This window comes from Caretta caretta, chromosome 6, assembly GCF_965140235.1.
Source record: "Caretta caretta isolate rCarCar2 chromosome 6, rCarCar1.hap1, whole genome shotgun sequence".
Taxonomy (NCBI): domain Eukaryota; kingdom Metazoa; phylum Chordata; order Testudines; family Cheloniidae; genus Caretta; species Caretta caretta.
Window position 1 is genome coordinate 70,723,518 of NC_134211.1, and position 119,983 is coordinate 70,843,500.

The 119,983-nt window shown below is 45.5% G+C and overlaps 5 protein-coding genes and 2 long non-coding RNA genes across 14 annotated transcripts; 2 read left to right on the forward strand and 5 right to left on the reverse strand.

Moving 5' to 3' along the window:
- Positions 1 to 19,144: 19,144 nt before the first annotated feature.
- LOC142072543 (uncharacterized) lies at positions 19,145 to 20,860 on the reverse strand. Its single transcript, XR_012668970.1, has 2 exons — positions 20,451 to 20,860; positions 19,145 to 19,604 (listed from the first exon to the last, which is right to left on the reverse strand). It is a non-coding gene; the product is annotated as an uncharacterized LOC142072543 (long non-coding RNA).
- Positions 20,861 to 20,925: 65 nt separating this feature from the next.
- Positions 20,926 to 32,136, forward strand: PPP1R14D (protein phosphatase 1 regulatory inhibitor subunit 14D). The gene is made up of 4 exons (XM_048853708.2): positions 20,926 to 21,320; positions 25,302 to 25,397; positions 28,003 to 28,035; positions 30,553 to 32,136. Exons 1-4 carry the CDS (start codon positions 21,138 to 21,140, stop codon positions 30,613 to 30,615), a joined length of 375 nt encoding a protein of 124 aa, XP_048709665.1. The 5' UTR covers positions 20,926 to 21,137; the 3' UTR covers positions 30,616 to 32,136.
- Positions 32,137 to 34,534: 2,398 nt separating this feature from the next.
- Positions 34,535 to 53,410, reverse strand: ZFYVE19 (zinc finger FYVE-type containing 19). Of its 6 annotated transcripts, none has more exons than XM_075129698.1 (13): positions 53,121 to 53,410; positions 52,397 to 52,716; positions 51,220 to 51,341; positions 49,473 to 49,526; positions 48,788 to 48,948; positions 47,560 to 47,705; positions 45,826 to 45,921; positions 44,482 to 44,596; positions 43,543 to 43,752; positions 42,826 to 42,905; positions 42,087 to 42,197; positions 39,648 to 39,833; positions 34,535 to 37,299 (listed from the first exon to the last, which is right to left on the reverse strand). In XM_075129698.1, exons 2-12 carry the CDS (start codon positions 52,448 to 52,450, stop codon positions 39,666 to 39,668), a joined length of 1,317 nt encoding a protein of 438 aa, XP_074985799.1. In that variant the 5' UTR covers positions 52,451 to 52,716; positions 53,121 to 53,410; the 3' UTR covers positions 34,535 to 37,299; positions 39,648 to 39,665. The 6 variants fall into 6 exon arrangements, with proteins under 6 accessions (XP_074985799.1, XP_074985798.1, XP_074985797.1 ...); XM_075129697.1 differs by having other exon boundaries at positions 39,670 to 39,833; positions 53,279 to 53,409; XM_075129696.1 differs by having other exon boundaries at positions 39,670 to 39,833; positions 53,121 to 53,409.
- A 242-nt stretch (positions 53,411 to 53,652) lies between these two features.
- On the forward strand, positions 53,653 to 83,651 carry DNAJC17 (DnaJ heat shock protein family (Hsp40) member C17). Of its 2 annotated transcripts, XM_048852682.2 has the most exons (11): positions 53,653 to 53,806; positions 63,237 to 63,306; positions 64,823 to 64,881; positions 66,769 to 66,856; positions 67,257 to 67,339; positions 68,642 to 68,738; positions 72,871 to 72,920; positions 73,494 to 73,571; positions 74,318 to 74,398; positions 74,962 to 75,090; positions 83,436 to 83,651. In XM_048852682.2, exons 1-11 carry the CDS (start codon positions 53,729 to 53,731, stop codon positions 83,556 to 83,558), a joined length of 936 nt encoding a protein of 311 aa, XP_048708639.1. In that variant the 5' UTR covers positions 53,653 to 53,728; the 3' UTR covers positions 83,559 to 83,651. The 2 variants fall into 2 exon arrangements, with proteins under 2 accessions (XP_048708639.1, XP_048708640.1); XM_048852683.2 differs by lacking the exon at positions 73,494 to 73,571.
- On the reverse strand, positions 58,689 to 73,447 carry LOC142072544 (uncharacterized). The gene is made up of 2 exons (XR_012668971.1): positions 70,019 to 73,447; positions 58,689 to 59,274 (listed from the first exon to the last, which is right to left on the reverse strand). It is a non-coding gene; the product is annotated as an uncharacterized LOC142072544 (long non-coding RNA).
- C6H15orf62 (chromosome 6 C15orf62 homolog) lies at positions 78,856 to 81,663 on the reverse strand. Its single transcript, XM_048852684.2, has 2 exons — positions 80,605 to 81,663; positions 78,856 to 80,157 (listed from the first exon to the last, which is right to left on the reverse strand). The coding sequence occupies exon 2, from the start codon at positions 80,066 to 80,068 to the stop codon at positions 79,559 to 79,561; it is 510 nt and encodes a 169-aa protein (XP_048708641.1). The 5' UTR covers positions 80,069 to 80,157; positions 80,605 to 81,663; the 3' UTR covers positions 78,856 to 79,558.
- A 324-nt stretch (positions 83,652 to 83,975) lies between the features above and the next one.
- On the reverse strand, positions 83,976 to 103,155 carry GCHFR (GTP cyclohydrolase I feedback regulator). 2 transcript variants are annotated; one of them, XM_048852685.1, is made up of 3 exons: positions 102,997 to 103,155; positions 91,660 to 91,754; positions 83,976 to 84,905 (listed from the first exon to the last, which is right to left on the reverse strand). In XM_048852685.1, the coding sequence occupies exons 1-3, from the start codon at positions 103,030 to 103,032 to the stop codon at positions 84,782 to 84,784; spliced, it is 255 nt and encodes an 84-aa protein (XP_048708642.1). In that variant the 5' UTR covers positions 103,033 to 103,155; the 3' UTR covers positions 83,976 to 84,781. The 2 variants fall into 2 exon arrangements, with proteins under 2 accessions (XP_048708642.1, XP_048708643.1); XM_048852686.2 differs by lacking the exon at positions 102,997 to 103,155 and adding an exon at positions 102,414 to 102,477.
- Positions 103,156 to 119,983: the final 16,828 nt, after the last annotated feature.

The window sequence follows — 119,983 nt, forward strand, 5'->3', positions numbered from 1 at the left end:
CAATTCTAATACATCTTTTTTTGAGATGAAGTGACCAAAACTGTACGCAGTATACAAGGTATGTGGGTGTACCATGGATTTATATAGCAGCATGATGTTGTGTTCTGTCTTATTGTCTGTCTTTTTCCTAATCGTTCCTAATATTCTGTTCACTTTTTTGGCTGCTGCTGTACATTGAGCAGATGTTTTCAGAGAACTATCCATGATGACTCCAAGATCTGTCTTGAGTGGTAACAGCTAATTTAGACCCATCGTTTTGTATATATAGTTGGGATTATGTTTTCCAGTGTGCATTACTTTGCCTCTATCAATATTGAATTTCATCTGCCATTTTGTTGCCCACTCATCCACTTTAGTGAGATCTCTTTGTAACTCTCTGCAGTCAGCTTTGGATTTAACTATCTTGAGTAACTTTGTATCATATGCAAATTTTGCCACCTCATTGTTCACCCCCTTTTCTAGATCATTTATGAATATGTTGAACAGCACAGGCCCCAATACAGCTCCTTGGGGAACCCTGCTATTTGCCTCTTTCCATTGTGAAAACTTACCATGTATTCCTACCCTTTGTTTCTGATCTTTTAACCAGGTACTGATACATGAGAGGACCTTCCCTCTTATCCCATGACTGCTTAGTTTGCTTAAGAGCCTTTGGTGTGGGACCTTGTCAAAGGATACTGTATCCACTGGAGCACCTTGTCGATCATGTTGACTCCTTCCAAGAATTTAATAGATTGGTGAGGTATGATTCCCTTTATGAAAGCTGTGTTGTCTCTTCCCCAACATATCATATTCATCTATGTGTCTGATAATTCTATTCTTTACTATAGTTTTAACCAATTTGCCTGGTACTAAAGTTAGGCTTACTGGCCTGTAATGGCCAGGATCGCCTCCAGAGCCTTTATTAAAAATCAGCATTCTCTTTATGAGAACACAGAGCACTTGTAATTAACGCATGTTATATTTATGGAAATATTACATAACTAAACACAGCCTAGTGCTGACTGCCCCTCCTTCCAGAATGGAGGATGACCTTTGGCCTCTGCTGCCGTACCTTACACACTGCAGCTACTCCACACAATCCCTGGGATCTTTTTGTGCTTCAGCTCCCAATGATTGTCACTGTGGAGAGGGCAGATACTGTACCTGTGATCTGCTATTACCAACTTGTGCCATCTTACTGTGAGTCTTGTGCGATTTGTGTTTGTTTGTTTTTCTTATCAGGCTTCCAGTTCCTGTGAGAATCTCAGCTTTCATTTATAGAATCATGTGAGAATCTCAGCTTTCATTTATAAAAAAGAGTGGAGAGTAAGTTTATAGTCCTTATGATTGCAGAGAAAAGCTTGAATATGTGAACTGAGTGAGCCCTAAAGGCTCAAAACCAGAAGGCAAATAATAACCCAGTTTTAAAAATTTCTTATGATTTGTAAACCAAGCTCAAGATTTGGAATGCTCACAGTTGACAATCCTGCTGAACTGTGTCTACAAAAGAAAAGTCCTTTAACCTAACTCCTTTGCCATGCCCAGCAAAGATCTGAGCAGCAAGTACAGCCTGTCACCAAGAATGAATCCACACTTGGTCAACAGAAGAAGGAGGGAGAGAGAGAGAGAAGATTGAAATGTACACATCTCCAGAACAGAGAGAAATAATTATGCTTCCATCCCTAGGTAGAAAGAATCTTCCCTAGAAACAGCATGAATCTCTTCTATTGAAAGTTCAGATCCTGTTCTGATGTAACTCTCTCTTTTTGATCTTGGAATATTTTTCTTTGGCACTGGATTGAAGAATTTAAAGGAGTTAGAGAGCTGACCTTATAATTCTGGAGCAGGAGTTATAACATGGGATCTTTGAAATAAAAACAATGACACGCTAAGAGTGAAAAGTGCCTCTTCACTGAATATTTTCCAGGCTTTCAAGAATTCTTCCAAATTTCAGTGAGAGTTAAAGATTTTAGCAGTTAGTCTACAAATGGAGATGACCTCTTCCTTTTTCTGCCCCACCCAGCTCAGCTCCCATACAATAAGGCAGTGGTTCTTAATCTGGGGTGCACACACCCCCTGGGGGTGCAAGATGCCCTTTCTGGGTATGCGAGACATGCCAGATTTTTTTTTAGAAGGTACATCATTGAAAACACAAATTAAGCTCAGGCACGTAAGTACAACTACTTTGTTTCATCAAACCTATGTATTTATTAACATTATACATTTTTTAATGATTACTGTAATATACAAACAAAAAATATATCTAGGTTTAAAGAACTGACCTACTTCAACAATTTTTGATAAGGGGTGCGAGAACATATTTTGAGAACCAAAGGGGTGCAGGCTGCAGTAAAGATTAAGAATCACTGCAATAAGGAAAGAATTTGTATTTCATTATTATTTTGGGAGGGTGGGGGAGCAACAACCTGATCTACTACGTAGGTTTTAAGACAACAGCTCTCCCAGGCAGGCAGCAACAGAATCCATTCTGGATGAGTACAGTTTGGGATTTACCTTTGGCTGTACCAGGATAACAAATTCCACCCATTATCACATAGGCTGCAGGCAGAGGATTCCCTCAGTCTGTTGATTCCTTAGAAATAACATAGCTCTGACAAAACCAACATTTGGACCTGAAAACCAGCCAGTGGGTTCCAGGTACTTAAAGGCAAGGCCAGTCCAGACAAAGCTACTGTCACAGTTCAGGGCAACTGCACCTGTATTTTCCCTCAGTAGTCCAGCAAGGGCACCGGCTCTCAGGCTGCTGGCTCCCCTGACCCTCACCTCTCTTAGCTGGAGACCCAAGTCTCTCTCCCTTCTGAGATCTGTTATCTCCAGGTTGAACAGTTCCCTCCCTTCACTGTGTTATTCCCAGGAGAGATAGGTTGCTCAACCACTCCTGCTTGCTTTCTCTTCTGAGACAATTAACAGTGTGACTGCCCAGAGTAGCAAGTTACCACACAGATCTTTCTAAGCAGCCTATTTTATTCTTAAAGGTAAAAAGCACTTTGGAGCAAACATATGGAAAACAAAAACCGACACGCAGACAAATAAGCTTACCAGAGATAACCCAACCCTAACGTGGGCTGCTTTGGCAGGAGTAGTCCTTCAATAACCCATCCAAGGGGTTTCCTTGTGATTTCAAGTACCTCACAGCTTCAGCTCAGAACAAGCACACAGTCTTGTGGGGACACAGGAGGCCCAGTCTTTCCAACCCTTTCCTCAGAGCTGGAGCCCTCTGTGTGGACTAGGATCTTGTCCATTTGCTGGATCAGGAAGAAGACCCTAAGCCTGTTTTAAACCAGGCTATTTATCCAAAAATCCTTTCTTTGTCTGTTGGTCCCCGGAGAATCTAGTCTGAATAAATATATGCGTACCTCTCTAGAAGGGTGACTTCAAAGAGCTAAGTGGAGGAATTACATTAGCATCCCGCTCTCTATTAGAGACTGTACATACAATGCCACAATAACAGATACACAGTTGCATTTTAAATACAAAGGACCCCAAAGATATTAACCCTAATACAGTAAGGTTTAATTTAATTCAAGTAAAGTTTATCTTAATTCCATAAGATTTGTCCAGGATATTGCAAGATAGTGTGAGTCTGACACAGCTACCAAACTTACAGCTGCAGGAGTCCCCAACCATGCTGCTTTCCGCTCATGTTTCCGTACTGCATGGTGAAAGCTCAGTGGTAACAATAGTCCCCTGGAGAATTAGGATGTCTCCTCTTTTTCATAGCACTGGCTGAGATACAGGTTGCCCTCTCTTCCTGTTTAACTAAATCCACTATTCCCTGACTCGCACCACAAACCCATGAAGCATTTCTGGACACATGGTTATCTTCTTCCTTCTTAGCCCAGAGAGACTCAAACTTCTGCAGTTTGCCTGGAACAGGAGTTTGCCACCCACTGTGGCATTAGCCATCTCTCGCCTTGGAAAGCTGCTGGCTACATTTGGGCTCCCCATGTGGCAAGCTAAAATAAAGTCAATACAAAGCTGTACATGGACTCTCTAAACAGTCAAGACTGCTCTGTTTCCATAGCTGGCTGGTGAATTGTGGCTTTTAATATATCAGGCTTATCAGACTGCCCATTGTGCTTACTTATCTAAAGCAAACTGATTTGTGCATTCCCGCACTCTCTTCTTGTTTGCTCCATGGAGAGAGACAAACTCTAATCAAAATAAAAATTGTGCCCATTACATATCCTGGCCTTCTATGGAGCTGTGGAATGGAGGCACTGCATCTTTCACCCAACTCTACATCCACTCATCAAGGATAGTGTAGTCTAATGGCTATTAGGGATGGCATCTAAAAGATCCAGCTCTGCCACTGACTTGCTCTGTGAGTTTGGATAACTGGCTTAACCCCTTGCTGCCTCAGTTTTCCCATCTGTGAAATGAGAATACTACTTGTCTACAGCACCAGGATGGTCACAAGGCTTAGTTAACCAATGCATGCAAAGTGCTATGAGATCATCAAATGAATGGTAGTATATAAATGCAACATATGTATTATAAGGTATCCTGCACTGGTTTTAGAGGAAGATCTGGCTGTAGCTTGGGAATTATTGGCCCTGATCCTGCAGATAGGTCTGCACAGGTGCATGCTTGCTTCTGGGAACTTCTGGTGCTCAGCCTTTTGAAAAACAGGCCACATCCTGCAAGTGGTCCTAGCTAATATTGCAATGACAATGCTCTATATGGTGTGGAGGGGAGTTAGTTCCTGACTCCTACAGACTAGTGATCATCTTATGCCCTGAAGGCTGAGGTTTGATTGTTCTCAATGTAAGACACAAAATGACAAATGTTATTAATGGTGATAACTTTATACTGCCCTTTTGAAAGCCATCAGACACAGTGCTTGATGAGATGTAATTGATTATCTTATATCAGCTTGCATAACTAGAGATGTTATAAGTGATCACAGCATTGCCGAAGTGTAAGAATGTTTTAGCTCAGCGGGGCTATATTTTCCAAATGTGTCTTACTGTTTCTCACATGGAATGATAACAATTTTAGTGCTTCCTCACAAGCTAGCTCTGCTAGACTTTCCTTACTTCCTACCCTATGTACAAATTATCCCATCGTTTTAAAAGAATGTATATACTGTATCAGTTTAAATTTATAAAGTGTTTTGGGATCCTTTGAGATGAAAGGTGTTATATAATCGTTAAATCCTCATTTAATATCGAACCTAATTTACTTGGTTTACTGAAAGACAGTGTGGTCTAGAGGAGGAGTCATGGGTGTGGGAGTCAGATGATATGGGTTTTAGTCCCAGCTCTGGCACTTCATATAGGGCATTGCATTAGGCAAGTTACTTAATTTCTCCGTGCCTCAGTTTCCCCATCTGTATAATGAGAACAACAACACCTATCTGAGTACTAGTATTCTCTTTCCATCTCTCATTGAGTGGATCCATATGAATTCAAAGGTCCTGATTTTTCTCTCACTTGTACCAGTTTTACGCTGGTGTACCTCAATTGTCTTTAACTGAGTGACACATGATTTATACTCCTATGAGATAAGAATAAGGCTTATAGTTTTATATCTGGATAGTTTCCGGAGGAGCCCAAGTCTATGAATCAAGAGCCACCTTTGTCTCATGGACTTATAAACTTTAAGGCCAGAAGGGATAATCATGATCATCTAGTCCAACTTCCTGGGCATCACAGGCCACAGAACCTTCCCCACTCACTCTGGCAACAGGCCCATAACCTTTGGCTGAGTTACCGAAGTCCCCAAATCTTGATTTAAAGACCCCAAGTTACAGAGAATCCACCATTTACACTAGTTCAAACCAGCAAGTGACTCATGCCTCATGCTGCAGAGGAAGATAAAAAAAACCCAGGGTCTCTGCCAATCTGAGCTGGGATGAAATTCCTTCCCAACCCCAAATATGGCAATCAGTTAGACCCTGAGCATGTGGGCAAGACCCGCTTGGGAAAGAATTCTTTGTAGTAATTCACATCCCTCTCCATATAGTGTCCCATCTCTGGCTGGTGGAGATATTTGCCAACAGCAAATGTGAATGGGCCACCTGCCATTGTAAGCAAACTCCTCTTATCATCCCTTCCATAAACTCATCAAGCTCAGTCTTGAAGCCAGTTAGGTTTTTTTGCCCCCACTGCTCCTCTTGGAAAGCTGTTCTAGAACTTCATTCCTTGGATGGTTAGAAATCCTCATCTAATTTCAGGCCTAAACTTGTTGATGGCCAGTTTATATTCATGTGTTCTTGTGCCAACATTGTCCCTTAATTTAAATAACTCCTTTCCCTCCCTGGTCTTTATCTTTCTGATGTATTTGTAGGGAGCGATCATATCTCCAGTCAACCTTTGTCCACAATGGGATGAGGAGTATCAGTTTTACAGTGCTAACTGCATTCAGCAGCTTACACAGATGTATGGTAGTTTAATATTTACCTAACAAAATAACTCTTAAAGATATATTGCCTGTAACAAACAGAACCCAGGTGTTGCTGGCCAATCTGAGTCACTTATCTTGTTATCTTGGCATCCGATGAAGTGAACTGTAGCTCATGAAAGCTTATGCTCAAATAAATTGGTTAGTCTCTAAGGTGCCACAAGTCCTCCTTTTCTTTTTGCGAATACAGACTAACACAGCTGTTACTCTGAAACCTATCTTGTTATTGTGGTTGTTATAGGAACACTAGTACCTTGATAAGCAGGTTGATTCAGTTTCCAGAAAGAAGTGACCTAGTGGCCCTGTTGCAAAGAATGAGACAGAAAGACAGAAGGTTTGGCACGTTCCTTCTCTTTAAACTGTCCTATAACACAGCCAAGTGGCACCTTCCCCCTTCATCTGCTCTGATTGCTTCCTGTCACTTATCTGTCACGCCACCACCCATGCAATACAAAATCCATTCAGCCTTGTTTTATCCCAGCACTGCTTTGTCTTTAAGTGATAGCTGGGTTGGGGAGATTGATTTGCTTCCCCTCTCCCACACCCCCATCCAGATTAGTTCTGCTGAGATGGTCAGTGTTGAAAGGTAAGGGGAGGGACACAAAGAGGTGGCAAAGGAAGGAGAGAGGGAGGGATCTTAACTGATAGTGACTAAAGTTGTATTGTGAAATGGGCCAAGGGAAAGGATGGCAGGGTGCTGAGTCCTCAGCATGAAGTGTCATTAGACTGTTTCTTCGCTGCCCACAAGAGGTGTGTGGCTATATAGAGTTAGCCTGCTCAGCATAAAATCCTAGTGGAGACAAGGCACTGTGATTTGTACCTCAGGGTGGCTAGGTGAGGTTACCCCAGATGTATGTGTGTGGGAGGGGTATAGTGTTGACCTCAACTAGCTAAACTGAGGTAAAGCCGCCTGTGCTTTGTCTCTGCTAGGCTCTGACAGTGAGATCACTAACAGTGGAAAAACACACCAGAGACACTGACACCCTGAGTTCCTGGGGAGCGCTCAACCCCTGCTCCATCCTGGGCCCTGCCCTCACTCCACCCCTTCCCCAAGGGCCTGTCCCCACCCCATTCCACCTCTTCCCACCCTATTCCGCCCACTCCCCCACCTCTTCCTGCCCCTGCTCTTCCCCTTCTTCCCCAGTGCCTCCTGCATGCTGCTGAACAGCTGACCATCATGGGCCGGAGGCACTGGGAGGGAGATGGAGGCGCTGATTGGCAGGGCCTGCCAACAGGCGGGAAAACTGAGAGGGAAGAGGGAGGAGCTGATCAGTGGGGCTGCCAGGGGGTGCTGACCATCCACTATTTTTTTCCTGTGGGTGCTCCAGCCCCAGAGCACCCACGGAGTCAGCGCCTATGCAACACACTGTTTTTGACAGTGAAGACAGCCTTTGATTTGATTTGCCTTTAGCAGCCCTCCTGCTTTATTCCTTATAATAGATCCTGCTAAGAGAGACTGGGACTAGAATGGCTGAGTGCTCTAATGGGGTCAGCTTTCCTTTGCCATTCCTCATAGTGCTGCCTGCTAGGAGAGGCTAGGATGAGAGTAGCTGAGAGTTCCCACATCACCCATGCTCCAGTCCTACATCATTCCCTACATACTGAGCTCCCCACAGGCAGAACTCCCATGCCATTCCCTACAGCAGTGGTTCTCAACCTTTTTGGGCTCAGGACCCATTTATAAATGTTTATGGCCTGTCACAACCCAGTAAATAATCTGGGGGTGGAGGCCCTGGATGGTGTCCATTGCAGGGGAGTTGAGTCCTGTCCACCACTCACCCCACAGTGGCGGCTCCTGCAGCTTCTGTGCTGTGGGGCTGGCTGGGCTTGGCTCTCCACTCCAGGCATTGCAACCTCCGGGGTTGCAGCACCACTCAGGTTTAGCCCCACCACCCTGACTGGACCAAATTTGAGTGAGTGGAATTGTGACCTGGCTCATGGGGTTGCAGTGCCACTCACTCAAATTTGGCCTACTCGCACTGTCATCATGACGGCTGGGCCAAAGCTGAGTGGTGCTGGGACCCCAGAGGTTGCAGTGTCTGGAATAGGGAGGTGCGAGCCCAGATAGCCATGTGGGACAGGAGCCATAGAAGCTGCCATGGGACCCTTTGAAACATTCTGGCAACCCAATTTTGGGTCCTGACCCACGGCTTGAGAAACCCTGCCCTAGAATGACTCCTTCCTACTGGGACAAAAGTAGCTCTGGGCACTCCCACAGCCTGCAGTCCTTCATCTTTCCCTCCAGGGAACCTTGTTGTGAAAGGCTGGGAGTATATAAAGGTTTTCCCGCATGCAACATTCTGTGGCGTTCCTCACAGTGACTCCTATTGAGGGCTGCTCTGCATACAGAGTTTTGTAAATGACATCTCATAATTCTAGGGGAATCTGCTAGATCAATACTGATACAAAGGTGCTTGTATAACTGCATCCACACTAGGGGGTTGGACTTTAACTATACCAGTTCCTAAACTGACCTAGTTATAGCAGTACAAAATCTGTGTGTAGACCAGCCCTGAGACAGAAGTCCTGAGACCATTACAAGAAGCATGAGAGAAGACCTACACCCGTATGCTGCTCATAAGTGGAATTTGGCGGGGGGGAATGCAAGGGTGTTGCCCCCCCAAAAAGACACCAAGCCTCAGGCAGGCACCCTGAGTGTGCAGTGCAATGAGTTCTGCAGAGGAGACAAGCGAGTGCTGCTCCCAGCTTGCACCCCTGAGGCAGGGAGTCAGAATTTTGTTTATAAACAGAGTGAATAACAGGTGATTAAGATAAGAAAGAACTAGGAGTCCAGTGGCACCTTAAAGACTAACAGATTTATTTGGGCATAAGCTTTTGTGGGTAAAAAACCCACTTCTTCAAATGCATGGAGTGAAAATTACATATACAGGCATAAATATACTGGCACATGAAGAGAAGGGAGTTACCTTACAAGTGGAGAACCAGTGTTGACAAGGCCAATTCAGTCAGGGTGGATGTGGGGGATGCGGGAAGGAAGCCCTTGAAGACCTCCACCTGGATTTCAACAATTTCCAACCCACCATCAACCTCAGCCTGAACCAGTCCACACAAGAGATCCACTTTCTGGACACTACAGTGCAAATAAGTGATGGTCACATAAACACAACCCTATACTGTAAACCTATTGACGGCTATACTTACCTACCAGCTTCCATCCAGGACACATCACATGATCCATTGTCTACACCCAAGCCCTAAGATACAACTGCATTTGCTCCAAACCCTCAGACAGAGACAAACACCTACAAGATCTTTATCAGGCATTCTTAAAACTATAATACCCACCTGGGGAAGTGAGAAAATAGATTGACAGAGCAAGATGGGTACCCAGAAGTCACCTATTACAGGACAGGCCCAACAAGGAAAATAACAGAACACCACTAACCATCACGTACAGCCCCCAGCTAAAACTTTTCCAGCACATCATCAACGATCTACAGCCTATCCTGGAAAACAATCCCTCACTCTCACAGACCTTGGGAGACAGGCCAGTCCTCGCTTACAGACAGCCCCCCAACCTGAAGCAAATACTCACCAGCAACTACACACCACACCACAGAAACACCAATCCCTGTCACAAACCTCGTTGCCTATTTTGTCCCCATATCTACTCTAGTGACACCATCATAGGACCCAACCACATCAGCCACATCATCAGGGGCTCATTCACCTGCACATCTACTAATGTGATATATGCCATCATATTACCAGCAATGCCCCTCTGCCATGTACATTGGCCAAACAGGACAGTCTCTACATAAAAGGATAAATGGACACAAATCAGACATCAGGAACGGTAACATACAAAAGCCAGTAGGAGAACACTTCAATCTCCCTTGACATTCAATAACAGATTTTAAAGAAGCAATCCTTCAACAAAAACCTTCAAAAACAGACTTCAAAGAGAAACTGCAGAGCTACAATTCATTTGCAAAGTTAACACCATTAATTTGGGCTTGAATGGGGACTGGCAGTGGCTGGCTCACTACAAAAGCAATTTTCCCTCTCTTGGTATTGACACCTCCTCATCAATTATTGGGAGTGGACCACATCCACTCTGACTGAATTGGCCTTGTCCACACTGGTTCTCCACTTGTAAGGTAGATAACTCCCTTCTCTTCATGTGCCAGTATATTTATGCCTGTATCTGTAATTTTAACTCCATGCATCTGAAGAAGTGAGGTTTTTACCCATGAAAGCCTATGCCCAAATAAATCTGTTAGTCTTTAGGTGCCACCAGACTCCTTGTTGCTTTTGTAGATACAGACAAACACAGCTACCCCTCTGAAGACAAGAAAGGGCTGTTAAGATGTTTCCTAAAGTTAAATGATCTATTCCATGCTTGGAGAACTGCAAAAAGTAGCCTAAATGATAGAGAGTAATTGTAGATTTTTCTACAATTGTTTCAATTGTTGTATTCAAGAGGTAGTAACAAAGTTACTAATATCTTTCTTTGCAAAGAGAACTGATTTTTTAGACAAAGGAAATGCAGTAGATCTAATCTATCTGAATGTCAGTGAGGCATCTGATACAGTTCCACATGAGAAATTATTAGTTAAATTGGAGAAGATGGGGATTAATATGAGAACTGAAAGGTAGATAAGGAACTGGTTAAAGGGGAGACTACAACAGGTTATACTGAAAGGTGAACTCTCAGGATAGATTTCAGAGTAGCAGCCGTATTAGTCTGTATCCGCAAAAAGAAAAGGAGTACTTGTGGCACCTTAGAGAATAACACTTTTATTTGAGCATAAGCTTTCATGAGCTACAGCTCACTTCATCGGATGCATGCTCAAATAAATTTGTTACTCTCAAAGGTGCCACAAGGCCTCCTTTTCTATTTTGTCAGGATAGAGCGAGGTTACTAGTAGAGTTCCTCAGGGATCAGTCTTGCGACCAATCTTATTTAACATTTTTATTACTGACCTTTGCACAAAAAGTGGGAGTGTGCTAATAAAATTTGCAAATGGCACAAAGTTGGGAGGTATTGCCAATACAAAGGAGAACCGGAATATCATACAAGAATATCTGGATGACTTGTAAACTGAAGTAATAGAAATGAGATGATATTTAATAGTGCACAGTGCAAGGTCATGCATTGAGGGACTAACAACAAGAATTTTTGCTATAAGTTGGGGCTTATCAGTTGGAAGTGACAGTGGAGGAGAAAGACCTGGGTGTATTGGTTGATCACAGGATGACTATGAGTCATCAATGTGATGTAGCTGTGAAAAAGGTTAATGCAGTCACAGGATGTATCAGGTGAGGTATTTGCAGTAGAGACAGGGAAGTGTTACTACCATTATACAAGGCATTGGTGATACCTTGTCTGGAAGACTGAGGGCAATTCTGGTCTACCATGTTTAAGAAAGATTAATTCAAACTGGAACAGGTTCAGAGAAGGGCTACTAGGATTATCTGGGGAATGGAAAACCTATTTTATGAGAAGTGACTCAAAAGAGCTTGATTAGTTTAGTCTAACCAAACAAAGGCTGAGGGGAGATATGATCCCTCTGTATAAATACATCAGAGGGATAACCACCAGGAGGGAGAGGAGTTACGTATCAATGTGGACCCCAGAACAAATACATATAAACTGTCCATCAACAAGTTTAAGCCTGAAATTAGGCAAAGGTTTCTAACCATCAGAGGAGTAAAGTTCTGGAACAGCCTTCCAAGGGGAGCAGTGTAGGCAGGGGTGAAAGTAAGTTAGACCAGTGCTTCTCAAGCTATCTGATGTGGGGGACCGGCAATTTTTTTTCCCAATGTGCACACAGACCGGAAGCCAATGGCTCGCGGACCGGCACTGGTCTGCGGACCACCACTTTGAGTAGCACTGAGTTAGAGGACTTACCGGTACACCGGAGTCCGGTGCAGGGGGCGTGGCCTCAACCGGAAGAGGCAGGGCCTTAAATCCCCAGGCCTTTTAAATCTTGATTTAAAGGGCCTGGGGCTCCAGCTGCGGTAGTGGTGGCTGGGAGCCCGAAGCCCTTTAAATAATCCCCGAGCTACCAGCTGCAGAGGTGGCTGGGAGCCCTGGGGCTCGGAGGCAATTTAAAGGGCCCAGGGCTCCAGCTGCCTCTACCGCAGCAGAGCTCCCGGGCCCTTTAAATCACTGCGGAGCCCTGGGGGCTCCCGGCTGCCACCGCCACCCGGGGGCTCTGGGCTCTGGCAGAGCTTTAAGGGGCCTGGGGCTCCGCTGCGGTAGTGGCAGCTGGAGCCCTGGGCCCTTTAAATCCCACCGGAGCCCTGCTGCCTGAGCTCTGGCAGGGATTTAAAGGGCCCTGGGGCTCCAGCAGCTGCTACCGCCCCAGCCCTTTAAATCCCCTCCGGAGCTCCACCGCCGCTACCCTAGGGCTTTGGCAGCAGGGCTCCGGCGGGATTTAAAGGGCCGGGGCGGTAGCGGTGGCTGGAGCTCCGGGGCCCTTTAAATCCCTGCCAGAGCCCCGCCACCACTACCCCAGGGCTTTAAATTGCCGCCTGGGAAAGCCGGTCCCAGTACGACGCACTGGCTCTTACCGGTACACCATACCAGGGCATACCGGCTTACTTTCACCTCTGAGTGTAGGCAAAAAAACCTAACTGGCTTCAACACTGAGCTTGTTTATGGAGCGGGTGGTATGACAGGACTGCCTAAAATGGCATGCAGCCCATCGGCAACCACCATTAGCAAAAATTCCCAATGGCTGGAGATGGGGCAGGGCACTAGATGGGGAGGGCTCTGAGTTACTACAGAGAAATCTTTCCCAGGTGTCTGGCTGGTGGGACTTGCCCACAAGCTCAGGGTCTAACTGGCTGCTATATTGGGGTCAGGAAGGAATTTCTCCCCGGGTCAGATTGAATCATAGAATATCAGGGTTGGAAGGGACCTCAGGAGGTCATCTAGTCCAAACCCCTGCTCAAAGCAGGACCAATCCCCAACTATTGGCTGAGACCCTGGGGGGTTTTCACCTTCCTCTGGAGCATGGGGTATGGGGGGCCATTTGCTGATTTAAAGTAGTGTAAATGGTGGATTCTCTGTAACTTGAAGTCTTTAAATCATGATTTGAGGATGTCAATAACTCAGCCAGAGATTAGGGGTCTGTTACAGGAGTGGGTGGGTGAGGTTCTGTGGCCTGCAATATGCAGCAGATCAGACTAGATGATCACAATGTCCCTTCTGACTTTAGGAAGAGTATCTGAGTAAGAATATACATTACAATTTTAAACCTAACCAGTGTCCCATAAGTGACTTGCCACAAGATGTCAGAACATGTTAGTATTAGAGCTGAGTGGGTCTAATATTTATTTAATTTTCTTTCTTGGTATAGGAATTAGATACAATGCTACTGTCAGATATATCTCAGTTATTATCTGCAAAAACACTAGAGTTTTCATTTGCCTAAGTAGCCCCTGGAATCATGGTTATAGTTGTGCCCCCTCCCCAAAACTGAAATGGCGCCCCTGTGGGCAGGCACACAATTTGTCCTCCCCACCCCATGCATGGCCCCATTGGCCTGACCGGAGCCTCCCCCCAAACATAGAAGTCAAACTACGCCTATGATTAGCCGCTGCTTCAGTTGTTCCCAGCCACACCAGCCAAGACGCTGTTAAATTTTAAAAGGAAAAATCTAAGACTCTTTTCCAAATGAAATGAGCAGGTAAGAATTTAGACCCAGGTCCTTAAAGGTATCTAGGGTCCTAACTTCCATTGAAATCAATAGGAATTAGGAGCCTAATACCTTTGAGGATCCGGCCTTGAGTGCTAAAATTTTTTGGTTGCTATGCTTCTCCCTCTCCCTGCCCTGCCCCCTTCATGCTCTTTATGGGAATAGGGGAAGCAAAAGGAATATTTTATAATCTGGCATCAAATTCATGTAATCAGCCTCCTTGGGAGATGGGGGTGGAGGGGAAGGAATCATCTGCAGGGTAACACTTGTGCCTCCTTATAAAAATATTATTGCAACAAATAGTCCTGGTACTGTGTAGTTTATCAGTAGATGGAGGCTGGCTCCTCTCTCCACACTTATCTGCCGGTAATTACTAGAGTCTGTTTATATTAGGAGCTGTATTTTGAAGAGGACATCCAGGGCACTCAGAGCTGGGGGTAGGTGTTCTTTTGCACAGAGCAGTATAAATCTGAATAGATAAATACAAGCAGGTGGAAAGTTCCCCCTTCCCTCTCTCTACTGGGGTTGGAGGAGTTTATCTCCCCCAGAACTCCCCTTCCTGCCTTTTCACTGCCTGATGAAATGAGGACTTACCAGGTGAAAGAATCTGAAGTGGGAGCAACAGGAAAAACTCGTGCTTGACTGGGGAATTTATAGGGCTCCCCGCTCTTCCCACCAGTAGGTGCGTCAGTGCTGGCACCTCCTGAGAGGTGACTTGTGCAAGCTGGGAATCCCCTGGCTGCTCCCTTTCTTCTACAGAATCATCTGGAGCCCTGCCGGGAAACAGCAGACCATGTCACCGCCTCCCCAGAGTCCAGGGGATATGGAACATCTCTCTCCCCCTGGTACTGTATGGGGGGGGGAGGGGGAGGAGACCCGGAAGGGCAGCTGGGAGTACTATGATGTTGCCCCAAAACAGTTCCACATTCTTGGCATGCACACAGTTGCTCACACACATATGCACTCTCACCCCTTTGACTGGGGGCTTTCACACTCTTTTGCCCATGCCACATCATACCCCACAAGATGACAGGGTGCCACTTTACCATATGATGTTGATGTCAGCACCATACGGACACAACCATCTCAATGAGTAAACTCCTGTCTTGCTCTACGTGAATCTCCATGTCATTGGCTGTGATCGTTTCTAAAGGAGGTGTGAGGCATATGTCCATCTCTCTCGCAAAAAGCCATTCCTCTCCCTTCAGGGATTTGAGGAGAAGAGACTGACCTTTTCTCTAGAAAGATGAGCTGGGGCCCTTTTGAATTATTCAGTGTGTGTATAACAGTTGTTAGCACTGACAGAAAGATACTGCAGCTTAGGTCACAGATGCAAGCTGTAGCTTCTGAGTTTCAAGAAAAGAGCAATGTAACTGTATCCTCCTCACAAACCTGGCTGCTTCAGGGCCTGGATGTCACAACATCTTGGTGCCTTGACACAAATGTTGCACTTGGGGGGTCCTTTTGGAATGTGGGGCCTGACTCTGAGTTGACTGGACTTTCTACACACATGCCTAATGTCCCAATATGAAATTATATGTTAATGTTAATAATTAGCACTTTTCATCTGCTGAGATAAATACTAACTCCTCACAACATTGTAATGAGGGAGATCAGTAGAGTTGTACCTAGTTTACAAATGGGGAAACTGAGGCACGGTGGTTAAAGTTAACATTTTCAATCTTAAATGCCTTAAATTGGGCACCTAAGTCCACAGTTAGGCATCTAAATAAAAGCATTTGCTAAGCATATACACATTCCAGAGGAGTCAATTCACACTATGGTTGCTTAGCACCTCTGAAAAAATCAGGCCAGGTGACTAACTTTTCGGCAACCAATCATGAAAATTTTGCCTAAGCAATTTGCCCAAGGCCATGGAGGAAGTAAGCTGGGGTGAAACTCAGGATCTTCTGGCTTCTGATTTTGTTCTCAGACCATTCGATCACCAAGCCCTCCCTCCCATCAGCACGATAAATAGACCACTGAATGTTCTTCTGTCTCTTGAGTTCTGAGCCTCCTACGTCATGAGGATAATACAGAACGGGAGGTGAGATGACAAACTTTACAAGTGGAAGTATGTCTAGGGCTATATTGTTATCATCTTCTGAAAAAGGAGCTAATGATAAAAGAGGTATAGTCCATCGCACTGTAGTAAACTTACAGTAATAACATATCACAGTTGGGCTTGCAATCCTTTTACCTGGAAGGGGGATTAAAGGTCTGTGATATTTATAGCACTCTTCCATTTTACAAGGCCATGTCAGCTGCACAGACACACCCAAAATGGAGTAACTTTGATTACAGATACCAATCCACTGTGTCCCTTTCAGACACTGTAACATGTCCTTTTATTCATGTATGGCCCAGGAGCATTCTAACGTCCTTCCTCACCCGCCCAGAAACCTCATCTCAGCCTCTTCAATACGAGCAGATTAAAGTCTTGTCAACTGGATGACCTGACTTGGGCCCTATGTTGCAAAGAGGGATCCAACAGTTGTTGTTTGGTAGCCTATGCAGATGAAGTCAGGTGGGTCTCTGCCCTGATCGTAATGGACTTTGTCAATAGAAAAACCCACTACAAAAATTGGCACCAACTGGCACACTCAGTTCAGAGACCAAGCACTGGATAGACCAATGGAAACAGAACTAGTTCTTCAGGAGCGGAAGTTGTTTTTCTAGTCTAGGGGCATTGATGGGGCAATGTGGTGAAGCTTGCATTCCTGCTGCCTTGTTCTGGAGATAAATTCACTGTCCAGGAAACTTTGTTAATTCAGAGATAAGGTTAACTAGCAGTGCAGTGGCCCTAGAGCTGGTCAGAAAACAGAGGTTTTGTTCTGCAGGAAATTTCCCCGTTTCAAAATTGATTTTCATTCCACAACGGAACAAAAAGTCAGCTTTGGAAATGGGGAAGTTCCGTACAATGTTAATTTAGAAGCCTCAAAACATTTCATGTGGATGTTACATTGTTTCAACATTATCAGAATGAAACTATTTGACATTATCAACATGAAAAGTTTTGATCCTTCCAAGTGGAAATTTCTCATTTCAACATTACGTGCAACTGACATGTGCCTGTAAAATGGAACAGGGCTGCAAATAGCTCAGATCTTTAACCCCCCTTCCAATAAAAGAAGGATTCCAAGCCAAACTTGAATATACTACTGCTGGATGATTACTACACTCTAGTGGACTATCCGTCTTTTATCATTTGCTCTGAACTGGGTGGGGTATACTCGTCTTTTAAGGTCAGAAGGGGAAGTCTGGGAGCTACGGTTACCATGTTCCAGGAGTTCTGAAGCAGAGGATGCCCTAGGAAATGGCAGATGCAGATACTGGGAGAGAGGAAATGATCCTGGTGTAATAGTGTTGCAGGGTGGGGTGGGGAGAAAGGAATCCAGGTGAGTGTCTCTTTAAGGGACAAGGAGCCTTGTAGTAGAGGGTGGGACAAGGCTCCTCCTTCCTCTCAACCAACCAGGACACGTTCCAGGAAGGAGGATAGCATATAATTTGCCTCTTCCCAGGGAGAAACATTAGCAGGGGAAGGACTGCTTGCCTGCTGACCTCTCCTGGCCCAAGCCAATGGGGTTTCCTGTGACTGTGGGGCCTATTTCTGCTCCTCAGTCCATTCACGCATCCGGGCAGAGTTCCTTCGGGCGGTGTCTGCTGGCTCCCTTGACATCTTTGAGGAGCAGTGGGCGCTGTCCCAGGTTCTCTGCTCGGTGTCCCCATCCGGTTCCCTTCGTTTAGCCTGTGGATCCTCCCCTTAGGCTGGGGGGAGGTGCTTTAGCAGTGGACGGGCAGAAGCCCGCCCATTTCCTGGTTCCCAACAGGATCTCTCCAGGCCCAAGGAGAAAGGCCTGAGGTACTTTGACCATGCCTCCAAGTGGTGAGATTGGACCCCAGCAGACACACCTGGGAGGACTTAGTTAGGAAGGTGGTGTTTGGAGTTTTGTTTGTTTGAAAGGCTTTTGCTGCCAGGCCAGCTGAAGCTGGGTAAGAGTAATGTAAAGGTCCCAGCTAAGAGAAGACACCTAGGGGTGCAGCCTGCAACAAACTCTTTTCCTAAGGTGATGATATTATCTCCCTAGACATACATTGTCTTGTACACTATATCCAGCATTGTCCTATCTTAGTGACGTAGGAGGCTCAGAAAACAAGAGAGAGAAGAACATTTCCTGGGCTATTTAACATGGATTGGTGAGCTAATAATCTGAGAATAAGAGTGAAAGCCAGAAGCTACGGAGTTTCATCCCAGCTGATTTTCTCCATGGCCATTGAGCAGTTTTTTGGGCCAAAATTTTAATCGGTGGTTGTCTAGTGTTAGGTACCTAAATAAAGGGCCTCAATTTTCAGAGATGCTGAGCAACCACATCTCCAAATGACTTTTGTGCTAGTGGTGGGTGCTCAGCACCTCAGCAAATCAGACCATTTTTTTAGGCATCTAAGTTTTAAAATGCTAGACTTAACCATAGTGCCTCAGTTTCTCCACTTGCATGCCAGGAATAACACTACTGACCTCCCTCACAAAGGTGTTGTAAGGAGGAGTTAATACTTCTTTTTAAAGAGGAGAAGTGCTAAATTAATGTATAATTCGAAACTGGGCTATTAGGCATGAGTAAAGAGTCCATTCAGGTCAGATTCAGGCCCTACTTTCCAAAGGGACCCCAGGGCACAATATTAGTGTCATGGAACCAAGATGTTGTCACACTGATGCAGGTCCTAAAGCAGACTGGTTTGAAAAACTGCTTATTATGTGAGCACTGCCTGTCCTGTGTACTCAGTGAGGCAGGCGTCCTTGATAACACTAGCAGGTGATCATGTAGTTGAAAACTGTGTCCTACTGCATATGCACCAGGGGACTGAATTCTGGCCCCTCCCAACTTCTGAGTGCTTGACTTTGCAACCTTATTAATGTTTGGGAGTTTTTCTCCACCAACTATTTATTATTTAGGAAGTCCTAACGTGTTTACATAATGTTCTTTTAATGTAGTTTTTGTATATGTATACACAACGTTTATATACAATTCTTTTTATATAATAGAATGAAATTAATTGAAGTGAAAAAGTTGAAACAAAATGTTTTTACTTTAGCAAAACATTTCAACATTATAAAAACAAAAACAACAAAGTCAAAACAATTCACTTGGGCTTTCTCCCATTGAAATGCTTATCATAATCAACATGTTCCCTGGAAGTGTTTTGCTTCAGCTACATTTTCTGATGGGAAAAGTTTCTTCAAATTTTTCAATCAACTCTATTCAGACCCTTTTAGAATATTGGGTGCACCTACAGCTAAACCTGTGGAAAGACAGTAGAGTACAGAGCCGTGCAAATGTACAAATAACTTTTTTCTGGCTCATCATGTTAATTCAAACCACATTGTACAGCCAACATTTACCCTGAAGAAGTTTTTCCAGTATTGCTTCTCCAAAGGGGCAACAGCTGCTGGACAGCAGTTGAGATCAGTCCCAACCAGGCCCTGTTAGTTTGAGGAGTGACAGGAACTGAGTTTGAGCCCCAGGGATACTAAAAAAAAAAAAAAAAAAGTTATAAAAACCATAAAATGTTGATGTCAAACCATTTTTAAGGGTCTTGCGGGAACCCCTGGCTTAAATGCCTTCAAACTTGGACTAGTAACTCTAGCCAAGACCTCTATGAGGCCCAGTAATTTTCAAGACAATGTGAATAAACATGTGGACTTTAGAGCATTTAGAAAAATGGGCTAGACCAGAGGTGGGCAAACTAGAGCCTGCAGGCCACGTCCGGCCTGTGGGACCGTCCTGCCTGGCCCCTGAGCTCCTGGCCTGGGAGCCTAGCCCCCAGCCCCTCCCCCGCTGTCCCTCCTCCCTCCCCCGCCGCCGTGCAGGCAGTGCTCTGGGCAGCGGGACTGCCCACTCATGCAGGGCAGCGCCGCAGGGTGTCTGTGGCGGCCAGACATGCTGCTCTGAGCGGCATTGTAAGGAAGCCGGGGTTGGGGGGTTGGATAAGGGTCAGGGGGTCCCAGGGGGCAGTCAGGGGATGGGGAACAGGGAGTGGTTGGATAGGGCAGAGGTTCTGGGGGGGCAGTCAGGGGACAGGGAGCAGGGATGGTTGGATAGGGGTGGGGTTCCGGGGGGCAGTTAGGGGTAGGAGTCCTGGGAGGGGGTGGTCAGGGGACAAGGAGCAGGGGGGGTTGGGTGGGTGGGGGGATTCTGAGGGGGGCAGTTAGGGGGCAGGAAGTGGGAGGGGATGGATAGGAGGCAGGGGCCAGGCTGTTTGGGGAAGCACAGCCTTCCCTACCCAGCCCTCCATACAGTTTTGTACCCCGATGTGGCCCTCAGGCCAAAAAGTTTGCCCACCCCGGGCTAGACAGTAAAGTAGTCTCAGCCTTACAATGGTGTTACATCGTGCTATAACTCAGGACTTCTGTCTCCAGCAGAAGCTAATTCCACTGCTGAATTCAATTCTAAAAAAGAAAAACATAAGATATAGTGTTTCAGCATCAGCTATCCATATAGGAACTGGGGTAAGCGAAAGACATCAATGCCCTTTACACACTATAGGAGTCAATGTATTATGTAGGGACAAGTCCTAAGGAACTGTACATGAGCTGTACATGAGGTATGTGCTCATGTACATACATATGTAGAGAAACGGTCATTTAAAACCTGCTTCTCCCACCTGCTGGAACAGGCTTGTATTAAATATTAACAAATTTTGTCCATCAGTTCCCTGGGCCTCTTTTAACAACAGATTTATTACAAGAGCTTTTCTCCCTCCCACATTGCTTTTGTCAGCATTGCCAGTTGTGAAACCTAAGATTCTCTTTCCCGTAACTCTGTCTGCACTGCCTCATTGCTTCTCTTGCTGAGCAGTTGCTCTCTTTCTCACTCCCTCACTGGGACCACTGATGCTGTCTACCTGCCTTTGGCCATTGTAAGCAGCTGGTACTGCTACTCACATTTGCCCAATGAAAATATATTAAAGGGGAGGGAGAAGAGAGTGAAACAAAAATACGAAGCCAGAGAGCCACTGCAGTAGGAGTGGAAGACAGAAGAGCAGGTGGAAGGGGTGATTAGCATGGCCAGTAAGTCCAGAGATTTGCCTCGAGTAACCTTCGAGGCTCCAGAGAAGCCTGGGGAGGAATCATCCCACAAGAAGCTGGGCAAGCTAACAATTAAGTACAACCGCAAAGACCTTCAACGCTGGCTAGACCTGGAGGAATGGATTGATGCCCAGTTGCAGGAGCTGTACCAATACCAGGTAAATAACCGGGGTGGATCCAACTTTCCTTCATTAGGTGTAGGGGAGCCTAGACCCTGTGGGCTATGAAATGTTATTTTTAATTTATTGGAGAACAACCCAGGTTGTGACGACTGGGGACTCTGTTCTCTAGCAAACTTATCACATGCTAGAGCTCTCTCTCTAAGTGACGCTGCTGTGTTAACGCTCAAACTGTGGGTAATGGCATGTCTGTCAAGGGAGATAATGGGCACTACAGGCAGAGAGGAAAGGAAGGGGATTCAGGCATTGTAGGTAAATACTTTGTTTCCACACCTACAGGCCTCCAAAGTTCTCTCCCCAACATTTTCCACAGCAGCAATCTTACTTGGTGGAAGTGTATGTGAGCAGTCCTTTAGAACTCTTACAGCCCACCAGAGTTGGCAAAAGAAAATAAAGATCCAGGTGTTCTGGGCACATACCTATATAGATGGCAGTGTTTATCCTGAACTGTCTTGGAGCCATGGTACTTTTCTGGCTGCGTCATTTGGGGTTTAAACCAGGGATTTTTCATTGCCTTTGTACAAAAGTTTCCAATACAGACTGAACACTGAAACATTAACCTGATGTCACTGAGTCCATTCATATTTTGTACTTTCGTGGTATGTTTGTTGGTAAATCTCAAAGTACTTTGACAAAATGGGTGAATATGTTTTAGTTTCCCTAAATGGGGATAATACTAGAGAAGTTACACAATTTGCCCTGATCCAAAGCCCATTGAACTTACTGGATCAGACCCCAAGTCACTAGCAGACACAGGAACAGAACCCAGCTCTCACGAGTCCCCTAACCAGTAGACCACTGTTGCCTTCAACAGGTGTGGATGGGTTTAACAATTTGTACAAAATAAGACGCACATCTTCACCCCACACTAAAAAATTTGGTTAACTCTTGGATTTTACAGTCTTCCATTTTTGAGCATTGTTGCAATTTCAGATAGGATTGGAAATGGACATGCCAAAATATCCCTCTGGTAATTTCTAGGATCACTTGCTTTTCTATCTGCACTGGAATTTATTAGGTAAACTATTCACTATTTGAAATGAGAAGACAGCTCCCCTTGTATTCACACCATCCACAAAAGACAACTGAAAGAAAAGAGTATATATAGGCACTCTGTTTTGCAGTGTGTGTGACACCTCTAATAAGGAATGTCTGGTTTCCTGCATTATTATTCCTGTCTTTTTATTAAGAAAGGTTTTAATCTTCTTGAAGTTAGTAAAATGATTATTAGTTAGACTAGTAAAATGATCACTAGCTAGGCTAGATTATCATAATTATCCCTTCAGCCCTTAACTTCTATGAATTTCCATTTGAAATTCATTCATTTATTTTTGTTTATAAAATATTAATGGGAGCTCATCCCATGCTCTGGGTCCCCTTATAATACATTAAAATGCACAACAGCACATTCAGTGTAAGTACATTCAAATACACTGCCTAATCACACCCATCAGAAAATCTGAGTAACAGTATCCTGAATTGAGTCATCAATGCAATATTTATGAAAGGTACCAGATTGACGGCCCTGGTGAATGAAGTCTGTTTATCCATGGAATAGGTACAGCAGCAGTGCCAGCTCCCCTGCCAATGTTCCTGTCCTGGCTTTAGGGGACGGGACCATCTCTAGAGGGGATAGGTTAGTTCAGTATCCAGACCCTTTCCGTCCTGCTCCTCTCTGCTGAGATTGCCAACAAGAATGATGATTCTTTTTGATAATTTTTGTGATATGGGAACTGGACCAGGACCAACAGACATCAAATGGTAACCATTTTTGGTCATGACTCTCTACCAACCAGAGCTGGATCTAACCCAGCAACCTAGAGATAAAAGGCTCTTTAGTCTATTAGCCATCTAATTCCCCAGTACTGACCTTCCTAGCAAGTCTATCCCTAAAACTTACTCTGTCTGTTTCCATTTGCCAGAGATGTGCCGATTGGTTCCTTCTTGATCATGTGGCCTGAAGAGATATTAAAGCTGGACACTTTTTGGCTTCACCCTATCATCTAAAATAAAAATGAAACACCCCCTATATATATGTGGTTTTACTTTCTTTGGCTTTAGTCAAGTCTTTGTTCAATGCCTCTTTGGCATTCAAGACCAGCAGTTCCAGGCTCGTGTGACAATCACACCATGGGAAACATGTAGAGCATGTCTATACACGTGCCCAGTAGGAACAGCAATGTAGAACAGGCAGTGGCACCAAGATGTCACTGTGCTCATGTGACAAGATCAATGACATTTGATATCATTGGTCTCCTGAGAGCCAACGCCTATGGTGGAGAAAGATGAAAGGAACCCACTTCCATTCTAGAATATGTAGACCCTTTCCGTACCTTGTATTGGTGGGACTGGCAAAAGTGGAGAGATGGATGGGACTGACAGAGTATTTTTATGAGGGAGTTTGAGGTAACAGGGCACTACTGTAAGGAAGCTCACACCGTGGAGGATTACGTGGAGGAGACAACTCTAAGAAAGACAGAACAATTGTTGCTTCTTTAAAAGAGTAAGGTTTTTTGCTACTCAGAGGAACTAGTAACATTTAACGCACTTGTTTCAAAAAAATTCACAAGTGGCCTACCGGCAGTTCTTGGTGGTACCATGTGCAAGACCAAGGTGTGATTCCCTCTCAACTCTCACTATGCCGGGCCCACAAATGAGCATTTTTAAAGGAGCCATAAAGGCAATACTAAAGTCCCTTTTTCACCTATGATCTCCTGAGAGTTTGCATTATGTAATCAGAGTCTGAAATCATTAACATTGCTGGTGGGTCACCATGTCCAAAGGTACAGATTCAGAGACTTGTTTTCCTTTGATTACTGCAAAGTCTTAGCAGGAAGTAGGTAATTCTGGAAGGCGTTGCCAACTGACTGGGGCTGTGCTGCTGGCTCCTCTCCTGCACAGGAAATTCCCCAGAATTCAGACACGCATTTCAGGATCCATAATCTCAGGCTAAGCATCCAGACTTCCAACCCTAGTTCTGACAGTTCTTGATACCTGGTCCAAACACACTTGGAAGTACCACAACACCGTATGTGCAAGTTTAGAGATTGTTGGCACCAGTACAGCATTTCTTGTAAATGTTTTATGAAGGATTTAAAAAAACAACAACCTACCTGACAAATCCTAGAATCACTTGGGTCTGAAGGAGTCTCTAGTGCGCCATCCCATTCCACTCCCAGCATCAAGGCAGAACTGTCTTTGTTAGCCCTGATAGTCTAGTCTTCAATAGCTCAACCAATGGCAATTCCACAACCTCGTTGGCAGCTTGTTCCATTGCTCTGAAGGTCCTAAGCATTATTCAGTTTCCTAATATATCTTTGAAGTCTAAGCATCAGGGTTGAAACAACCAGGCACCCTAGAATCACAGGTTCAGATTTTAGCAGGATCAAGTCAAACAGTCATATTGCTGCTCTGGGCAAACTGAGTGCTGCAGACTTTGTGCTTAGATCTTTCAAAGGAGAACTTAAAGAGTTTCATGCTGATGTGGCCCTTTGGGACCCAACTTCCCTGATGTTTTGGGAGGGCCTGATTGTTACTCATTCCATTTTGTAAAAGATGGTTTACCCCAACTGGGGTTCATCCTATTTCAGTTGCATTAGGTCTTTCCAGAAGGTCTTCTCACGATAGTACCATGCTCCTTGGGCAGGTATTCGGTGTTGTGGTGGGACTGTTTGACACCTCTGGGAGCTAAATCTGGAGGAGCTAAGAGATGTTGCTTGCGCCAAGCCACAGTCTGCATGTTGGGATGTGGTGCTGCTAGAGATGAGCCTGAATCAGAACCCTTGTTCTAAATACCCTAAAGTTTCAGGAAGATTCATATCTTAATCCAGTCTTTGCCACATGGGCTCATCTTTAACTAGAAATGAATTCTTCCCCCTCCCCCCAGGTCTCCACACAAAGTCCTCTTGAATGCTTGTCAGTTGACAGGACAGGTTTATTTACTATGTATTTCTGCTCCAGCTGCAGGAGGAAGAAGACACAGCAACCCCTGAACCAGAAATTGACATTGAAGATCTTCTAGAGGTCTCCAACGAGGAACAGAAATCAAAACTACAGGTCAGACAGATTGTCCGTTCCTATTTATATTAAATATGGGAGCTAAGACCCTGTGTACACTCGAAAATTGACCTATTACTGAAAATACAAGTCAACAGTAGGTCGCTCTGGATTGGCGTAAACGCTTATGTGGATGATACAAAACCATCAACTCCATTCCAGAAACCAGGATTAAGGGCTGCTTTACACTCAGCTTTTGCACTGATTTAATCAAAGTGGTAGAGAAAATGATTTAGTTCAATCCTAATGTGGTTGCCGTTATACTGATATAAATCACTTATACCTATATAGCCACATCCGCACTAAGGGGTTGCACCGATTGAACTAACTTGGGTTTTTTTTCTACCAAGTTAGTTAAATTGGTGCACAAACTGAGTGTAGAGCAGCCCTAAGACTCAAGTATGGCTGCACAGAAACTTATCAGTTCATTCCACCAGGTGTCAACTACACTATCTGTAATAGTTTGGAAAACAATTCTGTTCGTGTAAGGTAGAGAACTCATCACCCACGGCACCCCCTTGTGTCAGGGTGCAATGCTGCAAGGGTCATCATCTCCTGTGCCATCTGCCACTTGTCAGGTATTCCACAGCTCAGCCCTCTGGCCCAGTCACATGAAGTTCAGTCCCCTTCCGGGTTAAAAAAAAAAACCCACCAAAAAGTCTTACAACAAGAGAGCCTTCAGCCACCTCTTGAGCTATTCCTCAGACTGTCCATTGGCTGAGTCTTTGGCCCCACCTGGGCTCAATATTCCTTCTGTTGGGCTTGCATACCCCTTCCTCAGGGGCTAGTAGGGGAAGAGAGGCCCCCCCTGTTCTGGCTCAAGGACCCTGTATTAAGAAGCTAGTTCTACTCCATCAGACATGCTGCAATTTCCCTGGGCGGCTTCCTACCTCCAAGCCACGTGTGCCGCTTCTCCACAGGTTGTATTTAACACAGCCTCCCTTTGGTTCCCAGGCCTCTCGCTTCTCCCTAGATCCTCCCAACTCCTCCTTTGCTGATTTATGAGCTTTTCTGCCCTTCTTGGGCTCCGCTAAAGTGTTTTTACTGACACTACCACTAGGCCTCTCCTCCACAGGAGCCTGATCTGCTCCTGCAGAGTTCTTCCTCTGTTCCTTCTGGTTTTAATAGGTTTCCCTCACTGCTGCCCTTCCTCAGGGACTCTGGCAATTTCCCCTAAGGCTCTTCCTGCTCCTTTTAGGCCTTTGCTCAGGGTTTCCCCCCAAAGTAACCTGTGCTTCCTATGGATCCTCCTCCCTGACTTCTTACCTGTTTAAGTCATCTCTCAGGGCTCCTACCCAGGAGAGCCAAAGCATGACCACTACTTCTACCTACAGGGTAGTCCTGCCTTTTCTGCAGTCTCTCCCCTCGACTGAGTTCTTTGACTCTGTGTTGTCTTTTCCTAACCCTTTCACAGTTGGGATCACTAACTAGTCTCAAACTGCCTTATCACCATCAGGCGTGGAATAACTGGTAGGTCACAGGCAAGGCTGAGCCTGGCTTATCTTAAAGGGCCAGCCAGCCTGTGAGTCCCATTCACACCCATTTGGGGGATCAATTGCTGACAACCATTGTCAGCAATAAGTCCCTATCCCATTGTACACAGGGCCAAAGTGTCCTATTTTTATGGCTTGTACACTTCTCCCATTTAATATGTGAACTGAACAATTCCTTATTCACGCTAACTGTCCCCAGTGATTTATTAGGGATGAGTGAGCTACTTCAGAAGTAACTCAAACTTTCACCCAAAGTTTGAACTAAACCTATTCTGAGATTAGAAAAATGTTGGTTACCTTTTAATGCAGTGGTTCTCATTCTCTCAGAAGGCTCTGTACTTCTGTGTTCCTAGCAGCAGCCAATGCAGAAAGGCCAAAAACCCCAAATGGAATAGCTGTTCTTGAGATATTTCTTGCCAAGACAGAAGCCTAAAGTATCTTAAATCACATAAGATTATGAGGCCTGTTCTTATGGGGTTTTGCAGCCCAGTTTTGCAGACACTCAAGGCTGGGTTAAGCCTCCAAATGTTTACGAGTTGATCCAAAATAACTCCTGAGAGTTTCGCAGTAATACTTAACTCCTATAGGGCTTGATACAAAGCCCATGGAAGTTAATGGAAAGAGTCACGCTGACTTCAGTGGGCTTTGGATCAGGGCCACGCAGTGTTCTTCAGATGTAGGTCTCAGAATGAAAGTATCATTACTAAAAACCATACTGGGAGCAGACTCTCTACACATCAGACAACGTACATACTGTGATAGCTTCTGGAGTCCTCTGGGGTGACACGATTAAAATACAGAACTGCTAACATGATCCAGTACTGTGGAACAGGAACAAAGTACAGAGCTCTACGTTGTACATACCAGTGTTTTGGTGACTGGGGGTCCTGGGATCTTCTGCGGCATTCAATGCAGAACAGCAGTGATGAGTATGGATCACGGAGTCCCTGAATGGTGTGGCATGATGTAGGTGATGGTGATCTCAGGCTCTGGAACATCGTTGGATCGCTTAGCACGCTAGATATGGCAGCCTTACATACTCTTCTTGTAGCTTAAAAAGGAAAAACAAATAGACAAACTCCTAAGAAACTAACATGAGTTTTGCCTTGCAGGAAATTCTTCATGAGTGTTCCAGACCTACAGAGGTGAGTGAAGCATCGTCAGTGAGCATTCAGTCTCAGTCTCATACTGTTCTGTGGCAATTTGGCTTGGCTCCACCTGATTAAATAGCCAGTATGCTCTGCAGATAGTTGAAGTTTGAGTTACCACACTTCTTTACTCTCAGGAGGTTTTTTTTATATTTTATTCCACACCACTGTAAAAACGAATATAAATATATATGAGTGAATGTAGAGCAGTGACCAATGAGGTTAATGACAGATGTGTGTTTCCTACAGTGTTCTCAGAATCTATTTCCTAGTTATAGAGACAAAGGAAAAATCAGAAGCAATAACGAGCTCTGAAAGAATAGACCAAGTAGGCAATGTAGTACTGTTAGTACATAATTGTAACTTGCCTCTGTAGTGTATCTCCATTGTATCTTGTCCAGTCCTTGTAAATGGCTGCACAAAGTTTAACATACAGAAAATAGGGCTGGCGAATGATTCACATAGAAATCAGACTTAACCAAACTAGTCTGCAGAAACCGAGCCAGAATCCGGCTAACTCAGGATTGGCAGGCAGCCCCGCCATCAAGGCTGACTGCGGGGCTCTGAGAGGCCATCTCCAAATCACAGGCAAGAGCACAAGGCTAATTGTGCCCACATGGATAACCAGCAGCAGTTTGTGTAGTTCACTGGCTTAATGAATGTGATCATGTTGCTGCCCCCAGCAGCTATGACAGCCACCTAATAACTAACTGAATTCGTGTTTTCTTAGCCCAAGAGTCTGTGCTAAAGGTTTTTAGTTCAATGATCTCTGCTGATCCCGGTGTCTGTAATGTGTGCAGCCGTGGGTCCATTACACTCACATTTCAGGAGTCCATATACCAAACAAGCACATCGAGAAAAGTACCAGATACATGGGAAAGGGGCTGACTAAGTGCAAGCTTCATACGCCTAACTGCCACTTTAAGCACTACTGGCATTCACAAAACCATCATTCAGCTGCTGCCTAACTCTGTAGGCACCTACATTTCTGCCCGAGGGGATGCACAAAACTACCCAACCTGAGCTGCTCCTTGCCTAATTCATGCCTAACCCCTGAAGGCTTTGCAATCTAGATCTTCTCCTGCCTGTTTTGCCTGTGGGGCCTGATCCTGTAGGCATGCTTAGAGCACAGGTAAGCCCCACAAAAGACAGCAAGGAGGAAGATAGGTGCTAGTGCCATCTCCCAATAGCTCAGTGATTAGTACGCTCACCCACAGTCTGGGAGGCCAGGGTTCAAATACCCCTCTGCAGGATTCAGATCAGCAAGTTGAACCCAGGTTGCATACCTTCCAGGAAAGTCCCCTGTGTGTTAAACATCCACTGGGCCAGAGAGAGCGTAAGAATGACTCTGTTGGTTGGTTAGGTATCTCAGGGTGCTGGCCTCTGTGGATCCCTTTTTAAGGCACCTCAATCTCCTCATACAATGCATGGGCACCTAACTCAGGGTTGTGAATTCCACCGGGCAGCAGGTCATCTAAAAGGCTGAGCAACGCCTAACACTCCCCTTGTGAATCTAACCTTACGATACAGTTTTGCAAATTCACCGGGAACATGCAGCAGTAGATTAAACTCAGCTCTGTGAAGTCAGGCCTCCAATACACCTGCATGATTTAAGCAGGAGACTTATCAGTCCACTGTGTGCACACTGGTTTCTGCAGAATGCAAAGACCGTAGAGCGTTGTGTTAGATAGGGGAGGGGTTTAGGTTACCTGATCTATTTTGGTTGTTATGGAGAGGGTGGAATTTGTGCTACTTACAGTGGCGGCCATACAGAATGACCAGATGCCTTAGTTTTGAGGGATAGTCCTTGACAGTTTGGGTGAAACCTGGGTTTTTTCTGTTTCACTAGAACTGGTCAGGTAACTGCCCTTCCACCTGGTCAGCCCATCCTCACCCCCTGCTAATGTTTGTCCTCAAACACACACATGTGTTATTTCCCCCTTCCTACTTCCTCACTGAAGCAAGCCAGCTATTATGGGTCACAGTGTGGGATGCCCTGTAATCCACTCCATAGTAGTACGGCCAATTCAGCGAGGAAGCAGCAAGTATATTTTGGCCCAGCTATTGAGAGCAGCAGGACGTGGATGGGAGGTTGCAGTGGAAGTAGGGGACTCCATGCAAAAACAGTGGACCCTAATAGAGGCAGCTGTACTCTGAAGTTATCTAATGGTGGGAACAAACAGGCTCCATGGAGAGGACAGGGTGGGCTGCCTGGGAAAGAGAGACAAAGTGTGTGTGACCTCTCTGAAGAGAGTTGGAAGAGAGGGGAGGCTGGGGGATGGGAAAAAGGATTGGGCATTTTCTCCACTCTACCTGGCTCTCCCTCGCTGACAAAAATCTCACCCTCCCCTCTCCAAACAAAACGGCGGGACCTGTTCTGCACTCCAACGTTCTGGTCACTGGACCGCTGCTAAATATGAAGGGCAATAAGGGGGAATGCAGCAGGCGTGTGACTCTTAGAGCTGTGGCTGAGCACAATAAGCATTAAAGCCTTTTGACTGACTCTCATTCCAGGACTTCATTACGGAACTGCTCAGTCGACTGCAAGGTCTCAGGAAAATCCCTCAAAGGAAATAATCCTATCCATCATGAGAGATACCCCCGTTCCATCCTGTATCACTCACATGGTATTGGGTGGCTCCCTGGGACAGAGAATCAGATTCATGTTGGAAGATCATGTTACAGTTTTTCTAGGACTTGGTGTTCTGAGAAGAACCATCTTAGATACTTTCAGCATCCCATTCCAGCTTCATGTTCACAGGGAGGGGCTTGTGTGTGTATCTTGCTGATAATTAAAGAGCTGTTATGTTAGGGGAGAGGGCTGATCCCCTTCTTTTCTTTTTCATTCATTTTCTTTTTGAAGGAACCTCTCCTTTGGCTGAGGAAGCGTTGGACACAGCTCCCTTTGGAGCCCTTCATTGGCTGTTACCCAACTTTCACCAGGGACAGGGAGTTGCTATTTCACTGCTCCCAGCCCCTGCCTGTGAACAGACCTCCTGGTTCTAGGCCAGCACATGGACAAAGGGCCACTTCTTATATTTTTCTAGTCACAGTTTTTATTAATCATCCCTCCCTGGTGGAAAGCTGGGCAGAAAATACACTCCCTGGAGCTTTTCCTTCCATCCAACTGTATGTCCCTCAGGTTGATTAATATTTGTGGGGCATGGGACTTTTTAATGAGCTAGCAGCACCTCAAACTAATACGAGGACCTGCAAGGGATTTTTAAGAGACTGCACAGCTGCCTGTTGTGACAGGGTCAGGCCAGATGGCTACAGGAGAGTGATAGAAGGCAGATATGTTAGCCCCAGGTTAAGCAGGTCCCTTTTTCTTGGGTAAGGTAACAGGTAAGGTTCCAGAACAATCAGAAACAATTAAGGCAGACAGTCTGATTAGAACACCTGCAGCCAATCAAGAAGCTGCTAGAATCAATTAAGGCAGGCTAATCAGGGCACCTGGGTTTAAAAAGGAGCTCACTTCAGTTTGTGGCATGCGTGTGAGGAGCTGGGAGCAAGAGCTGCAAGAAGCTGAGAGTGAGAAGGTGTACTACTGGAAGACTGAGAAGCACAAGTGTTATCAGACATCAGGAGGAAGGTCCTGTGGTGAAGATAAAGAAGGTGTTGGGAGGAGGCCATGGGGAAGTAGCCCAGGGAGTTGTAGCTGTCACGCAGCTGTTACAGGAGCCACTGTAGACAGCTGCAATCCACAGGGCCCTGGGCTGGAACCCGGAGTAGAGGGCGGGCCTGGGTTCCCCCCAAACCTCCCAACTCCCTACTTGATACTGGAAGAGTTGAACTGGACTGTGGGTTCCACCAGAGGGGAAGGTCTCTGGCCTGTTCCCCGATCCACTAGGTGGATCAGCAGAGACTGCGGGGATTGTTCTTCTTCCTTTCCCCATGCTGGCCAGTGATGAGGCTAACTGAGTGAACGGCGGATTTGAGCCATGAAAGTGGCCAAACTGAGGGCTGCCGTGAACCTCTGAGGCGAGAAAATCTGCCAATAAGTGCAGCACCCACCAAGGCAGAGGAGGAACTTTGTCACACTGTGTAAGGGCATTTTGAAAGACGCTCAATTTGTAGATTAAAATGCTTAGAAATCCAGACCTGCTTATGATGTGAGGGTTTTTGTTCTGCATTCAAAGAGGAAATGCAGATAGGGAAGAAAAATCTAATTAAAAGACTATCAACCCAGGGCTGGTTAAGTGCTCTCTTCGGGGGGGAGTATCTTGGAAACCGTTCAGGAAGGGAGAGGTTCAGCAACCCAAAGGGGATGTAGGAGGCAGAGCCTTGTGTCTCTGTACCACCTCTTCTACGTGGAGCAGGAGTCGGACTCGTAAACCACATCCAGAGAGACAGTAACTTGGCAAGAATGGGGTGGAAATAAGATGGCAAATGAAGAAGGATCACTTAGAGTCGGACAACTCCCATCAGGTAGAAGAGACTCTTGGTTCTCCCCCCAGCCCCGCGCACCCACACGCACTCTCCTAAACACAGAGGGGAAGCTAAGTCTCTGTGGGAGAGAAAGTCCCATGTCCCAATATGCTAGTGACCAGACTACTTGGTTTGTCACACAGTGTTCCGATTTGTCACACAGTGTTGCAAAAAGAGGGGCTAGCGACTACAGTGCAAAGGAGCCCTGCAGTGTTAAGGCCAGTGCTTCTGACAGCTAACGATAGAAACCGACTGAAAGTCGTGGGCCAGACGAGAAATCCCTACATGTTTTAAATCTTAAATTAATCAGTCCCCTGTCCTAGTTAATGAGAGGGTGCGGACTGATACATTGGTCCCCTACCCTAGAGTTCAGAGCACACCACCAGGAGGGCAGAGAAAATGGCTGTTCCCTGGCTGAGATAAGCATGTGCCCCTGAATTGGTTGGCTGGTTTTTGCCTTCACACCCTTTTTGAAGCCGATGTGCCATATAGCCAGTCTTGGGAGACTTATCCCCCCCAAGTTCATCCCTAGCCCTATGGGTACTTCAAGCTTTACCTGCAGTGTGAGGATAGTGTGACTGTGCCACATTCTCTCTGCCAGCTGCATGCCCATCGGTGTGGCCATGTGGGAGTGGTGGGTAATGGGTCTGTCCTTCCTGTACCAGTGTTGGGACCTTGGGACATGCTTGGCAGGCCATCATCTGGCCTTGGCACATGGAATAATCTTGAAAACTTCCTTCAAAGCTCAACTCTACAAATTAAATAAAAAGGAGGAGTTAAAATGCCGAAAAGATAAGAGATGATGCTGGGCCAGAGCCTTAGCTGGTGTAAATTGGCATAGCTGCCTTAAGCCAATAGATCTACACTGATTTACACCTGCTGAGGTTCTGACCTTTATCATTTCACTGCCACTCAGAGAGCAGGCCAAAAGCCAGCCCAGCCAAAGAGTTAATTAATCCACTGAGAGCTGATAAAAATGTTGGCAGTTTACCTGACAAAACAAATTATGATCTTTCTTGCCCAACACCTGTTTTACAAGATAGTCTGGTCTCTGCCAGGCCAGGACCTTAGTCAAATGTAGCAAAGGATCAAACTGAGGTGAAGGTGGAAGATCCAGTTTTCACAAGGGATCAGCAATGAGCTGAGCAGACTGAACTAGAGTTATGACATTCCCCAGAGGTTCACGTAGCTGCCATGGGAACAGAGATGTGCACTTGTGCAAGTCTTCGCTTGTATTCTACTGGCCCAATGGGTTCTGCTTGTTGAACCCTATTTGACTAGGGAGAACACAAAGGAGCTGAAATGTCTCTGCCCTTGCACCATCCTGGATGTTATCCTTATGGCTGGACTCACCCCCCACCCTGCCTTTACTCTGGGTGCCATGGAGGGACTGGGGCCATGCCCTGTGTCAGGGATTGTTAAAAACAGGCTCTGCAAGGCATTTTTAAAAATAACCCGTTCCACCTTCACATGCTCTCCTCAGCAGACACAGTCCAAGTGGGGAGGAGCAGTCAAGCCCTCCATGCTGCAGTGCTGGTGTACCAGCCCCAAACATGGTAGTGCTGGAGACCTAAACTCTAAATGAAACCCCCCACAACACAGCAACAATTCAGGGCAAGCCCTAGCATGAATATGGGTCTTGGAAAAACTCAGGGACTTAGGTAAGTAATGTTAAAATTCTGTCTCAAAATATATTTGCCTATCAGCCAGGAACCGCTCCAAAAATCCATTCTGATTTCTCAGATCAATACAGGAGAGAGGGGAAATTAAGAGGATCTGTTAAAGTTAAAAAATCATATTTAAAAAAAAAAACTTATAAAATGGCAAGTCTTTTTTTCAATGGAAAGAATTCTTAAAATCTAAATACAGTATGTTGTTATTTATTGATTGGATTTATTTTGGCCTAGGCCATGAAAATAGACTAGCCAATTTTGCTGTTGTTTACAATCAGTTTCTAGTTACTTTTATTATCCTGGTTCTCAGGCACTAGCCCAAACCTGCCAGGAGGGAGTTGCAAGTATTGCATGGGAATGTTTGTTTAAAAACACCCCCTCTTTTGATTAGAATGTTTCCAGCAGTGTTTTATTGTATTTATCTAGGGTTTACACATTACAATTGAGTATCTTGACCCATGTGCATGAAATAAAGATTTCCCCCCTAAATCATGCTCCTAATAACACCTCTGAGCTCCCCTCTCAAATATTCGTTTTTAACTCTTCTGATGTCATAACCACTCTCAATTCTCCAGCAAAAAAAGGCAAGATCTGATATTTCAGATGCAGAAAAATCAAAATTTTCTGGGCAGAAAACCCTTTCAGGCCCTTTCTATCCCTCAGAAAGAAGCAAAAAAGGGCACAAGACCAATTTTGTTTCTTTTGCAGATATAGTGCTCTCCCTTCATTTGCACAGCTGTTACTCAGGATTTCATGGCTTTTGTTGAGTTAATCTAAACACCTACCAGTGTATTTTCAAAGCACTGGACAAGGATAACACCACACCAGTCCATTGAAGATAATGGAAAGATGTTCAGGGCTTTAGCCATACAACTCTTTTTTAAAGCATGCTTAAATAAGGTTCACAGTATTTGTCTTTCCCAAAGAGACAACCAAAAAGGTTAGTCTGTCTACCCCGCTGCAGACCGCCCTCTTTCCCCACACTACAGAAGTTGATAAGCTAGTGATGGAGTCTAATACATTTCAAGGGGAGGGTTGCACAGAAAAGGCCCATTATTGCAAGCAGAGGGTTCAGCATCCACAAAAGTTCATTTTCTGTGGAGAGGCGAGGGTCAGTCTGTGTGACCAAAGCAAATAAAGAGACGCTCCCATACGTGACTAGGTATTAAACATCAGTTCCAGGACATGCCTTTCTGTGTTCAACAAGATCAGCCCACAGAAACCAGTTTGGAAAGCTGGGCAAGCCAACAGGCTGGCTCAAGCTGTAACCTACCACTTGCTTTCCTCATGAGACTCACTTGGCAGAGCGCACAGGGCCACCCTGGCTGACTGTATAAATAGCTACAAGTTCAACTGTGGCTGAGGAAGCCAGGAAGTTCAATAGGACGGTGCTGAGACTCACCTAGGCATAAATAACCCACAGGTCAGGGTGAGGTGTTTAAGAGAAGTAGCTGTGAAGCAAAGAATTGAATGCACATAGTCTGAATGTCTGGAGGGGAGTCAGGCTTAAGACCTACTGCCGGAGCAGTCTGGACAAATAGTACAGAGAGAAGCCTCTTAAAAATCAAACAGACAGCAGACATTTGAACAGCAGTTACTCCCCTCTCCCCCTGAAAATACTGAGCCACAAAGGGAACAAGGCAGTCACTTTCTGTAAGTGTGGGTGGTTAGGTATCTGAGTAATCATTCCAGTCCAATAATTATGAAATGGCTCTCACTCCTACACAGTAAAACCCAGACATGAATCTTGGTTTAATCTTTTAGACTGTAACCTCCTCAGACCAGGAACTGTCTATTATCATCTTGTGAGTACTGGGCTTTTTGTCACCATTACATCATCATAATCCAGTACCTTTCCTATTCAGCTATCCCAAAGCTCTGTACTAAGGAGTTAGGCCCTGCCACTGTTAATATAAACAGAACTTCAGCCACTGATGGCTTACTCAGAACCATATTAGAGAGAGTGAATTTTGCCAGGTCAGTGCATGACCAACAACTTTGGTCTTAGGGATCTGTGACGTGCACAAGAACAGGCACCAGAGATAGGCAGGAATAGAGCTCCATTTAACATATTCATTCATAGGAACAGAAATATGTGGGGGTAGTGGAGATAGCAGGGGGTGGTATCTTTAGTCTACCAGAGATTCTAATAATTGTATCAGGCCACATTCTGCTCTCAGACAAATGTGTGCAACTCCCATTGACTTCAACAGAATTCTCACACACCTATTTGACAACAGAATTCAGCTCATTATTAGTATTTTACATTTACAAAGCACCTTTCATCCTGAAGGACTCCAGAATGCTTTTCAGATACAGGAATGACATCATCCACCAATAAAATGCAGCCGCTACTGTGGTTGAACCCAGCTGCTGTTTAGCAAGCCCCCAGAAATGCTACACTACAGTTTTAGGTCAGCTCACGGCCTCTCAAATCGAGACAGAGTATGTCAAAAAACAGCAAGTCCTTTCATTTCATTTTTTGATCCATCTGGCATTGGAACTGAGGTCATAGGGCATGACTGCAGGATGACACCCTGTAAGACAATTTCTGAAAATTCTCAAGAGATTTCCCTATACACATTCCTTTATTACACCTCAGAGATTCTTATCACATATCTGATCAAGCCTTGAAGAATTTTATCTTTTCTTAATTTAACTTGCCTTGTCATCTTTTTTGAACAAAATGTGTAAATTATTAGTAAAAGCAGGAAATTATTCATCACGCAGCCTCACAGTGGCTTAAATTCATGCTCTTTCCCTGGCTTTACCATCATCCAAATACCCCCTGGTTTAAACTCATGCTATTTACATTTATACCAATTCATCCATTTTCTAATGTTCCATTGGTTTAAACTCTCATGTATGCAGAGCATATGCTTCACTCCCAGCCATATTTCCCTGGCTATGTTTGGGGAGGGGAGTCACATTTTCGCCAAGCTTCTTTGGAATTACAGAGGTTCCTCGAATTGTTCAAGAGGTCCTCTGTTTTGGTAGCAAGTGCATGTCTGCCTGAACTCTTCCCATCTTGACAACTCCCTCTGTATCTCCATTTTCCATCTTCTTCCCTTTCCACAGCTCATGGACTCATTTCTGCTTACGAGGAGGACGATAGCTAGATGTGCGGTGCTCCTTCCGGTCAAGCTCATCATGGCCTTCCCTGAAAGGCAAACAAGAATTGAAGATGGCGTTTAGCAATGGTAGGTTGTGCAGACTGGCCTTCCCAGCAGTAGCAGCTGCATAGAGCCTCATCCAACTAATGCAACCAAAAGATAATCCCCACTGACACATTTAACTAACCGAGGAATTCTCCCTTGGGCCACCATTGGCTGTATTAAGACTGACAGCTGAGGGTTTTTGTTTTTTTTTTTTAACATCGCCCTGGAAAGTTCTTTATGGAGAGGAAGACTGCCTGCTAATTTAGAAAACTTCATTTTGTCCTCTGACTTCTGGAGAGAGAAATGACAAAGGGTCTCTCTGAAATGTTCATGTAATTAGTGATACATTCTCAGGACAGTGGGTAAGAGACATGCAATAAGAGCTGTGATTATAATCTGTTGCATATGGCACTGCAAATGAAATGTAGAGGGCAAAATCCCAGCTCAATTAATTTCTGCTCATTTTCAGGCAGGTAGGATTATTTATTGACTGAAGACACAAACCCTGATCTTCAGCGTACAGCTGATTTAATTTAATACCCTGCCATTCTGCTGCTTTTCTCATCTCTGCCTCTTACAGCTCCATTATCTGGCTGATGTGTTTTTCCTTAACCTTATTTAGCATTACCAGTTACGCATGTCCTTATTATTTTAATATATTCTCTCTCACCGCCCCCTCCATTGCACTGGTCTCTGCAGAGCCACCAACAGGCCATGAAATGACAGAATGAACATCAGAGATCATCTCAATCTACCATCTGGTTTCTGTTTCACACTTCAAGTTAGTCACTGTCCATTCAACACTACCCTTGGAAATCAAGCAACTCCAGTGCTTTAGAAAGAGAAATAATGATGAAAATAAATTAGAAGCCCAGACAGAACAGTCTTGCACTGAAGGAAAATAGCTTCTTAAACCAGAGATTTATAACATGCTGCCAGAATGCAAAACCTTTAGGTCAGGGGTGGCCAACCTGTGGCTCCGGAGCCACCTGCAGCTCTTCAGAAGTTAATATGCGGCTCCTTGTATAGGCACCGACTCCGGGGCTGGAGCTACAGGTGCCAACTTTCCTGTGTGCCAGGGGGTGCTCACTGCTCAACCCCTGGCTCTGCCACCGGCCCTGCCCCCACTCCACCCCTTATCGCCCCTCTCCTGAGCCTGCTATGACCTTGCTCCTCCCCCCCAGAGCCTCCTGCACACCACGAAACAGTTGATCGGGAGGTGCAGGGAGAGAGGGGGAGGCACTGATCAGTGGGACCACCGGTGGGTGGGAGGTGCTGGGAATGGGGGGTGGAGCTGATGGTGGGCGGGCGCTGACTTATTACTGTGGCTCTTTGGCAATATACATTGGTAAATTCTGGCTCCTTCTCAGGCTCAGGTTGGCCACCCCTGCCTTAGGTGTTTAAAAGTTAAAGTTGCAATTATTGCATTGCTCAACTGAGAGTTAGCAGCTTTTGGTACATAACATGTAGAGACTCTCCAATTTCAAGTGCTTCAGGAACCACCAGATTAAAAAAAAAAAAAACAAAAACGGAAATTTCACATGGTCTAAGGCCATGGTTCTATCCTTGTAGATCCCACACTTTCCTCCTAGCTGATCTCTCTGCCAGTGACAATCTGTTCTGACCAATCCTTCAATATCCTTAACAAACCACAGGAATTGCCAAACCTGAACAATGGTCTCGCGCATCTTGCCTTCAGCAGTGGCTAGTGTAACATGCTTCAGAAAAAGGCATAACATCCTCACCATGATACACCTAGAGCACACAATACTATAGTACAAAAGGAACATTTTTTCCTGATCCCAGTTTATGCCCTGAAGCATGAGGATAGTGCTTGTACTTCCATGCTAGCTAGTTTAGCTAATCGTGCTATAAAACTATATCCTGAAAGGCCGAGATAACCATCTGACTCTTGAACTTCTCAAATTTCTCCTTCTCTTAGGGGCTCTTCCATTTAGTGGAAGAAACACACACTAAACCATGCAACATAAAAGGTTGTTACAAGGAGGAGGGAGAAAAATTGTTCTCCTTAACCTCTGAGAATAGGACAAGAAGCAATGAGCCTTAAATTGCAGCAAGGGCAGTTTAGGTTGGACATGAGGTAAAATTAACTGTCAGGGTGGGTAAGCACTGGAATAAATTGCCTAGGGAGGTTGTGGAATCTCAGTCATTGGAGTTTTAAGAGCAGGTTAGACAATCACCTGTCAGAAATGGTCTAGATAATACTCAGTCCCCTGCACTCATGGCAGGACTAGACTAGATGACCTCTCGAGGTCCCTTCTAATCTTACACTTCTGTTATTCTAACTTGGCATGGAGAACTAGGTTTCATCTTGATGGGTATCTCTTGCCTAAAGGCGTTGTCGCTGTTACCGGAAGCATCGCTGGCAGTAGAGATCATCATCACAGCCATGGCAGCGTAATGTGGCATTTTCGTTGCAGATACAACACCATGGTAACTCCTCATCATCACTGTCTTCTGCCTTAGCAATTGGGCTGGGTTTCTTAGCACTAGCTGTGGCAGTTGGAGCTTGGATCTAATACCGGAATAAATCAGATAAATAAAAATCAGGGGTCAGATTAGGATAATTTAGGAGAATTAGACTGAACTATGCTGGGTGAGGATGGTCTCACCTGGGACAGCAACTGGGGAGGATTTTTACATTGTGATTCTGTCCAGAACAGAGACATACAGCACTTACATATATACTACTTCAGTGTCTTTACATCAAGGGTGTCCAACCTTTGCAGACACCAAACTCTGCACAGCAAGCTTGCCTGGAGTCCAAGCACTTGTTTTCACATGCATTTACCTAATTCTCTAACTAAAAAATAAATGCTCCCACCCAGATTTCATATGCTTTTATCTTCCTGATAGGCAGATAGTTTCTCCTACTTCTTTGATGTCACCATCATCATCCACCTACAGTTATTATCTTTGTTGTGGCAAATGGCAATACTTAGAGGCCCCAGCCAGGATCTCACTGGGCAAGGCACTGTTCAGGCAAGAAGAGACAATCCCTGCTGCAAAGAGCTTACAGTCTAAACAGCCCAGACAGACAAGGGGTGGGGGAAAGGAAGTATTACTCTCTCTCCACTTTGTAGATGGGGAATCGAGACAGAGAGAGGCTCTGTGACTTGCCCAGGGTCACAGAGAAATTCTGTGGTAGCGCTCAGAATGGAACTCAAAATTTCCAAAGTGCAATGCCTTAACTACGAGACCATCGGTCTCCTTAGATTTATACTGCCCTTGCGCTGATAACAGTTTTGTTGTTCCCAGGATATGAGAGAGAGAGACAAGGTGGATGACGTAATATCTTTTATTGGACCAACTTCTGTTGATGAGAGAGCCCTGAAGAGGAGCTCTGCGGACCTTGAAAGCTTCTCTCTTTCACCAACAGAAGTTGGTTCGATAAAAGATATTACCTCACCTGCCTTGACTCTTTTATGGTGCAAAGCAGCCATAGGGAGAACCTTAGCACTCCGGAAGCCACATATCTATTTGGAGAAAGCGTCAGAACATTCTTCAAAGATTGCAAAAACAGTTTCCTAGCAAAACAATAAATAGAGATGGGTGAATAACTGATTTTTCCATTTGGTAGCAGTTACAATTAAAAAAAAAATTTGGATCAGGTTGATCCAAAGCGAAATTCTTTTGAACATTTTAACAAAACCAAAAAGTTGAAAACAATCTTGTTTCAGGTTGAATGAAATGTTTAATTTTACCTGAAATGAAAACTTTGTTTTAGATTTAGAGGATTAAGGTTTTTATTTTTTTAAATAAAATTAAAGGAAATTTCTAATGAAAAAGTTGTTTTGAATAAAAAAAGTCAAACCATTTCATTTTGAAAGTGTCAGAAAACTAAACTTTTCAGTTTTCTGAGAGTTTTTCTTTTTTCCACAACTAAAACCATTTGGCACATGAGACAAATCTGCAAAATCTTTTGGTCAAAAAAATTTGGCCCAGCTCTAATGGTAAGTTTGTTTTTATAATAATATAATTATATTCACACTAATGATCGTGAAAGGTCAGGGTAACAAAGCTTTAACACTGACACATTGATCACTTCTGTAATTAAAAGATGTTTTCCCACTGAGGACGGATACTTCAGTTACATGGAGATCACAGATTCGTTTCATTCTTCTGACATGTAACAGAGAGCGTGTGCATGCTGCTATGCTACAGGCTGGAATTGCCATGAATATATGGCATCCTTTTACTAATTCCCTCCACTGACATTATAAGAGCTACTTGATTACTACTGCTCTCTACAGGCCTGATCCTACACCCATTGGAGCCAGTGGAAAAGCTCCCACTGACCGCAGCAATGCAGGATCAGGCTCTCTAGTAGCAGACTGTAGTTTATGTTCTGTGTAATTACACTGATGGGTTAGGAATCCCTTCTCTTGTATCTTCCCTGCTGGCTATATGCCAACCAGGTCCTCTGATTGCAGAGGGTGCCATTCAGTCCTGCAGATAGCTGGTTTTCAGGGAGCCATGCTCCAGATAGAGAGCCCTGTTAAAGCTTGCCAGCAGGGGGCAGAGGCAAAGTACAGTCAGTGTTGGCTGGCCTTGGAAAAGCCAGTTGAGACATTCACCTCCTCATCCTGCCAACCTAGGGAAAGCTGGTTGGTAGCTCTTTGCCATGCTCTGGTTTTGGGAACTTCCAGTACCGTAAATACCATTGTAAGGCAGCCTCAGAGCAGGACTGAGATTTGCGTTACACTAAGCTGTGTTGTATCAGGAACTGGAACAGGTCATTTCAAGAGGGTTTGACTGGCTCACAGACCTTTAGCTTTGCTTTCTTGGGTGTGTTCTGCTGTGAGGTTGCTGGGTGGGTGGCCTGATCAGCAGGGATGTTGAAGCCGCTTGCTTCATCCAGAGCTGCTTCCTGTGTGAGCTGGGAACAAAAGAAAGCAAGAAGTCTTTTGCTTCAAACTCCTATGTGAGCCTCTCTCCTGGAGCAAAACCTCTTTCCCCTCTCTTAATCTCAAAACTCTCTAGAGATGCCCAAATGTTATAGCTAAGAGGTCTGCAGGGAGGGAGAACTGCCTTTATAAAGTGAGCTGCACTGTATCATCTCCTGCTTAGGGGCAGGGATGTCAGATGAGTAACAATCAAGAGAGAAAGGGGAAAGAGAGAAAATGTGTGCATGAAAGGGAAAAACACAAGAGGCTGGCACGGGCCTGCGTACTCCACGGCTAGCAGGACCTACATTCTGTGGCAAACTCCAGAGATACATGGGGCTCTTGAGACAGGGAAGTCGCATATCCACACAGGAAGGAACCAAGAAAGGGCAAGTCAGATGCACACAGTGACAGAACATAGTCTGCAACCTTAGCCAGCTGGGCTACAGAACTGCTCTGCTAACCACTTTGAGGAGGAGTTAGTTTTAGACGTGAAAGATCTGAGAGAGCAAGACCCTGGCCCAGGGACAAACAACAGGGTCATTGCACACTGAATAAGTAACAAAAATGCTAGGATTATTTAAAAGGAAAGCAAGCAGAGTCCCAACAGCTGATCCTGACCTGTTTTAGGACTCGCTGAATGGCTTCTTCCTCCGTCAGCTCCTCATCACTATCAGGGAGCTTGTAGTTTTCCAGAGTAACTGCAAGAGGAGTGGAAGGTTATGAGGCTACAGTGAGCTACACTTGAATAGCACCTGTTGCCATTTCACATCTCAAAGGACGCTGTCTGTGCTCGGCATGGGGAGTTGAATTTGATCTTGCATCACAACCCTCGACCCAGTTCTGTTTTTTTGCAAAGCAGATGGTACACTGAAGGGAACGCACAATGGCATCTCCTTTTGGGATGGGTCTGTGTGTAAGGGAGATAACATTTTCTTTCAAATTTTTAAAAGTTGGGGGTGGAGGAAGGAAAAAAAATGTATTTTAAGGGGCATAATTAAACAAGTCTTGGCACGTTGGAATTAGCTGTAGGCTGGGTATGGGGCAAAGGGAGTTAATCTACACAGCTTCACCCATGGGCCTTAACCCCTAGCTTTCATAATCCTGGACTACTCCATACAGCTTAACAACTGGACTCCAAATCCTGTCATGAAGGGACCGTCCATTTCTAGTAGAGACGTGATTCCCTCAAGCTGTAACTGCTTCCCATTGCTAAATGGAGGTTAATCTTCATGTAAAGGCACCAACTTCTCCCAACAAGACAAAGAGACGCTACCACCAAGCTAACAACGTCCTTTTCTTCTTCAGCACAAGCTAGTGTTTCTTCCTATTACTCACCTTTCTCGGGGTCCTGGCCTCTGAGTGCTGCCAGTCTCTTTGCAACTTCTAGGATTTTCTCCTCCCTAGTGTTCTCCTCCCTCAGCTCAGCAGCAGCCTCTGCCAGAAGTTTATTCTTCTCCTCCTCCAGCTGTTTTGGGTCCAGATCAGCAGTGCTGATGCCACTCTGACTTCTCCGATTGAGATCATTCAGGGTCTGGGTATTAACAGCTGGAAAACAGCCAGACAAAGCATGTAGGTGTTACAATGGCAACCACCTCCAGGCATAGCACATGCCATTAAAAGAATGGGCTAAGAGTAACAGAACTCTTGTCTCATCTTGTGGAGAAGTCTGCTGTTCTACTGCACAGCTCTCTCTTTTCCATAGCTAAAATTACTGATGAGTTTCAAGATACATGAGTCACACAGTAGCAGGACCCTTGTATGTGGACATAGTAACTAAGTCACAGTGCAGTTTTTATTGGGGTCCCATGGAAGACACCCCCTTTTGAGAAGAACACATTACAGCAATCAAGAGAGTTTTAAGCAAACCACAGGGGATGTTGGGCATGGCTCTGGCCAGACTAGCGTCTCAAGATCTTGACTACTACCATGTGAACCATCTAATAGAACATGGAAGGACTGGAAATTCTAAAAATTGTTCCTCCCCAGACGGGGCTACCATAAAAAAACCAGAGAAAAATAATCCAACAAGATTACCATTGAAAGGGGAAACATAACCACACGGGCTGAGACAATGACAAATCAACATAGGTCTGGTTTTCTGCTCTTGGTCAACATTGTGTGTTGGTAAGGGGGAGGTAGGGATAAGGCAGGATACTTGGCACACTTTTAAGCCTGGTGGTTTCGGAGGTACCTGCTTCCTTCTCATTAGGACACACATCATGGTGTATGTAGTGTCCTTAAGGAAAACTGTTTGAGGCCAATGATAACCGATACCTTGAGGCTGGGCTCCTGGACTAGAACTCTCATCAATGGCAACTTCCTCAGCCAGCTGGGTCAACAGATCATCAGACTGTTGGACTTGGGTTCTGGTATCAGGGGGCTGGTGCACCTGGAAAAAGAGAGAGGTCACGTTGGAGAAAGCTGTAGGAGAGTGTTAAACAGGTGATGGAAGGAGACAAATTGAAAAATCTGAAAAATTGTGTAACCTATTATGAGACTATCCTAATTAGGACCAAAATTTTCAAAAGCGTCCAGTAATGCCAGGTGCCTCCATTTTTGGGTGCCCAACTTGACATGCATTGGGCCTGATTTGCAGAGATGTTGAGCTCGCACAGCTTCTATTGAAGTCAACCGGCTAATCCAAGCACAGAACTGGGAGCCAGGAACTGATGCGATCTAATCCCAGCTCTGATACGGATTCTACTGTGACACTGCGCCCGACATTTAGGCACCAGAATAAGTGGACCAATTTTCACAATTGTTGGGCAACCATATAAGTCAGTGGAAATTGTTTTGAAAAAGGAGAGAAAGTGGCTAGGACCCTAAATTGAAAAAACAACTAAATCCCAGTATAGACAGTGCTAGGCTGATAGAATAATTCTTCCATCAACCTAGCTACCATTTCTCAGGGAGCTGGATTACCTTTGCCAAAAGGAGAATCCCTCTTGTCAGCGTAGGTAGTGTCTACATCGGGGTGGGCAAACTTTGTGGCCCGAGGGCCACATCAGGGTTGCTAAATGGTATGGAGGGCCGGGTATGGAAAGCTTTACCTCTGCAAACAGCCTGGCCCCCACTCCCTATCCGATCCCTCCGACTTCCCGCCCCCTTCAGAACTCCCAACCCATCCAACCCTCCCTGCTTCTTGTCCCCTGACCACCCCCTCCTGGGACCCCCTGCTGCTAACCGCACCCCCTATCCAACACCCTCAATCCCTGCCCCCCCCGAATCCCCGCCCCCATCCAACACCCCCAATCTCTGCCCTACCCCCAGAATCCCCGCCCCCATCCAACCCCCTCACTCCCTGTCTCCTGACCGCACCCTCCCCCCAGAACCTCCACTCCATCCAAGCGCCCCGTCCCCTGACTGCCCCCTGGGACCTCCTGCCCCTTATCCAACACCCCCCCCTCCCCGCCCCCTTACCATGCCACTCAGAGCAGCAGGACAGGCTTATTGGAAAGCCTGGGAGGTGGGTGGGCGCAAGCCGTGCTGCTGCATGGCTGCGGGTGAGGGGGAACAGCGGGGGAGGGGCCGGGGGCTAGCCTCCCCAGTTGGGAGCTCAGGGGCCGGACAGAACAGTCCCACAGGATGGAAGTGGCCCACGGGCCATAGTTTGCCCACCTCTGGTCTACACTGAAGTGTTGCAGTGGAAAAGCTGTACTGCCTTTGTGTTTTACGTGTAGACAAGCCTTTAATCTCTCTGAGCCTTTGTTTCCCCTGTAAAATGGAGATAATCACACTTCAATACCTCCCAGGGGTGCTGTGAGGATAAATACATTAAAGAAACTGCAGTGATAGAGGACATATAATTACCTAAGATAAACAGATAGCTTTGAAAATCAGGCCACTTACAACTAGTTATGGACTTAGGAGGCTAAAGTTAGTACCAATTTTTAAAAAAATCTTGGCCATAAAATGTAAATACACTATAGTCCAGTACATTTTATATGGATATATATGAAATAGTCCAGTACATTTTATATGGATCATTAAGGGGAACCTGTCCAGTTAAAAATAAGTTTGTTTTTTTTTTAAAAAGTCCACATTCATGTTTTAAACAACACTTGACGTTGTTAATCTATTTTGCATTTCTCTCAGTATGCAATGAAAGTTGCGATGAATGCTAACCAGTTTCACTTTAATTCCTGCTCAGTTTCACTTTCAAGTTTGTGTCTCCTACCACTAGGCTACAACATTTGAGCTGTCAATATTGTAGAGGAGCACTTTTTTTTTTAAGTTATGGAAACTTTTGCAAATGTCCTACTTCAGTTTTGGAAAAGTTTTTTTTTTTTTTTTTTTTTAAGTTTAAACATACAAACCACTACCACCTAAATTTGGGGTTAAACGTGACCCAGCTGTGTCTCAATGTAAATATTGTTTTACACATTTGGCACTCTATTCACCGTTTGGGATGCTGTGCCACGCTCTTGGAAGGCATTTCTGACATCTCTCTACACAGAAGCCACGTTTTATCTTCATTGATCAGTTCATAAAAGTTTGTTTTCTTTTGACAAGTGAACTTCTGGTATAGTCTCGTATTTACCACGGTTCAAGAGGAAATTTCTTCCTGTCTCACTCCAAATTAGTTATTATTAATCTGTTCTTTTTAAGTTGCCATCCATTTGATTGCTTCATTATTTAATAAGAATGCCTTGAGCTGATATAGCAGCTTTCAAGCAAGAATCTAAAAGCACGAGTGAACAACATATCAACCTTCAGAAATAGGCAAGTATTATCACCTTTATTCATAGGTGGAAAAACTACAGCAGAGAGGGGTTAATAGCTCGCTATTCAGAGGTGGGGAGCACCCACAGATTCCTTTGACTTCAATGGGAGTGGTGTGTTCTCAGCACTTCCGAAAATCAGGCCACACATTTCTTCTCCAAGTTACAAAGCAAGCTGATGGCAGAGCTGGGACTAGAATCCTGGACTCTTGACTCCTGGTGCCAGGTTCTAACCTCCAGACAATGCTCCCCCTCAAGCCAAGTCCACCCACATAAAACAACTAACAGCCTAACTGTTAAAGTCTCACCTGAATCTCAGAGAGGGAAGCTCCTTTCTCAACTAAACTAACAATCAGTTGTGAGACAGTGCCACAAAGGGCCCACCATCTCCGAGTCCTCATCAAGCTGAAGAACACGTGCCCTTAGTTCAATTCTGGAGCATGACAATGGACTCTTATACTACAAGCTGGGAGCTAATGAGCATATTTCTGGAGCAGCAAGGTGGACGTGAGTCGATGAAGTAGGAGGAAGGGCCTCTTATGCCTCTGAAATCTCTTGGGATACTACAACTACTGGAAGACCTCAGATAGAGAAACCCATGAACTGATATAAGGGGGCCAGGGGATCTTACCGGTCTGGGAGTTTTGGTTGGAAGGGCTCTTCCCTGCAGGGCAGCCAGACGGTCTTCCATTTCCTGTGTGGATGGAATGGGTTTGCTGGGGTCATCCTTCAGTGCTGCAAGCCTAGATTCTATCTCAGCTTGAGATGGGATGGACTCTGCAATTCAAACCAACTCTGTTTGTTTACAGCAAGCAAATGGCTTTTATAGTTTTAGTGTCTTGGAATATATTTTTCTTTCGAGAATGGGGCCCTGGACAGCTAAGCAAAGCCTCCCTCACTTCACTGATCACAGCCAGGGATAATTGGCCAGAGCCATGACCAATATCCCCTGTGGTTTGCTTAAAATTTTCTTGATTGCTGTAATGTGTTCTTCCAAAAAAGGGTGTCTACTCCATGGGACCCCAATAAAAACAGCAATGTCACTCAGTTACTATGTCCACATACAAGAGTTCTGCTACTGTGTGACTCATGTACCTTGAAATGATTAGGGCACTGGTCTAATGCTATCATCCACCACTTAATTCTAGCCACTGCCTCCTCCCCTGTAGATCTCCCAGACATGAAGTTTGTGGCACCAACCTAACTAGAGGAGTGAAAGTGAAATGCATGTTCCACCTCCCACTTTGGAGCCAGACAGTCCATTGCTGCTGTTTCCCACTCGAGCATCCTAGAACTGCCTGCTGAAATCAGCTTTCCTTTGTTTGTTCCTGGAAGCAGGAATGGGCAAAGTGTAGTCCCATGGAGCCCTGCATTGCTCTTGGCAGGAACCAGTACTTCAGTCAAAGCGTTCCCATGTGTGACCTCTGCACAACAGTTTGGCCACACACTAACAGCACCATGTGCAGTCCCCTGCTTCACTTCGTTCCTAACATTACCATGCCCAGGGACATGCCCAGGACAGATGTAAACAAGCAGCTTATTTCACTGTGTCAAGACATACAAGATAAGGACTGAACCATGCAAACCAGTGAGAAAGCAGAGGTCCAGGGCAGCAAAATGTGTGCGCCGGAGAGCAGCAGCCCAGGGAATGGGGCCCAGGTACCCACTGCTCTGATAGCATGGGCAGGACTTGGCTCCCATGGGCAGCTTTCTCCCATCAATTTCCATGTCTGGAGGTTAGTCTCAAATGCACCGACTGTTGTGAGTGTGCAGTCCACCCTTGCTATTTGTACAGCTCAGAAGCAGCAACCGAACCTCTGCTCAGATGTAGGAAGCTTACACCGTACTATCAAACTCACTGGGCTTTGTTTCCTCCTTAAGCCTCTCCAGCCGCTCTGCAATAGCTCGATCCTCCTTTGACAGCCCCTGATATTTGGAGCCTCTCTGGCATTGGGGTTTCACTGGGCCTTTCTGCGAACCCATCGGCTGGTTCTGCTTGGCCTCAAGAGCTGCTACACGCCTGTGACGAGGGAAAAAACAAGCATAACTTGGAGCAGGCACTTAGAACACGAATTATGAAGGCATCTTCTGCAAGCTCCTCTACAAACATGTTATTTAGGGAAAGATGATACAGGACAGAATATGGAAACTCTTTTATTCCTGCTCCTGACTTTGCTAGGATGGATTTGGGTCTGGGGAAGCAGAGATCCTCCCAAGGACTAAGGAAAACCATTCCTCTCACAGAAGCACTGATATAAAATGGTCAAAAAGTAGACTAGATGATTAGTAATGAAACATGGAACCTTTCAGTTCTAGATCACAGGTTTGAATTCAGCCTTGCTGTATAGCAGCCAAAAGTCATTATCATCAGGTGGCTGTTTGGTGACCTTACTGAAAGAGCTGCTGTTCTCAGTCCAGTTCCAAGCAGAGAAGTGTCCATGTCACAAGCCCACCTTCTTGGTGGCAGTCTCAACAGAGAAGCAAAGAACCAAAAGAATATCCACCTAAAGATTCAAATGTGCTGGACTAACTAGCAAAACTCACTTTTTGTAGTTCTCTGGTGGAGACCATCTAGCTGTACTAGTCCGAGACACTCCTCTGGAAAGCAAAAACAAACATCCCACTGTAAAACAAAGACCTGAGACAGATGTCCAGATAATGCTACAACCGCACATCCTCTCTCTTTCAAACCTAGAGAAATTATGATGCACATGGCTATGGCACTCATTGCCGTAAAAAGTAAAAATTTACTTGGTTTAAAACATGTCATCAGTATTCCACAATAAGAGGAGCACAGACACCACTCTCTGCAGCAGCCTGCAGTTAGAAAGAGACAGCAAATGGAAAGAGACCTGGGGACAAAGGCTCTGGGTTCTCCTAGCTCAGGATCAGTGGGAAGCCTTGGGAAAGAGATGTGCCTTACATCTCTTTCAAAATACAAAATTATATAACAAATGTTTTAAAATGTATTATATTATCTTGTATAATGATTGTATATTACAGAAATGGTTATAGAATACAAATTATTATAATTATATGTAATAATTATATATTACAACATATTGAGTTACCTGATTATGTGCTAATCTTAACTCTGCATGTCCTGATTTGTGTGCTTAACTATGCAACCTGTACCTGTGCATCTGAGGCTTTCAAAGCAGGAAGACTGTGAATATTTTTTCTGTTACAACCAAATCAATCCCACAAACTTTAAATCTTCAGATTATACATGGCATCTAGGCCTCTGAAACAGTGAAGGTGGATTATTTTTGTTTGTTTTTTGATTTAGTGACAACACTTCCAATCACCTTATCACCAAGCTGCTCAGCTACTATACCAGGGGTGGGCAAACTACGGCCCGTGGGCCGCATCTGGCCCCCCAGCCATTTTAATCCAGCCCTTGAACTCCTGCTGCGGAGCGGGGTCTGGGGCTTGCCCCGCTCCAGTGCTCCAGCCGGGGAGCAGGGTTGGGAGCTGCTCCACGCGGCTCCCGGAAGCTGCAGCATGTCCCCCTTCCAGCTCCTATGTGGAGGCGCGACCACGGGGCTCTGCTCTGCACGCTGCCCCCACTCCAAGCACTGCCCCTGGAGCTCCCATTGGCTGGGAACCATGGCCAGTGGTCTGGCCGTGTGGCCGCGCCTCTGCATAGGAGCCAGAGAGAGGACATGCCGCTGCTTCCAGGAGCCACTTGAGGTAAGTGCCGCCCACAGCCTGCACCCCTGAGCCACCCCGCTGCACCACAACCTCCTACCCCAGCCCTGATCCCCCTCCCGCTCTCCAAACTCCTCGGTCCCAGCCCGGAGCACCCTCCTCACCCCAAACCCCTCATCCCCAGCCCCACCCCAGAGCCCACATCCCTAGCCAGAGCCCTCACCCCCTCCCTGTGCCCCAGCCCAGAGCCCCCTAAATGCCTCATTTCTGGCCCCACTCTGGAGCCCGCACGCCCAGCCAGAGCCCTCACCCCCTCCCGCACCCCAACCCCAATTTCGTGGGCATTCATGGCCCGCCATACAATTTCCATACCCAGATGTGGCCCTCGGGCCAAAAATTTGCCCACCCCTGTACTATACAGTTGTATGGATACTTGGAACTGAAACCCACATGGTAACAGCTCAGTAAAGGACTAGTTTGGCATTTCAGTTTATGGACAGCATACATGTGGCTGTGTAAAGTGGAGTTATAAAAAGAGAAGTGGATCAAAATCTGCACTGTGACACCAGAGGCTGAAACAAACAAACAAACAAAAAAGAGTATATAAACACACAGACTGTGCCCAAGTCTCCCACCTTACCTGGTTAGCTCCCCGTGACACTGCTTGCACACCTTCTGCTGAGCATTCCCGTAACGGGGAACAATGGCGCTGAACCCAAGGCAGCCTGAGCAAAATGCCCGCCCACAGTTCTTGCACCCACACTGAGAAGAAACAAGGAAGTGCAAGAGTTTCATTGGCTGGCTGAAACACTGTGAAATATACACTGAATCTCTCTGGATGTGCACCAGGCAGGAGCAACTTCCACATCAAAAGTACTTCAGAGATATGATATGTGCTAGTTTGTAAGTTTAAAAAGAAAATTAAGTATTTGTATGAATAAGAATAGTAGTTGCAGCTACACTAGCTAGATTAAACAGCGTAAGAGTATCAGCCTTTCGGACACAAGCTGATCACCTGCTGGAGTCAGGAATACCATCTCTTCCCCTAGTATAGTAAGAGGGTGGGGGGGGGGTTCACTCTTTTTTCTGAAGTATCTGGAGAACATTGAACTACATGGACCATAAGTCTGTACTGTTATAGCAGTGGTTCTCAAACTTCATTGCACCGCAACCCTCTTCTGACAACAAACATTACTACATGACTCCAGGAGGGGGCACTGAAGCCTGAGCCCGCTAGAGCCTCGCCGCCCTGGGTTGGGGGAGGCAAAGCCCAAGAGCTTCAGCCCTGGACAGAGGCCTGTAGCCTGAGCCCCACCACCCAGGGCTAAAGCCACAGCCAAAGCCAAAGCCCAAGCCCTGCCGCCCGAGACGATGAGGGTCGGGCTTTGGGCCTGGGTGGTGGGGCTTGGGTTTTGTCTTCGGCCCCAAACCCTAGCAAGTCTAACACGAGCCTTGGCGACCCCATTAAAATGGGGTAACAACTCACAGTTTCAGAACCACTGTGTTATAGCAATTCCTATATGTTTTAAACACAGAGAGGTTAACATGCCTGTGTCATTAATATACAATTAAGGAAAACAATGACACTGACACACAAAAAACATGTGCTTAGAGCCAAGGAAGCTCAGCAGGTTTGAACTGTAGAATGTAAAGCAGAGAGTGGGAGGTGGGGTTACTATTTCTGATATGAGGAGCCTCAAACTGTTGGCGTTTCAGATGGCATTGATCAAATGCTGCCACGAGGAAACTCACTCAGCTGCCTGCCTAACTGGCTTTTTAGGGCCAGATCTTGTATCCAGTGTTGAAGAGAGACTTGCCTCTTTCCTGAAGAGGGTAAACTTGGAAGCACAGCCATAACACCTTCTATCCATAGGGCTAATGGAGAACACACGCTCACTCTCTCACAGATATATCAAAAAGAAATAGTTTATCCCCGGAAGCTGTCTATTTGTCCAGATGGAGCTGTCCTGGAATATTCTTCTCCTTCAAAGGGAGGAGCACGTTGGGGGAAATGATGAATTATGGCATTTCAGAGTTTACTTGCTGCACGCTTGGTTGTAGAAACGATGGTTCCAGATTCTTTCAGCAGAGAGAGGAGGAGAAAGGATCTGATCCTTGCTTAACTTTTACAGACAACCTTTTAATGAAAGCATTATTGTTAACAATAAATAACATTATAATTTGCTGTTCTCTTACATGACTATGTTCTGACAGCTCAAAGCAAGGACAAGACACACCAAGTGCTCTCCATCTCCTCCAAATCACTGCCAGTCTAAATCGCCTTGTTCTGCAAAGCCCATTAGCAATAACAACATCCACTGTCTTTGTATTGTACAAGTTTGCATACTTAGGATGCCACCTCCCCAAAGCAGAGATTTAATTCCTGTTTTAACATACGTTGCCATAAAACTATTATGTATTTGGCAGCACAAAGTGCTCCACAACATACAAACACACAACATTACAAAAATCCCAGGTCCCAGAAGCTCCCAGTCCAAATCAGGTGCCCCGGAAAGCTGCAATACTATACCCGTAGCGTACCAACAGTAATCACAGCGAGAGTCTGGACGCAGAGGCTGCATCAGTGCAAACCCCACTCGACTCAGTACACGGCTCCCAAGCTACAGGGCTTTGCACCTATTGAGCCCCCGCCCTTCGCCTCACCGACTCTAGCGGAAGGGGTTAATGCTGCCGCTTACGGCTAGGAAACTTTGCTGCTCACATCCCACCAACACCCGAGATAGCCAAGAACACAGCCCTGGCAGCGCAGAGCGCGACGGACGTTGTAGTCCTTCCACCCCGTCCGATCCCCTTCCGCAGGACTATAGAAAACTACACGTCCCAAGACAATGCGCATACCCCCTGCTGCGCAGAGCCTGCCGGGAGCAGTGATTCTGCCGGTTGGCCAGAGAGAGACCTTCCCGGTGGGCTGTGGGCCGCGCGGGGCATTATGGTAGTTGTAGTTCTCTTTCCCCGAAGGGCTCTAAGAACCAGAGGTCAGTCGGGAGGCCGGAGAAACTACATTTCCCAGCAGCGAGGGGTGCGGGGCCGAGGAGGCGGGGATAACCAGGCCCAGCGGCGCAGGGGGAACCGGGAAACCAGGGGCCTGGGATTGGGCCTGGGCCTGGGCCTGTGGGGGTGGAGTGGAGATGGCGGTCGATAAGGAGCTGTTGCAGCTGGACCTCTACGCCCTGCTGGGGGTCGGGGAGAAGGCTTCGGACAAGGAGGTCAGGGCCTGACCGGAGGGGAGGGGAGGGGTGGGCGGGGCGGGTCAGGTCAGGTCAGGTCATGGGGCATCGGGCTCCCCCGCCCCGTTGGCGAACGCTCCCCTCAGCCCCGGGGGGTCCTGCAGCGCGTGGCGGCCCCGGGGTCTGATACCACGGTAACGGCGGCTGCGTGCTACCAGAAATACAAGGCGACCCTGGGCGCTCTTCTTGCTCCCAGTATGTGAAAGCACGTGTGGGGCTGCGCCTGGTGCGGGGGGCAGTGGCAGAAAAGTGGCACCTTCTGCAGCGAGTCGTGTTCGTTGCCAACGTAAACACTGACCTGAGATGTTAGTCACCTGTTGGGTGGGGGAAGCTAAACCTTAGAGCACCGTAACGGGTTAAATAACGTGGGTAGGGAGCAAATTTCTCTCTGCCTCTGCTGATATTTAAGAGGTCACAGTATGGGACTGGGGAAGATGTTTTGAGATGAGATCTTGAGGCAGAGAGGTACCGTAGTGTGCCATATGGCACCAGCTACTGATGAGAAAGCTCTTGTGCAGTCGGTGACAAGATGATAGGAAGGGCAAAAAGAAGGCAGGTGTGATGCGTGTAACTTGTTTCAAAAACCTTATTAAAACATCTAGCTTATCATAACTCTCTTTATTACGTCCACTAAAATGTCATGAATGTTTGTAAGCTTCTGTTCACTATACCTGCTGTTACTCATCATGAGCCACTGGCTTTTCAAGTGTTTGTTCCAGTCTCAGCTGCATCTGGATAGCACTCATTCAGAAGAGCCACAGCACTTGGTTCCATTGTCATGACGCTCATCCCAGTGCTCCAAGATAGATGCCATTTTCTCCCTCTCACAAGATGTCAGAAGGCTGACCTAGTTACTGGATCACATTCTTTGCGTTTGTTTCAACAGTCTATGACTAAAATGTTCTAAAACAAAGATTAAGAATAGAGAAAGAAATAGCATTAAAACAAGACACATGCTGTAGCTATAAAAAGAAAAGGAGTACTTGTGACACCTTAGAGACTAACACATTTATTAGAGCATAAGCTTTCATGAGCCACAGCTCACTTCATCGGATGCAGAAGCTCACTTCATCGGATGCATACAGTTCTGCATCCGATGAAGTGAGCTGTAGCTCACGAAAGCTTATGCTCTAATAAATGTGTTAGTCTCTAAGGTGCCACAAGTACTCCTTTTCTTTTTACGGATACAGACTAACACGGCTGCTACTCTGAAACCTGTCATGCTGTAACTAGACAGACTCACAAGAGTTAAACTCAATAGATACATTTGGGCCCAATTTGGCATTCCACATAAAGCTTCTCCTCAGTTCAGAGACAGGACAAGGACTGCTTTCTGGTACCTTTGCATTCTGGGGCTGTCTAGATTAGAGCTGCCTTAGGTCCTGGTTGATGATTATGTAACTTCTTTATTTCCCAGTTTAGCCCAGTATTCCTTGTGTCCTCACTGCTCAATGAAAATAACAGGACCCTGTCATATAACATTGCCTTTCTTTGCTCCTTTCTCTAGAGTGAACATTATTCTGTTATTTTCCAAAACTTTTATAATCTTCGTTATTCATCTGTGAACTCTCTTCATTTGCCTTTCTTGAAACGTGTCGCAAGATGATTGCATTTCCCCTGATGAAGCCTAATTAGTACCGTGGTTTATTATTTATGTAGAAAGGGTCCCAAACTTGCTAGGTACTTTACAGATAGACTAAAACAGATCCCTGCCCTGAAGAACTTGCAGTCTACATGGACAACACACACACACGGAATGGGGGAAGGAAACCTTGAATTTGGGGGGGTGGGGTGAGGAAAGGATGGAGAGGTGAGAGAAAAGAATATACAGATTAGGCCTGATATGGAGCTCTAATTTGGAACACTAAAGTTACGTTTTTAGGAATTGTTTATGGGGAAGTTAGCAGATTGTTAATTGTGTGGAGTAATCTTGCTTGTTTTGCATAGGATACTCCTATTAATACCTAATATGGCAATTGTTTTATTATACTGTTACATTGTGATTCTTAGTCATGTTGCTGGTATTTAATAGGACAGACAATATTTGCTAGTTCACTGATCACCATCTCTACTATAGCCGTTGTACTATATTTTCTGCCTTTTTGTCTTAAATATGTGGGGTAAAATTCCCATTGACTTCAGTGGAGATGGGATTCACCCATTATATTTATTTACAGTGCTTTAAATGGATACTGTCAACTTGAAATCTAGTCTGTTTCAAAAAAGAGTTAAAAGTAGTTTCTGGTACTAAATCTGCATGAGTCTCCTTAAACCTCTGTGGTTTTGCAGTTACATTTCCCTTTTTTTTCCCCCCCTGCCCTGTTTTTTCTTCTTTATTGTTTTACAGACCCACACAAACAATGGGGGAAACTGACAGTTTATAGAAGAGGAACAGTGAAATTGACTAAATACCAAGTGTTATCAATTGAACAAAATTAAACTTAACAAGAAGTAACTTTTTTCCTCTAATTTTCAGTTACAATAACACTAGTAGATATAGTTTTAGATAAAGTATGATGTTTAAGTTGCAAGGGTCCTTTTAATTAGATAGGAGCAAAATTTAGCGCCAAGATAAAGAGGCAGAGCTCCATTGTCTTCAGTGGAGTTGCACTCAACTTCTCTAGGGCTGACTATGGTCATGAATTTCAATTTTATTGAAAGGAAGGATATGAACACCTTCTAAATAGTTTTGAATTCTATTTCTTTAACTTAATGATGAGGTACTGTTGTTATATCATGTGATTTCCTTGTGCAGTTAGTAGTTTATATGAGGAATGTGTAAAGGAAACTTCATGGACATCACTGATGCTTTCGTATTTATTAAGGGGGGAAGTAAAATGTTTAAGATTTTCTTCTTAAAGATGTTCCTAGAAATAATATTCTGCAAAGGTTTGTGGAATGCTCTGTTTTATTTTTTTCATATATGCTTATCTTATCTAACTTATATCATTATTAACTCAGGATTTCCACAGGGAATTCATTCCCAGTCTATTATTTGGAACTGCTAATGTCATCACAAATGTATTTGTGATTTCTCACAAATTCACTGTAATTCTCAGTTCCCTGCAATGGGAAACAGAGATCTTAAGGATTTGTGTGAAGAGCAGATGCTAGTACCCTGAAAACTTCCATCATATTCTTTTGGGGTAGACAGGGTATGTCTACACTACGAAATTAGGTCGATTTTGTAGAAGTCGATTTTTAGAAATTGATTTTATACAGTCAATTGTGTATGTCCCCACTAAGAGCATTAAGTTCGCGGAGTGTGTCCTCAATACCGTGGCTAGCATTGACTTACGGAGTGGTGCACTGTGGATAGCTATCCCACAGTTCCTGCAGTCTCGGCTGCCCATTGGAATTCTGGGTTAAGCTCCCAATGCCTGATGGGGGTAAAACATTGTCGAGAGTGGTTTTGGGTACATGTCATCAGTCGCCGCTCCTTTCCTCCCTCTCTCTGTGAAAGCAATGGCAGACAGTTGTTTCTCTCCTTTTTTCCTGGGTTACCCATGCAGACGCCATACCACAGCAAGCATGGAGCCCGCTCAGCTCACCGCTGCTGTTGTGAGCATTGTAAACCCCTCGTACATTATCCTGCAGTATGTGCAGAACTGGGCTAAAAGACGCCAGCACGAGGACAATTGTGAGGGAGACGTGGACACAGACGTTGCTGAAAGCAGTTGGGACATCATGGCGGCAGTGGGGCTGGCTGATACAGTGGAACGCCGATTCTGGGCCTGGCAAACAAGCACAAACTGGTGGGACCACAGAGTATTGGAGGTATGGGATGATTCACAGGGGCTGCGAAACTTTTGCATGCGTAAGGCCACTTTCCTTGAACTTTGTGAGTTGCTTTCCCCCACCCTGAAGCACAGGAAACCAAGATGAGAGCTGCCCTGACAGTTGAGAAGCGAGTGGCGATAGCCCTGTGGAAGCTTGCAACACCTGACTGCTACCGGTCAGTCGGGAATCAATTTGGAGTGGGCAAGGCTACTGTGCGGACTGCTGTGATCCAAGTAGCCAATGCAATCACTGACATTCTGCAATCAAGTGTAGTGACTCTGGGAAATGTGCAGGTCATAGTGGATGGCTTTGCTGCAATGGGGTTCCCTAACTGTGGTGAGGCGACAGATGGAACACATATCCCTATCTTGGCACCGGACCACCTTGCCAACTAGTACGAAAACCGCAAGGGGTATTTCTCAACAGTGCTGCAAGCACTGGTGGATCACAAGGGACGTTTCACTGACATCAACGTGGGATGGCTGGGAAAGGTGCATGACGCTCGCATCTTTAGGAACTCCGGGCTGTTCGAGCAGTTGCAAGAAGGGACTTACTTCCCAGACCAGAAAATTACCTTTGGGGATGTTGAAATGCTGATAGTTATCCTTGGGGACCCAGCCCACCCTTTGCTCCCATAGCTCATGAAGCTGTACACAGGCAGCCTGGACAGTAGCAAGGAGCAGTTCAACTATAGGCTGAGCAAATGCAGAATGGTGGTAGAATGTGCCTTTGGACGTTTAAAAGCTCGCTGACACTGTTTGCTGACTAGGTTAGACCTCAGCGCAACCAACATTCCCATTGTTATTGCTGTTTGCTCCATAATATCTGTGAGAGTAAGGGGGAGACGTTTATGGCAGGGTGGAAGTTGAGGCAAATCGCCTGGCGATTAGAAGAGCACAGCTATGCACGCTGTGCATCAGAGAGGCTTTGAAAACCAGTTTCATGACTGGCCAGGCTACGGTGTGAGAGTTGTGAGTGTTTCTCCTAGCTGCAAACCCGCCCCCTTTGTTGATTTTAATTCCCTGTAAGCCAACCACCCTCCCCCCTTAGATCACAGCTGGCAAAGGAAATAAAGTAACTATTGTTTTGAAACCATGCATTCTTTCTTTATTAATTTAAAAAAAAAAAAAAAGGTGAGATAACTGACAAGGTAGCCCGGGTGGGGTGGGGTGCGGGAGGAGGGAAGGACAAGACCACATTGCTTATTGTAGCCACACTACAAATCAAAACTGTTTGAATGACAGCCTTCTGTTGCTTGGGCCATTTTCTGGAGTGGAGTGGCTGGGTGCCTGGAGCCTCCCCCCACGTTCTTGGGCGTCTGGGTGAGGAGGATATGGAACTTGGGGAGGAGGACAGGCGGTTATACAATGGATGCAGCTGGGGTCTGTGCTCTTGTTGGCTTTCCTGCAGCTCCAACAGACACTTCATCACGTCCGTTTGCTCCCCCATTAGCCGCAGCATCGCCTCCTGCCTCTGCTCTTCGTCCTCACTTAATGCTTTCCTGGCCTCTGCCACTGAATGCCTCCATGCAATAAGCTGTGTCCTATCAGTGTGGGAGGACTGCATGAGCTCGGAAAACATGTCATAGCGAGTGCGTTTTTTTCGCCTTCTAATCTGCGATAACCTCAGGGACGGAGATGATAGGGGGAGCATAGAAACATTTGCACCTGGGGGGAGATAAAAAGGGAGAGTAAAATTTAAGATGATACATTTCTGAGAACAAAAGGGAGACTTTCACAGTGAATCAAGCAATTCACAGCAGACAGCACATGTGCTTTAGGTACAAGGTCGCATTTTCCTTTTATATTGAGCGCCTGCTGGTATGGTGACACATCACAACGGCTGGGCAACAGAATTTGGTTTCCAGACAGCCATGGTAAGCCTTTTGGTACGCGGAGTTGGCTTCTTCCACCTTCATAACATGTGGGAATGGTTTCAAACTGCAGCGCCATCCTTTCCCATAGCAAGCAATGCTGGTTGGGTTTCACATTTAAAAGGAGGGGCTGCGGTTTTCAGGTGGATGTGCAGCACACACCTCCTCCACCCCACCGTGTGGCTATTCTCTGGGATGATCCCTTCACCCCTCCCCCCTCTGCGTGGCTATTTGGGATGATCCCTTCACCCCTCCTCCCGCCGCATGGCTATTCTCCGGGGTGATCCTTTTTAGCGAAACGCAAACAACCCAGCATGAACGGGGTCCTTTTACTGTTCCCTTACAAAAATTCCCCTATTTCAACCAGTGACCATGAATGATATCACTCTCCTGAGGCTAACACAGAAAGCTAAAGACCGAATGTTGCTTGAATGCGACCAAAACCCAGAACCATTCGCTGCCGTGCTTTGTGCTGCAATGATTCCAGACTACTTGCTACTGGCTTGGCATGGTAAAGTGTCCTACCGTGGAGGACGAAATAAGGCAGCCCTTCCCAGAAACCTTCTGCAAAGGCTTTCAGAGTACCTCCAGGAGAACTTCATGGAGATGTCCCTGGAGGATTCCCGCTCCATCCCCAGACACATGAACAGACTCTTCCAGTAGCTGTACTGGCCGCGAATGTATCCCAATTCTTCAGGGCAAATCAAACATTAAACACTATTGCTTTTAAACCCTGTACTGTAGTTACAAATGTGCACTGACCAGAGCTGCCTTCTCCGGCTTCAGGGTCAGGGATCCCGCCTTGGGAGGGTATTGGCTCCAGGATGATGAAAAGGTCCTGGCTGCCAGGGAGAACGGATTCACTGCTTGTCTGCTGCGCATTTTCCTCTTCCTCATCCTCAAAATACTCCTCCCTGTCGCGTGAGACTCCCCCCTTACAGGTGTCCATGGACAGTGGTGGGGTAGTGGTAGGATCCCCACCTAGAATGCCATGCAGCTGATTCATAGAAGCGACATGTATGGGGCTCTGACATGGAGCGATTATTTGCTTCCTTTGTCTTTTGGTAGGCTTGCCTGAGCTCCTTGACTTTCATGTGGCATTGCTGTGTGACCCTGTTGTAGCCTCTTTCTACCATGCCCTGTACAATTTTGGCATATATATTAGCATTTCTTCTTTTTGATCGGAGTTTAGCCTGCACAGATTCTTCTCCCCATACAGCAATCAGATCCAGTGTCTCCCTTTCGGTCCATGCTGGAGCTCATTTGCAATCTTGGGGGGACTGCATGGTCACCTGTGCTGCTGAGCTTGCCACACTGACCAAACGGGAAATGAAATTCAAAATTTCCCCGGACTTTTACTGTGTACCTGGCTAGTGCATCGGAATTCAAAGTGCTGTCCAGAGTGGTCACATTGGAGCACTCTGGGATAGCTCCCGGAGGCCAATACCGTCGAATTGCATCTGCACTATCCAAATTCGACCCAGCAAGGTTGATTTTAGCGCTACTCCCCTCACTGGAGAGGAGTAGAGAAGTCGATTTTAAGATCCCTTTAGGTTGACGGAATGGGGTTGGATGTGTAGATGCATTCATTTTAAAATCAACCTAACGCAGCTAAATTTGACTTAACTCCATTGTGTAGACCAGGGCTGAGACTCTGGGCTTGCCATTGGATACATGCAGGTAGCACTATTGGAATCATCTGTGCTTCCATGCAGGCACGAGAGACAACCTGCATGGATCAAGGTTTATATTTACTAATTTGGCATAAACTAACCATTTGACTTGCCAGTTTGTATTACCAGTTGAAAATGTGATAGTATTGAAGGAGCAGCACAGAAATGTGGCAAATCTGCAGGTGACATGAGCCACCTAGAGAGCAATGTCTTTATGTAAGGTATTTGAAGCATCCCGGAGAACTGGAGAAAAGAACAGGAGGACTTGTGGCACCTTAGAGACTAACAGATTTATTTGAGCATAAGCTTTCGTGAGCTACAGCTCGCTTCATCGGATTTTGCAGACACAGACTAACACAACTGCTACTCTGAAACCGGAGAACTGGGCAATCTTTGTACAGAGGAGCCAGCCAGGCATCACCATAAACTGTGACTGAGGGGGGCATTATTTTTCCCTGGATCATTTGTTTGGAAGCCCTAACTGATGTCATCACATTGGAGAGTTCCTCTGACAATTATCTGTGTTGTGGATGATGTGTGCCTTGAGAAGACTTCACTTTATTTTTAGTGGAGTCTCATTTACGGAGGTGTATGATTTAGGTTTCAGAGGAACAGCCGTGTTAGTCTGTATTCGCAAAAAGAAAAGGAGTACTTGTGGCACCTTAGAGACTAACCAATTTATTTGAGCATGAGCTTTCGTGAGCTACAGCTCACTTCATCAGATGTATACCGTGGAAACTGCAGCAGACTTTATATACACACAGAGAATATGAAAAATTGTTTCATATTCTCTGTGTGTATATAAAGTCTGCTGCAGTTTCCACGGTATACATCTGATGAAGTGAGCTGTAGCTCACGAAAGCTCATGCTCAAATAAATTGGTTAGTCTCTAAGGTGCCACAAGTACTCCTTTTGATTTAGGTTTGTTATGTTTTAGCTGCTGGTTGCCTTTACTGTTACTTATATATGTCCACCAGGTGATGTCTGAATACCACAGGTTCCCTCCAGCCAATTTATAAAGTGATTCATTGGCAGTTGGATGGAAGCCACTCTTCTTCCTTGATTTTATACTTGCATATAGAGATTTCCTATGATAGAGAGAACTCAGATGTTAAAATCCTATTCAGTGGCTTGTAAAATGTTTGTTGACTTCTCTTTGAATGGGTAAGAAATACTGTATGTACATGATCTCTGTAGTAGCATATCCATAGCTGAAAAAAACAAACCCTAAAACTAACATGGATCTCTGAGACAGTTACTAAAATTGTATAGTCTTTGGTCAAAATTTCCTCTCCCTGCCAATACCACTTGTTGTGCAGTGTGCTGTACAATCTCCATTCCAAGTAATTACATCTCCAGAGAACAGCCCTTCCACTTCTGACTTGATGAAGATTGTGCCTCATTATATTAAACTTGGCATTGGCTGTAGTGATCTATTCATTTGTGACTTTAAGGGTTTATTACCGCAACAAGCTGTATCTAGGACTGAAACCTCTGGCTTTAAAAAAAGTCAAATTGAGTGAATGTAATTGCTGACCTACTTGGCTGGAATGTTTTCTTGTTGCAGTGCAGTTTGATTATAAGGCAAGACCACTGTAGAAAAGTTGTGAGCTGAGCTTAAAACAGCCTCCTGCAATTAACAGTAGGATAATTTAATTTATCTAGCCAGCTGCCAGTGATGCCATCAGTGTCCTAGTCTTCCTTTATTTGCTAGGTTGCCTATGGCACTCCCAGTCCTGCCAGTGTGTGCCGGTGCCTAACCTTAAGTCATTTTTTTACACACACACTCCTTAAATACTCAGGTTTCAGAGTAGCAGCCGTGTTAGTCTGTATTCGCAAAAAGAATAGGAGTACTTGTGGCACCTTAGAGACTAACCAATTTGAGCATAAGCTTTTGTGAGCTACAGCTCACTTCATCGGATGCATTCAGTGGAAAATACAGTGGGGAGATTTATATACATAGAGAACATGAAACACTACTCAGTCATACATTTCTTGTGTTTTCTATGTGATGTTTTTGTCCTGAAGGCCTCTCATTGTATGTGGAGAGCTGCAATCATTGGTGAATCTCTGTTCTGTACAGGTTAAGAAAGCATACAGGCAGAAGGCCCTGACTTGCCATCCGGATAAGAACCCAGACAATCCCAGAGCAGGTAAGATCAGTCTGTGTAGAAACAAGCAGGTTTTCCCTGTCTGTTCCAGCTGTGTGGACACCTGGGAGTGGCTGTGTTTGTCTGCTGTTGCACAGCTCTGTTTTTGCAAGTAATTATGGAAGTGCCTGTGTTATGCAGTGTGTGCACATATATCTCTGTCTGAGGTCTTGTCTACTCAGTGAGCTAATGAGCACTTACAAGGGGTGTGGTTTCTAAAGTGCATTAACACGTGCATTAATTGGTCCATGTAGACCCTGCTGGTGTGCACTAAAGGTTCCCTAGCCTGTGTTAAGGTGGTAGTAAAAGACACTTTAGTATGCATCTGCAGGGTCTGCATGGACCAGTTAATGCGCAGCACGTAAGTGCACTTTAGAAATCACACCTCCGTAAGCACATGTTACTCCACCATGTAGACAAGCCCTGAGACACATTTATCACTACTAGGTAACTGAGTTATAAGGCTAAATGCACAGATATTGGATTATGGGGCAGATCTACCTAGGCACAAATGGCAGTTGGGTGCTTAACTCCTATTTCTGCTTTTGAAAATCTTCCCCTTAATGGTAACTCTCAGAGTGAATCCTCCACCTTTGGCCATTATATCCCACTGGCTGCCAGGTCACACTTCTAATCTACAGTTCTAAGAATCTCTAGCCTTTAATAGAAACCTTGTATATAATTATTTATTTATATATTGGTAGTGCCCATTGTGAGAAAATCATATCTCCGCTATAGGCAAGTCTCCATACACTGTGCAGTGAAATGGACCTAAATTATGGACAAGGTCCTTAAATTCTGCAGCTGTTTAATTTACATTTAAATGAATTAAATATGAAAATGAATAATACCATCCATATGGTGGCGCCACTGATGTTCATTTTGATATTAAGTTCGGTTTATTTTATGGTGTCCTCATGTTTATCACTTTGATGTGCCATAGATTTGTATACTGATCACATATAAATGCACTGTAGCAGCTATCAGAGGGAAGCTGGTCCTTATGGCACTTTGGGAGGCATTGAAGACAGTTGGGGATTGTGGGATAAGCATGTGAGCTGAATTCTAAAATGATTAGCAGTGAAGCAATTAACATTATTGACATTTAAATTGTCATCTGAAGGTTTCAGAATTAATAGCCCATTGAGATGAAAGGGAGAGTTCATACTTAACAGGACTGTTTTTTCAGGCTGTCTGCAGGCTCAGGAATCAAATGTAACTGCTCTTGGTTACATTTGATTCACATTTTCAAGATTTCCTTCAGAACCCGAAGGTCCAGACGCAGGTTTTTTTTCTATTTAAATGAAAACTTAAATAATAGGGCATAGTTTTGTGAGTGACTTCCAGAGCAGTGGGCTATAGGCTGGGTTACAAATACTGTATAAATGTTATTCTTCTCTCTAAAATTCTATAGGTCTCTTCCATAAGGGAATTACTTGCTCCGATATGTATCCAGAGACTCTGTGAGCTGCCTACTTGGTTTTCTATGTCTTACCCCTCTTTCCTTTCTAATCCCCAGAGGAACTCTTTCACCAGCTGTCTCAGGCCTTAGCAGTGCTAACGGATGCAGCAGCAAAGGTAAGGATGACCATCCCTTGGACATGGTGGCAGTGTGTGTTACCTGTATCTGCCAATACACTTATATAAGTGGAGAAGGAAGTATGCTAAAGTAGTGAAAGCTGCCTCCCTTTCTTTCTCATTCCCCACCCTCCACTCCCATTGAGCCTGGGGGCATCAATATGGTTACATTTTATGGATCTTTTCTGTAAGACATTTACATGTTCTAATGTGTATCTCTAGGTTTTGTGAACTCAGATGGGGATAGGCACTGTATAAGAACCAAGAAAGATCTTCTCGGTCCCACCTGATACACTGTGGGAATGGCTGAGTAGAGACCTTGGCTGAGACTGTGTTTACCAGCATATTGAATTGGGACATGTCCCAAGTGTAAAAAAAAAAAATTTCGGGCCTGGTTTGGAGAGAGACTGAGTACTGCAAATCCTCTTGAGCACCAACAATACGCTCTGAAATCAGATCAGGCCTGTAAAAAATAAATATGCATGTGGACCCCTTAATTTTATGTGATTGATGTCATGTTTAGAAAACAGTAAGTATCTTGTTCAATTTATAAAGACAAGAATGTCTGACAGAAGTAAGGTCATGTTGCCTTTATTCTGAGTAATATTTGCTAATATAAAGTAAAACTTTCAATACGTGTGAGATCTCTTGTTCAAAGTTTGTGCCACAGGTAGCATATCTGAAATGGGTGGGGGAGATAAAGTTATAAACAGGAACCCCAATTAATGCAACTGATGTCTGTCCTTTTCCTAAAACAACTCCACAGGCTACCAACTGAAGCCCTGTAATAATCCAGAAATGTAAAGTGAGAATTAAACAAAAAGTTCACCAAAAGCCAATAACTGTGTCTTGTTAAGATAACCAGAAAAGGCTTATCAAAATACCAGAAGATAAGGCTTTAAAACAATAAATAAATCTCTATGAAAGACTGGCCAAAATTTTAATCTATTCTCCCTTGAATGGTGGTATTCTTTATTCCAAGAACTTCTTATCTTCCATTTTTAAAGTGTGTGTGTGGGAGCAGGAGCAGGAGGAATTCTGCTTAGAAAACCCAAATATTCATGAAGTAAAACACCACCAGCTTTTCCTCCAGTATTTAAAATAAAGATAATACTTACATACATACCTAACTTTATGCACTGTGAATGGTCCCACTACTCTCAATGCGTGAAGTTAAGAATGTACATGAATCTGTGCAGTATTGCCTACCACACAGCAGTGTTGTGAAGATCAGTGGGCCAGATACTCAACTAGTGTAAAGCAGTGTAGCTCCATTGGCCTCAGGGAAACTATGCTAGTTTACACCAGCTGAGGATCTGGCCCTAAAGTGCTATATAAATTCTGAATTATTATTATTTATTACAATTAGTGTAAAATTCTGCCTTGAATTAGAAGACAGCGTCTGATCAATTAAAGTCAAGCTACACATTTTGCATATGAAGAGTTTTCTCGAAAATAAATTTTTATTTTAAACTTCACTTTAAGGCAAACCTGATCTCTCTCATCAACAGATTATTATTCTGCACCATTCAGAAAACGACCTTCCTCACCAATAGTATCAGTGCCATCAGGGGCCACTCATAGCTGGCCCATGAATCTAAAACATTCTTCCTACCACTGAAGATGGGTCAAACTTTGTCTCAAAAACACATTACAGTAACTCCTGGACTCCATACCCTTCCATGCTGCATCTTGGGGCTCTTGTGTTGTCATAATTTCAAAATGGTTTGTAACATCTTGTGTTTCTATGAATGCCACCAGCAATGGCTAGAAAACTCTCCACCTCTAGTTTCAATATGTATCAATAACTAATCTCTACTCTATTCATAACCCCTTATTTTCCCTCTTTATTTTATATTGGTTCATATTCTGTTGTTTCTTTAATAGGCAGCATATGACAAAGTGAGAAAAGCCAAGAAGCAGGCAGCAGAAAGGACTCAAAAACTTGATGAGAGAAGAAAGAAAGTAAAGCTTGGTATGGCAATCAAGATCATTCCCTTTTGCCCTAGGGAAACATTTGAGGTGCTGTGGTGCTTATATTTCTTCCACCTGTATAATTCTCTGAGTTAAACTTCTGTCCATCCATAATGGTTGAACTTTCTTACGTCATTCTTTATGGAACAGTGATTGTGTGAAACCCCCCATGCTGTTAGCAGGGTCTGATCCTGTGGAGGAAAGCATTGATAAATGACAGTTACAGCTGGCTCAGCACTTCACCTAAATATAGGGGAGGCAGGAGAGGCCATCAGTCAGAGAACAGAGGGAGGGAACCCTAGGAGCAGCCAGGTCTGTGGAAGGGCTCTCTAGTTTCTAGTGTCATGCAACCTGGCTTTGTAGACAGTAACGGCAATAACTGGGGTTTGGGGTTTTTGCAGACCTTGAAGCCCGGGAACGAGAAGCCCAAGCTCATGTGAGTGAAGAGGAAGAGATCCGAATAACCAGGACACTAGAACAAGAGGTAATAAAGATTTGCGTGTCATGTTATTTTCAGGCAGGAAAATGGTTGAAAACCTTTTAACATGTAGCCATGGTGGTGAGCTGAGACCCAACAAATTCCTGTGAACCATAGCAGTTCATCAGCCTTTTGGAATAAATGGTTCCTGTGGAATAATCCCAGCCTTGTGGTTTGATCACTACCAAATTCGTGGTCCATTTTGGTCAATTTCACGGCCAGAGGGTTTTAAAATTGGTCAATTTCATGATTTCAGATGTTCACATATGAAATTTCAGGGTGTTGTAACCCTGGGGGTCCTGACCCAAAAGGGAATTGTGGTGTGGGGAGGGTCACAAAGCTGTTGTAGGGGGGTTGCGGGATTGCCACCCTCTCTTCTGTGCTGCCTTCAGAGCTGGGCTCTGAAGGCAGCAGCCACAGAGCTTCCTGCAGCCAGAGGAGGCTCCTGGAGGTGAGTCTGATCTCCCTTTGCTGCTGGGAGCGCCCCAGCCACGGGCTCCTAGCTGCTAGTCCTGGCCAGCTTGGGGGAAACAAGACTTGTTCTTCCCCTGCACAGTCCCTCTAGAGGGGACATCAGACCCCACCTCCGAGTACCTCCCCTGGCTGCAGGAAACTCTGCGGTTGGACAGCAGTCCCGGAGCTTCCTGCAGCTAGAGGAGGTTCCCGAAGGTGGTGGGTCCGATTTCTCCAGTGCTGCTGGGAGCGCCCCAACCAGGGGCTCTTAGCTGCTAGTCCCAACCAATACCCAGGGCTCCAGCCAATTTGCACACACCCCCCCTTGAAAAATGGGTGCCCCAAGCCTTGGCAGAAGCTGCAGGGGTGGAAGCTCTGGCAGGAGTCGGGGGGGGCAGGCTCCCCAAGCCCAGTTCCAGGGCTGCTGTACTACCCTCACTTCTGCGCTGCCTCTAGAGGTGGGTCTGATCTCACCAATGAGAGCGGCCATACAGGGGAAGGACAAGTCCTGTCCCCCTCCAGCCCAGCCGGGACTAGCAGCTAGGAGCTCTGGGCTGGGACGCTCCCAACAGCACAGAAGAGAGTGGATTGCACAGGGAAGGGGTTATTTTACGATCCATGCCACGTTTTTCATGGCCATGAAATTTGTAGAGCCCTATACATGGGGTTTTTTGGGGGGGAAGGGAGCTCTTTTTAAACTTTCCTCCTTTCTTTCACTCTCTTCCCATCTTCGAATTAATAGTGAGAGGGTTAAATGGATGCAAGTATGGTGGGATTGCTGTTGATTACAAACCAATTAGCAGACTTTCTTGGTAACATAATTGTGGTATTTGTTCTCTCCTGCCTCCACTGTAGATAATACGCCTGCGGGAAGAGGGCTCCCGGCAGCTAGAAGAACAGCAGAAACTCATGCAGGACCAGATCCGACTTGAGAGAGAGCCACGAGTCCAAGGTAAGGGCAGATGAGATTGGAGCCTTCATCCAAACTACAAGTTTACAGAGTCCCAAATCTTTCATGAGCTAACTTACACGGGTACCACACTGAATAGGGAGATGGTCAATGTGACAGGTTCCCCCCCCCCGGGGGTGCCACCTGGAACTGGGGTACCACTGAGCTCTCTGACCCACCAGCCTGGGCTCCCTCTCACACTGTGCTGCTGTGACAAGTTGCAAAGCCCTCCAAGCTTGCACTTCCACCAGCATTCACCCAGGTAGGGACACACCCAGCTGCAGTCACATGCAGGCTCTCTAACCACCAGCCTAGGATTTAATTTTCTCTAAGCTGCACGGCTGCCCAGCAGGCTATCATCTTAAGGTGTCCCTCCCCCCACTGCTGCGCTACTCCTTCCCTATGCCTTGGAATCCCTGGCCAGCTGTTCCTGGGAGCCTCCTGCTTGCTGTGCAGAGCAGAGGGAAGGTAGGGAGGGCGCTGATGTCAGGGTGTCCCTGTCTCCCCTGTACCCTATCTCCACAGAGCTGGTGGGGGGACACAACAGGGCTCAGGACGGAGGGAGCTTGCTGGCAGTTGATGCTGTGTCTGAACAAGCAGGCGTCAGACTGCTGAGTGCCGACCTACTTAAGAGTCTCTCTCTCTCTGACACACTCACCTCCCAACACATACTTGTATTGTTGTTGTTACTTGACACTTCTTTCGAAGTGTGTTGTTTAAGTTTTTTGACTGGTCTATGCATTTCATAATTTTTATTTCTCTTACAGTTAGATTTAATTCTTTGAGTAGTGAGTTCTAAAATGCCTAACCTCTCCTGGCTGGAGTAATTATCCCTAGGGTAACTTTTTTAAAATATATATTATATCTAGGTTTTTTGTTTCTACTGGTGGTGCACATCTGCACATTACCTCGATATGGTGCATATAACAAAATTCATTCCTCACATGGATGGAAAAAATTAGAGGGAACACTGCCTAGGACCCCAAAGCAGTACCAGCCTGCCCTGGTCAAATCTGGCCAGTATATGGTTTAACACCTGGTCCGCCTCTCCCTCAATGTGAAGAGGACCATGCACACTTGTGGTAACCACGCTGAGATTTTTCCCCAGACACCGTAGTCAAATGTACACTGGTTTGGATTAAAACATAAAATAAGTTTAACTACAAAAGGATAGATTTTAAGTGATATCAAACAGATCAAAGCAGATTACCTAGTAAATAAACAAAACCACAAACTGAGTTTAACATACTAGATAGATAGGATATAAATTAGCAAATTCTCACCCTGAGTGATCAACAGGCTGGCAGATTCTTAAGGCACAAGCTGCCTTGGTCTTGCAGCTTGGGTTTCCCAGGTTTTCATATGCAAGCTAGAAATCCCTTTAGTCACTTCCCCCCCATGTTCAATCTTTATTCCTCAGGTGTTTCCAGGGGTTGTTGCCGGCACCCAGTGCCCAGAGGCAAAACAACAGCAGGGGTCCGTTACCTGGTGTGCGTCACTCAATAATCACAATGGGGTGGAGAAGCAGAAAAGTTTATTTGCAGCTGCAAACAAGGTACAGGGAGAATAGAATCTCAAATCCTGTACATCAGAGCAGGTCATTACATACACTTTTATATTCCTTAATGCTACTGCACTACACATTAGCCAATCAAAACTTTGCACAAATACTCTGCCTTCCTTATATGGGTTACAACAATGTTTATTTCCTGCAACCTCTAACAAGCATTCCTAGCAACTTAAACAACCAGCACATTCTGTCTGGCCTTGTAGCTGTCTCTCCTATTATCTTTAACTTGGCGTCAGCAAACCTTACACTATAGGGCATTATCTGCGGCTGCAACATTGTTTTAAGAGCAAAAGAGCTTACTCAAACCAGCCATGCCTGAATTCTATTAAGGGGGGTTGAGAAGAAGCCCTTAGGCCTTCAGCAGGGAGACTTCCTCGACCCTTATGGCCTTCCATCCCCTCAATTTAACTAGTAGCCATGCCTTGGGGTCTTCAACAGAGTGGTGGTGTAGGGAGAGTGAGGTACCCACATGATGTCATTTTCCCCCTTTTATATCTTCTTCCCACTTGCTGGAAAGCTCTTGTGCTGTGACTTGGGTCAAACAGTTCCCATTGTGTAGTGCTATCTCTGAGAGGTTTCTGTTGCACACAGTCCTTGGGGTAATCCTTGTGCTTGTGTGCGTTGCCTCAATAAGCCATTAATGTTGTTTGACCTTTTTACTATTGTACCTGAAAGGCTGCTTGTGGGTGTTTTCAACCTCACAACATCTTTCAGTAACACACGCATAGCCAAACTTCCTAACTTCACATACAACGGTAGCACATACAATCCAACGAGATATTACTATCTAGCAGATCAAGACTTTTAGAATATCTCACAAGGCATACTTTGTACAAAACATATCCTAATACATGACAGTGGTGAATATTGGGGTGCCAGGGTGTCACAGTCAATATGGCTGTACTCCCTCATCTTGGCTTCTTCCTACACACCCATGTCCCTGGCTTGCTGCTGGAGGCAGGCAGTGCTCATATTCCTGCTGAAATCCTTCCCACAGGAAGGAGGGTGGTGACTTAGTGCACTGGATGATGGGAAACAAGATCTTTCAAACCTTTCCTACACTCATGCCCCTCCTTCCCTTTTCTGGGAATATGGACACTCTCCTTCTGAAGCTTAGAGCCTGGACATCCCCAAAGGGAATCTCCACAGTAGAACTAGAAGGATATTCTAAAGTAGGATCTGACCGTCACAGTCAGATGTATTCAGTTTATGCTTGCTGGCCCCACATGATTTAAATACTGATAGAGAACAATTCTGGTTTGCTAAGGTGGCTTTCCCGATGGTCACTAATTCTGCATTTCCTCCCCATGCTCCACTGAAAGTGACTTGGTGTCTATCACTTACGAAGGCTCAACATGTGGAAGTTATGTCTCTGCATAGTCTGGAGCTCTCTTGTGCTTAGTTCCTGGAACTCACATTTCTGTTCTCTCTCCCATGCCTGTGTGTATACACACTTCATATCAGATTTGTGCAGAGCCAGGAAATCAGTAGATTCTTGAACTGTGACAGACAATTCCTTAGCTCCCTTCCCTCTTTCTTTTCTCAGATAGCAACGTAGGAAGTTAACATGTTTAAGGTTGTCAGCCCCTAAATTCTCATGGCACCTCAGGTACTATAGCCAATTCCCCTCAGACACTTCATACCATTCTATTGTATTTGTATTGAGCTTTGTTCCAGACTCTTTCACTTGCACTCCCAACCTTCCAGCCCACACACATCTCTGCATACAGATTCTTCCCTTGGTTCTTTCATACTCTGTTACCTATCTGGACTCAAAATATAGTCCCATTCTTGAGATAATACTGCTCTGCTTCTGGAAAAAAGTTAGGGTATTCCTTGTTTAAAATTGCTCTGTCTCTTGCTTCGTATCTCTTCCACTCTGGCAGAGGCGACAGTGGCTAAATCAATATCACTTCTTAATGAAGGGCGATCTTATGGATAAAGAATAGAACTGTAACTCAGGAGATCTGATGTCTCATCTGGGTTCTGCCACTGACTTCCAGTGTGGCCACAGGCAAGTCATTTAATCTCCCTGTACTTTGCTATCCCCATTTTACAGATGATGAATTGAGGATGTTGAGGATTAATTTAAGGAATGCTTGTGAAGCTCTATGAGATCCTTGAATAGGAGATGCAATGGAAGGGCAAAGTATAATAATCCCTTGACAGCACAGACTTGCATACAGGATTAATTCTGCAGTCTACACTAGCCTTATTTTGTTTTCCGTGACATTTCTCACTGTCGTTACCACCAGTAAAGCTATGCTGGTAGGAGTAAGAGTGGACCAGTTTCTCACAGCACCTTCAGTTTTACTATGGTGTTGTCTCACTTTGATCAGGGCAGGTCTAGACAACAGGGCAGCAAAAACGCTGGCAGCCACCGGCATCTTTTCTATGTGAAGGTGCTGAACCACAGTCAGCAACAGTGGGAAACTTTAGTGGGGAAGAAACCCAGAAGGCAGAATTACCATTGCCTTGTACATATGCACTAACAAACTGTGTGGTGTTACTGTTTATCCTTGGGTTTTCCCCCCTTGTGCTTTCACTTTCTCTTTTTCCTCCTAGGCAAACCAGATGGGAATGGAGTAGAAGGCAAAGGAACTCCCAAACTCAAAGTAAGACATCCCTAAAAATCAGACTATGTGAGAAGACCGGCCTACTAACCTTTTCAGCATTGGTAACTGGTTGGCAATCACTTCCAGAAGGGGCATCTCTCCTTGCACCAAGACTCAGAGCACCTCCAGTCTAGGAGAAAGCTGAAATTCCTCTATCCAGCATGCTCAATGCTTACTGAAGCTCTCCACCCCCACCTTAAAATACTCCTTCCCCTCTTTTTTCTCCCCTGTAACCTGATCTCGAAACCAGTAGCCCTAAGCTTGGAATTCAGATGTGTGCGCATAAAACACTGGGAACATCTGGTTATTACCTTGATACATTCCTTTATTTATTTTCAGGTGCTTTACAATATTTTTTTCATTCTGCTGAGGACTGTTTATCCCTTTGCCTCTGTATAACTTGTTCTCTTTAGTCTGTCTGCCAATACTGGTATTAAAATCACTGTCTTGGCAGTGTTGCAAATGTAAGTGTAAGTGGCAGACTTGTGTTATTTTGTAGCTGGCAAGAGCCATCTTCAGCACAGCTATGTGAGTTGAAGTGGACAAAACTAACTTGCAGCTTTTTTTTTCTAGCTAAGATGGAAATGCAAGAAGGATGATGAAACAAAAGGGGGATACTCAAAAGAAGTTCTCCTACAAATCCTGCAGAAGGTCCTGTTCTGAGATGCTCTTTCCTACCACTTGATATCCCCCAACCTTGATGCTGTAAGAAAGGGCGGAGAATTGTGGTGGAGCTACATATAAACCAAAGTGGCTCTTATTCTTCATTGTATAGCTTTCTCACTCCCTCATGCCAATTTTAAAGGTGGCCATCATGGATTCATCAGCCATGAACTGTCCCATTCCCTACAATGACTCTTGGTGGAAGTGGAGTAGCTGTGAACTCTTCCCTCAGAATAGAAGCTCGTTTAATAACCCCTATAAAGATTAGGCAGGCTGTGTGCATTATGGTGGACTTTCCCCTTCACTTAAAGTGTTAAATACTAGCTGCTGTTGGGGTGGTATGCTGGACTAGAGGGACCTGTGATCTGATTTATCATGGCATATATTTTCCCCTGAGTCGCCATGGGAGAGGCAATTTTGTAAGTATCTGTTAGTTCTCAGGCAGACAGTGTTCCTATAGTGACTCCTGCTGGGAGCAGTGACAGTAACTATTAGCTACTACAAAGATGACACTCCTATATCATTCCTTGGAGTGACTCTTGATGGGAGAGGAGCAGCTGTGATCTCATCCTGACCCCTTTCCCCTCACAGCTAGACCTCCTCCACCATTCTGTGCTGGCACTGGATCAGCTGTAGCTTTCTCCCATGGCCAACGTTTCCAAGTTTCACTGGGATACATTTTGCTTCTTGTCTGGTTCTATGTTTGACTTGCCTCTTCTCATTGATTCTGACAGTATGGTGAAGTGCTGAACTTGGTGATCTCAAGTAAGAAGACGGGGAGTGCAGTTGTGGAGTTTGCTACAGTTAAAGCTGCTGTAAGTTTAGCAGAAGACCTCAGGTTTACTTTGTTGGGAAGTCTGGAGGTGGACTAGGGAATGTTGACTGACGTTGCGCAGGAAGACTGCAACCAACTGGTAATGAATGATACTGGTGATCATGAGGATGGGGACACTTGTGTATTTACTTGTAATCAAGGCAGCGAAGAGCAATGTAACCGGAGTCTGGTCTGTATGGGAACAGAATTCTAGGGCCAGATCCTCAACTAGCGTAAATTGCCATAGCTCCATTAACTTTAACTGAGCTCTGACACGTTAACGCAAGTTGAGGATCTTGCTCCTGTTCTTTTACTTCTTATACCAAAACAAGTTATTCATGCTCCTTATACCAAGTGCACTTTCTGTTTGATACCAGTGTGGGCTTCATAAAATGGTATTCTTCACCTGCAGTGGCTGGAAGTGAATCCTGAAGTTTTGTGCCCTATTTGGCCTGGATTTTGGATTAAGAGTGGGAAGACTTACATGCCAGTTTAAGGAGTGCACCAGGGGTGGTGATGGGGTTTGAAATGAAGATGGTGATGGGAGAATGTTCTCATTGATAGGAGATGGCAGTGAAGAATGAAGTTGGTTTGATAAATAATCCTCTAAAGATCTCCTGGTTAGAGGGCCAGCCACAGAACAATCCCAGCACGAAGTTCCCTGATGGCTCTAGCCAGCCTAGAGCTTCTCAGGTAAGGAAAACGCAGGCCCTTTGTTGTTAAAAATCACTTGTATAGCAACCCAAACTGATACCAAGCCTAACACACATGGTAAGACATGTTTCTTCCCAGGAGAGTTTACTGTGAGGGTCCTTGCTAGTCGCCTGCCTTCCTAGTCTAATATCAAATTCTTTGATATTTTACACTGATCCAGTGGCCTTTTCAGAAGCAGCTCTACCATCAAGAACAGCAAAATGAGACGCAAGCTGGATAGTTTTAGCTACTTCACAGGCTGTTTGATGTTCCTACTTTTATTTTTCTGACTCTTCACTCAGTGGCATGTTCCAAGAGGAATTGCCTGTCCACCATCCCAGGTTTTGGGGCTGGGTGTTTCCACTCAGTGCACACACCTGTCTGAGAAGAGTGGCTCTCCCATCTGACTGCAGGCTCAGGTGCTTATGGTTGCAAACCGTCTCACCCTGGAAGCAGCAGGGAGTAGAGCTAACTGGATATGCAGTATAGAGCTGACTTGAGTTCCACAGACACTGCAGAGTCTTTAGGTTGGTCGGGGGATGGACAAATCTGAATTCAGCCTAGTGAACTTCAGTGTCCCTTTTTAAGGGCAGACGAGGAGCCCATTCAGACCTCGAGCCCTGTATTTTTCGCAAATGTGAAATAACATGAAATAAACAAAAACCCCCATAAAATGAAAACCTTACCACACAGCGGTGGCTCCTGTCCCACAGGGCCAGGCCCATCTCCCCACTCCAGGCATTGCAACATGGTGCATGAAGTTGCTATGCTGCTCTGGTTTGGCCTAGCCACCCCTCCATCATGATGGGAGTGGCCAGATCAAATATTAGTGAGTGGCATTGTGACCTGGGCCAAACCTGAGCAACACTGCAACTTCATGCACCAGGTTGCAACACCCAGGACAGGAAGGTGGGCACAGCCGCATGGGACAGGAACTCTTGCTGCATAGAGTGCACAAAGTGGGTTATGCAACTCCCCCCACCTCCAGGGCATGACCTGACCTCCCCCCAGGTCCTTCTGATCACCTCAGGGCCTCCAGAGCCTCCCCCTGGGGGCAGGACCTGACACCCCCACCCTTGGGCCTTCAAACCTAGGGTCAGGACCCAACCTCTCCCCAGGGTCTCCCACCCCTGGGCCTGCAAAGCTTCCCTGCAGGGGCAGGATCCAATCTCTCCCCAGGGTCTCTGACTCCCTGGGGTAGGAACTGACCCACCCACCTCCAGGGCCTCCCACGACACAATGAAATAAAATGAAATTCCCCCAAAATAAAGCAAAATGATGATAAACTAAAAAGCATTCCCCTGGGCTCTGTTCATACCTAAGGGGTTGTTAATGCAATTGGAACTTGGTGATGGATTTGTGCAGTTTGCGTGTGAGAGCCCTGGCTTGTGTCTGGGTTTGTCTTGGCTCATTTCCGTAGTAAAAGATTGTTAGCTTCTGCCTGCTGTGAGTCATTAGTGTGGCTGAGCAGAGAGGGAGAGCAGGCCAAAGCAGCTAATGGTATTCCTGCTGGATGGAGGTTGGAGAGTCATTGCTATTGAACAGAGTCCCTCTGATCTGGTGGGGCTGCCAGTCATCTGTTAGCATGGGTGAGGATTTATGACCTACAACTGAAAGGAACATCATCAGCTGGAAAGTTACACTTCTGCCTGACAGTAGTAACTACCATTGCTGTTACACGTAACATCTACCGTTCCTGTGATAGTAACCTCCCAATCCTCCTGTTCCCCGGGCTCAGAACTGTGGGGTCCTCTTTGATTCCTATCTTTCCTTCTCCCCTCTTACCCAGGATTTCCCCAAATCCTGTTGCCACTTTCCATACGTTTCCAAAATTCATCCCTGCTGCCAAAATATGAATCCCTGCTCTTGTAACTTCTTGTCTTGGCTGCATTCCTCTGTGCCATCAACTCTCCTCTCCAGTCTATCCAAAATGCACTGCTAAGAGACTTTCCCTTTCCACTATTCTGACCACCTCTGCCTCCTATGTTAGTATCCTCTCTGGTTTCCCTTCTATATTAAGTTCAAGATTCTTACTTTTAAGCTGTCCTTCGGCTCAGCCCTCATCCCATCCCTTTGGTCTGCACTCATTTCTCTTCTGCTGCTCCCTTTGGATACCTCATGCTTTTTTTCATGCCATCCCACATGCCTAGATTAGCCTCCCACTTCATGTAAATTGAGCTCCCTCCCTACTCTACTTCTGCAAACTGCTACAGAACCACAATGTTCTGACTACAGTGCACTAACTATTGTACCTGCGTTTTTCCTGTAGACTATAACTAGGGTCTTACCAAATTTACAATCCATTTTGGTCAATTTCACAGTCATAGGATTTTAAAAATTATAAATTTCATGATTTCAGCTATTTCCATCTGAAATGTCATGGTGGTATAATTGTTGGGGTCCTGACCCAAAAAGGAGTTGGGGGGGGGGGTGTCACAAGGTTATTGTAGGGGGAATTGCAGTGCTGCAGTTCAGAGCTGGGCAGCTAGAGAGCGGTGGCTGCGGGCTGGGAGCCCAGCTGTGAAGGCAGAGCCACCGCCAGCAGCAGTGCAGAGTAAGGATGGCCTGGTATGGTATTGCCATCCTTACTTCTGCGCTGCTGCCTGCAGAGCTGGGCCCTCAGTCAGAAGCCGCCACTCTCCAGCCGCCCAGCTCTGAAGGTAGCAATACAGAAGTAAGGGTGGCATGTATGGTATTGCCACCCTTACTTCTGCACTACTGCTGGCAGGGCACTGCCTTCAGAGCTGGGCGCCCGGCCAACAGCCACCCGGTCTCCAGCCACCCTGCTCTGAAGGCAGCACAGAAGTAAGGGTGGCAATACCGCAACCCCACTAAAATAACCTTGTGACCCCCCCCTCCAACTCCTCCCTTTTGGGTCAGGATCCCCAGTTTGAGAAACACTGGTCTCCCCCATGAAATCTGTATAGTATAGGATAAAAGCACACACAGACCAAATTTCATGGGGGCAGACCAGATTTCACGGTCCATGACGTGTTTTTCATGGCTGTGAATTTTGTAGGGTCCTAATTAAAACCTCCTAGGGGCAGCGAGCTTTTGTCTGACACACTGCAGCTGTTGTACAGTATTGAGTACACCAGCACCATGCAAATTATTCACAACACTGTCTTATCAGTACCAGTAAGGTCTTCTCTGGGAGCTTCTTACTAGCACTGCCCCCTCAGTGTTCGCCAGGGATCCAGCAATGTTGTCCTACAATGGTTGAAAGCAGCTTTCTCTCTGGAACTGTCCTTGGCATTTTCAAAGCTACTTTAAGATTGCAGTAAGACTTAATATTGCTTTCTTTCTCTGATGTGAAGCTGGTGGGATAGGAGCCATCTGCACCTTCTTTGACATGGTTCACCCAAATGCTAAATGCACCAGATGCCTCTGGTTAGCAACCCCTAGAGAAAAAATGACACCATTTTCTAACCCAGCACTAGTAATTGCTAAGAATTGCTGCCACAGTACTAGTGCAGAATCACTTTAGTAAAGCCAGCAACTGACCCAAAGTGCTCTTAGCCTTGACATTAGTGGTGGCGGTGCCCGGTGTCTTAGGTGATCAGCATCTGCTTGTGGTAACATGTCCCAGTGGCTGCAGTTCTAGCCTTTCCCACTAGGAGTAGCAGAAGGGATTGGAACCCAGCAATAACCTCACTGCCCGCAACACCCGTGTCATAAAAAGATGCGGGACCAAGGAATGTTTACCTTACAGATCTTGGCACCTTTGTTGTGGCTTGGTACAAGTGAAATGAGGCAAGGACAGACTTGTAATGACTGATACATTTATTCTTACCTATATTAGTTTACAGCTGATTATTCAGAGCATGCTCTAAGAAGCAATATCTACAGAAGCTATTCCACTTGCTAATAGGCTGGAGAATTTGCTGTTGCTATATTGTGAGCCTTTTCAGCTGCTTACCTTTTTCCAGTTAGACGGTAGATGGGAATGCCCATCACACAGAGCTAGGGGGAAAGAAACCCACTGGAAAAGGAACATCCTGAATCATCACATCCATTTTCTCTGCTCCACCTGGCTTTGAGATATTGGAGCTGCCATCTCATCCAAACTGTCCAGTTACTCAGGAATCCTGTTTCTATGCCCCCCTTTTTCCCCCTTGCCTTTTATAGTCACAGCGGGGTTCCAAAAATAACAGTTCTCTGTTACCAAACATGTCCTTTTTTTTCATCAGGATGAGGTACAGTGTCAGCAGTGGAGAGGAATTCCCCGTCCAGTGTAGAGAATGGAAATGCATCAAACTAGATTCCGGCATGTGGCTCTCTCACAAACTGGTGTACTGACAACTCAATGGGAAGGGAGCCTGGACAAGAACAGCTTATGGTGGGCAAGACAGGACGATGAGACAGGCAGTCCAGGGTAGGGACACTCCAGTGTCTCCTCTTCTCCTGTGAGGGCTAAGGAAACTACTAATGCTGATAATTAATTTAATAACTTAAATGATAAACACTTTCAAGCTGCGTAATCTCTTGGATTCTGTTTCCTGAGAGTCTGCAGAACATCCTCAAGGAGTGATAGCCCCAAGTCCACTTTGAAGGAAAGGAAGGGATCAGAGCCTATTTCAGAGGTCCCACAGTCTGTAGCCTGGACCGTGTTGGAGTTAGTCATGTGTGTTTGTGTTGTCTTATGGTACTGAGGAGTGACACTGGAAAAGGAGATGGCTGTAGAGTGAGACTCCGTGTGGTCAATTATGTTGGGGCAGCTGGAACTGTCCAGATACAGCCGGGGTGGCTTAGGAGGTGCCTGTGCCTGGGCTAGATTTTGCTCACTCTTACATACCAGGTACTCTGCTTTATCCTTCAGGTCTCTTAATGGTTCCCTCTTGTACTGTCCATTGTTCTCAAGTGTCTGGCTGGTCTGATTCAAAATAATGACTTGATTACCCAGCTTTTTATGCCTCCTGAACGAAAGACGCTTGAAGAACGTTGTGGATTTAATGGATCCTCTCCGCCAAGTATCCATGCTAGGCAGCAAAAGGAAGGGAGTTGTTCACTGCACTGTGTAGGAGGCCACTGGACTCCAGTCTCGAATTCAATGAAGAGCCACAACTCCTATAAGGGAGAAAACAGGCTGGTATCATAGGAAGTGAAAACTCTTTCCTACCACCTCCCTGAGTTAATGGAGCTAGCAGATCTTTCGCCCATTTTGTACAGAAGGGAATCTTCCTCTTCAGTATAGAAAGGGTTGAGGTATCTGCCTGTTTATGCTGCAGAAAGGAACTAGTGAACAGCAGCAATGGCATGTAGACACAATGAGAACAGATTAACCCAGCATCAAGAACAGAAGAGCATGTCGGTACCATGGTAACCAGGCACCTTCATGGTGAAGGGCACAGCACAAAAGCCTCACTGAGTAGGTAGAAGGGGAGCCATTATCTATGTCAAACTGAGGCACACAAAAGAAATACAGTCCTAGAGGAATTTCAAATGAGGCAACTAGTAGAGACTGCATAGGAAATGAGCAAGATTAGGAAAAGTAATTTTGGAATAAAGACTTACTCTGTGGTGGAGCAGCAGCTCAGTTCTGCAGGCAGAGGGGAGACAGCAGAATTCAGTGATGAGAACCACGACCACCACCGTAGACAACGTACTTGTGTGTCACAATCAGCAGCTCAAGGCAAGATTCTGCTGGTTTGGAAACAGCCGGTAAATCCTACAGTGCTCTTTCTCTTCTGCTCTCTTCCACCTCTTCTCATCTGTCTCTTGTCACTGCTTCCCAGGCTCTGATTCCTTGTGTGTATGTGTTTGTTTTGAGCCAAGCCCTTGCTGAGTCAGCCACGTCAGAAACTGGGTTTTGCACTGTTGGTAATTGCCAAGATTTCAGGAAGTAGGTGTGTGGAGAGTAGTGAAGCATCAGCCCACGCTCTGCCTGAGGAGAAGGCAAGATTCCTGAGGGGCACTTAAACTGATTTCAGGAGATTCATCAACAGGACCTTTTGTTTTGTGACACAGCTTGGGAAAACTTGGATTCTCCTTGGAGAGCTCTAGCTACAGTGATTTCTGACTGGCTCACTGTACTGGTGAGATCCACAGATGGAAGGAGGGGGTGGTTCTTTTCTCCTTTAGATTTTTAAAGCTTGAAGTATCAGGTGGTGATGCATACATTCTGCTGTTGGTGACTCACGTGCAAGAGCCTCATGCTGGCTAATTAACCAACCCAGGCAGATGGCAGTGGGAATCTGCTCATTGGGTAGGAGCTCCAGGTTAGCAATGAAGGGACCTAGTTCATCTGTTGAAGACTGAGATTTGATTTGGCACGAGTGCTGACTTCCTCTGATATTACCTGTATCCATGCTGGTGTCTCATGGTATCAAAAGCTTGTTAATATAGATGCTAAAATATCAGTTACAGCATAAGATTCTTCCACCTTCCCACTTAGAGAGTTCAGTTAATCATGTGCTTCTGTATCCCTCTCAATCTATTCCATCTCTCCACTAGAGGAAGCTCTTTCCTGGGGTATGATGGAGAATTCATGCCTGCCCCACTTTCCTGCAAGAGCCCCCTTTTGCTCTAAGGGATGGTTTTTCTTGCTCTTTCGTATTCACAAAGTTCTGTTTCAATCAGTGTGGAATATGACTATTTCCCAGAAATGTGGAATGCTTTTATTGATTTTCAGCATTATTTTGTTAAGGTGGCTTTTTTTTAACTGTAGGTGTCAAGGGAACAAGACAAATGTCTAAAAGTAATGCTATATTTCAGGGAAATCTTGAAGTTATGGGACCATGTACTGCCACTTTTCAAATACCATTGACACAAAAAGCAGCTGGGCTCTGACAAGGTAGCTGTTTTCTGCTACTTGCCTCATTGAGGAGCCAATGTAGTTATGCTGCCTTGCCAGTGCTAACACTATTATTAATACTAATTTGTATTACCATAGTGCCTACGAGCTGACCACGTTGTGCTAGGGTACTACACAAACACGGAACAGAAAGACAGTCCCTGCCACAGAGAGATTACAATCTAAGTATAAAACAAGAGACAACAGGTGGATACAGACAGACAGTACAAGGAAACAACGAGACGATATGGGTCAGCATAGAAAGCTGTGGTCTCAGTTTGACCTAACCATTGATTTGGTCGGTAAAGCAGATGGTTCCCAAACTGGCGGGAGCAGATCTGAGTCAGAAGGTGCTATTTTTGTACAATCACTTGAGTACACTTTAGAGAGGTTTAATTTTCAGCAAGTGTGGTTTTGTACCTGGCAATATATGCATTTGACTCTTTACTGTTGTAGTGTTTTAATTACACAGTACAACTGACATCAGATATAACAGTACCGTAGAATTTGAGTGAGTTTATTGCTTATGTAGTTTGTTTGTATTGTTACACTATTTGAAACAGCAGTAGTTTTTCATTCTTGAGGGAAGGCTGTTTTAGAAAGATAGCTAGGGAGGGTCATCTTTAGTTATTGCAGATCACTCTTGTGATGTTGATTTGAAAAGGAACATTAAATCAACTTTAATGGTAAAAACTTGCATGAAGAACAGAAAACAACAAACACCAGAAAACACCAGTAATTTAGGTCAGTTATGGCTGAATTATTTTTCTCTAGCCTCATTAAAACACTGGAGATTCTAAAACTGAATGCTCAGAAAAACGTTTAATTGCTTATTTTGTGCATTTGACAATACTTTGTGATGGTCACTTTTCCCTGTTGTTCGTATGGCTCGTACAGAGAGAGAGGAACACACAAAAAGGGACTGTAAAATCACAGAAACTAAACACAAGGGGACTGAGGGGTCAGTGTAAACACTGACTAGATTAAGTTGACAGTGCCTCTTTAATAACCTAGAATAATCTGCCAGTCTGAGAACGTTATATTTACTCAAGCAAAGCACATTGCTTAATTCTACTGTTTGCTTATGGAAATGAGTTTTAGTGGAAATGGAAGTTCCTGAGTTTGTGTATTTGAGAATTCCCTCCTTAGCTGTAGCAGGATTAGGGGGAGTGCAAGCTTCCACGGGCCACCCCGCCAACCCTTCACATAGCTTTTTGGGACCAGCTGGAGGAGCTAGAGGGTAAGTCAGTCTTCTGACCCCCATTCTGTCTCTGTCCCCTCTGCTGAGATGGCCGATGAGGGTGTTCATTCTGATAGCCAACAGACAAGTGTCTACTTTATGTAGGCCAAACAGCTATCACATAGTAACAAATGTCATTGCTAACCTGACCAGCTGGGTATCTCTAACCTGCTGACCTGCCAGGTGCAGCACCCATCTTTACTGCCACTGTGGTGTGTTTGTACAGTTCATAGCAAGTGGAGATTTCTGGGAGTTTGGAAACTGTGGTGTAGGCTGTTCTTTACAAATTCAGTTCTGTCATTTGTTCCCTAGGATTCCGTGGTCTCGGAGCGGGATTATGAAAGCTTGGTTATGATGCGAATGCGCCAAGCAGCTGAGCGACAGCAGCTGATTGAGCAGCTCAAACGGGAAGACGAGGAAGAGTCACATACATAGCATGGTGGAATACATATTCTCTCCCCTATCCTTCAGCTAAAAACTTGTTTTCTTAAATTAAGTCAATAAACTTCTTTCTTTTCTTTTTTTTTTTTACAACCTTGCGGGAATACTTTCTTGGAAAGTGGACAGTTAACACTCAGCATCCACACAGTCCTTTGATGAAAGGGGGAGATGGCTGTCACCTAATCTAGACTTTAAAACAGTAGCTGCCCTGTAACTGAGGACCTTTTTCTGAGAGGTGCTAACAAAATGCAGCTCCCACAGATTTAAAAGTTGTAGCTGCTCAACATCTGTCAGGATTAGGTCTTGAATTTTTTACACAGGAGCAGAAGTTTTTCATATAGCTTCTCATATAGCTTCTTCACACACATCTGACTGCTGAAAGTAGCCCATGGAAGAAAATCACACAGTCTCTTTATATTAATTCTTTATTACTTCATTGGCTACAGTAGGAATTGATCAGTACAAATCAATCCAGGAATTATATGCAGTTTGTGAGATTACACAACCAATACCTGAAATAGTCACAGGACCTTTCTCCAGTGATGTACTTCTCTAAAGATATTTCAAAGACCATGTGTTACACTGGAATGGCAGTCTCAGGGCTGACCAGGACAATGTCTGCCCACGCCAACCATAATCCCACTTGAGAGTCAACGTTCAAACTGTTCTCAGTGCTAAGGGGAGCTTGTTCAAATAGCAAGGACCGGGTCAGTGTCTGGCATCCTGTTCTTACTGTTCCAGGGAGATTGCAACAAGTAGTCTATGCTTGACCTACTCTGAGGACTGAGCAGGGGCTGTATTTAAATGGTGGCCTCATGAGCGAGAAGATCAATGCTTAACTTCTCCAGGGGCAAGACCAGGCTAGTGTTTGACCTCACTCAAATATGTACTGAATGGGCAAGATTAACACTTGAAGTGCTGTCATTTCCCAGACTGCCATTCAGACAATACTTAGGAGGAGCCCTCCAATCTCCAAAGGATTCATGCATGATTTACCCTTAGAATTGAGTGGGCACATCTCCTTCCCCTTAGAGCTCATCTAATGGCATTGATGGTAGTTTTCCATTATGTGAAGTTTTGACTATACAGCACTTCCCTTGAGCATGTCTGGAAACTGGGACAAAAAAGAATTAATTAATGGGGAAGCTCAATGCCAGTCCTGTGCTAGATGATCCACAGCAATGTCTTGTGTAGGTGGAACACTACAGTCTTCCATGCTACTCCTTGTGGAGGCACCAAACCAGGGTCTGGCCCACCCCTGTCATGCTGACCACTCGGTAGCCATATTTCTCCAGCTTGTCCAACACAATACGGGGTGCATCATTCACATAGTACTCCCAGCTGCAGCCAAAAAAGAAGAAAGGAAACAAGAAGGGAAGGTCACAATGGATGGAAGAGGAACAGCTTCCCTTGCTAAACAGACTTTGTGTCTCCAGCAAAATCAAGTTAATCCTGTGCAAGACACTGCTGTCGCCACTCTGGGATAGAGCCCACCAAATGTGCAATGTCCTGTTATACTACACTGAGACTAACAACCACAGGTTTCAAACTCTGTGAAGCAAATTTTCCCAGAATTAAAGAGCCACCTAAAATTGGAGTGTAATTGTCCAAAACCAGTCTGATTGGGTGCCTCAGCCTTTTAGAAGATTGAGCTGTTGAACCAACTCCCACCTGTGCACTGTTGGGGCCTCACCAAAATGAGGAGAATCCCTTTACTGATCTGAGAGAGGAAGCAGCATTTTATTTCTCTTTGAAGGTCTGCTGCAGGGGACTTGAGACCTGAAATAGGTATTGGTTGAAGGCTTCAAAATCGAGTTTCTTAGGCAGCCAGTGTGCAGAAACACTCATAGCCACACTGCCACAAGGAGAGAAGAGCCCTGTTAGAAGGTGAATACATTCTAGGCAGAACTGGTAGTTAAGGTTGCCTGCCCTTTCCCATTCTATGAGCCTATTTTCAGTTGCTCATAACTTTGACCATTCAGGCTGAAGCTTTCTATGCTGGGTGTCTGCCTCAGGCTGAATTGCATTGGAAAGTTTTCGCAAAAAGTATTCAGACATTCCTAAGGCGGCGATGAGAAATATACACTGTTTGTTTGCTCATGTTAAAAAAAATTCTTAGTTTACGTGAGACGCTCTGGTGCCCCTGTGGTTTGCAACCTGGGCTTGAAATTTGTCAGGGGGAGCCTTTTTCTGTTCTCACGAAGATTCCCAACTTTGACCAAGTTATGAGCCTATGAAAAATCTTGAGTTCACACTGGTTCAGTAGACATACTAGAGTTTTGCAGCTAAATTCTCTGAAGATAGTCTGCACTGAGCATGCTCCACGCAGAGCAGGACTGTCCTTGCAATTGATTCTCCAGGTTGGTCATGGTAACAGAAGCAAGGAGACTGTGCTCTCAGTGCTCCCCCTTGCTGGCAGTCAGGCTGCATGGAGGTGAAAGAAGCCTGACTCAAATGCAGAGGGGACAATGGCCAGAATGGGGAGGGCGACAACAGGAGTAGGTTGGGATAAGGAGCCTGTGGGGTGGAGACTGGGAATGAGAAGGGATGTATGGGGAGACAGACTGGACAAGGGACCAGTGGGGACTGGCTTGTTCATCCAAACTGTGTGCACTGAATGAGGTAGCTATTATTTGGGGGGAGGGGGATGAAGAGTATGATACTGTAATTAGACTGTACCATAATGTATATGCACAAGGGGCTTAATAAAGGTTGGACAGACAACCCTAATTCTGGCATTTCCTAAAATAAGTACTTGACTTTGCATCCTTAATAATGTTCTTTTACTCTAGTTTTTTGGATGTAATGCATATAAAAACTGACTGGAAAAGCTACCTAGTTATCTGCCAGGATATGACCATACCAACAGATATGCTGATAATGATTGGAGCTATGGGATCAGCGTTAAAGCTGTTTGTGGAATCTTAATTATAAATTTCCTGACTTCCAGACACTAAAAAACCCCAAAGAAATTCCCAAAGTTGCTAAAGTTGAGGTTGTAAATTATTACTAAAGTGTGGGGGGGTATTTTTAAAGTATAATAATGCTGAGATGTGAGAGCTTGCTGAAGACTTCTATTTTATTTCTTCTGATACACTACACTTTGTTATAATTATAGGTGTGATATAAAGATATGTATTACAACTGCTTTTGAACTTAATACTTCCCGTAAGAGGCTTTCAACATGCTTTTTAAGTGTCAATTTAGGCTTACATGTTGAGGTAAGTTCCATTATGCAGGTGAAGGAACTGAGGCAGGGAAGTTTTGTACTTGAGCAAGTTGGTGGTGAGCCATGATCAGAACCCCGGTTGGATTCCTTGCCCTGTGCCTTAGTCCCAAGACCCTTCGTTGATCAGACAAAAGAGCATCCTATTTCACTTAAGGATTATAGTCATCAGTGTTTGTAGCCTGTCTGAAACTGTGTGGATTGGCTGTCAGAATTTACAAATTCCTCCCTTCCAGCTAAAAACCAGCAGAGAGAACTATAACTTCAGCAGACATCATGCAGAGCTTAAACTCTGAGCTTACCAAATTACGGTAACCTCAGATGCATCCTGAATAATTCACATTAACCATGAAGCCTTCCAAAACAATAGTGACAGGTACTGCAACTATTGCATGAATGTGCCAAATTGGGAGAGTCTAACCTAAATGATCCGAAGGCTCGAGCTGGAAAAAAAGAGTTACGGTGCTTTTCCAAGCTCAGCCTGCTGGGGACACCAAATGAAACTCCCAGGAGCCTGTGCAGACCTTCAAAATAGGATCACACATGCTCGTTTGGGATTTGGATACACCCTGGAGCAGGGCTAGATTAAGAAATAGGCACAACAGACACATGCTTTGGACTCAGCCTCCCAGCCCTATGGTGTAGGCAAATTCTAAGCTTTCATTTATTTATTTGGGGAAGAAAAAAAAAAAGGTACTATCCTTCATAGTTACAGGAAAAGCCTGGACGTGTGACCCACCTGTAACTGATGCAGTGACGCCTGCTTGAGTCTGCAGCCCGCCTCCAGCAGAACAGCCGTCACAAGGAGGAAAGCTGTCTGGCCCTACACCTACCCCAAAGACAACCAGACCCGCCCTGGGTGGGGAGGTGGCTTAGATGCCCTGCTGGCAATGCAGTACTAGCTCTCCCCTTACTGGGGCTCAGATCTCCTCTCGGCTCCACTCCACAGGTCAGACTGTGGGTGGGAAAAGGTGGTGGTTCTAAAATGAAATGCCACTCTCAGTAAACTGTGCAGCTCTACACAATGTGATCATCTGTCTTTCTTACAGGCAGTGAAATCGTTAATTTTAGTGTTATGATTAGGCACCTGAGTTAACATGGATTCAGGCACCATTCACCTCCCTTAGAGCTTTTATTTCAGGCTCTCTGCAAACTCAGACCTAAATGCATTGGTTTGTGAGTGAGCTTCAGGCTTATAATCAAATGCTGGTTATACAACTTAATTATGGAATCACTACTGTGGATCCAGAACACAGTGAAATCTACCCATTGTGAAGCTTTATTTACAATGAGGTAGACAGAAAATCCTGGAGATGCTTGGAGTTAAGCTTTGCTCTTCCTATAGTAAAGTTTCATGTCATTCTAAACAGGTTCTGCTGGGCTAATGCCCTTGGAATGCAGCAACTGTCCTCAGCGGGAGTGAGCTGCTGCATTCCAAGGGGGTTATTTTCTTCATACTCCCCGTCTCCTCTTGCTCAACCCCAGCAGTGGGAAAGGCAGCACGGAGCTGCTGCTCTTCGCTGTGGCCATCAAGAACTATCCTGTACGCATGCCATCCTAGCAAATGGGTGGGGTGATAATTAGCTTGCACTATTTACAAGACACCTACTAGCCTGAAGCAGATACAAAATATGCAGGGCGGGAGGTGGGTCCTGGGGCCAACTCCCTGGTGAGAAGCCCAGCCCCACTACTGCGGGACAGGAATAGATTCTGGGATTGCTATCAGATGCTGTACCTCTGTCATGATTTGTTTTTGCAACTGCTTCTGACTGGTAGGTGTCTTACAAATTTGAAGCCCGTCCACGTCCCATCCCCGTCTCACCCACCCCGCTACTGGGAGTGACAAGGATATTTTTCGTGTTATTCCTCCTTTAAAAACAAACAAAACCAAACCTGGTGGTGACTGCAGCAGTGAGGTAGGGATGCATCCACTGCTTTACCATAGGCCTCCTTTTTTCTGGGGTCCTCTTCCCCCCTGCATTACTCTATTGCCTGCCCCTGTTTGTAGCCCTGTGGCAGCAGCTCGAAAAACTGAATTTCTTAACAATTTCATTGCCACCCAGTGGTTTTGAATAGCAGCATGAAACTGATTAGAGACTTGTAAATTCCACTCTGTTGCCATTAATTAGGCTAAACTATGGGGCAGAAGAGCTACTAGAACTGTGTCTTCAAATGCAGGAAGACAGCACTGCATTGGTTTATGTTTGGAAGGATCTCTTCAATCACAAGGACTAGAACTTTTTCTTCCCCAACTGAGAATTTAAGTTCTGTAGGGGTAGATAACTTAGGCCTTCATTTGCCAGGATGATGAGTGAGGAAGGAGTTTTGCAAAGCTCTGATCACTAAAGTTTCAGGATACAGGGGGAAATGAGTAGGCGCCTTCTGTGTAATTAATGCTGCTGGGTTTTTTTCTCCTCCTCCACTCAAAGATGGAGGTGGACTCCAGTCAGCAGAGAAATCTAATAGCTTCTCCTCCACTGTTTTAATGATTTTTGTCAAAGAGAAATAAGCAGATCAAGTAAGAATGGACTTTGGATGCAAACAACGTCAGTAACACTTATAAGTTATACTAAAGTGGAAGGTGGTGTCAAAATCAATGCAAGCAGCAAAATAATAAGCAGGGACCTAGAGAAACTAGAACTATGGCCAGAAAACAGCATTAAAAACTCCAGTTGGAAACATACAAACTAATATGTCTGGGGAGAAATTAGAAATTCACTGCCCACTGAAGTCAATGGAAAGGCTCCTATTGATTTCAACGGGCACTGGTTCAGGCACTCAGAACGGACATCTGGACAACAGCAGAGAGTGGCTAAACAGGGTGTCAGCTTGCAATGGACTCTAGCAGCGAAACAGACCAGGAACCAAATCAGGGACCCAGGAAGTGAGTCATTCTCAATGCAGCTCTGGCGAAACTGTACCTGGATTATTGTGTTCAGTTCTGGGCACCTGAGTACCAGAAATATTAATGACTGGCAGGAGTTCAGATAACAGCAACAAAATGATTAGAGGGCTGGATAAAGGACTGAATCATGAGGAAAGATTAAAAAGCGAACTATGCCGAGCTTGGTTGAGCTAGGAGAAGAAAGGTGTGCACCATGATAAGCGCCTACAGATATTTGGAGACCGTAAACAGCAAGGACATTAGGGTGGTAAAATGGGAACATCCCTACAGAAAAAGGAAAGATGTAAGCTTAGCATTAAGAAATGCTTCCTGGCAATGAGATATAATAGTACTGGAGACAGTGACTTGCTGCTGCATCATCCTAGGCAAGTCACTTCACTCCTCTGTGCCTCAATTTCTACCGCTTACATCCTGGGGATAGAGACACTATGGCTACGTCTACGCTGCAATAAAACACTTACGGCTGACCTGTGTCAGCTGACTTGAGCTTGCGGGGCTCAGGCAGCAGAGCTGTAAAACCACAGTTCAGATATTCAGGCACGGGGTAGAGCCAAGCTCTGAGACCCTCCCACATTGTGGGGTCCCAGAGCCCAGTCTCCAGCCCAAGCCCAAATTTCTACACTGCAGTTTTATAGCCCAGCAGCCCGAGTCAGTTGACATGGGTCAGCTGCAGGTGTTTTAATGCAGCGTAGACATAGCCTTGCTGATCTTTGAGACTGGCAGATGAAAAACGCAATACAAATATTATTTGCAGCCGTGTTGGTCCCAGGATATTAGAAAGACAAAGTGGGTGAGGTAATATCTTTTATTGGAGCAGTGTCTGTTGGTGGAAGGGACAAGCTTCTGAGCTTCACAGAGCTCTTCTTCAGGTGTGGGCCCTTTCCACCAAAAGACATTGGTCCAATAAAAGATATTACATCACTACCTTGCCCCTCTCATATAAATATTGTTTTTGTTGTTTGTTTTAAACAGGAAACTAAGAGGCAGTGCAAACTTTATACAGGGCTAACAGCAAAAAAGAGTTCCCAAGTTCTAATCCTAACTCTGCTGCTAATTTGCTAGGTGGCCTTTGGTAAATCACTTAGGTGCCTAAACACCTTTAAAAATCTGACCCTAAATCCCAATGATTTTAGTGGGAGTGAAGCACTAAATACATTAAAAATACCTGACACTTAACCCTATGTGCCTCAATTTCTCCATCTGTAAAGAGTAGGTCAAATTATCTGGAAATCTTTGCAAAGCAGGCCCATTATGGATAAAGTCTATTAACCGGGATTCATGCTGATGACCTTGTTCTTTTGAAGAAAAAACTGGACATAAAGGGATGTTCTCTGGATCCACTGCAATGTTTGTTGAGAGATAGGCTTCGGGGTAGCAGCCTCATTGACAGAAACACTAGTTTCATTACAGGTTTCAGAGTAGCAGCCCTGTTAGTCTGTATTCGCAAAAAGAAAAGGAGTACTCGTGGCACCTCAGAGACTAACAAATTTATTTGAGCATAAGCTGTAGCTCATGAAAGCTTATGCTCAAATAAATTTGTTAGTCTCTAAGGTGCCACAAGTACTCCTTTTCTTTTTGTAGTTTCATTACAGTACACTACTACATCTGTCTTAATGAGACAGACTGGAAGGGCATTAATGGGCCACTTCACCTTGAAAGGTCCCTAGAAATATGTGTTTATTTATGCTAAACAATCTGTGCCACTTTGCATTTAGCTGTAACACTCTAAGTACTTTTCCCAGACCTGAAGAGGAGCTCTGTGTAAGCTCAAAAGCTTGTCTCTCTCACCAAGAGAAGATGGTCCAATAAAAGATATGACCTCACCCACCTTCTCTCTTCAATGAGAAACTTCAAGAGTGAGAAAAGAAAACTGCCTCTGCTAGGTTGAGGGAGGGGTACCTGACAAAGGATTGGGGATGGTGAGGAGAGGGAAGCGGAGAGAGAAGTAGCACAGAAATACTTACAAATGGTTCCCCAGCATGTTCCTCTTAATGGCACCCAGGTAGTCCATCAGATGTTGATCAGAATGTTCATCTCCAACCATTGTGGGTCCAACTTCCTGCAGAAGGAAATTAAAATTCAGCAGATGAGAAAAAATACCATAGTCCGTGCATTTCTTCATCCCACCATTCAAAGGACAGCTTAAACAGAGAAGAGACAAAAAGCCCAAAGAGCAAACCCTTGCCATGCGAGGTAGGGTATGTTCCCCACCCACATCCACGAGAAATGTGAGACTTTGTGGGGAAGGTTATTTCTTGCACTTGTTTGCCAAGTTACACTCCTGCTACCAGGATTGCAAGCAGCACATCTAGGAAGGAGAACTACTGGGAAGGAGATGGAGAGGAGAATCTGTTGTAGGTGGGCAGGAGAGATCATGTTTATTGGAAACCTCTTTGTTCTCTAAATCCTGGTCTACACTACAAAGTTCGGTCAATGTAAGCCACCTTGTGTTGACCTAATAATGCATGTGTCTACGCTTAAATTTGTCTCCCACCAATGTAAGTGTCCCATTATAGTGACACAGTAACATCACTTCCCCGAGTGGCATTGAGCCATGGTTGATGTACTGAGATCAACACACTGCGAGTGAAGACATTGCATTACTATGTCGACCTTAAAAGTCCTCCAGCAGCTGTCGCAGAATGCCCGACACTGACTGCTGTAGTCATAATTGTGAAATCCACTGCCCTAGGGGTCACAGAGACCAGAAGCCCCAGCTTAAAGCCCTTCCAATTTTTGAAATGCCTTTTCCTGATTGTCCTGGTTGGTGAGCACATCTCTATTTGCTCTCCATTGTTCTGTGCAACCACCCAACTGACCAATGCCAGCTACACGCTCCAGCTTGGTGTAAACAGGAGGTATTGGACCTCTGAGGCCTGTGGCAAGAAGAGCTTTTGTGTGCAAGCACAGCTATGGATCAGCTGTAGAAATGTGGATGTCTACGAGCAGATTGCATGGGAGATGCAGAAGGGTACAGCAGGGACCGGCACCAGTACTGTGGGAAAGCGAAGGAACTGTGGCAGGCGTATCGGAAGGCCAGCAGTCGATCCAGTGGAGAGCCTCAGACCTGCCACTTTTACAAAGGCTGCATGCCATGCTTGGTGAAGACCCCACTACCACCCCACAAACGACCATGAAAACCTCTGAGGAGCCCAAGTCACAGTCCCTGGCATGACCAGCAAGGACGAGTAGAAGGTGGAGGAGGATGGGGGACATGCGACCGGAGGGTCCAGCTATGCCATGATCCAGCACCTGTTTGAGACTCCACTGCAGCCCAGTCAATCCTGGCAGTTGATCATCGGCGAGCCCAATGCAGGGGAAGGAATTTTGTGTAAGTGTAACTGTATTTCCCATCACAATGATGTACTGATGGCACCTCAGTGTAACAGGACACAACTAACAACTGCTAATTAATTTACTCATACTAGAAGAGGTATAGGTACAACAGAGGTAGAGTTATCTGTTTGTCATTCCCCTGTAATGTTCCTTGCTTATGTCCCTTGAATCCTCTGAGAGATCTCAATGGAACTTCCATGGAGGTACTCTGCAACCCTCTGCCAAAGGTTTCCAGAGATGGCAACCTTATTACTCCCTCTGCTGTAGGACACTTTCCCACACCAGTCAGTGCTAACTTTGGCAGGCACCATTGCAGCATGCAGGCTAGCAGCATGTGGGCCTGGACAGCTTCGGGACATCAGCAGTATCTGTGCTCTCTGTGACTTTGTTACCCTCAGGAGTGAGATCTCAGCTAAATCATCACCGCCTGTGGGAAATGGTACCAGTATTCAGTGCTCTTAGCCTACACTCATAGTTTCATGCAACCAAGCAATTGCCTCCTCATTTCCCTCACTTCTAGCAAGCCATATTCAATATCGCTGCCGCTGTGAGTAGCACCGTGCACAAGCATTCCAAAGCAGAAATGTCAGCAAGCATGTCTTGTTTAAAACTTTAGGGGAGCAAAAGAAGGGAATTCTGAACCTTAACTTTTACTGTTCATCGTGACTATACTGATAACAGTGCCTGCAGCTGCACACATTGCAGACGGTATGGAGAAGGAAGGCCCAGGAGTCCCAGCAGGAAAAGGAGAGGGAGATGTACCAGGACATAATGGGGCTTCTCCAGCAGCAAGTCAAAATGCTGGAAACTCTTGTGGACCTACAGGTTCACCAATCCCAAGCTCCTCTCCTTTTGCAGTCCCTGGAGAACTCCATTGCAGCACTTCCCTACACACCCCAGCGACACATGGCATCAGGGGGGCCACGTCCCTATTCTACCCCAGGGAACATTAAGGACAACTAGTTTCACACCTACTGACCTGTGAGAGCCACAGCTACTGTATGTGTAGGTAACATGGGCATTACAATTCTTTCCCCTTGTTAAGTGTTGTTTCATTAATTTATTAAGTTTTCAGTGTATTTGCTTTTAAATTGCACAGATTTTTCTTTGCACTGATTTTGTTACTGAATAAAAATTATTTGGAAAACAATTCATCTTTATTGGTTCAAAATCTATGCTGCAGAGTGCCTAACACCCACTTACTTGATACTCATAGGCTCAGTAACAAACAGTGTAATTATCATAAATGTACAGCAAACACCAAAAAATTACTAGATGCATTGTGAGAGTTATATTCAGAGATGCACACCAAGCACCACGCAATTCCTAACGGGCCCCAAAACAGCAGGCCAGGTAGAGCACAATACACCACCACACATTGCTGAGTTTGAACAGCCGGACACAAGGGCTATTAGAAGAGCTCAACTTGGAGCTTTATGGGTCAGGGAGGCTTTGAAAGAGCATTTTAACAGTGAGACACAGTAAACAGCAGCTCCAGCTCCACCTCAGCCACTTTTCCCCCTTTGCTTCACAATTATTATGCAGGATGCAGCAGGCAGCTATAGCCATTGGGATGCTTTTTTCACTGAGATCTAATCTTGTGAATAAAAAGCACCATCGTCCCTTCAATCTACCAAAAGTTTATTCAACTGTCATTCTGCATCTGCTGAGCCGGAAGCTGAATCTTTCCCTAGTGCTGTCGAGATGGCTGGTGTACAGCTTCATGAGCCAGAGGAAGGCTGGGTCCCCCAGGACCACTATTGGAATTTCAACATAGTAATAATCCACCAGTCCAGAAAGAAAGTCCCTGATTGTAGCTTTCTGAACAGTCCTGTCGTCTTAAAGATGGGAGCGTCATGCACCTTTCCTGACCAGCCAACACTGATGTTGGTGAAGCATCCCCGGGTGATCCACTCACACTTGCATAACCATAGAAAAGTAGCTCTTTCTGTTTTATGTATTCTGTGGCAAGGTGGTCTGATGCCAAAATGGGGAAGTGTACACTGTCTATTGCTCTACTGCAATTCTGGATCCCATAGCTGCAAATCCATCCACTATGTCCTGCACATTGCCAAGAGTCATAATCCTGCATAGCAGGAGATGATTAATGGCCCTGCACACTTGCATGAGAGTGGCCCCCACGGTGAATTTTTTAATTCCAAAATGATTTCCCACTGATTGGTAGCAATTGAATATTGCAAGTTTCCACAGTGTGATCACCACTCATTTCTCCAGTGCCAATGCAGCTCCCATTTTGATGTCTCTGAGTTGGAGGGCTGGGGCGAGCTCGAAACACAGATCCAGGAATGTGGAATTGCGCATCCGAAAGTTCTGTTGTCATTGCTTGTCATCCCAAGCCTACATTACAGTGTGATCTCACCAGTCAGTGCTCATTTCTCGGGCCAAGAACGGACACTCCCCCATCTGCAGATGCTCTGTGAATGCCACCAACAACCTTGAATTGGTTCTCGCTATGTCCCACAGCAATCTGACCGTCAGGCAATCATCATGTTCCCTGCTGATTCAGTTATTCTTGCAGCTCTGCTAATACCAGGGGATCGTGCATCCTCTGCTTGCAACATGTATGACAATAGTGCAGAGCTGTGCAGACACCATGGTTCTGTCAGAGATGGCAGACAGCGAGGAGCATGGTGCAGGTTCGTGGGATTTTTAAAAAGGCATGAAAAGTATGGGATATAGATGACATTACAGGATGGAGACAGTTGCATGCTGGGAAGTTGACCCCTGGTTCCCAGTCACCCCTTCGTGACTTGTTTCTGCCCCACCACACATTGCCAAAACCTCCCAAAAAACAGTGCACTGGACAGTGGCAGGATGCATACTGGGATACAAGCCCTCCTGGTGAGTACATGCACCGCCGACACAAGGACCCAAGGATGCATGCACACAAGCGATATACTAACTGCGGAGGCTTTATGCCGACATAACTTATGTTGACCAAAGTTTGTAGTGAAGACACTCAGGGTATGCCTACACTTCAATTAAAAACCCGCGGCTGGCCTGTGCCAGCTGACTCAGACTCGCAGGGCTCAGGCAATTTAATTGCGGTGATGTTTGGGCATCAGTGTGATGTTTGGCCTCAGGCTGGTGCCCAGACTCTAGGACCCTGGGAAGTGGGAGGGTCCCAGAGCTCAGGCTGCAGCCCGAGCCCGAACATCTACACCATAATTAAACAGCCCCTTAGCAGGAGCTCCAAGAGACAAGGGCCAGCCAGTGTTTGCTTACTGATGTTGTTTGCCCACTTAAGCACTTCCAACAGGACACAGGAGCTGTCTCCTCTCCCAATGGAAGTGAGAGCCTTAGGCATATTGCTCTAGCAGAGCCCTCTGCTGGCTGAACAAGGAGAGGTGCAGATGGGGTTTCAAAAAGATCCTTCTTCCAGAGGAATTCTCTAGCAGACAAATGTGGTTTCATGAAATGAGAGGAAGATGCTGGTGACCATGTCTGGGAATAACCAGGTACAGAGACATGCCAATGAAATGTAAAGTGATTGGCATGTACTCTTTAAAGCGAAGAAAAACAAATGGGATGGAGGTAGGAAGACAGAGGTGCTTTACATTGTGCCATGTATATCCCAACTGCTTGTATTAAAGAGCATTTACATTGTGCTACAAATATGTCATTTTACAGAACATTCTCTGCCCCAAAGAACTTCACAAACCAAGGTTGTAATTATACTGTAATGTGTAAGGCGGGGGGCTAGGTTAAAACATGGTAGCCCTGGATACAATCAGAACACGGGTCAGTCTTACAACATGGATGAGACCAAACCATGTTTTAACCTTGTTCCTGAATTATACTATGGCTCTGGGCTTTTGCATGGCCGTTACCAGACTATATTGATTATGGTTAAAACAGTTAGTTCCCATCTACACCGTAAGAATGAACTGTGTTTTAACTATGTCTGGGGACAACAGTCTTGTAACAGAGTCCTCCAACATAATAGAAATTACAGGGCTAACAGGAACTAAAGACAACAGTCCAGGAGGAGAGTGCATTTGGTGAGGAAAGGAGGACTCGAGAACAAAGCACCTTAAACACCTAATACTCTGCCTGTCTGTAGCACTTCCAGCCACAGAATTCAGAATGCTTTACAGCCATTTATTTTTTAGTCTTCACAACCTTTGTGAGGTAGTCACTTATCACCCCTACTCAGGGTGGATTGATTTAAATCAAGGCAATTTAAATCATCTAATGGAAAGCCTTGATTTAAATAACTGATTTTAATAAACTCTTCCATTTGTGCTTCAGTTATTTTCTAAAGAAAGGTGCATTCTCATTCATTGATATAACCACTAAAACATAGAATCATAGTACTCGAAGGAACCTCAAGAGGCCATCTTGTCCAGTCCCCTGCACTCATGGCAGGACAAGTATTATCTAGATCAGTGGTTCCCAAACTTCTTCCGCTGCTTGTGCAGGGAAAGCCCCTGGTGGGCTGGGATGGTTTATTTAACTGCCGCATCCACAGGTTTGGCCAATCGCGGCTCCCAGTGGCCGCGGTTCGCTGCTCCAGGCCAAAGGGCGCTTCTAGAAGCGGCGCGGGCCGAGGGACATACTGGCCACTGCTTCCAACAGCTCCCATTGGCCTGGAGCCGCGATTGGCCGAACCTGAGGACGCGGCAGGCAAACAAACCAGCCCGGCCCGCCAGGGGCTTTCCCTGCACAAGCGGTGGAACAAGTTTGGGAACCACTGATCTAGACCACTGCTGACAGGTGTTTGTCTAACCTGCTCTGAAAAATCTCCAAATCTCACATGTTGATTTATAACTAAATAGAGCCTCTACACTGGATTTGTTACATCTTTTTGCTACCTTGCAGGGTACACTAAAACTACAGACATTTATACAAGCAATGATATAGCTTAATATTTTCAGATTCTTATTTCTTAATTGTACATTTTTAGTATGTTTGAAAATGGTGAATGATATATTTCTTTTATTTACTAGATAATTAACTTTTTGCTTATGATTTGTGTTATGCTGCATTAGCGTGGTAACTGGAATTTAATTAAACACACAAAACAGCATATGACATTTATTTTTATTATGCAAAATAAGCCCTTAATACAGTACACGAACTATTGTGCCACACTTATGAAGCTTGATCTCAAAAGCCGGATGTTTTCCCCTGATTCTTTATATTAAAAAACAGTCTTTAACTCAAGGTTTCTGATATAAGCTCATGGATTCAGCATATTTAACTTTTATGTAAATATTTAGACATTATCATAAGTTTTGTATTAAATTCAGATTTCATTTTAAACCAGTTTATTTTTAAAAAGAAAAATTATTTAAATAACAAAGCTAAAAAATCCAGTTTAAGTTTTAAAAAAATCTAATTTTTTATGGTCTCAACAAAAAAAAATCTATTTTTATCCACCTTGGCCCTATTTTTACAGAAACAGAAATGGAGGTACAGTGTCTAAGTGACTTCTGTGAGGCCACAGAATGAGAAACCAATAATCCTGGCTCCTTGTCCTCTATTTGACAGAGCATTATCAACTGCTACAACTGGCCATGAAGGACAGGTGCTGTATCCAAGAGGGGGTCTCTCCCACATGTTCTGGAACCTAGTACAGCCATCACTAGACCATAGGCACCAAATGCAATAGTTAAAAGCTCATTTTAACTACTTAAACTTAGTTAAGAAGAGCATGAGGGTAAAATTGACATTGTGTCAAAGGATTTTACTGCCCCAGGCAAACGGGAAATATTTGCTCTTCCTCATCACAGGTCGATTACATTTCTGGCCGGCTGTATGGTAGAGCTGGCAGTGGATAGAAAGCAGCAGCAGAAAGTAGTTGTCTCTGGAGCCATCAAGGTTGAAGGAGCAAGAAAATATGATGATTTTGTTTTTACAAGAGAGATGAATGTTGGAGCCCAGAAGTTCCATGGAATTTCAGAAGGGGAGAACCAGGGGTGTGCCCAGAGGGGATGAAACAACCCCAAACAGTCTAGAAGTACAGACTCAGGGCCTGATCTTGCTCCTACTGAAGTCAATGGCAGTTTTTCCATTTTGCCCTTGACTTCAATAGGGGGAGGAGCCATAGGCGGTGAGTTATATGGGCCCATGATGCCCATGCTCCACCAATATTCAGGAAGGTGGGCCTGGCTTCACCAATGTTCGGGCTTATATTTTCAGAGCCGTCCCCGTCCATAGGACCGACCAGGGCAACCACCCCAGGCCCCACGCTTTGCGGGGCCCTGCACTTCAGGAGGATGCAGGGTCCAGGGCGGCCTGGGGAGTTAGCGATGGGCCTGGTGCCGGCAGCAATGAGCGACCCAGCCAGCTCCGCTCCGCCTCTTCCTGTCCCTGCTCTGCCCAGCTCCCACTCCACCCCTTCTCCCCAAACCCCCGCCTCTTCCTGTTCCATCTCCTCCCCACCCCCCATCCCACCCCTTCCCACAAGGTTCAGCCCCGCCTCTTTCTGGCTTCCGCCCCCTTCCCCAAGCAATGCCAGGAGCTGGCGGGGCAGAGCAGGCTGTGGCCGGGTCACTCGCTGCTGCCAGCACCAGGCCCCCTGCTAACCACCCAGGGCACCCTGGACCCTGCATCCCCCTAAAGCGTGGGGCCCCCAAAGCGCAGGGCCTGGGGTGATTGCCCCAGTCCGTCCTATGTATGGGACGGCTCTGCTTGGACCCGTTCTGGGCACTGCCGAAAATTATACAAACCTGGCGCCCATAGGAGGAGCTGTTTTCAGGTCAAGTCTACATTAGAAAAGGTTGGCTGATAGAGCTCTATTGGCATACCCTCCTACTATAGATGCAGCTTGTAGCTGGCAAAAGAGTGCTTTGGCTGCTATAGCTTATACCTGTGCTCTGAACGGAATAAGCTACAGTGCCAAAAGCACTTGTTTGCCAGCTACAAGCTGCATCTACGCTAGGATATACAAGTATTGTAAAAAATAAAAAACAACCCACACCCCTCTAATAGATGTTACTATACTGGCAAGTTTTAAGTGTAGACCTGGCCTTAGTGACAGAGAAGAGAGGGGTTATGCCAAGGAAATAGCAAGGTCTGTGAACAAGAAAGGAACAGAGCCTGGAGACCTTGTATTGATTTCCATGAACTAACCTTAGGGACACATCACGTACTTGCTGTCCCTGAAACGTGGGTTCAGGGTAATGGTGGGCAAAGGCACCGTTACAGAAGCAAACAAACTAGCAGCCCGAAGCTGTGCACCTTGACCCACTACTGGTTTAGCAATGAAATTACCGGACAGTAGAGGCAGCTAAGTCCAGCACAGTGGCAGCCATGCCCCCCTCCTTCTGGCCATTGCCAATGTGGACCAGGTGAAAGCAGGGATTTTTTTTTTTTTATGATTGTTTTTTTAAAATGTACATTAGCCCACTACTGATTTCAGTTGTTGTTTCACTTGTGGACCAATGACAATTTTAAGCTCTATAACATTTGCTATATCCCACTGAAGAGCTGAGATCCCAGACTCTCCAGTGACACATCAGAGCACCCAATTCTGCAATTGGATCCACTGGAGTGGATCTCTGTGCCATGCAAAGACCCATTGATTCCAAGGGAACTCTAAGAGGGGACAGGAGTTTGCCCACAGCAATCCAACTGCAGGACTGGGAGCCAGTATTTGTAATTAGCTCTGAGGATTTATGAAATGGAGACATGAATACTGTGACTATGTCACACACACACACACTCATTTTCCTACCATCCAAAGCTTATCTGTGGTAAGTAAGGCAACCTGGCCATGCAGACACAGAGATATGAAAATCTGTACCAATAAAACTTTTAAAAGCACTGGAAATAGCAAGTATTATACTGAATTATAAACAAGACGAGATGGTGTGTGGCTATTTGGGATCATCTACATAACCTGTGAAGGGTTAAAGCATCTTCCCCAAACCCATTACAGTAAACAGGACAGCCTTTATTCCACTACACACCATCATGTTTTCTCGCTGTATATAAAAAACATGCAGTTTCAGGAGGGTGTGTAATAGGAGCAGTTCTTCCACTACCTGAGTTTGTATTTTAAGCTCTATAACATTTGCTATATCCCACAAGTACTGTATTGTATACAGAACTCCTGACCACAGGTTACTTTGTTTGTTTCACAGTCGAGTTCTTCTTATTGCAAAAACCACATCCTCATATTCTGGACTTCAGTCAACATTTACAAGTCTCCCCTTTAAAAAATAAAGAAAACAAAACTTTTGTCTGCTTTTCCGGCTTTATCCAAACAGCACCTGACACTCTATTAGCAATCACTGTGTTTCCTGACCTGTGTGAACCAGTGTTTTTGTCCTGTACATGACTAGATTAGACAAGCAGGCTATAGACTAGTTGGAGTGCCCAGAGCACAATTGTCAGATAAACATCCCTTTCCACAGTACTATGCTAGCAACAGTATTTAAACATGGTTTCAACGGTATTGTTGCATGTTCAACATGCGTAACCTGGTCAGACTTCCTATTTCCCTCGGTAGGGCCATCAGGCAGAGGAGCGGAGGCAGGACTATTTGCAGGGAATGGTGAAAATCGATGGTGAAGGCGGCCACATGTGCTGATTTGTTGGATGGCAGGACAATTCCTTCTCAGACACTCTCAGGCTCTAACAGCTAGTTTCCTTTTGCCCCCATAAATTACCTCTGAGCTATGGACTATGTTTCTTCCTATTCAGTCAGAGCCCTAAGGGCTTGCCAACACTAGACTTTTGTAACTGACTGCCTGTTAACTCGAGGTACAGAAGTCTAGCATAGACATACCCTGAATGATGCCCACATGAGACACCCAGGAAAGGGAGAGGACAGTCCGTTGGGGTTTTTCCTCTCCAAGTTCCAGTCAGTGCCCCAGAGACAGTTATCTGGCTATGTGCAAGACTCTAAGTGTAAACCATGTATCCTGGGAAAGGGGAGGGAATTTATCAAGCCTGGTACAAGTGTCAAAACACAACCAGGTAACACGTGCCAGGATCTACCTTGGGTAGGGGAAAGACAGCAAAGAGGAGAAGAGTCAAGGACTATATTAGCTGCACAAGTAGGCAACAGTACAGCACACCCCTAGTGGAGAGTAGAAAGTCAGCTGCCACCCAGCTGTTTGGAGAAGGTACCTACACAGCTGGACAACAGTACTGTACATTGAACTCCTGGAATGCGGGGTGAGAAGGCAATCAGCTGCCATCCAGCTGTTTGCAAAAATACTAGTTACCTCCAAAGCTGGCCAGCAGTATCTTAATACTACAGGAGCAATTCAGGTGCCATCCACCTATTTTTAAAATGCATTAAAATCTCTGTACAGCTAGGCAACGGTAATATACATGGCATCCTGGAATTAAACTTGGGGGGAAGGAATCAGCTGTCACCCAGATGTTTGCAAAGCTACTAAATTACCTGCACAGCTGAACAGCAGTACATCGCACCCCTAGAGAGGGGAAATCAAGTGTCATCCAGCTGTTTGAAAATTCAAACACAAACAAATCGTCAAGCCTGGATTTTATACCGACCGCCAGCAGCAGACAAACAAAACCATGCACTAGAAATAAACCAGGCACCGTGTCAGAAACATTAATGAGAAGCAGCTGCCACCAGGGACAAGCGTGGGCTCAGGAGAGAGGGCACGATCCGCTCCGGAGTGCGTCTGGCGCCCCGCGCAATCTGCTTGGTGCCGCCACAAACCCCGAGTGAGGCCAGAACTCGCCCTGCTGCCATGATTCAAACCACGGAAGTCGTTCCCGGCCCTGCCCCTCTACGCCTGCATTTCTCAGTAATCTCCAGCTCCCGCCCTTGCCGGGGACGGGAGAACGGCTGCAGGCTGGGCTCCTCTGGAGGGGGAAGGAAGGGCTCGGTCCGGATCCCGTTACGCCAGGCACTCGCCCGCCCGCTAGGAAGGCGGAACAGCGGCCCCAGTGGGAGAGGGGTGCAGGCAGGGAGAGGGTGCGACACCCCCCGCCATGCGCCGGCAGCGCACACTCACCATGCGGATCTGCGTGCTGATGAGAACGTAGGGCATGATCCCGGCTACCCCCGGCCCCAAGGTGGAGTCTAGTGCCCACCGCTCCCGATCGGAGTCTGCCTCTACCTCCAGCCCCAGCTTAGCCTCCCACACGTGACACCCCGGCCAGCCGCGGCCACACCCCCGCCCGGGGCAGCCTATAGCCCGAGGGGACTGGGCGCACTGCAGCGGGGGGAGCGGCGCAGGACCCTTCCCTTTGCCCTCGTGCTGCCGGGGCTTCTCCCAGGGCTGGCTGCAAAGGAAGCAGGCGCTCCCCGCACCTGAGCGAGCCTCGCAGAGGCGTTGGCGAGGAGGGCTGCGTAGTGTGTGGCCGCCAAACTGGGGCACTGAACACGAGGGAGCTCTCCAAAGGGCATGGGGGAGCCCGGACGCGTCTGCGGACAAGGCCCCCAAGCAGAGGGCTGGGTGGTTGGCAAGCTAGAGAGGTCCTGGGGAGTCAGTCCATGGAAAGTTTTGAAACCCAGGAGGGCTGTCTTGCATTGGATACAGAGATAGTTAGGGAGCTGGTGTAGCTAGAGGAGGGCAGGGGCCCTGCTTTGGGAGGCTTGATCTATTGTACTTTCCCCTTTCTATTTGCATCCACCAAAGGGAACCAGAAAAAAAACGAAAAGGAGTACTTGTGGCACCTTAGAGACTAACCAATTTATTTGAGCATGAGCTTTCGTGAGCTACAGCTCACTTCATCAGATACATCTGATGAAGTGAGCTGTAGCTCACGAAAGCTCATGCTCAAATAAATTGGTTAGTCTCTAAGGTGCCACAAGTACTCCTTTTCTTTTTGCGAATACAGACTAACACGGCTGTTCCTCTGAAACCAGAAAAAAAACAACGCTCATCCAACAATGCATTGTACTTGGTGCAAATGTCAGCCTGCCCAGGCTGCCTCCCTAGGGATATCCTCCCATCAACCTCTAGACACACTATTAACAGGCCTGTAACAGGACCTTTCCCTCTCTTTGCTCCAAAGTAGGCCCTAACACTACTTCTAAAGAAGGAATTAAATCTTGACTCAAAAGCAGGTACAGGCCTGAACACCAGACAGTCTCAGGAGTTGCTCAAGTGCCTCCTGATAACAGCCCCAGTGGACTTTGCAGAGTTTAACTGCAACGATCCTCTGAAAAATAAAAGGAAGGGAAGCAGAAGGTGGAGCTAAAATATTCACCTCTGTGTAAAACAGAATATCATAATCTCCCTAGCAAAGAAGCTGGGGGTGGGGTGATATTGCATCCAGTGCAACCTTAGAAGTGTGTAATGCTGGTTAAGGAGTGAGTATAAGCAGGACTCTCAGGAGGTGCAATGATAGTAGAACCTAACTTTTGCCCTCTCCTGGGGGTGAATGACCCCACTGATGCAGGGGATTGCAAATTCCATCCCCCTGTGCCAATAGTGTGAATATAGCCCTTGGGCTGTAGTATTCCCCGGTGGTATGATGAGCAGTTATGTTAACAGAATATAGATATTCTGTGGGAACAACGGAGTGATTGTATATCAGAGTAGCATTTTGTATGGTCAGAGTCTTGTACAAACAGTAATGAATCCTCACGACACCCCAGGGAGGGAGGGAAGTAATAATATCCCCATTTTACAGAGGGAGAGACTGAGACGTGGAGGATTGATGTGACTGCCCAAGATTGTGTAACAAGGCAAAGTCAGAGACAAGAGGAGAGCTCAGGGGTTCCTAGCCTCCACTCTTGTGCTCAGTTGATGGCTACTCCAGAGAGTATCTAACCATGATTTGTGAGCCAAGCATGTCTCACAAATAATGTATCTGTTTTCTGATGGTGGAAAGTTGTACATTCTACCACATCACTGGCTACTGGATAAGTCCTGCAATGTCATTGACGTTGGTTCAAGAGGAGGATGGTGTCTTAAGTGTGGACAATGAAGAGGGATTGAAGAAATCAAAATCCAGTAAGCAAAATCCCTAAAAGTGAACTTGTGCTTGCTATTGCATTAGGCCCCGGTGCCACTGAGTAAGAATGTCATAAAAAAGATAATTTGATACACAGACCCAGGAGTTATCATACTGGATAAGACCAATGATTCAGCTAGTGCAGAGTCTATCTCCAACATTTGCCAGCAATGCCCCTCTGCCATGTACATTGGTCAAACTGGACAGTCTCTACGTAAAAGAATAAATGGACACAAATCAGATGTCAAGAGTTATAACATTCATAAACCAGTCGGAGAACACTTCAATCTCTCTGGTCACGCAATCACAGACATGAAGGTCGCTATCTTAAAACAAAAAAAACTTCAAATCCAGACTCCAGAGAGAAACTGCTGAATTGGAATTCATTTGCAAATTGGATACTATTAATTTAGGCTTAAATAGAGACTGGGAGTGGCTAAGTCATTATGCAAGGTAGCCTGTTTCCTCTTGTTTTTTCCTACCCCCCCCCCCCAGATGTTCTGGTTTAACTTGGATTTAAACTTGGAGAGTGGTCAGTTTAGATGAGCTATTACCAGCAGGAGAGTGAGTTTGTGTGTGTATGGGGGTGGGGGGGATGTGAGAAAACCTGGATCTATGCAGGAAATAGCCCGACTTGATTATGTAAAGAGTTGTCACTTTGGATGGGCTAGCACCAGCAGGAGAGTGAATTTGTGTGGGGGGGTGGAGGGTGAGAAAACCTGGATTTGTGCTGGAAATGGCCCACCTGTTGATCACTTTAGATAAGCTATTACCAGCAGGACAGTGGGGTGGGAGGAGGTATTGTTTCATATTCTCTGTGTGTATATAAAGTCTGTTGCAGTTTCCACGGTATACATCTGATGAAGTGAGCTGTAGCTCACGAAAGCTCATGCTCAAATAAATTGGTTAGTCTCTAAGGTGCCACAAGTACTCCTTTTCTTTTTGCGAATACAGACTAACACGGCTGTTCCTCTGAAATCCAACATTTGTGCATCTCAGCGGCTACAAAGGAAAGGGGAAGAACCCTGAAAGTTAGCAATTATGGAATAACTTGCCCATAGAGGAAATTTCTCCCTAATCCTTCCAGACACGGTATGTCTACAGTTCGAGCTGGGAGTGTGATTCCCAGTTCATCAAGCTAGCACACCAAAAATAGAGTATAGCTGCAGCAGCATGAGCAGTGGGATGGGCTAGTGGCCCAGAGTACGTACCTACGTTCTTGGATGGTACATATATAGGGCAGCTAGCCCATCTCACCACTCATGCTGCCATGGCTGAGGAATATGCCTAGGGTCTTGTATAGGTATGTACTTGGGGCGGCTAACCCCTCCTGGCATTCATGCTACTGCAGCCACATTTTTAGCTCATGTAGCTAATGCCAGTATGTCTCCTTGAGCTGGGAATCACACCAAGCTCCAAATGGAGACATGCCTTAAAGGCTGGTTTTTGGCCTTCCGGACTTTGGGGGATTCTCTATTTAATAACAATCCACAAAAACATTTGCTCATTTAAAGAAAAATAAAGGAGATGATTTATAAGAGGCTCCAAGTAAATGGTTACTGGAGACAGAAAACAGCCCTCTGAGATCCTTCCTGGTGAAACCTCACAGAGTGAAAAACAGGAGATGACAAGAGTCAATGGTCCCACCCAGATTTTTCTTGGGATGACAACAGATTGATTTTCTTTGCTCACTATTTATTATTGTTTCCCCTGCCTTCAGATAGGGAACTGTAAGAGTTTTGAGAGAAAAACAGTTTTCACCTAGCTTCCCTGTAGCTTCTGCAAGTGTTTTTGTGTCCTTGGCTGAGGTATTACTTTGTAATGTCCTATGGCAATGGGATTAAATCAAATCAGAACCATTTAAGGCAGGGGTGGGCAAACTTTTTGGCCCGAGGGCCACATCGGGATTGCGAAACGGTATGGAGGGCCGGGTAGGGAAAGCTGTGCCTCCCCAAACAGCCTGGCCCCCACTCCCTATCCACCCCCTCCCACTTCCCACTCCCTGACTGCCCCCTCAGAACCCTCCCCCCATCTAAACCCCCTCCTCCTTGTCCCCTGACCACTCCCTCCTGGGACCCCCCATCCCTAACCACCCCCAGGACCCCACCCCCTATCTAAGCCCCCCTGCTCCTTGTCCCCTGACTGCCCCGACCCCTATCCACACCCCTGTCCCCTGACAGGCTCCCTGGGACCCCTGACCCATCCCTCCCCACACTTCTTGTCCCCTGACCACCCCCTCCCGGGACCCCTGTCTCTAACTGCCCCCCCAGGACCCCAACCTCCCCTGCTCCCTGTCTCCTGACCGCCCCTCTCCCCAAACCTCCGCCCCATCTGGCCGCCCCTTGCCCCGTGTCTCCCCCCCGGGACCTCCTGTCCCCCATCGTCTTACCAGGCTGCTCAGAGCAGCAAGACACGCTTGTTGGAAAGCTTGGGAGGTGGGTGTTTGGGTGCAAACCATGCTGCTCGCGTGGCGGCATGGCTGCGGGGGAGGGGAGACAGCGCAGGAGGGGCTGGGGGCAAGCGTCCCCGTCCGGGAGCTCAGGGGCCGGGCAGAATGGTCCCGCAGGATGGAAGTGGCCCACGGGCCATAGTTTGCCCAACTCTGATTTAAGGGGTGAACTGTGCACTACTACAACAGAATACAAGAGGGAAGGGAGTATGTTATTTTCCATCTGGCAGTGAACGAAGAATAGAGCTACAAAGCTGTGTTAATTCAGGGCACTGATACTTTCTCCACTGAAACCAGCATATTCTGCAGAGCTCAGTTGCTGGTTGTTCTAAAGCTTTGTCAGGTCCATCCTAACTCAACACTGACAATTACATGGAAATATTTACAGTGCAAAGAAAAAAAAGATACGGCTTTTATTTCTGGAAGTAATTCTATGTTAAAGAGAAACAACAACACTTTTGGATCTAAGCCCATTTTCCAAGAGCTAGTTTAGGTTTAAAAAAATATATTATTAATTATTATTAATAATAATTGATTGATTTAAGAAGATGATTAGAATGCAGGCTCAGAGCCAGGACACCTGGGTTCTATTTCTAACTCTGCCACTGCCTCACCATGTTGCTTTAGGTAAGTCACTCCACCACTCTGTGTCTCTCTTTGCCCAGCTGTTTAAAAAAAATTGAGCTAATATTTGCCCACCTCAGAGGGTTGTTGAGGGTTTTCATTTACTTCAGCTTTGTAAACTTCTTTGGAATCTCCAGCTGAAACTAACTAAGCAAATGTCAGTTAAATACCTACAAAGTCAGCGATTTGGTCTTTCTGGTGTTTAAACGCAAACTGTTTTGCTAAGTAATAGGTCCTGAGTGTGTTAAATCAATAGTCCAAATTCACCCTGGGTTTAATTTGATCCAATAAGTTTCTCCCCCACACTAAAAATTAATTGTAAAATTCCTTTGGGGGGGTGTGTGTGAAATGAGACTCAGGAAACAAAGGGAATCAGTGGGAGAGGCTGGGCATAGTATAGGCTTCTAGTGGTGCAGGTGAAGTCATTAACCCTCAACACCCAGCCTAACACTTTAAAAGCTTAGGACAGTAACACACAGAACTGCTGAACTCAGCAGAAAAGTATTCTGGGGGAATGGATGAATTGGTTATAGAAGCCCTAGGGCACAGAGGTAACGAGGTATGCAAATATATGGCTTTATTTTAAGCACATCTGTCTTCCCATTGAGGCCCTGATTCAGAACAGTACTGAAGTAAAAGACACTGGGACTTAAGCATATACTTGAGTGCTTTCCTGAATTAGGGTTTAAATGTGCACAACCAATACTCCAGCATGAGGCTAGGGAAAGGGATGCTGCTTAGTAGTGTGTTTGGATGATATTTTAAATAAAGGTCTTGATCACGTGCAGTCATGAACAATCTCATGACCCTGTTTGCAAGAACAGGGATATAAGCCTTGGCCACTTTCTAACTTGGTCAGTACTACTTTGAAACATACAATCTGAAAAGAAACCAGAGGAAAGATGGCCCAGTGATTGAGGCACTAGCCTGGTACTCAGGAGAACAGGGTTCCATGTGCTGTTCTGCCACAGCCTTATTACTGTGTGACCTTGGGCAAGTCACCTAATCTCTCTGTGCCCCAGTTCCCCATCTGTAAAATGGGGATAGTAGCACTTCCCTACCTGCCAAAGGGCTGCCAAGGCCGCTCCCAGCAAGCATATGTTGTCTTCTTTGTTTATGTAACTGCCTATATATTTCTTTAAGTAGCATGTTGCTTGTTTTGGGGCTTTTCTGGGGGGTTCTGCTGGGGAGGGTGTTGAATTTCCCGTCGGAGAGCGTGATTGACTCCCGGGTGCACAATATGCTAAAAAAAAATTCCTTTCGCTTTTGGGTTCCTTCTGGCTCACCTAAAATTAGATAAACAATATTTTGTCCTCCTAACATTCCCACTGCAATTCCAACTAGTGTAGTTATTTTCTGGTGTACTTTCTCAAGTTTTTGTGTTGTGTCACTGGTTAAGAATGGCTACTGCATTCTCCCTCAGAGGTGACTGCGTTTCTGTGCTGGGTGAGTGATCCCAGTATCAACAATCTGTAAAGTATTTTAGGGGATCACTCTGTTTGAAAGGTGCTCTAGACCTTGCACTAACCTTCTTTGATTTCTGCAGGAGCTTCAACACACACGTTTCCGTTGACTTTGATGAGGCCGCGTGTCTATGATTGCATTGTCTCTTGGTGACCTCTCTCCAATATTAGCTCACAGCTGCAGAATGTAATAGAAATTTGAAATCCTCAGCTTCCAAACCCAGATCTTTAACAAACATTAATAAAAATCTAAGCAAGGATTCTTATTATGTGATAGGCTGCCAAATTCTAACTAGTCATCTTGGCTCATGTAATTCTCTCTTTTTAAAAAAAAAAAAAGAGAGAGAGAGAATTGCATGCTGGATTTTCATATTTAGTTTCCTGTTCAGATCCTGAATCTGTAAGGGAGTCCAAGTTCTCCACACATTGGTAGCGTGAGAGTCAGCTATAAAACTCAGTGTGCTATATCTCAGGGGTACTGTTCATCACCAGAAAGCAACTCATTGGTATTACCATTTGACACTATCTCCAAGTGCACTTAGTCATTGTCAGACATAGAACTGCTTGCCTAGGATAGAAACCGGGCCCACTGGGGGCTGTTTGTTTTGGGTCTTTCCATGTAATTCATGTAAAAGACGGATAAAGGTTATTTGGCTCTGTTCTAGATCACAGCTTTGTTGCTCACACTACAAGAGGCAAGTGGCATATGAATAGGTTCATTTTTCTATTCTAGTTGCAGCAGCTTTCTCTAAATAATGCTTTCTTCTCTCTATAGTACCCACTTAAATTCCTTGCCTGCAATATTACTAATTGAATGTAGGGCAACACCTTACATTAAGTGCCCCATGAATCTGGCTTTTGCTGCTTAAAGGCAAATTGCACTGTAAAATATTATCAGCTATTCTAATTACAGCAGCTGATTGCAAAGGTAAATCACAAAATGTTTCTGTTAAAAAGTATCAAATATTTTAATTGTTAAACAAACAAGCTACCACCTAGAGTCTGAGGATGGAGAGCAAAACATGGAAAATGTGGCTCTCTTAGATTGCATGGAAAGGAGGGGATTTTCAAAGCTGTTGTAAGAAATTCTAATATTGTTAAATGAATATTTCAATTTATCTCTATATATGTATATATTTAAAAATACAGCCCCTATCTTACAACTTTGAAATTTCCTGATTCCCCACACTTTCAGATAGGAGCTACATTCTTTGTGTGCTACTCTGTACAGTGTCAGCTTTAGGCAAACTTCCATTTTCGTGCCCATGGGCTCCCCAGGCTCCCCATCCTCCCTTTCCCTCAACGCCTGCACTGTGCCACTTTCACCCCTAATCCCTGCAGCTCTCTCCCGTGCTCCTAACCCCTTCACTGTGCCCCCTTCACTCCTACCCCCTGCATCCCCCTCCTGCACCCACAAGGGGAAAATGACCCACCTGGATGCACAAAGCAGCTAGCATTGCTGCTCGCTCCCCCCTGGACTGCTGCTCCGCTGCCCCATGCACTCTGTAGGCTGCATAAGGAGATGGCAGGAGAGCAGCAGTTGTTGATGCCTCAGCGCAGCCCAGGTCGGGAAGTGACCTGAATGCAGGGAGCCCTGGTGATGTGTGTGTTGGGGCTGGAGGGGGGAGAGAAGAGAGTGTGTGTGTGTGACAATGTGTGTTTTGTTGAGGGGAATGTGTGTGTGCCTGAGTGTGAGTGCGCTGTCTCTTTAAGAGAGCACTTTGGGTCAGAAGCCTGAAGGCTTGTGTTCAGACACAAGCAGCAGCAACAGCTCTGGACACAGAGAGGCAGCAGCACACACACAGATTCCCCCTGTCCCGTCACCCCAGCTCAGTGGAAATTAGGTGCAGGGGAGAGGGGGACCCCCTGACATCAGCCCCTGCCCCCCAGCAGACAGCAGGATGCTCCCAGTCCGGAGTGGCCAGGGGTGGCTCCGGAGAGGAAGGGGGTGCGGGACAGGAATAGCAGCAGCTGCACACATGGAGGAGGGGAACCCCTGCTCTGGAGGAGTCACCTGGTCACCTGGCTCCCACAGCTGGTCGTCCAACTGCCCCCTGCAGCTTGAGTCTCTCCCTCCTGCCCCCTCTCCAGCGGTGCTGCTTGCCTGCCTGCACCGCTGGCCCTCAGCAGGTCAGGTGGGAATCCAAGCCCTGCTTGCAGCGCCCTCTTTAGCAGGCTGCCCTGGTTGGGGGCTTGGGCGGCCCATCCCGAAGGCCAGCCCTGACTCTGTCTCTCAGTAAGAGGCCCCAATCTGATGATGCAATCTGCCCAATTTATAGATAATGAAAAGGTTACATGTATTTACAAAAACGTTTGCAAAATTATTTGTTTAAGATCTCTTTATTCAGTCATTTATTAATTATCTAAGGTGTGAAATGAATTACTATAGTTTCCTTTTGTTATTCTGGGATAATGAAATTTTCTAAGAATTTTTCAGTCTCAGGGCTGGTTTAAGCTAGCATTTTTCAAAGTTTGGGTCGTGACCCAGTACTGGATCGTGGCATGTAAGGCACTGGGTCACTCTGGTCAGGACCACTGACTGGGACTCTAAAATTCCTGTCGGCGGTGCTGTCCAGTTAAGGCAGGCTAGTGCCTACTTGCTTCGACACCGCGCTGCACCCTGGAAGCATCCTGCAGTGGATCCAGCTTCTAGGCAGGGGGGCCATGGGGCTCTGTGTGCTGTCCCTGCCCCGAGCACTGGTTCCGCACTCCCATTGGCTGATTCCCGGCCAATGAGAGCTGGGGGGGAGGCCGTGTCTGTGGATGAGAGCCATGGGGAGCCGCTTGCATGCTTCTGCCTAGGAGCCAGACCTGCTGCTGGCAGGGCTGCTTCAGGCGCAGTGTGGTCCATGGTGCCAGGACAAGCGGGAAGCCTGCCTCTGCACCCTGGCTGCGCCACTGACTAGAAGCTGCCGGAGGTAAGTCTGTGACCCAATCCTCTGCCCTAGCCTGAGCCCCCCCCCAAACCTGGAACCCCTTCCTGCACCTCAAACTCCTCATCCTCAGCACCTGCACCCCCAGCCCAGAGCCCTGACCCCCTCTTGCACCCCAACCTCCTGCCCCAGCCTAGAGCCCCCTCCCACACACAGAACCCCTCATTCCTGGCCACATCCAGAACCCCTCACCCCCACACTCCAACCCTCTGCCACAGCCCAAAGCCCCTCCCTCACCCCAAACTCCTCATCCCCAGCTCCATTGGGTCATGGGCATCAACAATTTTCTTCAACTGAGTTTGAAAACCACTGGTTTAAACAACTGATTAGGGCCCTCTGACTTTTGGGAGTCTTGCCCAGACTTGCAATGAACTCATTGCTATTAAGGGAATGATGTTTGATTAGAGGGAGGTCTCAAGTAGGATTCCACAGGGATCTGTTCTAGACCTGATGTTGTTTAACATCTTTATTAATGACCTAGATGTAGGTATAAAAAGCACATTGATCAAGTCTGCAGAAGAGACAAAGCTGGCGGGGGGGTTGCTAATATTTTGGAGGATAGAGCTAAAATTCAGAGGGATCTTGATAAATTGGAGAACGGGGCTATAGACAAAATGAAATTTAACAAAGACAAATATAAGGTGCTACACTTAGGGAAGAAAAACCAAATGCACAAATACCGAATAGGGGAGAACTGGCTTGGCAGCAGCACTACTGAGAAGGATCTGGGAGTTGTGGTCGATCACATCCTCACCATTAGCCAGCAATGCAATGCTCTTGCAAAAATGCAAATACAATTGTAGGTTGCATTAACAGAGGCATAGCATGCAAGCCATTATTTCTACCACTGTTCTGTACTTACAAGGAAACTTATCTGTAACTCATGGCCAGAGAGGGTTAAACAGCTTGCAGGCTGAATGACCCAAAGCTGACCTTTAAAGACATGTTAGAAATGACAGGTTTCAGAGTAGCCGGGGTGTTAGTCTGTATTTGCAAAAAGAAAAGGAGTACTAGTGGCACCCTAGAGACTAACCAATTTATTTGAGCATAAGCTTTCGTGAGCTACAGCTCACTTCATCAGATGCATTCAGTGGAAAATACAGCGGGGAGATTTATATACATACACACTGTAATGAGAGTGATCACTTAAGGTGAGCTATTAAGCAGGAGAGCGGGGCGGGGAAAAAACCTTTTGTAGTAGTCGGAGAACTCTTTGGTCACTCGATTACAGACCTAAAAGTTGCAATTCTTCAACAAAAAAAACTTCAAAAACAGACTCCAAGGAGAGACTGCTGAATTGGAATTAATTTGCAAACTGGATACAATTAACTTAGGCTTGAATAGAGCCTGGGAGTGGATGGGTCATTACACAAAGTAAAACTATTTCCCTGTGTTTATTCCCCCCCTCACTGTTCCTCAGGCGTTCTTGTCAACTGCTGCAAATGGCCCACATTGATTATCAGTACGAAAGGTTCTCTCCCCCCTCCCCCGCTCTCCTGCTTAATAGCTTACCTTAAGTGATCACTCTCAGTACCATGTGTATGGTAACACCCATTGTTTCATGTTCTCTATGTATATAAATCTCACTGCTGTATTTTCCACTGAATGCATCCGATGAAGTGAGCTGTACCTCACGAAAGCTTATGCTCAAATAAATTTGTTAGTCTCTAAGGTGCCACAAGTACTCCTTTTCATGTTAGAAATGGTAATTAGGGCCATACTAGAACTAGATAGGCTAGAACTTTAAAATGCAAACCTATATTGTTAGAAGTAATACTAATTGTGTACTCATGAATGTTACCCATGTAAACTGACAGTTCCTGTCTCACTATAAGTATTTGCAAAAAGAAAAGGAGGACTTGTGGCACCTTAGAGACTAACAAATTTATTTGAGCATAAACTTTCGTGTCCGATGAAGTGAGCTGTAGCTCACGAAAGCTTATGCTCAAATAAATTGGTTAGTCTCTAAGGTGCCACAAGTCCTCCTTTTCTTTTTGTGGATACAGACTAACACGGTTGCTACTCTGAAACTATAACTATTGATTTAGAGATCAAAAGGGCATATTAACATTTAGATGAATCGTGGGTAAAATAATGTCGTTGTCTATGTCTCTTTGAAGTTTGTGATAGACTGCCTAATGGATAAATTGTCCAATGTTAATCTGTGTAACTAATTACTGGTGGTGTTTAGAAGACAGAAGGTTATGTCAAAAGCCTATTATTTACCCAGGACTGTGTGGTCAAGTGAATGCTAGAACACTGTATAAAAAGACCCTTGGATCCTGATTCTGTCATCTCCAATCGGCCTAAGGTTTCATGCAGGGAAGCCTAAGCTACAAGGACTGAGATCCCAGTTCTAACTGGATCACCCTGAAATATAAACATTGGACTATAACCTATGGACTATTTCTGAAAGAACTCTTTACAACTACAAAGCTCACCATCCCTGCTATGAATCTGAATCTTAAGAATTGAACTCATGTCAATATGTATATTGATCTTTTAACCATACTCTCTCTCTCTTTGTTTATTTTTTAAATAAATTTTAGTTTAGTTATTAAGAATTGGCTGTAGCGTGTATTTGGATAAGATCTGAAACCTTCATTAACCTGGGAGGTAATGTGTCTGAACCTTTGAGATTGGTTAAAACCTTTTCTTTTATATGATGAAATAAGATTTTCAGAAATCATCATATTTGACTTGGGTACCTGGATGGAAGCCTGAAGCTGGATCACTTTAAGGGAACTGTGTTGTTTGACTTCTGAGTAACCAGTAAGGTCATAAAGAGGCTGTTTTATGCTGGCTTGGTAAATTTAAGTATTGAATTATCCACCTGCTTTGCAGGGATTGTCTGCCCCATTCTTTGCAGTTCACCCTAATCAAGTGACCACAGCTGGCCCCCACTGGGACCCTGGTCACGGAGGGATATTTCAGCCACCTTTCTGTTAAACCAGACACACATTATCGTATGATAGTCTGGCTGTGGCTATGCTAGAGAGCTGACAGTGGCGAAGCTGCATCGGTACAGCTGCGCTGCTGCAAGTTCTCTAGTGTAGCCACTCTAAACTGATGGAAGAGAGCTCTACCATTGACTTAATTACTCCAGCTCCCATGAATAGCAGTCAGCGGTGCCGACTTTCTAATGTGCTGCGGTGCTTGACTCCCAGGTCTGCCCCAGACCCTGCCCCCACGCCACGACTTTCCCCAAACCCCCACCCTGGCTCTTCCCGCATCCACCCCCAAGTGCCTAGCCCTTGCTTCTCCCCCTCCCCCACAGCCACTTCCTGCATGCTGTGGAACAGCTGATTGTGGAGGGTGGGAGGCGCTGGGAGGGAGGGGGAGGAGTTGATCAGTGGGGCTGCCAGTGGGCTGGAGGCCCTGAGTGTGTGTGTGTGTGCTCAGCACCCACCATTTTTTTTCCCCATGGGTGCTCCAGGACTGGAGCACCCACGGAGTCAGCACCTATGATAGTAGTAGCTATGTCAGTGGGATAAGATCCCCTGCTGATATAGCGCTATCTACACCAGCACTTAAGTCAGCATAAGTTATGTCGCTCCTGGGGGTGGCTAATTTACACCCCTGAGTGACATAATTTATGTCGACTTAAGCTGTAGTGTAGCCATAGCATCTGTCTCTGCTGCACAGGTCGAGACATTCCATCTGCTTTAGAACTGTTGCAGATGATAATGTTGTGCTCCCTGAATGCTGAGCCATATAACAAGGCACGTTTCCAGCCACAACAGTTTAAACAGAGCTGACACAGGTAACTTTCTTAGGCCAGAAGATCAGCAATGGATAGAAACTTCAGTAACAAGCAATCTGCAAGCACATTAACTTGGGAATAAATAGCCCCTACCACATTAAAGGGACAGTTAGTTCAAAATCATCCTATTTAATGAAAACTTGCTGTATATTAAAAGTAATTACATTTCCTTTTAAATATTCTCCCTAATTGCTAAAGATGCCTTTAGTCTGGACCATTAGCTCTTTGGAGCCTAGCTTCTTTGATTCTGCTCCATTCAATGAAGTCATAAAGTTGTTTTTATGATGGAGCAATGATTTTCATCCATACAAATTTTGATGTCACAAGAAAAGAATGAAAGACTTTACCCTATGGAGCTGGAGAAAGAAAATTATGAAATAGAAAACACTTGGGAGCTAAGTAGCTTGCTTTTCATATAGCACTTCACAAGCAACTAATTTATCTTCACAACACCCATATGCATCAGGTGGTATTAGCCTCATGTGTACACATGAGTAAACTGAGCCACAGAGAGGATAAGTGACTTGCCTAAGGCCACAAAGCAAGTCAGTGGCAGAGATGGGAATAGAACTCCACTCCTGGTGCCTAGTCTCATGCTCATTCCACTAGACCTGTCTCACCTTACTTTTCATTTTTGGAGCATGAGTTCAAATCCCAGTTTAGGGGCTCCAGAGAAACAGGTTCAAATTCTGGCTTAGGTCACAAGTGAAAATGAGTGTGTTTTCCCCCCTCCCCCCAGTCTAGACTGTGGGGCATGGTTTTTCCCATGTCATCTGGAAGTTAGGAGGACAGTTTAACATAATTAGCAATATCTCATTGAAAGATGCTGAGGACTGGCAGAATCTTATGTATGGAAGTTTTTGAGGGCATGACTGCTCTTAAACTCTCTCTTCAACAGGGGCTTGTCTACACTTGAAATGCTACAGCGGTGCAGCAACACCACTGTGGTGCTTCAGTGTAGACGCTACCTACGTACCACAAGGGGGTTCTCCCATCAGCATAGGTAATCCACCTCCCCAAACGGCGGTAGCTAGGTCAACAGAATCCTTCCATCAACCTAGCACTGTCTACACATTTCACACCCCAGAGAGACGTAACTATACCGATGTAGGTTCTCATTGTAGACTGTCCGTAACTGGTAGTTCATAACAATGGAAAACAAGCAAAATATGGGTCCCTCAGTACTGAGAAAAATGCCAATTTTCCTATTTCAAAAGACAGTCTAGAAAATGACTCTCAGACATATAGACTGAGGTTAAACATTTGAAATGCAGCTATTAATCATCATTAAACAATCTTTGTGCTTTTAATGGGCCATTTTTTTTTTTATACTGAGAGCCCACAAAGCTGTAATGTGTGCAAAGCTAATTGGAGAAAACTGGTTTGGAAAATGAGGGGTAGATGCCCTGGATCAAGGAGGGACTTATCTGGTCAGCTTGCATGTCCAGATACATGGTTTAGTAAACTGGTTGAGTGGGGGATGGTGTCACTGATCTCTCTCCGGGCACAGTGGCAGGAGCTGGTTCTGACAAGGGGATGTCAGAGCAAGGACTTGCTTTTTAGTCATGCAAAATCAGGGGTGGCCAACCTGTAGCTCTGGAGCCACATGCAGTTCTTCAGAAGTTAATATGCAGCTCCTTGCATAGGCATCGACTCCAGGGCTGGAGCTACAGGCGCCAACTTCCCAATGTGCTACAGGATGCTCACTGCTCAACCCCTAGCTCGGCCCCAGCCTTCACTCCACTCCTTCCCCCAAGGCCCCCGCCCCTTCCCCTGAGTCTGTTGTGCCCTTGCTACTCCTCCTTCCCTCTTCCCCCCAGCATCTTGCACACCACAAAACTGCTGATCGAGGTGGGCAGGAGGCACAGGAATGGAGGGCTAGATGCCCATCGGTGGTGCTGCTGGCAGGTGGGAGACACTGGGGGGGAGCTGATGGGGGTCTGCTGATGTATCACTGTGGCTCTTTGGCAATGCACATTGGTAAATTCTAGCTCCTTCTCAGGCTCAGGTCGGCCACCCCTGTGCAAGATCTTTCTTTTCCTCTGTAACTAAGCTCAAAATGCCTATCTAGTTTAGCTGATGAGAAGTGTAAGTCTAGATACATTAAGCAGTTTCTTTTAATTATATTTAGAGCCTTGTGTGGATACAAAATTTGTATTCGCATCCGATCTGTAATCTATAAACATGGTCCATGGATAGCCACATCTGCACACAGATTTGCAGGGTTTTATATATAAAATTTGGATCCGCATCCATTCACGATCTGCAAACATGGTCCATGGATATAAAGTGGATATCCACTGATTTGCAGGGCTCTAATTATCTGGTTTTAATAAATCTTGTGGTTTTGGTATGATTACTGTTGTTTGGATAATTTCACATAGACATCCCCAAAGAGAAAAGAGCCCCATAACTTATAAAAAAGGTGAGGATGGGTAAGGGAATCTCTCTCCGTCAAGGGGTACAGACAGAGGGGTCTGGTTCCAGCAAGTTGTGTTATCAGACTATGACAAGGAAGAAGCCACACACACAAAATAGCAAGGAGACAAGAAATATTGTTGATGCTTATCATGGATACAGGATTAGCTACACCACTTTCCCCTCCCTGGTCTCTCTGATTAGACCCCCTCAAGTGTCAGGCCTCTTGCCTTTTCCTCTCCTGGGTAAATCCATATTTATTCTCCCACTCTTAGACAGAGCCCTGGACTACAGTATCCTGTGTACCAATCATGTTTATCCAGTAGGTTTGACTGAATTTGGAGATCTGTAGTTCTTCCCTTTGGGATTCTGTGATCAGTGGTGTACACAGTGACCAAATAGCCTTCTTAAAGCACAGCACTGTTTGTTTTTAACAGTAGGAAAAATACTTAGAGAAAAAGGATTTTAAAACAATAGTCTATGAGCATGTCTGTCTTATCTAAAGACTTACCATTCACTGATGGTAAGCTAGGCAGGCCTAATTCGTCAGATGTCCCAGTGGGTGCCTGTGTCTGGCTCTTGGTTCTCCAAACAACTCCCTCCCCTCTCCCTCTCTTGAAGCAGAGTCCATTTCTAAACTGCTGTGGTCATTTTGATCTCTGGTGTGCATGAGCCTTTTCCTGTAATGCCACTTTCTCTTAACAGCCCTCAAGTGTGTGTAGAGAAGAGGCTCATCTTGAGCTATTCTTTTCCCTTCCTGCTTTTTCCTTATAGTCCCATATTAAACTAAACCAATATAGTCATACAGTACACATCCCAATAACCAGGCCAACATATGGTATTTATAAATTATTAAAGAGCGGCTCCAATTTTATCACAGTTTAATCTTTCAATTGCAGGTCACTGCTTCACATCTTAAGTAGGTAGGTAGTAACCAACAATTGTTATCCTCTGAGTGTTGTTCAGTTGCCAATTGAAATGAATGGGCAATCTCAGTTCATTTCTCGGGAGCAGTTGATTATTATTTTGTATTACATGTAGGAACTAAGTGTCCCAAATCAGGACTGGCATCCTCTTGTGCTACATATCCAGATCACATAAAATCACTCCAAGCTTGGCAGTGATTTAAACCCTTATACACAATCTCAGCAGAAAAACCAAGGATTGAATAGCAATAGAGGCCCCTTGTAGGACACAAGTTTACAATGCTACATGACTAGGGGAAAAAGACACCAATGTAGTTTGGATGTTCCTTCACAAAATTAGCATGTCATTGAGCGGGTAGGTCACAGTCCCTGTCTGTATAGCTCTGGTGAGACAGGATCTGAAATACTGTGTGCGTGTGATAGTGTGCAGCATCATATTACCAGGAAGAAGTTTATAAAC

What these genes read in the sequence shown, in the direction of transcription:
- PPP1R14D (XM_048853708.2), top strand. Translation starts at nt 21,138, where the DNA reads ATGGCCAGTAAGTCCAGAGATTTGCCTCGAGTAACCTTCGAGGCTCCA. An exon ending in AACAGAAATCAAAACTACAG is followed by an intron (nt 25,398 to 28,002) that starts GTCAGACAGATT and finishes TTTGCCTTGCAG; the next exon opens with GAAATTCTTCATGAGTGTTC. An exon ending in AGTGTTCCAGACCTACAGAG is followed by an intron (nt 28,036 to 30,552) that starts GTGAGTGAAGCA and finishes CTCTCATTCCAG; the next exon opens with GACTTCATTACGGAACTGCT.
- ZFYVE19 (XM_075129697.1), bottom strand. Translation starts at nt 52,450, where the DNA reads ATGGATAGAAGGTGTTATGGCTGTGCTTCCAAGTTTACCCTCTTCAGG. An exon ending in TTCAGCGAGTCCTAAAACAG is followed by an intron (nt 42,198 to 42,825) that starts GTCAGGATCAGC and finishes TTTTGTTCCCAG; the next exon opens with CTCACACAGGAAGCAGCTCT. An exon ending in TACTGCCAGCGATGCTTCCG is followed by an intron (nt 37,300 to 39,669) that starts GTAACAGCGACA and finishes TTTGCCTTTCAG; the next exon opens with GGAAGGCCATGATGAGCTTG.
- DNAJC17 (XM_048852682.2), top strand. Translation starts at nt 53,729, where the DNA reads ATGGCGGTCGATAAGGAGCTGTTGCAGCTGGACCTCTACGCCCTGCTG. An exon ending in TAACGGATGCAGCAGCAAAG is followed by an intron (nt 64,882 to 66,768) that starts GTAAGGATGACC and finishes TTTCTTTAATAG; the next exon opens with GCAGCATATGACAAAGTGAG. An exon ending in GCCAGCCTAGAGCTTCTCAG is followed by an intron (nt 75,091 to 83,435) that starts GTAAGGAAAACG and finishes TTTGTTCCCTAG; the next exon opens with GATTCCGTGGTCTCGGAGCG.
- C6H15orf62 (XM_048852684.2), bottom strand. Translation starts at nt 80,068, where the DNA reads ATGGATACTTGGCGGAGAGGATCCATTAAATCCACAACGTTCTTCAAG.
- GCHFR (XM_048852685.1), bottom strand. Translation starts at nt 103,032, where the DNA reads ATGCCCTACGTTCTCATCAGCACGCAGATCCGCATG. An exon ending in TCAGCACGCAGATCCGCATG is followed by an intron (nt 91,755 to 102,996) that starts GTGAGTGTGCGC and finishes TTCCTTCTGCAG; the next exon opens with GAAGTTGGACCCACAATGGT. An exon ending in AACATGCTGGGGAACCATTT is followed by an intron (nt 84,906 to 91,659) that starts GTAAGTATTTCT and finishes TTTTGGCTGCAG; the next exon opens with CTGGGAGTACTATGTGAATG.